The sequence below is a fragment of the Acomys minous genome (assembly GCF_964271855.1).
Source record: "Acomys minous genome assembly, chromosome: 15".
In the NCBI taxonomy this organism is placed as follows: Eukaryota; Metazoa; Chordata; class Mammalia; order Rodentia; family Muridae; genus Acomys; species Acomys minous.
The window spans coordinates 98,815,595-98,932,766 of NC_140497.1; the positions used below are offsets into that span (position 1 = coordinate 98,815,595).

Consider the following 117,172-nt stretch of genomic DNA (forward strand, 5'->3'; position numbering starts at 1 on the left):
TTCAAGGCCAGCCTGGTCTACAAAGCAAGTCCAGGACAGCCAAGGCTACAGAGAAAACCCTGTGTCAAAAAACCAAAAGAAAGAAATGTATCAGGGTTCCTCTCCTTCTGCTTTCTAGCATCAAATAGGCAAGCAGTTTTGTTGTCCTACTTGCTCCTGGCAAGTTCAGCCGTACAACAGTGAATTTTAAGCTTCTAAAACAAAATCAATTTTGTTGCCCACCTTTGTTTTTGATAGTCTCCTGTAACTCAGGTGGTCTCAGACTTGCTATGTAGTCAAGGGTAACCTCAAACCTCCAATCCTCCTGCTTTTTCATCTCAATGCTACTACAGTGTGTGGTAGTTTAACCTACAGGAAGTTGAGGCAGTAGACTAGCCAACAGTCCGAATTCTCCTGGGCTACAGGAGAAACTTGACAAGAAAGATTACTGATTATATTGTGTCACCTAGAGTCAAAAACTTTTTTCTGAAATAAGGCTTATGACGTAAGTCTGGAACTCACTATGCAGACAAAGCTGGCCTCAAACTCAGAGATCCTTCTGCCTCTGCCTCCCAAGTGCTGGGATTAAAGGCATGGGCAAGACTAATACTTTTTAAAGGGGGCTGGAGAGATGGCTCAGCAATTAAAGAGCATTGACTGCTCTTCCAAAGGGCCCAGGTTCAATTCCCAGCACCCACATGCCAGCTCACAACTGTCTGTAACTCTAAGATCTGACACCCTCACACAAACATACATGCAGGCAAAATAGCATCGAACATAAAATTAAAAAAAAAAAAGAGCACTGACTGCTCTTTCAGAAGTCCTCAGTTCAATTCCCAGCAACCTCTCCCCATATAGTGTACACACACACACACACACGCGCGCAGGTGGTTTTAAAATTAAGCACCTTCAGTTTACCTTCTGGGCAAAGATGAAACACCTACTGAGATCATCCAACAAGAAGCCATAACTTTATTAGTGATAGAAACAGTACAAATTTCAAACCAAGCTGCAGGTCCACTTTTCAAACACCAAAGGGAGGGTGGGGAGGGTTGTCTTGATGTCAAATAGTTACATTGTTAATTCCTGTAAAGGGAAAAAGATAATTAGGCATTTATCAGCAGAGGTAGGGCTTTGCAGAGGCTCAGACCCTGGAATGGGGCGGGGCCTCCTGACTGAGGCTGGTGTCTACTCACCATAATAGCATTTACAATATCGTTACTGTTGTTTTTCAGGGCTCGAACTGCTTTTGCTCTGGAGACATTTGCTTGTGACATGACCAACTCTATGTCCTTAACTTCCACGCCTGTTTCATCAACCTACAAAGGGGGGCGGGGGAGGAGAGTCTTAATAAGTCAAAGGTAAGATTAACTTCAGCAGTGTTTTGGAGCAAAACTGCCAGCAGAGATGAAATAAAATTCACAAGATTTGTGGTATACCTCTTCCTCTTCACTCTCCTCTTGTACGGTTGGAGTCTGGGTGTTTTCTTGAATGTTTGAAATACCTTCACTCTGAACTTTAAACTTCTCAGCAGCTGCTAACTGTGCTTGCTGAGACAAATCTTCAATCTACAGGGCAGAGACAGACAGAGTAAGGAACGGCACCCCAGGCAGCGCACGTTCTGCTAACTGAGCATTTGCCCTCACTGTAGAAACAAGTAACAAGCAGAAGGAACCGCTGCAGCCGCAGAAAGAACAATACTGGCCTGCAGCAACTCACCTTGGCTTCCCCAAAAACTATGTAGGTATCTGAAGCTGGGCTCTTGTAGACGTCTGGTTTTGTGATGACAAAGAGGATATTTTTAGATTTCCGGATAGTGACTCTGGTCACCCCCGTGACCTGTCGAAGACCCAGTTTGGACATTGCCTGAAGGAGAGAGATGAACATTAAAAAATTAACCCGGTACCACACTCAACATCCACAGCAGGTCTCTCCTGAGCCAAGTTTATATAAGGAAGGGACAGCTGAGTGCTTTCAGCTCTAGCAGCTCACCAAGAGTTGTGCCACAGGTGCCTTTGGGGGAGACAGTCTCAAACACGCTAAGTTAGCTCTGAACCTGCCACATACCTAGCTAGCCTGACTCCTAACTCTTCTGTGTGGGGTCCCAAGCGCTGGGGTTACAGCACACACCCTAGAGCCCCACTCCGCCTTACCTTCCTGGCCTTCTTTTCACTCCGACTCTGCTTTGCTTTACTGACTGGTTCTTCATCGATTTCAGCAGCTGCCGCCAGCTAAAAGAAACAAAAAGGATTTTCTTTTCTGTGCGTAGCCCTCGCTGTCGTGGAAGTCCTGTGTCTGGACACCGGACTCAGAGATCCTCCTGCCTCTTTGAGTTGAACATATCCAAAGCTCTGGATGTTTCCATGTGGTTTTGCTTCACAGAGATTCACAGTTCAAATAGCCATGTCCATTACAATCAATCTTGGTTCGCTAGACCCTCAACCAATATTTTAGTTTGGAGGCATGGTCTCACTGTGACCCAGGCTGGCCTTAAACTTTCAACATTACTGCCTCAGCTTCCAAGGGCTAAGATTATAGGTACTGGCCGGGCATGGTGGTGCACACTTTTAACCCCAGCACTGGGGAGGCAGAGGCGGGCGGATTGCTTTGAGTTTGAGGCCAGCATGGTCTACAAAAGAGTCCAGGACAGCCAAGGATACACAGAGATACTGTCTCGAAAAACAAACAAAAAAAGATTATAGGTACTGGCAGCACACCTGCCTTCCAGTGCTTTCCTGACAGTTACTGAGGGGACACATACCTGGGCTTGTTGTGTGGTTGTCTGTGTGGAGTCTTGTTCCTCAAGCTCTGGCACTGACTCGTCACTGTCAGACTCTGTCCCCGACCCTAAGATGACAGATAACTTTCGTTTAATAGTACAATTTAAAGAGGTGGCGCCTCATCATGGCTTGCCTTAACTAGTTGCCACTGCTTTGTGCAAGGCCTTACCAGACTAAATGTAAGTTAATTGGCTTCTGTGGCCCAGCCTAAGGAATCCATTAAAGACCCATCCTCAAGAGATGTGGGACAGTTGCCCGACTCAGCTGAGTAGCCTATGTGCTATCACTGCCTTCTCTCTTAAGGTAGTCAGTTCTTGGCACAAACACCAAGCATCCATGAGATTCCAACTTTTATCCCCAGCCCACTCATCCCAGAAATTTTCAGACAACAGGCATCTTTGAAAGGTCAGAAGCAGTTGTGCACACACATGCTGCCTTTCAAACCACCCCCCGTCACTGGAAAGCCTCCCAAGTATGCTCTAACAGTTCTCATGTCTACTAGACACAGACCCACGATTCCCCCCACTTCTAAATGTAAGTGACATCTTAATTCCCCTTCAATTAAAAGGCCAAGCACCAGGAAAGTCTACTGAAAGAGGAAAGCATACACCCACACCAATCTCAGGCCAGGAAAAACAGGTCTCTATATTTTCAAAAGGAAGTCAGTCCCTGGGCAACTGGTAGTCTAAGAAGAAAAGAAATAACTTCAACTTTTCTTTGTTTTTGTTTTTTAAAGCAAATTCCAGGCCCAGGGACAAGGTTAGTGCTATGGTAAGAATTAGAGTAATAAAGGCCCGGCAGGTCTTGGTTTTCCCTATCAGCTCAGTCAGGCTAAAAGGGAAGGTCAGATCCAGAGTGAAGCCTGGGTCACTTTACTCAAGACACAAAGTCTATCTGAGATGACAGAAACCAAGACTTTGTTTCATTTTCCTAGAGCCTCTACAGTTCAAGTCACCATTATGCGAACTATGAGAAATCAAGCAGACACACTGTACAGAGCGACGCATCCTCGTTAGTATTGGTGGGCAGCCCCAGAGGGGTGCGGGCAACACACCATGCACACAGCAAACCGAGGCAAGTACCCTTGTTGTTCTTCAGAACAGGCTGCTTGGCAGAGGGGGCTGGGGCAGGGATCCCAGCAGGTTTAGGGGTGGGCATGTTGACCAGGATCGGCTCGAAAGGCACCGCCCCAGAGTCTGCTTCCGGGGGAATCAGAGGCGGCAGCTCATCCTCATCAGCAGGGGCTGGGAGCTTAGAGGATTCCAGCACTGACCCAGGCGAGGACTCAAGCAATGGCTGTTTAGGAGGCAGAAGGGGAACTGGGGAGGGAGCAAGAGTCAGGGAGGCTGCTGGGGTAGGCTTTGGAGCCACAGAGGCAGACCCAGCTTCAGAAAGGACTTTGTCAGAGGTGACTGCATCCAGGGGACCCGTTGGGGAGTGAAGACAATTGTCATCTTTTGCAGGGCAAACGGGCAGAGCTTCTGTAGTTTTTGAGGAGTCTTTCTCTCCAGGGACGGTCAGAGGGGCTAGAGCTACTGCAGAGAGGAGGCCCTTTGTATCTTTCTTAGCAGAGGGATCTGGGCGCTTAGGAGGTGAAGCAGAACTCCTCTTGGCTCTTGGGCCTGTCTGAGCGGGAGCAGCGGCGGCCTGTGTGCCTTCTGGAGCAGGGGCGGCAGGCACTTCTTTGAGAGCTGTAAGATCTTTCTTTGCTGGGAGCTTTTCAGACCCTGTGCCACAAGTGCCTGACAGCAGGGAAGTTGGGGAGTCTTTTGAGGAAGGGAGAGTGACGGATGAGGGACTGGGAACCTCTTTAAGACAGGGAAGAGCCCCAGCTGGGAGAGTGGAGACCTTTTTGGAGGATGCGCCCTTTTTAGGAAGGGCAGGAGAGCTGACTGTGGAGCTGAGAACCCCTTTGGAGGCTGAAGTTTCTGAGGTTTCCTGGGGGGCCCCTTTGGGAGATGGAGTTGGTAAAGTCTCTTTGGAGGTCTCAGTGGCTGGAGCCTTTTTAGGTGTGGCCTCTTTCAGAGTGGCTGCTGCTGGGGCTATGGGGGCCCTTTCAGGTGTGGGAGTTGCAGCTGTCTGGAGAGCTGCTGCAGCTGGGGCCTTGCTGGAGGGAGAAACCTTGACTGTAGGAGTTGAGCAAAGGGAAGCTGCAGGCAGGGGAGTGGAAGCATGTGCAGGAGACGAGGCTGCTGGTGCCTTGCCGGAGCCAGGAGCAACAACAGCTGGGGCAGTGGCTGCTGCGTTCTCCTTGGGGACCCCAGTTGGTGGGGCCTTCTGAAGAGGGGGAACCATTTGTGGCGGGGAGCTGACAGCTTCAAGAGAAGGGTCTGCTGAAAACTCCTTAGGGCCTGAGGTTCTCGATGCCTTTTTGGATGATGGGGTTTGGGGACGCTTTGTGGGGGAGGGAGCAATGATAGCTGGGGCAGCATTGGGAGACAGGGTTGCTGGAGTGTCTTTGAGAGCTGCAGTCTTTGGGGCCTTTTTACGGGAGGAAGAAGTCTTAACTGGGGGTGCAGCTGGAGTTACTGGAGTCTCCCCAGGGCAGACAGCCATCTCCTGTATCTCTGCAGGGTTGGGTGCTTGGGAGGTGGCAGCTGCCGAGGCCTTCTGTGGAGTGGGAGGGTGCTGCAGGGCTGCGGTGCTGCCCCCTTCAGAAGATGGAGCTGGAGTTTCTTTGGAGGCCCTTTTTGGGGGAGGAGGAATCTCAAGTGGCACAGCTGTGACCCCTTTAAGTGGAGTTTCCTTGGGGGCTGCAGTTTGGGGGAGCTTTTTTGAAGGGGTTACTAGCGTTTCTTTGGGACCTGCCATTTCGGGGGTCTTTTTGTGAGATAAGGGAATTTCTAGTGGAACAGCTGGGACCCCTTCAGGAGATGGGGGTGGGGGTGTTTCTTTGGGTCCTGCAGTCTTAGGCGCCTTTCTGGGGGAGGGAGGAATCTGCACTGGTGTTGTGGTAACCTCCTCAGAAGATGGAGCTGGAGTTTCTTTGGAGGCTGTGGTTTTGGGGGTCTTTTTGGAAGGTGGGATTGCTGGAGTTTCTTTGGGGGCTGCCGTTTTGGAGGCTCTCTGGGGAGGTATGGCTGCTGGAGTTTCTTTAGGGGCTGAAGTTTTGGAGGCCTTTCCTTGGGAAGGAGGGATCTCTAGTGGAACAGCTGTGATCCCCTCAGGAGGTGGGGGTGGAGCTTCTTTGGGGACTGCAGCTTTGGGGGTCTGTTTGGAAGGTGGGATTGCTGGGGTTTCTTTGGGACTCGCCATTTTGGGAATCTTTTGGGGGGATGGAATTGCTGAGGTTTCTTTGGTGTTTGCAGTTTTCGGGGTCTTTTTAGGGGAGGCAGGACTCTCAGCTAGGGTACGAGGGGCACCTTTGGGAGGTGGGATAATAGGAACATGTTTGGGGGCTGCAGGTGGAGGGGAGGGAGGACGCTCTAGTGGCACAGCTGTGTCTCCCTCAGAAGATGTGGTTGGAGTTTCCTTGGGGACTGTTTTGAGAGCCTTCTTGGAGGGAGAAATCTCCAGTGGTGCAGTGGTAACCATCCCTTCAGTAGGTGGGGTTAGAGTTTCTTTGGGAGCTGCAGTTTTGGGGGACTTTTTGGGGGATGGGGCTGATGAATTTTCTTTAGAGGCTGCAGCTTTTGGGGTCTTTTTGGGGGAAAGAGAGATCTCTGACACAGGTGTGACTCCCACAGATGGGGTTGCTAGAGTTTCTTTGGGGGCCTTTTTGGGAGAGGTAGGACTTTCAGCTAGAGTAGTAGGGGTACCTTTGGGAGATGCGGTCACAGGAACTTGTTTGGGGACAACAGTCATGGGAGCCTTTTTGGGGGAGGGAGAAATCACTAGGGGCACAGCTGTGACCCCTTCAGGGGAAGTTCCTTTGGGGGCTGTAGTTTTGGGGATCTTCTTTGGGGAAGGAGAAATCTCCAGTGGCACAGCTGTGACCCCTTCAGGTGGAGTTCCTTTGGGGGCTTCAGTTTGGGGGGTCCTTTTTGGGGATGAGGCTGCTACATTTTCATTGGGGGCTGCAGTTTGGGGGGTCTTTTTTGGGGAAGAAGTCTCCAGTGGCACAGCTGTGACCCCTTCAGGTGGAATTCCTTTGGGGGCTGCAGTTTTGGGGCCCCTTTTGGAAGATGGCATTGTAGGAGCTTCTTTGGGAGCTATAATTTTGGGGGTCTTTTGGGGGGAGGGAGAAACCTCCACTGACACAGCTGTATCCCCTTCAGGAGATGGGGTTGCGGGAGTTCCTTTGGGGGCTGAAGTTTTGGGGGCCCTGGCTCTAGGAGCTTCTTTAGGAGCTGCAGTTTTGGGGGTCTTTTGGGGGGAGGGAGAAATCTCCACTGACACAGCTGTGTCCCCTTCAGGAGATGGGGTTGCGGGAGTTCCTTTGGGGGCTGCAGTTTTGGGGGCCCTGGCTCTAGGAGCTTCTTTAGGAGCTGCAGTTTTGGGGGTCTTTTGCGGGGAGGGAGAAATCTCCACTGACACAGGTGTGTCCCCTTCAGAAGATAGGATTGCTGGTCCTTTGGGGACTAATGTTTTGGGGGCCTTTTTATGACAGATAGGACTCTCTGCTGGAGCAGTAGGGGCACTTTTAGGGGATAACCCTGTTAGAGCCTCACTTAGTGCCTCCGCTGCTGGGGACTTTGGTGAGGCGGTGGGAGCCAGAGATTGTACAGGGAGGGTCTCTGTGGGAAACTGGGATGGTAAGACTTCTTTGGAGGCTGCCATTTCTGGTACCGTTTTGGAGGGTACTAGGGTCATAGCTGAGGCACCCTTAGGGGACAGTGATTTTGGAGCCTTCTGTGGGGAAGAAGTCACAGCTGAGCCAGTAGAGGCAACTTTAAGAGCTGAGGGTGCTGAAGTCTCTTTGGGGGTTGCAGCTGCCGGGGAGGAGGGAATCTCATTCGGAGAAACAGGGGCTCCACTAGGAGATGTGTCTGCAGGGGCCTTCAGGGGAAACAGAGATGTCACAGCAGGGACACTTTTGAGAGACAGGGTTGCTGAAGCATCTTTGGGGACTGCAGTTGCTGGAGTATTTGGGGGAGAGGTAGGAGTGACATCTGGCACAACAGGGGCCACTTTGGGGGACTGGATTGCTGAGACCAGTTTGGAAGCTGTAACTTCTGGGGTCTTTTGGGGGGAAGGAAGAACCTCTGCTGAGGCAATGGGGGCTCCCTTGGAGCACAGAGGGAGGGGAGGAAGCTGACGGGGTGAGCCTTTAGGACTTTGGAAAGAAAGACTGGCCTCTGGAAGGAAGGACGCCTCAAGTGGAGGAAGAGCAGAGGCCGCTGGGGGAGCAGATCCCTTCTTGGACGTAGGCCTTTTAGTCTGAGGGCCCACACTAGTCTCTAAAGGTGGGGCGTCCGCTAGATGAAGCAGGGTTCCTTTGGAAGACGCGGAAGCATCTGGGTGCCCTTCAGGAAAAGAGGTCAAAGACGATGTACAAGAAACATCAGCTTTCCCAGCTGAGGGTGGAGCAGGAACAGGCATAAACTTGGGAATTTCAGGGGCCAATGCCAAAGTACTCATAGAAACAGTGACACTCTGGGGGGACAAAGCCATAGCAGAAGCCATAGGACAGCCTCCAGAGACATGAGGGACCAGAGGTGAAGTGACAGAAGTGGGTGTTTTACAGGTAGAGGTACCTTCGGCAGTTCTAGGAACTAGCTCTTTAGAACCAGAAGTTTCTAAGAGAAACGGAGCTACTGCCGAGGCAGTGGTGGAACTTTGGAGAGGCCGACTGCCAGGGTCTGGCTCAACATAAGAACCTGCGCTAACAACAGCTGGGAAGTCAGCACCCAGGGAAGAAGTCGTAGCAGTCCCTGGCCTCACTCCAGGGGCAGGGGCCCCCACGGCCCTCCCTGTCATAGTGTCTTCTGAAGACACCCCCAGAGACAATACACTTTGAGAAGAGGGAGGCTCTTTTCTAGTAGGGAGTCCTGCCTGGGCTGGAGAAACAGGGGCTCCTGCATTAATCAATACTGAAGTGGGGGGACTGTTAAGGCCTTCAGTGGCAGGCAGAGGAGAAACTGGCGCCCCTAGAGCAGTTGGTACCGGAGGAGCCGGACACTGCTTCTGAGCAGCAGGTGCACCAAGAGAGGCAGCAGGCAAACTTGGGCCTTTACCACTTCCATGGCCTGATGAAACTGGAGCAGACAGGTAAGTGGCAGGTGCTCCAGAAGTGGTAGAAGGGCTGTCCACCACAGGGAGGGCAGTTCCAACATGGCGGACAGGAGTGTCTTTTGAGCCAGCTTTTTGAGAAGCAGGAAGCTGACTTAGCAAAGGCTGCGGAGCAGCATTAGAAGGATCTCTGGGGATGAGAGACGCTAAAGGAGACAAGGTGGCAGCAGCTAAGTCTAAGGAGCCAAGAGGGCTGCAGATTACATTAGTAACAACAGAGGAACCTTTGTCAACAGATGGAGCCGCCGCCGCTGCAGCCAGCTCAGGTCTGGAAGCAAGGGGAGGAAGCACAGACTTCTCAGGTGGATAAGATGGCGCAACAGTAGGATGACCTACAGGAACAGCAGGATCTGGCTGACTGCAAGGCTGGGTACGGGAATCCAAGGAACTGTGAGGTGAACTTGGGAGATGAGAGGCCAAAGAAGCGGGGGGCGCTGGGGGGGTGCCGGGGGCTACAGTGTTGTGAGCAGGTGAGCTAACAGGTCCCTTCTGTGGCAGAGCCGGGGAAATGGGGACACCTTTAACTGGGGAAGTGGTGGCTGGGGGAGCGGTGGACAGTGTCTGAGGACGGCATGCTGATCCAGACTGAACAGAACCCAACGGGCTTTCAAGGTGGGAAGGAAAAATGCGGCCTACATCTGGAGGGCTCGGGGTAGCGCCTTTCAGACTCGGGGCCACCTGAGGGGGAACCTGACTAGGAGAGGCCTTTGGTGCTAAGGGAGCCATGGAGGCTGCCACGGCTGTCAGTGCCCCTGCCTCTGCTACAGCAGCAGAGGAAGGAGCGGTGAGAGGGCAAGGTGGAAACACCGAGGTCTTCTGAACTGAGTGAGGAGCCAAAGCAACCAGAGACAAGGGAGCTGAAGAGGAGCGGGCGCCTTTCTGAGCTGGACCTAACATGGGAGAGGCCAAAGCCAAGGCAGCCGGGGAGATGGGAGGCCCTATCAGGTGTGGGAGGAAAGTTGGAGTGTGAGGGGCAGTTCCCAAAGGCACAGCTGTTTCGGGAGATGGGGCTGAGGAGATACTGGGAGGTGGGAACGGGCAAGGCTGACTAGCAGTTACTAGAGGGTTTTGTTGGGGGGCCAGGGAGCAAGGAGGGGGAGGTCCAGGCTGCCCTAAAGCAGCAGTAACATTCAAGGCTGAAGACATAGGAAGCACAGTTGGAGAAAAGCAAAAATAAGACAAAAACAAAAGCGAGACAAAAAACGGGGGTGGGGGGGGAGATAAAAGGGAGGGAAAAGGGTGAGTTGTGCAGCCCAAGTTGGCAACATGCCCCACAGGAAACAACAGCCTTTAACATCTGAGAACGAAGGTCACCACAGGGTCACAAACAGGTGGTGAGCAGCATCGACTGTGCCTGCACATATTTCAGTGACAAGGTGGAGTACATCCTTCTCATTCCCCACGCTTCCCAAGCTCTACAAAAATAAACCAACTATTTTAAGGTGGGGCAAATAGTCTAAAACCAGCTCATCTCTAAATGAGGAGCCCGGGCCTACACCCTCCCTGTTACCAGGGATTAAGCCTAGTGCTTCACCCATGCCATGCAAAAACTCTACTGAGATTGTATAACCTCAGCCCCTTTTGAGACAGTCCCACCAATTGAAGGCTGGCCTTGTCCTTACTACAGTCCTGCCTCAGCTTCCTAAACAGCTGAGACTCCAGCCCGCGCCACGAGTGGACTGAGAACATACCTTCCCTCTCCTCCCTCCACAAAACTGGCATTATTCCCAATGATTTGTTTTATAGACAAGAGTCTCCCCAGGTGGCCTGGAAAGCAGGTCTACCCGGTCTCTCTCTCTGATGGGGTTAAAGCTGGATCACCATGCGGTGGCGCATGTCTTTAATTCCAGCACTCGGGAGGCAGAGGCAGGTGGATTGCTGTGAGTTCGAGGCCAGCCTGCTCTACAAAGTGAGTCCAGGACAGCCAAGGCCACACAGAAACCCTGTCTGGAAGAACAAAAACAGGTGCGCCATCATCACCCCTGGAACAAATCTTTTCTGAGCAATGCTAATGATGGGGTGTCTGAATAAAGGGGGAAAATGTATCAATACCTTTAGGCTTCTACTAGTGCATGGGGGGAGGGGGGAATCTCATTATGTTGGAATAAATTTTGGAAAGGATAAACCTGGCTCAACTCAGTTCTACTAAAGCTGTAACTCCTCAACATTTCATACCAAACACCAGTGCCAGCCAGTGGCGGGACACACACAGTCCCTTCCTCAACTTCAGTGCTTCACACATTTCAATTGCCATCCAAGGAGGTCAAGGTGGGTATTATGTCCCTAAAGTAAGCCCAGATCAAGGCATACTTTAGGAAAGAATTATAATAAAGCAACAATACAAGCCCCACACCCTTCAATCTAGGTAGGAAGGTCATCTCATCTTAGTTCACTATCTGACACTGCAAAGATTTCTGAGCGGGTAGGCTCTGCTCTGCCACTCAAGGCGACGCCAGAGGAAACAGTAAAGGCATGAAGACACCCAACCTCACAAGCCACTCAACCAGTCTATGCCCAGATCATAGGACAGAGAGGTGGTTGAACCAGTCTTCCTGGGAGAATCAGTAGGCCAAAGCCTCTAATTGTAATGCAAATGCTCCGAAACAAGTTAACCAGAATTTAAAGCACCGGAGCATGTCTTACTGTTAGGATAGGAGCCACATTACTTGCTTTTATATTATAACCAAAATCTCACTGTTTTCAATTCTCTCTAGTAAGACTAGTCAGCCACAGTGTCACCCTGTGCCCTCAACAGTCGTGCAACTCTAGACTAACGAGGGCTGTACTAAACAACACTGCTTCCTTCAGAAGTCATTTAAAAAGCTGGGAGCAGAATATTCAAAATCCGTTTGCAGCCTCAACACTTGTAAAGTTTCGCTTAACCCTTGGCTAGCTCTGAGGCTGCAGATCCTCGGGAGCCCTCCTCCCCCACTGCCCCTTCTGCAGCTCAGGCCCCAACTTCTTTCCAGTCTAACTGCTGGATTTTAATCCCTTCAGCTGCTACAGTGGAACAGGTGGCGGAAGGAGGCTTCTACCGCCTTTAAGTATAACTAACTTTAATTCCAAAAGAAAACAGAAACTGCCACAAGTAACACATTTTTAAATTCTATTACAATCAAAACAGAGGGCACACCCATAAGATACCCCCTCCATTTGGGTCTGCAGAACTGACTCAGCAAAACCATTCCCGTTCTTTCCGGTCTCTTCCTACGTTTCATGTCAGTGTGCTGACCAGCAAGCACGCTAGCCTATCTTCTTCACTCGGCATCCTATTCCAGTCTTGCCTCCCACACAACACAATACGCTAGCACAGGCCAGCTATCCCAGCACTCTCAGGCCCTACAAGGTAACTAACGCAGGCTAAGGCTTACGGTAGGACGTGCTTACGAGCTGCACATGTGACAAAGACTTGGTGCCAATCCCAGCTATATAAAACGCAGAGGCAACTTGCTGGCCATAACTCCACCAAAGCTCAGGTCTCCTTGGCCCGCCTGTGCCAGCTTCCACAGACCAGAGCCACCCTGCCCTTCCATGCTCAGGTTTCCTCTATGATGTCTAGATTCCACACAGGAGTTTTTCAAGCAGCTGGTGTAACTAGAAGAAGCCGGCAGAGGAATCTATAAATTCTACTCTTCTACTCTGCCCCGGCAAGAAAGCAATTAAAAATTTGTACTAAAACCACAGTTCCCATTTTAAAAAACGTCTTTAAATGGCGATTAACTCCAAATGGCAGGAAGTTTATTTGTCACCTTACCCACCAAACAGATGGCTTTAGGATCAATTTTAATTAACAGTAAGAGTTATGGGGACCTACCTGTCTCAGCCTGAGGCTGTGGCAACTCCTGCTCCGTAGCAGGGACGGTTTCTGTGGCTTCACCAGGCATTTCTGAAGGGAACAAAACGGAGGCCCGAATTAACCGGGGCGAATTCACCTGCCCGGCTCAGAGTCCAGCATTCGGAAAAACTCGCGTCGTGAGGCCGGTAAGAAAACGGATCCTGGAGGTCCCCGAAGCGACTGGAAGGCGGGTGAGGACCTGGCCTCCTCTCCGCTTCCCTAGCAGACAGCTGACTCTGCACTGCCCGGGTCCCTGGGACGCACAAGGACAGCGATCCTCGCTCGCTGCGCTCCCGACGCGCGGGGAACGACCCCAAGGGCTGGCTCCCGGTCACATGACTCCAGGCGCTACCCCGATCCCCTTCTCGTCCTAACATCCTCGCCAACTGGCCTGGGACCCCCTCCCCAACTCCATGGTGACCACTTCCGAGCAACTAGAGTCCAAGGTGCCCGAAGTCCCGGCCAAGCCGCAGGGCGATCGGAGCTGCGCGCGACCCCGTATGCGCCCCCGGACCCCCGCATGCCGACACCCCAGCTGCCTCCACGTCCCCACGCCTAAGATCCGACCCGGACCCCAGACCGCAGGCCCGTCCTGCCGGCAGTCGCGGGGGCGAGGAGGAGCTCGGAGCCCCACACAGCCGCCGCCGCCGCCCCCCCAACGAGACCCCCAGGCCGCTGAGCTCGCCGCGGACGAGGATGGTTACGGATGGAAAGCAGAGGCGCGGGCAGCACTTACCGAGCGGAGGACGCGGAACCAAGATGGCGGTAGAAAGAGAGCGAGCAAGAGCGTGACCCACGCCTGTTGCAGAAGGAAGCCCGGAGCGCCGATGGGGCGGGACCAACATGCGCTTCCGGGTCAGGTGCACGTGCCTCCTCTTCCGGTGGCGAGCAGAGCAGCTGCCATCCGAGCGACGGGGCGGGGAGGTGACGCGTTCTAAATAAGGCTGCGAATTCCCAAGCGGACGCTCGGGCCTGGCTGGAGTGGTAGGGCCCGCCCAGCCGCGGCTTTGACCCCGAGAGACGCTTAACTGCGACAGCTGTTACCATGGCGTCCGTCTTTTCTCTTGTTTGATAGAAGGTGACGCGAAGGAAAGCGAATGTCGCGGAGCCTGTGTGTGCACGGTTGGAGAGAAGTGACCTAGGGTTGCGAAAGCTCTGTTCTCTCCTGGAAAAGAACACACACACAGAGCATACACTACAATTTGCTTCCCCTGATATTTTGGGCATTTCTCAGATACTCTAAAGCTCACCCGTTTTTAGGGTCCCAGGACTAAATATTAAAAACCCACAGGTCGGTGTGGGAATGTAGCTTGGTTGGTGGAGTGATTGCCTATCGTGCAACAAGTCCTGGGTGCCATCCCCAGCACCATGTAAAATCTGAAGTGGTGAGGCAAGCCTGCAACCCAGCCAGCACTTGGGAGGCAGAGGCAGGATCGAAAGTTCAAAGTCATCCTCTGCAAAACTTCAACACAGTGGGTTTTGTGTGTAAGGTTTTTTGTTTTATTGAGACAAGGTCTCTTTTTGTAGCCCTGGCTGGCCTCTTATCTCCATCTGACTCTGCTGGAATTAAAAGGCACTCAAACCTGGCCTTGTTTTTGTGACAAGGTCTTATTATGTAAACGAGGCTGACCTCGAACTCTCAGAGTTACCCACCTGGCTCTGAACCTAGCAAATTTGGAGCCAGCCTGGGCTAGACATTGAGAGCCTGTCTCAAAACAAAACCTCATACTTTTTGAAAGTAGAATATACTATAAAGCCAGTATTTTGTGAAATAGTCACTGACTTAACACAGCATCTCTCAACTCAACAAATTTGAAACTGGTCACTTAGATCACCTGAAGGTGGTTGTAGTTTGTTTGGATTGGCTTTTCCAGATAGGGTTTCTCTGTGTGCCCTGGCTGTTCTAGGCTCTTTGTAAACCAGGCTGACCTTAAACTCAGAGCTCCACCTGCCTCTGCCTCCCTAAGGCTGGGATTAAAGGCATGCGCCACCACACCCCAGCTAGAACAAAAGTTTCTTATAGCTATGTAGGTGAGCAATAGCCACAGGCAGGACATCTGGGAGAGTCACAGTGGACATGACCAGACTGAGCTGCGCCAAGTGGGGGAAGGGTAAGGGAAAGGTAATCAAGTGTAGCAGCCAGGAAGCCAAGATTTCTGGATTATATAGGGAAGAGCCTCTGGGGGAGGGCAGTTCAGCCCTTAGGCTGGACAGTTCAAGGTGGGGCAGGGGTGTAGTTCAGCCTTACCCTGTAACAAGTAGGAACTGAGGAATGCTGGGAGAAGCTGGAGGCCAGGCCCACTTTGATTCATATATATATATATATATATATATATATATATATATATATATATATATATATATATGATTGTTTGTTTGTTTTTTGAGGCAGGGTCTCTTTGTGTAGCCCTAGCTGTCCTGGACTGGCTCTGTAGACCAGGCTGGCCTCAAACTCACAGCAATCCACCTGCCTCTTTTGATATGTTAAATATGCACCTCAACAGTTTGTTCCTGGTTTGAAACTTTACAATAATAAAATCTAGGGCTGGAGAGATGGCTCAGTTAAGAGCTCTGACTGCTCTTCCAGAGAACCAGGGTTCAATTCCCAGCAACCGCATGGCAGTTCACAACTGTCTGTAACTCCAAGATCTGACACCCTCACACAGACATACATGCAGGCAAAACATCAATGGACATAAAAGAAAAATAAATACATTTTAAAAAATCTAGGCTGGAGATATAAATCAGTTAAGAGCACGAGGTGTTTTTTCAGAAGGCAGGGGTTTGATTCCCAGAAACTGCAGCACTTCTGTATGTAAACTCCTGGAAAAGTCAAAGCCCTTTTCTGGGCAGGCAAAATACCTATGCTCATAAAACAGAAATAAAAATAAAATAAAAGTTTTGAGAAATTGAGTACAATGTGTGAAAATCAGAATGAGCAAATCAGGATTAATTGGGGTGTGAGGGTTTTACAAAGAATGGGAAATTCTGAAATCATCTGCATATAGGAGAGACAGTGACTATGAACAGATTTGGGGATGGGGAGAGCTCAGTTGTTATACTTCTGCAGCAAATAAGGTTGGCCTGGTACTAAAGCCAGGCATGATGGTGAGAGCTTTTAAGACCAGCACTTGGGAAGTAGAGATAAGCAGTTTAAGGTTGTCCTTGACTACATTAGAGTTTGAGGCCAGCCTGGGCTAAATAAGACCAAACCTCCAGCCCCATGAAAACCAATACACAATCTTCTTGAATCTCATCTGGATCACTTAGGCTATTTTTGCCTTCGTCTGTAAAGAGGGGATGATGGTTACTGCTTCACAGTGTTGCTAGATACAAGTAATATGTCACTGGCTGCTCTTCCAGAAGTCCTGAGTTCAATCCCCAGCACCCACATGGCAGCTCACAACCATCTATACCCTCTAAGCCCTCTTCCAGCCAGTTGTTGTTGTTGTTGTTGTTGTTTTTTTTTTGGTTTTTCGAGACAGGGTCTCTCTGTGTAGCCTTGGCTGTCCTGGACTCTCTTTGTAGACCAGGCTGGCTTCGAACTCACAGCGATCCACCTACCTCTGCCTCCTGAGTGCTGGGATTAAAGGTGTGCGCCACCACGCCCGGCTCCCAGCCTGCAGTTGTATATGCAGATAGAGCACTCATACATAAAATAAATAAATAAAATATTTAAAAAATAACTGTAGCTAAGTCAGACACTGGAGCCCATCTGTAACCACATCTACTGGGGAAGCTGAGGCAGGAGGATGGAAATCTGGAGGTCAGTTGGAGCAACACAGCTAGAAGAAGGTCTACTCACAGTAACTAATTTGGAAGACCCAATTCTTCTGAAAAACAACAAACTGAACATGAGGGAAGGGAATGAATGATGCTGGGGTGTGGCTTCCTCATAAAGTGCTGGCCTTGAACTCACAGAGACCCGCCTGCCTCTGCCTCCTGAGTGCAGGGATTACAGGCCTGCGCCACCTTGGATTTAGCAGCTGAGTTACTTCCCGTTGGACAGGGCTTTCCAGGACTATATAGTAGATGAGCAGATGCCAATTCCTCCAGGCAGAACAGCCTGGAGGCTACAGCAGCCCACTGTCTCTAACCCAGTTGGTGAGTCTAACCTAGGAAAACAATTTATGCACATACACATGAAGGTGAAAGAACAGTTGCTGGGCCTTGTTTGCGTCAGGGTCTTTTCCTCACCTGTGGTAGACCGGCTGGTCCTGAGTTTCTGGGATTGCTCTGTCTACCACTCATCTCGCCTTAGTTGCTGGAATCATAGATTCATGCTACTGTGACCAACTTTTGCATGGTTCCAGAGATCCAAACTAGTGTTTCTGCTTGTGAGACAAGTGCTTTACCATTTGTCCAACCTATAATTTATTCTCTGGGTTTCTTTACACACTGACCAAAGTTTGGAAGACAAATTTGGCGTCAAGCTCAATGTCCTTTGATCCTCCCCCTTTTACTCCCAGATAGGGTCTCATATAGCCCAGGTTGTCTTGGGACTATGTAGCAAGGATGGCCTAGAAAGTCTTCTGCCTTGGCCTCCCAAGTACCAGGATGACAGGTATGTGCAGTACCACACACAACTTGTTTGTATACAAGCTATATGTCTATCAGTGTCTTGCCAAGTCAGGGAAAAAGGAAATAAATGGTCTTTTGGGTATTCTGTTGAAGAGCTATACAAGTATTACTTTTAAAAAATCTGAGTTGGATGTTACAATATCTGTTTCGTCTAGGAAGCTGATAACTGACACAGAGAGATTAAAATGTACTTTAAAGCTGCAGGCACTACAGCTGGGCAGAATCTAAACTGATTCTAATCCACTCATAAACTAAAACAAGCTGCTCTAAACCTCATAACATACTAACATACATAGAGCTCAAGCACTTGCCAATCTGATCCTCGGACACTTCTTCCTCCTTCCTTGACCATCAACTGCCATCAGTCCTCTTTCCCCTCTCAACTGTCAATCCTTGACTCCGCCCCTCTCCAGGAAGTCCTGCCTTCCACTTCCTGTCCTTCTACCTAGCTGATTGGCTAACCAGTGCTTTATTGACAGTTGTTACATCCACTCAAGACATTCCTCCACAATTCCCCTTTTTAGTCTAATTAAAACAAAACAAAACAAAACCCTTTTAGGCCTGGCGAGTTGGCGCACGGCTTTAATCCCAGCACTCAGGAGGAAGAGGCAGGCGGATTGCTGTGAATTTGAGGCCAACCTGGTCTACAAAGTGAGTCCAGGACAGCCAAGGATACAGAGAGACCTTGTCTTGAAAAACTAAAAAAAAAAAAAAACCCCAAAACCAAAAACCAAAAACCAAACCAACCAAACAAAAAAACCCTTTTACCTATACATTTACATTACACCAATATACACACACAAGAACCACAAAACAATCGTTATATTCATGTTATACTCATAATGTTTCGCTGTCTTCAACCCCATCGGAGACTTGAGAAGGAATAAAATTAATTAGCTGAGTAAATAGGAAGTGCAGGTTAGCAGCTTCCAAGATGAAAAAAAAATGACAGAGACACTTCACTGCCTGAACAGTCACTCAAAACTCTTTAACATGTTGGAGCATCATCTTTAGCCTTCTGGCCCAATATATCTGACAGGCATATTTGTGAAGCAGGAACTACTGAGGACTTGCCTACCCTGTGTTGGCAAAGTTTGGCTGTCAACTCCACCTGTATCCAAGCTTGCTCATTTCAGGCAGAATTCTGTCTGTGGCAGAAAATAAGGACATTTGGGCCCACTGGCTGGTTTGTCATATCTGAAGCCATCTCCATAATGAGGTTCCTAGATGCTCATTACCTTCTTTGAGGCAGGCTGGGTGTTGCCAGGAGTCAACCTGTCTCATTTTCAAAGAATCCTCAAAACAATAAAAAATTCTTTAAATGCCATATTCTGTAGGTCTCTGAGGTTTTTGAAGACTTTATCTAAATATTTTACCTTATCTATCTATTGAACCAACGATGTATATTCTTGTGATAAAATTGAATAGTACAATAAATTAAAAATAAACATTCGGGGGCTGGAGAGATGGCTCAGAGGTTAAGAGCACAGACTGCTCCTCCAGAGGTCCTGAGTTCAATTCCCAGCAACCACATGGTGGCTCACAACCATCTATAATGTGATCTGGTGCCCTCTTCTGGCCTTCGAGCACTGCATATATAATAAATAAAACCTTTTTTAAAAAAAAGGAAAGAAAAGAAAGTCTTGTGTGGGACAGTCTGAAATGGGACCAATTGGAATCAGGAGCTTTCTTAGAAGCTGTGCTGGGAGATGTTCTGTTCTGATGATGAACAGCAACCGAATCACTTGTGGCTGGAACATGAGGAACGCAGGCTGTCAGCATCTCAGCATGCCGGAGGATGCATCCTGTCAGGTCTGATGCAGCAGCAGTGTCTCGTACTTTTGTTCTGAAAATATATAATTTCTCACAAGCACTATACAGTTCTGAAACTATAAATGTATGAGGTATACAGGACACACAGAATATCGAGGCTGGTTCTGTAGTTTGAATTCATGTACATATAGACTGACTTAAGTTAGCAGTCTCCCTTTCATCCAGGTCTGTTTTATTTTGACCTCTTTCTTTTTTTTTTTTTTCCAGACAGGGTTTCTCTGTGTAGCCTTGGCTGTCCTGGACTCACTTTGTAGACCAGGCTGGCCTCGAACTCACAGTGATCAGCCTGCCTCTGCCTCCCAAGTGCTGGGATTAAAGGTGTGCGCCACCACGCCCGGCTTTGACCTCTTTCAAAGAGAAAGTATAATATTACCATTACCAAAGAACATACAATCATTAGTTATTAGAAATCAAAACAAGAATGTATAGTTCTAAATGTCATTCTCTAGGCTCTGTGGCCCCTGATACATAGGCCAGGCCACTACCTGTCTCCCGAGAAAATGTATCCCGTTTTAGAGACAAGCCAGTTGCCTGGAGCGAAAGAAAAGGCATTAAGGTTACACTTTTAAATATATGAATTTTAGCCTTTGAGTTTTGGGGAACCTAACTAAGCGGACGTGTACATTGTCACCTGTAAGTCCTCAGTGTCTTTTTGCATCTGGTGTGACCGTCACCTGTCTCCCATGAAAAAACCTCACCTTTGGAGAGATAAGCAGCTGCCAGAGCAGTGACCCCTCAACTCAGCATACAAAGGCTTTTCAATGTGGGAGGCACGCAGCTTGCAGGTCTATTAATGAAAAATTTGTCGGTTTAAAGCCTAGGCTGTTTTTGCAGGTAACTTATCAGCAGGGGAGGCCACACCCTGTGGAGACCAGGCTGGTCTGGAACTCACAGAGATCCACCTGCCTTTTTCTCCACTGTGTTAAGACTAAGAGTGTGTGTTACCACTGCCCTGCACAAATATTTCATCTCAATTCCAGTCAAAATCTACAAAAATCTCAAGTAATATTCAAGAGTTAACAAAAAAAAAATTCTAAGTCTTGAGTCAGTTGCACCATTCTTTTGAATTACTTCTTGCTAAGTCCCATAGGTGGACCCTTTCCAGAGAGAGCTGACAAACGCCTTGCAGCTAAGAAGTTTTGACTTTCAGCTGCTATCAACTCTATGGAAAAGAGTTTGGTACCTTCTTCCCTTCTCATTGTTGGTAACTTAGCCTGGCATTTCTCAGCTTTCTGCCTTTCTCCTTGAACAACAAAAGTCAAGAAAAGGCCAAAACGACCCAGGAGCCTTTGCCATAGTGTGCTGGAGAGGAACCATAGCAATGGATTCCTCCCACCATATAACAAAGTATCTTTTTCAAGGGTGTGGATACAAGAAATACGTTGGGCGCCATTTTGTTACAATAAATTGTATGTTTGGCCTAGGAAGCCGATAACTGACTCAGAGAAACTGAAACGTACTTTAAAGCTGCAGGCACTACAGCCGGACAGAATCTAAACTGATTCTAATCCACTCATAAACTAAAACAAGCTACTCTAAACCTCATAACATACTAACATACATAGAGCTCAAGCACTTGCCAATCTGATCCTCGGACACTTCTTCCTCCTTCCTTGACCATCAACTGCCATCAGTCCTCTTTCCCCTCTCAACTGTCAATCCTTGACTCCGCCCCTCTCCAGGAAGTCCTGCCTTCCACTTCCTGTCCTTCCGCCCACTGATTGGCTAAACAGAGGTTTATTGACAGTTGCTATATCCACTCAAGACATTCCTCCTCAGTTGGAGGCCAGTGTAGGTCTACAAAATGAGTTATAGGACAGCCAGGATTACACAGAGAAAGAAATCCTATCTTCCCTCCCCTAAAATCCTGAGTCTTTAATAATTATTTTTACTTATTTTCTATATTTTATTTTATATGCATGGGTGTTTTGCCTGAATGTATGTCAACCACATTTGTGCAGTGCCCAAGGAAGCTTGAAACTTTGTGCTGTCTCTGTAGCGTCAATAACTTATTATAATATTAAATTATGATTCTATATTATAAAAATTTTAATTGACTATTTTTTAGATGAATACTAAATAATCCATAGTATACAGAAATGTAAATAAGGAATTTTGTAAAATGGCTTTTAATAGTTTTTATTGACAAGAAGATGAGCAGGTTTAAGTATTTTAACATTTTTTTTTAACTTGAAGTTTTTTTGTTTTTAAGATTTATTTATTGGGCTGGAGAGATGGCTCAGTGGTTAAGAGCACTGCCTGAAAAAAAAAAAAAAAAAAAAAGAGCACTGCCTGCTCTTCCAAAGGACTAGGGTTCAATTCCCAGCACCCACATGGCAGCTCACAATTGTCTGTAACTCTGATACCTTCATACTAAGGCACATAAAATGAAATGAAATTATTAAAAAAAGATTTATTTATTATTTATACAGTATACTGCCTGCATGTGTACCTGCCCACAAGAAAGCAACAGATCTCATTACAGATGGTTGTGAGGCACATTTGGTTGCTGGGAATTGAACTCGGGACCTGACAATTTTTTTTTTTTTTGAGACAGGGTCTCACAATGTAACTTTTTTTTTGTTTTTTGAAACAGAATTTCTCTGTGTAGCCTTAGCTGTCCTGGACTCACTTTGTAGACCGGGCTGGCCTGGAACTCACAGCGATCCGCCTGCCTCTGCTTCCCAAGTGTTAGGATTAAAGGCATGTGCCACTACTGCCTGGCTTCATCTTTGTAAATTTTGGTAGGTTTAGTTATCTATTTAAAAATATTTTTAAAAAATTATTTATTTTGCATATTAGTGCTCTGTTTGCATGTACACTTGTATACCAGGAGAGGGCATCAGATCCCAATATAGCTGGTTGTGAGCCACCATGTGTTTGGCAGAAACTGAACTCAGGACCTCTGGACCAGCAAAAAGTGCTCTTAACTACTGAGCCATCTCTCCAGGCCCATAAAAATAATTTTAAGGAAGAACAGATGAGCAAAAAGATATACATGACATGAAAGCCTACGGGAGGGCTGTTGGGGGAAAGAAGGTGATAAGAAAAAAAGTATAATGATATAAATGTATAAATGAGATGTCACAATAAAAAGAATAAAAGGAAAATGGTTCTATGAAACTCATAATCTTTTTTTTTTTTTTTTGAGACAGGGTTTCTCTGTGTAGCCTTGGCTGTCCTGGACTCACTCTGTAGACCACAATGGCTTTGAACTCACTTGAACTCACAGCAATCCACCTGCCTCTGTCTCCTGAGTGCTAGGATTACAGGTATGCCCTACTGAGCATGGCAGATCTTTTTGCTATATTAAATTTTACAAACTTTCTCAGCTTACTTATCCCTGATTTACTTATTATTTCTTTCAAGATCTTTGACACTCTTTTTGGTCTCGGGAAATTTCTTCAATATAATAAATTATTTCTTCTCTTTTTTTTTTTTTTTTTTTTTTTCAGACAGGGTTTCTCTGTGTAGTCTTGGCTGTCCTGGACTTGCTTTGTAGACCAGGCTGGCCTCAAACTCACAGTGATCCACCTGCCTCTACCTTCCAAGTGCTGCGATTAAAGGCGTGCACCACCACCGCCTGGCTCATAAATTATTTCTTGAGAAAAGCAAATTCTGCTTTAAGGACTAAGGCACATGGACAATTCTGCTGTGTTTATTAAAGCATCTGGTCCATGGTTGAAGAGAAAGGCATTCACGTTGGTTTCATGGGAGTTGTTTTCTTCAGAAATCTTTTTGTAAATCTAAAACAAAATAGAAAACAAAAATTTATTTATTAGTTTTTTTTTTGAGACACGGTCTTTCTGCATTAGCCTTGGCTGTCCTGGACTCACTTTGTGGACCAGGTTGGCCTTGAATTCACAGCGATCCACCTGCCTCTGCCTCCCGACTGCTGTTTGTTTGTTTGTTTATGTTTTTGTTTTTCTTCAAGAGAGGGTTTCTCTGTGTAGCTTTGGCTGTTCTGGACTCACTCTGTAGACCAGGCTGGCCTCGAATTCACAGCGATCCGCCTACCTCTGCCTCCCAAGTGCTGGGATTAAAGGCATGCACCACCACCAGAAACAAAAGAAAACAAAAAAATATTTTTTTAAAGATTTATTTACTTATTATTTTTTGTTTTGTTTTGTTTTGTTTTTTGTTTGTTTGTTTTTTGAGACAGGGTTTCTCTGTGTACCCTTGGCTGTCCTAAACTCACTCTGTAGGTCAGGCTGGCCTTGAACTCACAGCGATCCACCTGCCTCTGCCTCCCAAGTGCTGGGATTAAAGACGTGCGCCACCACCGCCCGGCCTTATTTACTTATTATTATGTATACAGTGTTCTGCCTATATGTACACCTGCAGGCCAGAAAAGGGCATTGGGTCACATTACAGATGGTTGTGAGCCACCATGTGGTTGCTGGGAATTGAACTCAGGACCTCTGGAAGAGCAGTCAATGCTCTTAACCACTGAGCCATCTCTCCAGTCCCCAGAAAACAAAAATTTTAAACTAAAAATATTGTTTTTTAAATGAAAGAATTAGTAAATGAAAGTAAAACCATTTACATAATCAGGTTTGTTTAATGCGTCTATTAAATTCACATCACTTGTTTTCATACTAGTTGAAGCCCAGTACAAAATGAGAATACAGAGGACTTGGCTGGCAAGATGGCTCAGTGGGTAAAGGCGCTTGCTGCCAAGCCTGAAGATCTGAGTTCACTCCCCAGGACCTGCGTGGGCGGACGGAGAGAACTAACTACCACAAGTTGTCTTCTGAGGCAAATGTGTATGCAAACACACACACACACACACACACACACACACACACACACACACACAGTGGTTAAAAGAAATCAAAGAACTTGATATGGCTAGTTGGAATACTAGCAATGAGGAGGCTTTTAAAGTTCATCCAATAAAGACATCTGAGTATTCACTATAAGCACTTTGGAATCCAACACAAATGAAATTAAAAAGCGAAGTGGGGGGCTTGAGAGATGGCTCAGTGGTTAAGAGCACTGCCTGCTCTTCCAAAGGACCAGAGTTCAATTCCCAGCACCCACACGGCAGCTCACAACTGTCTGTAACTCTAAGATCTGACACCCTCACACCAATGCACATAAATTACAAAATAAATAAATAAAATATTAAAAAACAAACAAACAAACAAAAAAACCGAAGTGGGAGGGCAGGAGAGATGGCTCTGGGGTTAAGAGCAGTGTCTGTTCTGCCAAAGGTCCTCAGTTCAATTCCCTGCAACCAGAGTGGCTCACAACCTTCTATAATGAGATCTGGTGCCCTCTTCTGGCCTGCAGGTGTACATGCATGCAGGTGTCCATGCAGGCCGAATAGTGTATACTTAATAAATAAATCTTTTTAAAAAATGAAGTGGGAGCGGTGTTGGTATTTCTATAATATTGTTACTACTTTCCAGAATATTTATCAGTTTTTTTTGAAAATTGTTCACTCTAGCTGGGCATGGTGGCATACATCTTTAATCCTAGCACTCAGGAGACAAAGGCAGGTGGATCACTGTGAGTTCCAAGCCAGCCTGGTCTACAAAGTGAGTCCAGGACAGCCAAGGCTACACAGAGAAACCCTGTCTCAAAAAAAAAAAAAAAAGATGTACTTATTTTTATTTTATGCGTGTGTTTTGCCTCCCTGTAGTTTGTGCACCACGTACTTGGAGTGCCCACAGAAACCAGAAGTGGGTGCCAGATCCTCCAGGATTGGAGTTACAGATGGTTGTGAGCCTCCATGTGGGTGGTGGGAATTGAACCCAGGTCCTCTGCAAGAGCAGCCAGTGCTCTTCACCGCTGAGCCGTCTCTCCGCCTCTCACTTCTTTTTTTGGATGGAACTTGGCTACACAGCCCAGGCTGGCCTCAAACTCTCCACTGTGCCCAGCCTTCTGAGTGCCGGGATTCCAGGGGGCGCCTCCACACCTCTCCGCGTCTAACAACTACCAAGTTTAAGCTGGCAATGGTGACTCGCACTGATTCTAGCACGTAGGAGGCTGAGGCAGAAGGATCACTGCAAGTTCACCGTCAGACAGGGCTTCATAGTGAATTTTATGTCTGCCTGAGTTATATATTGGGGCCAAATCTCAAAGACGGTTACAGTACTTGTACCTATTGGAGATTTCCAGTGCCACTGCCCTAGTGGCAATAGCCCAAGTGGCCTCTTGAGTTCTATTTAATCACTAATTTCCCCCAATTAGCCTTTTTGGTTTTTTTTGGTAGGGTCTTACGCAGCCCAGGCTAGTCTTGAATTCCTTCTGGAGTTGAGGATGATACCAAAGCTCCTTTCTGTATTGCTGCAATACTTTAAGTTATGTGCGTGTTTGTCTACCTATGTATTTGCAGTGATGTTCGTGTACCTTCAGAGGCTGGAAGAGGGCCCTGGGGCCCCTAGAACTGGAGCCACAGATGGCTGAGTCGCCCAGTGTGGGTGCTGGGAACTGAGCTCCACTCTTAGCTGCTGAGGTGTCACTCCGGCCTCGCCTGCTTGAGCCGCTTCCCACTGCCTTGCTCATCTTGTGTGTGGAGGAACCGGCTCCCACAGGAGTGGGGGACACACGCGGAAGGGAGAGGATGACTTGCTATGTGGTTCCTTCCTTCGACCGTGTGAGTTCTGGGGACTGAACTCAGGTTGGCAGGCCACCCCACGGCCCGAACCAGCGTGCGATCTTCCTGCTCTCACCGCTCAAGGGTGAGCAGTGCTGTGCAGCGAACTCAAGTTTCGGCCATGCTAGGCGAGGGCGCTGCCAATGCAGGGGGCGCCTAGCCCTCTTTGCTCTTGGTGAGACAACAATCATGGCACTTTCTTCTTAAAAGGCCTTACTATTCTGTCCCTGTCCCCAGGACTCCCACACCTGGAATTTAAGGCCGCCTGTATTTGGGCTGCAGCATGCTTCTTCAGACATACCCTGCCACTTTCTGACACCTGTCACCCGATGGCTATGCTTTCGATAACCTCGAAAGTGTATCCTAGTTTCCTGCCTCTGCCTGTTCTGTTCCTTCAGGATAAACAACCCTGGGCTCATTTCCTGGAGCGTTAAACTATTTGGACTAAGAAGCTCCTGCAGACACAGGGAGAGCACCGTGCTCTTACCGCTCTTCCGGAGAAGCTCCCCTTGCCGGGACTTATCCAGGTTGTCGAGAAACTGCTCGAAGACTTTCACGTAGGGTGCTAGACTGGTCTTCTTATAATCTAAATGACAACACATGCCCATTACAACTAGCACGCTGGCAGGAAGAACAGGAATACTCTAAACAAACAGAGCTGGTTCTTTGAGAAAGTTGGTAAGACTGACAAACCCTTAGCCAACCCGATACAAAGGAAGGGACTGGTCAGAGAACAAAGGGGCTCGCTGCAGCAGAGTCCAGGGGAGACAGGGGCGTTAGGAGAGACCACACTCAGAAGAAACGGGAGGATTTCTAAACGCAGACACCACCCACCACAATGAAGTCCAGAAGACGTAAGGAACTTTAGACAGACCCACCACACAAGAGAATTTGGACAAAGCCACTGCTGCTCGCCGCCACCGCCTCCCCCCCCCCCAAGGTTTGTGAGACAGACAGGGTTGCTCTGTGTAGCCCTGGCTGTCTTGGAACTCACTCTATAGACCAGGCTGGCCTCGAACACAGACACTTTTCTGCCTCTGCCTCCCGAGTGCTGGGATTAAAGGCATGCGCCACCATGCCCGGCTTTTAGACTTTATTTTTATGTCATGTATATGAGTGTTTGCCTGAATGTGTCTGTGCGCAGCATGCATGCAGTGCCCATGGGAGCCAGAAGAGGGCAATGGACCCGCACTGGGACTTGAGTTGCAACTGGCTGCTACAGTGTGGGAGCTGGAAACCGAACCAGTCCTCTGCAAGAGCAGCGTGTTCTCTTAAAAGCTGACCTAAAAAAAGAAAGAAAGAAAGAAAGAAAGAAAGAAAGAAAGCTCCCCAACCCTTTGTTTGGCATAGTGCTCAAAGTCTTAGCTCTGGCAGATAGAAAACACAGGCCTAAAAGGGATAAAATAGGAAAGGAGGCTGGGCTTGGTGGTGAGCGCTTTTAATCCCAGCACTCAGGAGGCAGAGGCAGGCGGATCTCTGTGAGTTTGAGGCCAGCCTGGTCTACACAGAGAAACCTTGTCTTGAAAAACAAAAACAAAAACTAAAACCAAAAATAAAAAATCTGTGTCAGAGTGCGGCTTCAGCACATCACCTCACCTCTGACTCTACGTTTGCCGTCAGATTCAGCTTCATTCTCATTTTCCTTTTCATTAGTGGAAACCACATCCAATTCTCGGCAGATGGCACTACAGGGAATAGAATAAGGGGACTTTACAGTTGGCACCTGACCCCACTGACATACTAGCATATGAAAACTCAAAGTCTGTGAAAAACCATCTGCCTGAGGTGTGGCTTAGCCATAGAGCGATTGTCTTAGTGTGCAAACAGCCCTGGGTACCTACCATTCCTGGCCCTGAACAACAAACAAGCCGACAGCTTAGCTAAATTCGAGGCAGAACAAGTTTCAGAGCTTTTCACGATCCTATGGTAGTACAGCCTGGGGAATGCAGTGATGGAGACTGACCTCAGGGCCTGGCACCTGCTGGGCCAGTGCTCTGCCACTCAGCCAACCCTGCCAGGGCACATGTATTCTCAGTCGGCCTCAGACCTGCTATATAGTCAAGGATGACCTTGAGCTCCTGCTTGTTTTACTCCCACTCCCTGAGGCCCGAGATTACAGGTGTGGACTACAATATTATGTCCCCACCAGTGGAGCTACACTCCCATTCCCAGACATAAGAGCCTGTCATCCCCCTGCCTCTGCATCATGGTATGTGCACACTTCTCTATCCAGGGATCCAGTATAATCCACTGAAAATTCAGAAAAACAGTCACAAATAAAGGATGCCCAGGGACCTGGAGCATACCTGATGGTGGGAACAGTGAACGGATCAAACTGATCCACTTTCTGGAAATCAATAGGCACAGAAATGCGACCTGTAAGAACCAAAGTTAGAAACGCTCGATTGTAGGTTGTTGTGCCTCTGAATTATGCTTGGTTAAAATTTTACAAAGTGCTGAGGATATAGTTTAGTGACCTCCTTAGCATTACATACGTGCTTGTACACGTGCACACACACACACATTTCTCTCCCACTGCTCACATCACACAGTTTTCCCAAGACTTTGCTTTTTTTCTTTTTCTTTTCTTTCTTTCTTTCTTTTTCTTTTTTTTTTTGAGACAGGTTTTCTCTGTGTAGCCTTGGTTGTCCTGGACTTTGTAGGCTAGGCTGGCCTCGAACTCACAGAGATCCACCTGACTCTGCCTCCCAAGTGCTGGGATTACAAGCATGTGCCATCATGCCCGGCCTCCAAAGACTTTGCTATTATAAGAGCTTTTAAACTTAGTTTTTGGAGACAGAGTCTCACTCTACAGCCCTAGCTGTCCTTGAAGTCACTGCTATGCAGAGAAAGCTGGCTTTGAACTTGCAACAACCTTCTTGTCTCTGCCTGAGTACTGGGATGGATTATATACATAAGCGCCCACACTAAGGTTGTTTTGAACTGAGGTCTCACTATGTAGCCCAGGTTGGTCTTGAACTTTTAAAAGCCCTAAGTACTGAGACAGTAGGGTCCTCTGGAAGAACAATACATGGTCTTTACCACTGAGCAGTCTCTAGCTCCTGTGTATGTGTGTGTGTAATTTTTAAAGTTTTAAAAAAAGTTTTATTATGTATACAGTGTTCTGCTTGCATGTACAACTGTACACCAGAGGAAGGCACCAGATCTCATTACAGATGGTTGTGAGCCACCTTGTGGTCGCTGGGAACTGAACTCAGGACCTTTGGAAGAGCAGTCAGTGCTCTTAACCTCTGAGCCATCTCTCCAGCCCCAAAAGGTTCTTTTTAAAACATTTATTTATATGTGTGTGTGTAAGTCAGAGGACAACTTGTAAGAGTTGGTTTTCTCCTTTAACCATGTGGGTCTAGAAAATTGAGTTTAGGTCAGCAAGCTTGGTGGCAAGGGCCTTTTACCTGCTGTCACCTCACAGTCCCACACTGGGCATCTTTTGGAAATATACCATTGTTGGCGTTCTGGTCTTTCTTTCTTTCTTTTTTTTTTTTTGGTTTTTTCGAGACAGGGTTTCTCTGTGTAGCCTTGGCTGTCCTGGACTCGCTTTGTAGACCAGGCTGGCCTCGAACTCACAGCGATCCGCCTGCCCCTGCCTCCCGAGTGCTGGGATTAAAGGCGTGTGCCACCACCGCCCGGCTTGGCATTCTGTTCTTGAGGACTGTGTACAACCCTTCTTCGTTCAAATGCTGATTTCTCTACCCCACTATCTGGTTTCAATGGGGACAATGCACTGTGATGTTTATTCTAAGTATCTCCTGTCTCAGGTTTGTGTAAACATTCCACCATTAGTTCTCTGCGTTGTCAACAAAAACAAACTAGCCGATACTGAGCAATACAGACTAGGGTGGGGCATCTTGATGGAGTGAGGGGTAGAGAAAGAGAAGGAAGGAGAGGATGGAGCCATGAGAAGACTGGGAAACAGCAAGAGAAATGAACCAGGCTTAGGAGATGATTCTTGTTGTTGGTTGGTTTCTTGAGACAGGGTTTCTCTGTGTAGCCTTGGAGGTCCTGGACTCACTTTTTGTAGACCAGGCTGGCCTCAAACTCACAGCGATCCGCCTGCCTCTGTGTCCTGAGTGCTGGAGTTAAAGGCATGTGCCACCACAGCCGGCTTTAGGAGATGATTTAAAGATTTATTTATTTATGATTTATATAGACTTCTGCCTGCATGTATACCTCCACACCAGAAGAGGGCATTAGATCACATTATAGATGGTTGTGAGCCACCATGTGGTTGCCGGGAATTGAACTCAGGACCTCTGGAAGAGCAGCCAGTGCTCTTAACCTCTGAGCCATCTCTCCAGCCCTAGGAGATGATTTAAAAGCAAGTAGAATGTAGGAAATCTGAATGAGAAGAAACTTCTAGCACAGAGGTTTATGATGGAGTAATTATTGGAGCATTGTTCTACAGGCTAATTAAATATATCCTGGTCTCTTTGTGTGGTTATTTGGGTATAAAGCTGGTTAAGAAGTAAGCTGCTGATTTCACTAAAATAATTCAAGATTAGATATTAATAATCATTCTACATACCATCATGTGTTCATAATGATATTTTGGTCAATTGGGCTATACAAACAATGGTGATATTATAAGATATTTTCCAGCACAAGCAGCTTAGTTTGTATAAAAATATACTCTGATAGCCAGGCTTGGTGGCGCACACCTTTAAACACAGCACTGGGCTGGCCTCAAACTCCACATTGCTGATGACTTTTATCTTCTGATCCTCCTGTGTCCACCTCCTAATTAGCAGGATTATAGGCCTGCGCCATCACACAGTTTATGGTGCTGGGGATGGAAGCCAGGGCTGTGCGTGCCAGGCAAGCACTCTACAAAGCCAGAGCTACCCAGTGAGACCCCATGCGAAAACAAATGCTTCCCCTTGGTCCCCCTCACCGTCTCCGCACTGTACCTGTTTTAGGGTGGACACTGAAAGGGCTCTTCAGTAAATGATTGATGCCCTTGCTCACGTTGATGTCCAGGCGTGGGAAGCAGTACTGGAGCACAATCTCCCACTCCAGCCAGGGGCCACACTTCTCGTTCTTCGTGTTCTATAAGCAGACGCAAGGCCACCATGAGGATCAGAAGGAACCGCTGGGCACCTCTCCAAAGACGGTTAAAAAGAAAGTCAGAACCAAGTAAAACCAGCTGCGACTCAATTAGGGGTCGTACTGTGACACTCAAAAAAGCAGGTCCCAGTGGCACTTACCTGAGATGTGCTGACCACTTTCTTCAAGTACTCCCAGCGCTGAGACGAATTGTGGAACTTCTGAAAGCCTCTCTGAAGCTCATCGTGAAGAGGTGACGCATCATTAAGGAGCATATTCATTTGGGGGTGACTCAACAAATAAGTCTGTGGCCAGGTGTGGTGGCGCAGGCCTTTAATCCCAGCACTTGGGAGGCAGAGGCAGGTGGATCGCTGTGAGTTCGAGGCCAGCCTGGTCTACAAAGTGAGTTCAGAATAGCCAAGGCTACACAGAGAAACCTTGTCTCGAAAAATCAAAGAACCAAATAAATCTGTAGAATGTATTATTACAAGGATGGTGATGCTCCACACATTCAGAAACTATTAATGATCCCTAAAACATAACAGTAGGCACTTATAGCATTGTAAGGCTGGAGAGATGGCTCAGTGGCTAAGAGCACTGGCTGCCCCTCCAGAGGTCCTGAGTTCAATTCCCAGCAACCATATGGTGGCTCACAACCATCTAAAGTGAGATGTGATGTCCTCTTCTGACAGGCAGGTGTGCATGTGGATATAGCACTTAAATACATAAAATAAATCAATAAATCTTCAAAAAATTCCCTTGTAAAACTGTAGCAGCGGTATGAAAATGAAAGAATACTAAAATGATTGTAAGCTACTACAACATAAGAAAGTCTTCCTGTCTTGTACATATCCAGACGAAATGACTCCTCATTCTTTACCCATTAATTCTAGGAACAACTGGTAAAATGCAAAAACTATTTTACAAAATGGCCCCTTTTACTGTATTTTTTATTTTTAAAGATTTATTTGTTTATTTTATGTTATGAGCGCTCTATTTGCATGTGCACTTACATGCCAGCAGAGGGCATCAGATCACTTTATAGATGGCCTGAGCCATGATGTGGTTGCCAGGAATTGAACCTTGGTCCTTTGGAACAGTGCTCCTCACCTCTGAGCCATCTCTCCAGCCCCCATTCTTACTGGAGCCCAGCGATACCAAAATGCAGAAGTGCAGGAGATAACTGTGTAAAACAAAAGATTAAATATCTAGGACATATGAGACCATACGAGCAGCACACGTCTATGATGTCAGAGACCATACAGGCAGCACACGTCTGTGATGTCAGAGACCACATAAGCAGCACACGCCTGTGATGTCACAGACAGACACGACTGGCTCACAAAGTAAGCACAACAAAGGATATTCTCAGGAACAAGGGCTAAAATCTTATCCCAATTTTCTTTATTTTCAAGAATATCTTGGCCAACTAGAGCATATTCTTCAAAGTATTTTTTAATTATGTTTATAGATCTTCTGTAGGAATAAAAGTAAGGACAAAGTCCCAACAGCATTAACAACACAGGACACACAGGCAGTCTTACTGGAGGACAATGTTTATATTTCCTGAACTTTTTGAACCAGATAAACAGAATGAGACCCTTTTGTCAGTTAATTGTGTTAAAACTAGACACTGAAAAAGGAAAGAGCCCAGCGCATACCTGCCATGGGGTAGGTAGGTATTTGGGAAATGTTTGCTTCTTTAAAGCATTTTTATTTTATTTTGAGACAGGGTTTCACTGTGTAACTCTGGCTACCCTGGAACTGTCTATGTACCAGGCTTGCCTCTGCCTCCCTGGTGCTGGGATTAAATAAAGGTGTGTGCTACCATGCCTGGCCTAAATGATCCCTTCCTAAATCTAGAATCTATAAAGTTACTAACATCATACATCATGCAGCAATGGTAGAAATAACCAACTAACTCATCAATACTAGCGTATAGGTAGGTCCTTGTTTTAAAAATCACAACAGCTGCCTGGCATGGTAGCACACACCTTTAATCCCAGTGCTCAGGAGGCAGAGGTGGAGGATCTCTACAGAGATCCTGCCATAAAACAAAACAAAATACGGCAACAGCTGGGCAGTGGTTGCATACATGTAGTTCGAGGCCAGCCTGGTCTACAGAGGGAGGGAGTTCCAGGACAGCCAAGGCTACACAGAGAAACCCTGTCTTGAAAAACCAAAAAATTCTTAAAAATTAAAAAAAAAAAAAAAAAAAAGGAAATACTGTCATGTTTCTCATGAAATCCGAAATATCATTGAAAACGACAGTAGAACGCACTGGAATAGGACAATGTAAAATAGGAGGCTGTTAACCACAACTGTTACTAAAAACACTATTCAGTGGTGAAAACTAACATCAGGACCCTTCTAGAAGCTCACATAGCAAACCAGAGGGCCTGGGGGGTGGGGTGGGGTTCTTTCTGAACAGACCTGACAAAAGGGTGAAGCTTCTCACTTAGGTGAACTTTCTTTTTAACATCTTGACCACCCTGAAAAAGAAACCACCAAACAAAACAAAACAAAACAAAAAACAACAAAAAAACTTTATGTATATTATAAAGCATAAATTATCTTAAAACATTTTAATGCTATTATCCCACTTAAAACTATATAAAACCAGAGATAGTGGCTAAATTATGAAGTACAGAAACTTGGGTGCTATTTTGCTATCTAAACAAATGTACTTTAATTTTTTGTGTATGTGTGTGCCCAAGTACATGTATGTGCACCGCTAGAGTGTAGCCGAAAAGGCCCTAAGGCAGGGTCAGACTGCCAGGAACTGGACCTCTGCAACAGAAGTGAGTGCTCTTAAACCCCATCTCTCCAGCACAGAAGAAAGTACCTCCAACTTTCTTTGACAAAATGAACTAGAAGAGCAAATTAATGTTCTCTTTGCTACAAAGGAGGGCACTTAGCAACAAGATGCTTAGCATTTTGTTGTTGTTGTTGCTGGAGACAGGGTCTCATACCACAGCCCAGGCTAGGCTCACAGCCATCTTCCTGTTTCAGTGCCCCAAGGGCTGGGACTGTGGGCATGAGACACCTTACACGATGGATCTTAGCTACACCCCCCCTACTGAAACCCCTCTTCCCAACAGTCCCTTGTCCCACTTTCAGGTATTTCTTTTTTTCAGACAGGGTTTCTCTGTGTAGCCTTGCCTATCCTGGAACTCACTCTGTAGATCAGGCTGGCCCTGAACTCACAGATCCGCTTGCCTCTGCCTCTGCTAAGATTACAGATGTGTGCTGCCGCACCTGACAATTGTCAGGTCTTTGTGAATATGACTCACTGAGTTTAGCCACTGATGAAAATGACAGGCCCCGCCCCAAGTAGCTCTACAGGAAGGGGTGGGGCCCCAGGGGAGCCCTTTCTCCATCCATGAGAAATGAAATTTTAAAAAAAGCTTGATTTATTATTTATACAGCATTCTGCCTGCATGAGGAGGGCACCAGATTTCATTATAGATGGCTGTGAGCCACCACAAGTGCCTGAGCTCGCTCTCACACTCTCTCTCTCTCTCTTAAAAAGTAGCTACTATGACTTTAAATGATCATTTCTAAGATCACTTACTCTAAGATATGAATTCTATAAAAGATAATTTTCTGTGTTTCTAAAAGTTCCAGGCTGGGTAATACCTACTAGAGAAAGACATGAAAACTGTTAATTAAGAGACGCTCACCTTCACAAGACTCAAGTACTCTACTATCCCAGAGCGCACGGCAGAGGACAGTTTTCGGACGGACTCATCACAGACCCAGCAATGGACACCTCTCCTTCCGGAATACACCCAGAGGCGGTGCTTAAATCCAAAGTCCTCTGAGGAGGCCAGAAATCATAAGTTGGTTTTTGTTGGTTTGGTTTTTCGAGACAGGGTTTCTCTGTGTAGCCCTGGCTGTCCTGGGACTTCTCTGTAGACCAGGCTGGCCTCGAACTCACAGATCTACTTGCTTCTGCCTCTCAAGTACTGGGATTAAAGGTGTGCGTTACCACTGCCCAGCCAGAAATAATAAGCTTTTTTTTTCTAAATATGTGCTTCAGAGTTTGCTTATTTTTATTTTATTTATTATGTATACAATATTCTGCCTGCAGGCCAGATGAGGGTATATCACATTATAGGTGGTTGTGAGACATCATGCAGTTGCTGGGAATTGAACTCAGGACCTCTAGAAGAGCAGTCAGTGCTCTTAACCTCTGAGCTGTCTCTCCAACCCAGAAATAATACGTTTTAAGATAATTCTACAACCTAGTTTTTGCTTATGTTTCCCACAAGCGCTCTCATCGTCCGCTCCCAGGTTCGTGGAGGGTATTTTTTGAGACAGGGTCTTATGTTAACCCAGGATGGTTTGGGGCTGGGTTTTTTTTTGTTGTTGTTGTTGTTGTTTTGTTTTGGTTTTTTGAGACAGGGTTTCTCTGTGTAGCCTTGGCTGTCCTGGACTCACTTTGTAGACCAGGCTGGCCTCGAACTCACAGCGATTCGCCTGCCTCTGCCTCCCGAGTGCTGGGATTAAAGGCGTGCGCCACCACGCCCAGCTTGGGGCTGTTTTTATTACTGTTTTTCATGACAGAGTTTCTCCGTGGAGCCCTGGCTGTCTATAGACTAGGCCCTACAGAGCTCAGTCTAGCTGCCTGCCTCTGTCTCCTCTGCTGGGTGTGCATCACCGCCACCCGGCTGTGTGTGTTTATGTGTTTGTGTGTATGAGCACGTGTGATGGCGCCTGCAGAGGCCAGAGGATGCTACGGGATCCCTTAGAGTTAGCGTCAGAGGCAGCTGTGAGCCAATCTACACAGCTGCTGGGAACCAGTTCAGGGGCAGGGCCAGGGTAGGAGGAACAGGAAGTTCAAGGTCATCCTTGGCAACAGAACAAGTTCAAAACCAGCCTGGGTTATGACTGTTTTTTATCTTCTCACTTCTCTTATGGAGAATAGTACCTAGCACACAGCTGCTTCACCGTGGACTGTACTGGGGGAGTACACACTGGTTTGTTCAACAGCTGTACTAATGTTATCTTTTTTTTTTTTTTTGAGACAAGGTTTCTCTGTGTAGCCTTGGCCGTCCTGGACTCACTTTGTAGACCAGGCTGGCCTTGAACTCACAGCAATCTGCCTGCCTCTGCCTCCTGAGTGCTGGGATTAAAGGCGTGCGCCACCACGCCCGGCCCCTAATGTTTTCAATACAATTTTTTCTCTTTTTCTTTTCCCTTTTATGTTTCAGGGGAAAATACTAGAGACGCGTGAGATGTGATAGTGAAAGACGGAGGCTGAGGGGAAGCACACTTTCTGACACGTACCCTTCAGGGCTCGGTCTATGATGCGCATGGCCATCGTCATGAGGGTCCAGCACTTGGAACATATGTCTGCAGAACTGAGCACAGCCATCGTTACTCACTGTCGGTGGCAGTCACCCACCCCAGCGCGTCAGCGCTTACCTGCAGCATCTCCTTACGTCGTCGTAGTCGGTCATGTCAATGTCAAAGACGAGCTCCTTCTCCTGAGCCTGGAAAGCCCCCAGCTTCACTGTGTTGTGCTGACTGGGCTACGGACACAAAACACACCAGTTTCTCTCAGAGCTGCCCATGCCTACTCACATGGGGAAAGAAACGCGTCAAAGAAGCTGCAGAATACCATGTCTATGACACTTTGAGCACTCTGGATCTCACACACTCTGAACCGATGACAGTTTTTAATTTTTATCTACTTAAAAGAAGGTTTAGGGCTGGAGAGACGGCTCAAAGGTTAAGAACAGTGGCTCCTCTTTCAAAGGCCCTGAGTTCAATTCCCAGGAACCACATGGTGGCTCACAACCATCTATAATGAGGTCTGGTGCCCTCTTCTGGCGTGCAGGTGTAAATGCAGGTGAAGCACTGTAAATATAATAAATAAATAAATAAATAAATAAATAAATAATACACAAAAAAGATTAAAAGAAGGTGTAATGAATTCACTTGATAGAAATAATAAAGGTATTTTAGGTTTATTTTTTGATGGTTTTTTTCTTTCTTTCTTTCTGTTTTTAAAGATTTATTTAGTTATTATATATATAACATTCTGCTTGCATATGCGCCTGCCTACCAGAAGAGGGCATTAGATCCTATTATAGATGGCTATGAGCCACATGTGGTTGCTGGGGATTGAACTCAGGACCTCTAGGAAGAGCAGCCAGTGCTCTTAACCTCTGAGCCCTCTCTCCAGCCCTGTATTTTAGGTTTCTAATAAGGAATCATCCCCTGTTGCAGGCTGTTTTAAAAATCTTTCCTTGCTGCTGTAGATACTGTACAGTATCTTTGATCCTTGGTACTGTAGATACAAACAACAAATATATACTTATTTTAGATCCCTTCAACAGATTAAAAATTATCTCAAGTGAGTCTTTGTTGTTGTTTTGAGGCAGGGTCCCATGTAGCCCACACCGCCGTTGACTGCCAGCTGCCCCCAGTGACCCTCCTGCCTCTGCCCCATACATCTGGGGTGCACATGACCGACTCTTACGTGGATGCTGGAGGTGTGAACTCTGGAGGTGTGAACTCTGGAGGTGTGAACTCAGGTCCAGAGTAAGTGCTGGAGCTATTGGTTCCATCAGAGACCCAGCCCTCTCTCCTCACAGCTGTTGTGAGATGAGGTTCCTTTCAGAAGAATCTGACAAGACATGCTGGGCACTGTTCCAGGCTCTGAGACAGACCAGTGACTGAACAAAGGTCTCTGCTAGTGGAGATTTTATTCTGACAAAATCGAGAGAGTCCCTAAGAATATGGTCAGCTGAACCACTTCTTGGTAAAAACATCATGGCCATGTGCTTGACACACACCTATCCTGTGGGGTGAAGGGGGGTGGGTTAAGACTGCAAAAGAAGCTAGGTGTGGTGCACGCCTTTAATCCCAGCACTCGGGAGGCAGAGGCAGGTGGATCTCTGTTGAGTTCGAGGCCAGCCTGGTCTACAAAGCGAGTCCAGGACAGCCAAGGCTACACAGAGAAACCCTGTCTCAAAAAAACCAAAAAAAAAAAAGAAAAAAAAAAAAGACGACTGCAAAAGAAGCCAGGCATGGTGGAGCACGCCTTTAATCCCAGCAGAGGCAGACAGATCTCTGTGAGTTCAAGTCCAGCCTGGTCTACAAAGCAAGTCTTGGACAGCCAGGACTACAAGAGAAACCCTGTCTGGGAAAACAAAACAAAAACAAACAAAGAAAGAAAGACTGCAAAAGAAAACAGTTTAATAACCTAGCATTGAGATCCCCAGAAATTAACATATTTCAAAGGAAAGGGCAGGATATAAAAACTATATCGCCACCCACTTTTGAAGACTTTGGGTTCTGTAAGAGCCCCTCGGTGTCTATCAGAGCAGACAAGGAAGGGTATATACTGTTCAGCTTTAGAAGCAGGGACAGAAGAGATTGACAGAAAATCTTAAGAGCTTCCAGGTCTCAGGCATTAGGAAGAGAATCAGAGTGGTGCTAGTCTCCCGCACCCCGGGGCAACAAACGCAGGGTCTCACACAACACGTGCTCCATGACCGTCCGCGGTCTAGCTCCTTTTCTGAGAAACTTAACAAAAATGTCTCTACTTATCGTTTAATGTTTCTGTGCAGCTACGTGCGCGCGCGCGTGTGTGTGTGTGTGTGTGTATGTGTGTGTGTGTGTGTGTGTGCAGGTGCATATGTGTGTGTGTGTGTGCATGTGTGTGTATGCAGGTGCATATGTGTGTATGTGTGTAGGTGCATGTGTGTGTGTGTGCAGGTGCGTGTGTGTGTGTGTGTGTGTGTGTGTGTGTGTGTGCAGGTGCATACGTGTGTGTGTGTGTGGGTGCATGTGTGTGTGTATGCAGGTACATGTGTGTGTGTGTGTGTGTGTGTGTATGCAGGTGCATATGTGTGTATGTGTGTAGGTGCATGTGTGTGTGTATGCAGGTACATGTGTGTGTGTGTGTGTGTGTGTGTGTGTGTGTGTGTGTGTGTGTGTGTGTGTGCAGGTGCATGTGTGTGTGTGTGCAGGTGCATGTGTCTGTCTGTCCATGCCTGTGTGTGTATGCTGAAAGTGGAGGTCTGGTGTTTTCTTCAGCCACTTGCCATCTTCCTGAGACAGGGGCTCTCCCTGACCCTGGAGCTCCTGATTCAGCTAGTCTGCCTGGCCAGCCAACTCCAGGGATCTTTTTGTCCCGGCCTGAAGTACTTTTAACAGGGGTACTAGGGACCCCCAACTCAAGTCTTCAATTTCCTTACCAACTGAATTATCTCTCCTGCTTTACTGTTTTTTATTTGTTTGTTTTTTGAGACAGGGGCTTTACTGTTTTTAAATATAAATTTATTTTATAACCAAGTCTAAGTTGTCAGCCCCTACCCCAACACACACACAGGGTTTCTCTTGCAGCCCTGGCTATCCTGGAACTTACTCTGTAGTCAAGGCTAGCCTCAAACTTGGAGATCCACTTGCCTCTGCAATTAATGGAATGTGCCACCACCCCAGCAAGAATCTTTTTCTTTTTAAGACATGGTCTCACGTATTTCAGACTGGCCTCTCCTGCTTTATGCTGTGACTTTCAGTCAGTAGAGTTAAAACAAGACTAAAATTTACTTGTAAAAAACACTGTGTTTCAACCGGGCGTGGTGGTGCACGCCTTTAATCCCAGCACTTGGGAGGCAGAGGCAGGCGGATTGCTGTGAGTTCGAGGCCAGCCTGGTCTACAAAGTGAATCCAGGACAGGCAAGGCTACACAGAGAAACCCTGTCTCAAAAACCAAACCAAAACAACAACAACAACAACAAAAACACTGTGTTTCAGCTGGGCAGTGGTGTCGTACACCTTTAATCCCAGCACTTGGGAAGCAGAGGCAAGCGGATCGCTGTTAGTTCGAGGCCAGCCTGATCTACAAAGTGAGTCCAGGACAGCCAAGGCTACACAGAGAAACCCTGTCTCGAAAAAACCAAAAGAACAAAACAAAAAACCCCTGTGTTTCATCAACTATAATAAACTCTAAAACATTACCTTCAAAACATGGGGTCCCCAATCCACTCTGGATCATCACAGAAAATACACAGACAGGATTCCTTACTCTGGGGCTGGAGGGATTGCTCAGCAGTTAAGACCACTGTCCCAGGTTCAATTCCCAGCACCCACATGGCAGCTCACAACTGTGTGCAACTCCGGTTCCAAGGGATCTGATATCTTCATACCCATGCACCAAATAAAATTAAATACATTAAAAAAAAAAAGATTCCTTACTCTGTGAGAATAGACAGCGCCTATGTCAATCTTGTATGGATTCATTTTCTGCATCTCCTTCTCCAGATCACTCTGGTTGTTGAAGGACTGATAGCGAATGTAAATGTCATCTTTCAGGGTGAATGAAAACTCACGGTGTTGAAAGTAATTCTTTGTCACTGCAAAGGAATTTTAAGTTCAGTTTAGGGCATTATATAACCTTAACTCACAAGGAAGACACAGATACTTTAAAAAACGACAGGGCCTTACTGTGTAGCCTGGGCTGCCCTAGAATTTACCGGGTAGTTCAGGCTGGCCTTGAACTCATGAAAATTCAACTGCCTCAGCCCCCGCCCCCAAATGTAAGGATCACATACGTGAGTCACTAGACTCTCTAGAATGTTTTTAATGAGTGTCCTTGTGCCCAACACTGTTCCAAACGGGCTGTGCTATTCCACATGCGCTAGGGAACCGTGCCTGTCATCCGTGGGGAAGGTGCCTTTCTTCCACGCACGGAGGTGTCACCTGCAACCAGGTCCCAGGAAGAAGAGAGGCACCTCCTCCCCCAGTGAGGCAGTATGGTCCTTTGGTCCGTCTGTCTTGGCTCCTCAGAAGTGGCGGGGAGGGATGGAGATAATACAGGAAGGCACTCCACATCAGGACCGTTACAGTCACTCAAGGACACCCCGCCCAGAATCCGCTCACACCCCGCTCCCCGCCGCACTACCATCCCGTTCCCAGCCTCCATCACCTCCGCCATAGTTGAGCCAGCGATAGTACTGGGCGTAGGGAAAGAGCCTTCGGTAATAAAGCTTGAGTAGCTCCGGCAGCTCCGTGGGATCAAACGACTCCATGAAGCAAGGAACTAGACCCGGACAAGACTGACAGAAAAATTGGCGGGAACAGCACAGGACGCCGCCGGATACACACTGAAGGCGCGCCGCCGCAGGGACCGCTGGGAATTGTAGTTCCGGCAAGCCTCCGACAGCTCTTTCCGAAGACATCCAGTCCGTCTAGCAACAGGGCTTCCCCGCCTCCCCACCCCCCCACCCCCTGCCGAAAAGGAGAGACCGTTAGCATATTGACTTAGATTAGTAAGGGTAGGATTTTTAAAGGTCCTGTGCAAAACACTAATGTTTTTAGAAATAATATCAATGTCTCTTAAAGAGATTTTGGAAAGTTGTCATAGAATTACTAGATTCGAAATGAAGACCAGATGAGAAACACCAAAGGCTATTTAGTCCGAGCTTTCTATGGCAAGTAAGTCAGCCACCATTGTACACTTTTGGTAGAAACACAAAAATCCAGAGGAATGCGGGAGCTTTATAGAAAATAAAATAAATAATAAAAATAATCCCAGCACTCTGGGAGGCAGAGGCAGGTGGATCGCTGTGAGTTCGGGGCCAGCCTGGTTTACAAAGCGAGTCCAGGACAGCCAAGGCTACATAGAGAAACCTTGCCTAAATAAATAAATAAATAAATAAATAAATAAATAAATAAATAAATAAATAAATAGAGGTGTCTGTTCTTCAAAGGTCCTGAATTCAATTCCCAGAAAGGACGTGGTAGCGCACAACCACCGATGATGAGATCTGGCGCCCTCTTCTGGCCTGCAGGTGTACATGCACATAGAGCACTCATACATATAAAAACACCACACCCGGCTATTTTAAATTTTTTATTTTTTTTAAATTAAAAATAAATACAAAGGCGGGAGAGGGCTTAAAGGAGAAGAGATGGCATCTGATTGGAGGCTGCTGGTTTGCGAGAGATGTAGTAAGAGGGCTACATGTAACCAGAAGCAGGAAGACACATTTTATTTTCTCTTGTTGCACCAAAATTGGACTTAGGAACAAAATTAGAGAAGTTGTTGGCACTTAGGGAATTGCTGTTTTGGACCCATTGTTATTTGGACCAGACCATCACTGGAGAGAACAGTTTGGTTTCCTGCAAGTTTGACAGCGGGTTTATTTCTTGCACTATTTGTAAAGTTAAACCTAAGAACTTGGTTTTCAGCCTAGTGGTGGTGGCACCCGCCTTTAATCCCAGCACTCAGGAGGCAGAGGCAGGCGGTTCTTTGTGAGTTTCACATCATGTGCTCCAATCCCACCCATCTCCCTGTCGCCTTCCATCCTACTCCCCAAAAGCAAAGAAAATCCCGTGTGGAAGCTGAAGTCTGTCACAGTGTGTCCCACAGTATACCCTTCTGTCCACACCTCTTTGCTTGCAAGTGCTCACTGCAATGACTATTTGGTCTGGTAGCTTCTGTTACTCCATCAGTCCTGGCTCCTCACTGGGACTCCTCTCTGATATCCTGTCGCTGCCCTGTGTCATGAGACCTTGCAGCTTAGGATCTGTAGAACCAGCCCCTTCCCATACACCAGCAGGTCACAGATGGGGCAGATGTTGGGGTGGGCCAGCTCAAAGCCCTGGATCTGGGCCTGGGGGGTGGGTATCTGAGCCCCTCAGCCTCCCAGCTCTCCCACATTCACACCACTGAGGTGAGCTCTCCAGCCCTGTCCCGGCTAGGCCATCCAATGCCGCAGCCAGCAAAGGGAAGAGCCAGCTCTCTGGGTCTCATGCCCTTGGGCTGGCTCATCCGTGGCGACACTAGCAGGGCCAGCACCCAGGAGGGGGATTCAGAAGGATTCCCATGAGTTCAAGGTCAGCCTGGTCTGTATATCAAGTTCCAAGCCAAGCAAGGGTTACACAGGGACACCCTGTCTCCAAACAAGCAAAAAACGAAAAGCCTACAAATAACAACAAAACAAACAATAAAAAGCAAGTAACAAGATCATGTTAAGACTCTGGGGTATGTCTAGCGGAGTGAAAATGGTCAGAAGAGTGTCCCCAGCTGACTGCAGACTCAGCAAAAAGAGAATATCTTGGGAGCCGGAACACTCTCTCTCTCTCCTCTCTCTCTCTCTCTCTCTCTCTCTCTCTCTCTCTCTCTCCCCCCTCTCTCACCTGTTGCATATGTGTCAACCACCTAACAGAGGGCTTTTGCAAGAGGATTTATTCAAGAGACAGTCACTATCAAGAGGTCTTAAGTCTCAAATCTTCCTCCCCAAGGGACGGGATGAAGGCCTGAAACACTCAGTTCGCAGTTCGCAGGCCATTTCCCCCACTGAGCACAGAAGCTATTTAATCTTACAGGACCCTGGGGTTGAGGCCTTTATGCCTAACGCCACTAGGAGGCAGTATTGCCTTTTTGTTTGTTCGTTCCTGCTAGGATTTCGTGCACAGAAGTAGCGAAATCTCACACACACACACACACACACACACACACACACACACACACACCCGCTTACCCCCCTCCCCCTCACAGCGCCCCTTGCACTGAGTGTCTGATTATATCACCCTCTACCTTTTCGGAGCTAATATCTAGCCAGTCCTAGGCTATTTCTCCAAGCTAAACTGAGCGGGACACCTATCGTTTGGAATTTCTTTTTAGTTCAATTTCTAGCATTATTTTTGCATGCTTTAGCAGCTGAAAGAGTAATTGATTTTGAGGAGTATGGCTTTCCTCTCCCCCCACCTACCATCCTCCCCCTCCCCCAGACAGGGTTTCTCTGTGTAGCCTTGGGGTGTCCTGGACTAACATTGTAGACGAAGCTGCCCTCGAACTCACAGGGATCCACTTACCTCTGCCTCCTGAGTGCTGGGATTAAATGGGTGCGCCACCACCGCCCGGAGAGGAATATGGCTTTTTAAACATCTTTATTTTACTTCTTACATTGTTTAAGAATTATTACTATTTTAGCTGGGCATGGTGGCGCACGCCTTTAATCTCAGCACTCGGGAGGCAGAGGTAGGCAGATCACTGTGAGTTCCAGGCCAGCCTGGTCTACAAAGTGAGTCCAGTATAGCCAAGGCTACACAGAGAAACCCTGTCTTGAAAAAAAAAAAAAGAGTTATTACTATTTTGGAGGTTATGGGAGGGAGACTCTGTCCCCTAAGCCTGACATTTCAGGAGTGGAGTTCACTATGTCAAATTACGCTTTCGTTTATTCTCTTAGTCTGCAAAAAATGAATGAATAAATGTATAATGATTTAGATTGGCATGTGACCTAGACTCAGTTAAGGCATGTCTACAACACTGACTAGTAAAACACTACTTCTGGGTGTGTGTGTGCCCATGAGGGTGTTGGAAGAGCACACTGGTGAATGAACTGCTAATCTGACCGGGAAGATCCGCCTTCCCTGTGGGCAGGCACCGGCCAATCAGCTAGGGGGCCCCGGAAAGAACAAACAAGGCAGAAGAAAGGTGATTTCCTCCTTGCTAAACCTAGAACACTTTAATCCTGCCCCTAAGGGCAGAGTGATAGACTTCCTGCACTCCTGGACTCCACCGGTGTCTGGCTGGCTGCGTCCTCTGGCTTCACCCCGAGGGTATGTGATCAATTTCCCTGGACCTGAAGACCAGGACCGGGACTGAGCCTCCCTATTGGCTGCACAGAGACCTCAGTTAGAGACGACCTGCTGTGAGACTTCGCAACCTCTGCAACTGTGTGAGCCAATGCCCCCAGTATTCTCCTTTCACATATCGATACCTGTTTAACTTGTAGGTTCTGCCTCTCTGGATAATACTGACACAATCCGTGTTGGGCATTGAAGGCAGACTCTGGGGAGAAAGAAAATAATAAATAAACAACAGCATTTCTTCTCCCAAGGAAGTGAAGGTCTACTATGGGCAACAGGCACAAACAAGGGGTGAAAAAAAAAAGTGTTATAGGTGTAGTTAGAAACTTTAAGACCTTTGTTAAGTTTGTGTGTATGGATTTGGTAATGTGTGTCTGTCACATATGTCCTGGTATCTACAGAGGCCTGAAGATGGCATCAGATTCTCTGGAACCCAGGTTCTAGGCAGTTGTGAGCTGCCCAAACACGGGCGCTGGGATCTGAACTCGGGTCCTCTAGAGGAACAGGAAGGACTCCTAACCCCAGAGCCGTACCCCAGCCCGCTATGGAGGAAGTTCCTTAAGATAAAATAAGACCAGGCCCAGAAGTGCAGACACAAAAGTATAAAGGGCAGGGCAGGCTCAGGGACCGGCCGCTAGGTCTTCCTGCAGACAGTTCAAGTTAAGGCAGGGTGAGAAGTGGGTCTCAAGAAGCCCAGCACACGCGAGGCCAAGGGATGTGGCGTTAACAGGCTTGCTCTTTCACTCTCATTCGGCTTCACCAAAATGAAGTGAGGACGCCAACCATGCCAATATCTGATGAGAAATGTTGGCAGGGGAATGCTATTGAAGTGAGCACGTTCTTCGAAAACTTGAAGTACTCTCATGTCAGTTAACTTCCTTTGGGGTGAGACAAGGGCGAGAAACTAGGAGGACGTGTTCTACTGACATGGATGACAATTCCTAGGTGCTTCAAGGCCGGCTTTCAGCTTAAATTTGGTAATTTTATAAAAACTACAGCAAAGCAGCAGAGCTTATTGATAAACACTGAATTCGGTTTGTTTGTTTTCTGGTTTTTTTTTTTTTCCCCCTGAAATTGGGTTTCTCTGGGTATCTCAGCCTGTCCTAAACTCACTTTGTAGACCAGGCTGGCCTCGAACTCACAGAGATCTGCCTTCCTCTGCCTCCCAGAGTGCTGAGATTACAGGGGTGTGCCACCGTGCCTGGCTACACTGAATTTGTTTAATAAGAGCGTTTTAGTTTAGCCCCACAGTAATAATTCCTTTAAGCCCAAAGCAAGTGATTACAGCAAATAAAACATTCATCATAGAACATTGCAAGTGTTCTTTAATCTATGTTATGGGTTTGCTAATGAAAATTTTAGGTTTTACTTATAAATTAACCTACTGGGCTTTTATTATGTTCTTGTGCACACTTCCTTGTTATTCACAAGCTACATAAGCTTTGAATCCAAACCTCTCCCTGCAGGCTGCCTAAAGTAAAGGATTATCAGACTTAAACCAGAACATAAAATCAAAGTCTGCTCTTTCATAAAAAAATTTGGACTTATCTGAAGATAGTGGGGGAGCCACGCTGTTTTCTCCCTGTGTTGCTTATGGCTGCCTCTAACTCAGGACTCACTGCCTCCTGAGAATCTAGGCTGCTACCTATCACCTCACTGCTGGGTTTAATCACTGGAGAAACACAAGCACAATTGTGTTTCATAAAAACTCTAGAGCCACAAGGCTGGCAAGTGGGAGGGGAGGAAGCAAACAGGCAATTTTAGACACCGTGCCTGGAAGCAGGTGACAAATACTCAGGACTTGAACTAAGGTGGGAACAGGGGATGGAGCTGGTGGGATGGGGATGAGTGGGAAGGCAGAATTAACACTGCCTCCCTGTGGGGAGGAGGAGGAATTACAATGTTTGCTGCATTGTGGACTTGGACAAAAGGGGGGGTTGTTTGTTTGTTGGTTGGTTGGTTGGTTTTTTTGAAATAGGGTTTCTCTGCATAGCCTTGGCTGTCCTGGTCTCACTTTGTAGACCTGGCTGCCCTTGAACTCACAGAGATCCGTCTGTCTCTGCCTCCCAGAGTGCTGGGATTACAGGTGTGCCATTGCACCCAGCAGAAGGGGATTTTTTTAAAAAAAGATTTTATTTATTTATTACTTATACAGTATTCTGCCTGCAGGCCAGAAGAGGGCACTAGATCTCATTATAGACAGATGGTTGTGAGCCACCATGTGGTTGCTGGGAATTGAACTCATGAAGAACAATCAGTGTTCATAACCTCTGTGCCAGCCGGGCGTGGTGGTGCATGGCTTTAATCCCAGCACTCGGGAGGCAGAGGCAGGCAGATCACTGTGAGTTCAAGGCCAGTCTGGTCCAGGACAGCCAAGGCTACACAGAGAAACCCTGTCTCTAAAAACCAAACCAGGGCTGGAGAGATGGCTCAGAGGTTAAGAGCACTGACTGCTCTTCCAAAGGTCATGAGTTCAATTCCCAGCAACCACATGTTGGCTCATAACCATCTATAAGGAGATTTGTATACATAATAAATAAATAAATATTAAAAAAAAATAAAAACCAAACCAAACCAAAAAACCTTTGCGCCATCTCTCCAGCCCCAAAAGGGGACTTTTTAAAGTTTCGCAGGCACTAATAAGTGTGTTAACTATTTATTGAGCAGATGTAGATTGGGAATCCATGTCCAGGAGGAAGGCCAGAGTGCCACAAAATGACGATTGTTTTACTTTGAACAGGTTGGAGTTAGACGTATTACTACAATTGCCCCTTAAAGTGCCCTTTGTGTTTCTTTCTTAGCCCTCACACAGTGTGCAGTGGTATAATGTATTAGTATATTTTGGGACACACTATATGTTTACTCTCTGTTTTCTGTATTAAGACCATGAGTTCTAGGTATGGAGTCCAGTGGTAACGCTTAGCATGTGTGATGACTTACATCTGAGCCCAGGACTTAAACAAATAACAAACACCCAGAAAACAAAGACTTAAATTCCAAAGGTCCAAATAGCATGCCTACCTGATGCCTCTGCTATTTGCGGTAGCTTAGTTCAGGGCCTACTTACAAAGCAAGGGCTCTGAGTTCACCTAATGTTAGGCAGACCCCGCAGGCAGGTCTTCCGCAGGCAGTGGGAAGTGAGAGGCGAGGTGCCAGGAGGAAGATCTGGGCTGACATCAGGGATTTGGTGTCAGTTGAATTGAGGTCAGGACAGTGACCTAGATCACCAAATGAGAAAATGTATAGTGGGGAGAGATGGGGGACCGACCGGGACAGATCTGCTGTAGATATTCACTTTAAAAACTGAGCAAAGGGCATGGTGGCACACGCCTTTAATCCCAGCGTTCGGGAGGGGGAGGCAGAGGCAGGTGAATCGCTGTGAGTTCAAGGCCAGCCTGGTCTACAGAGTGAGTCGAGGACAGTCAAGGCTACACAGAGAGACCCTGTCTCAAAAAAAAAAAAAAAAAAACAAAGGGGGAAAAATAATGATGATGAAAGCTAACAGCCACCAGCACAACGTCATTGCTTTGTCTTGGGGGTATGCCAGTTCTCCAGCCCTGTTTGCAGGCCCTCAATTACCCATTTCTTTCACGAGGTCTCAGAACTGCCAATTATATTGATAACATTATGCTGTTTGGACTAAGTGGACAAGATTTAACAACCACTCTGGAGTTATTGGTAATTTATATATAAGAGGATGGGAAGTAAAGCAACCAAAATCCAAGGGCCGTAGTAAAATTCCTAGGAGCCCAGTAATGGGGGCACGCAGAGATATTTCTTTTAAGGTGAAGGATAAGTGTTTGCCCCCGGCCCCTCCTGACACAAAGGAAGAAGCTCAATGCTCAGTGGGCCTATTTGGATTTTGTAGGCAACACATTCCTCGCTTGGGCATGTCACCCTGGCTCAGATGCCAAGTGACTCAAAACGCTGCTAGTGTTGAATGGGGCCTGCAACAGGAGAAGGCTCTTCAGCCGGACCAGGCTGCTGTGCTGATCTCCTTTTTTTTTTTTCTTTTCTAGATAGGGTTTCTCTGTGTAACCTTAGCTGTCTTGGAACTTGTTCTGTAGAACAGGTTGGCCTTGAATGCAGAAGTCTACCTGTCTTTAATCCAGGAAAAGAGGATTAAAGTCTCTCTTTCTCTCTCTCTCTCTTTTTTTTTTTTTCCGAGACAGGGTCTCTCTGTGTTAGCCTTGGCTGTCCTGGAGTTGCTCTGTAGACCAGGCTGGCCTCGAACCCACAGCAATCTGCCTGCCTCTGCCTCCTGAGTGCTGGGATTAAAGGCGGGCGCCACCACGCCCGGTCTGAGGATTAAAGTTTTATGCAAGCACACTGAGCTGAGCTGCTCAGTGTGAACTGGGTGCTGCCTGGCACACCCCGATGTGTGGGAACAGCAACAGTCCTTCGTCACCTGGATACGGCATATGTGCAGTTGGGTCTGAACAGGTCCCGAGGGCACAGGCCACTTACACGAAGAAGCTGCCCAAGGGTACCTGGGTCTTGAACGTGTTATAATGTCATCTGTCCCAAACATGTATGTTTGGCTTCATGGGGTTGTGATTGATTGGCCTACGAGTGGTTCCACACGGGGTAGAAGCATCACCCATAAGTGGACAGCTCCCTGCTGAGACAATCCTCCAGGACACCAGTGATGGTGGATGTCCACAGTGGGCAGAACTCGAGGCAGTACATATGGCTGTGCATTTTGCTTTGAAGGGAAAATGGCTGGATGTGGAATTATATACTGCACGGGCTGTAGCCAGTGGTGTGGCAAAATGGTTAGGGGCATGAAAAGAGGGTGATGGGAAAAATGATGAGAAAGGCATTTGTGGAAGGAGTTTGTGGGTGGATGCAGAGTGCTGAAGGTGCTTTAAAAAAAAAAAGATTTATTTATTTATTTATTATGTATATAGTGCTCTCTCTGCCTGTCTGTACACCTGCAGGTCAGAAGAGGGCACAAGATCTCATTATAAATGGTTGTGAGCCCCTGTGTGGGTGCTGGGTATTGAACTCAGGACCTTTGGAAGAGCATCTGTCTAGCACCGCGCTGAGGCTTCTTGAGGGCATCTCTTGGCGTTACCTCATTCTGTAAGTGGCTAAAGTCAGTGGGAAACCGCAACAACATCCGGGCAGGATGATAAACGGTCCAAACACTTGAGAAGTGGAGACATGAACGCCCCCTTCAGGTAGAGAGCTGAGACAGGCCGCGGTGGTCGCCGAGGGCACAGGAAACACGGAATGAGTGTCACAAGTGCCAGCTGAGGCTGCATGACCCATTATAGAAGTGAGGCTTGTCACTGCCACGAATACATCTGTCCTGCTTTGTTAAGAATAACACATTTTCGCTGGGGGTGGTGGCTCATGCCTTTAATCCCAGCACTCCAGAGGCAGAGGCAGGCAGATCGAGGTGAGTTCAAGGCCAGGCTGGTTTATAAAGTGACTCCAGTCCAGCTAAGACTACACAGAGAAACCCTGTCTTGAAAAACAATAAACAAACAAACAAACAAAAAAGAATAACACATTTTCAGCAACTCACAGCTGGTCAGAGCGCAGAGAACACAGTGTCTGTGGAGTTCTCAGCCTTAAACAAGGCAACTATATCAGACCCCCTTCTTCCTCCAAGATTCAGGGAGTATCTTTGAAGAAGTAAGAGCAAGAGTTGGTGACACTGCAGACAAAATGGTACCCTCTAGAGGTGACAGCATGTCTGCACTGGTGAATTTACAGCATCTGTGGTTGCTTGAATGAGACATCCAAGCTCACGGTTGTCAGCATTCCAGCATGGAGCCACGGAGGGGCTCAAACCCGTACCCCTAGCTCAGGAGCTGTTGGTACTATTGGTACTTGAGGGTTGCTGGAGTCATTGCCCTCAAGGGTGTGGCTCCTGGCCGGCTGACCATCCTCCAGCGATGGCTCTACACTGTATGTATATGGGTAGCACTAATTGGATTCCGTGGGTTACTTAGAAAACAAAAGAGGGAGCTGGAGAGAGATGCCTTAGCAGCCAAGAGTGTTTGCTGCATTCAAGAGGATCTGAGTTTGATTCTCGTTTCTGATGTCTGCAGGTACCAGGCATATCCACACACAGTAAGTTAAAAAAAAAAAAAAAAAAAATATATATATATATATATATATATATATATATATATATATATATATATATATATTTAAAGGGTGACTTCAAAAGTCTGATTCTTCTGCCTTTACCTCCAGAGTGCTACTGTCCCACACTTAGTTTTTGGGCCATTGGGCATCTGACTCAGGGCCTAATGCATGCTAAGTAGGTACTGCCAAGTGAGAAAGATCGTGGCCAATGATATTGATTTCCACCGCTCTTCAGGCTGGTCTATATTTACAAATTGCTTTGTCTGTGACACTTCACACAAGTTGACCTCCCCATCAAATAAATCCCAGTTTAATTTACCCTCAATGCCACTGTAAGATACTTAATTTTGTTTAACCTTTATGTTATATGTATAGATGTTTTGCCTGGTGGGTACATCTGTGCACCGTATGATGCAGTGCTCTCAGAGATCAGAAGAGGTCGTCAGATCCCTTGGTAATGGTTGTGAGCTGATGTGTGGGTGCTGGGCATTGAATCTGGGTCCCCTGGACTAACCACTAGGGACCTCTTCAGGCTCCCTTCATGTGCTTTTTTGAGACAAAGCTAGGAGTCTTTCTTTGTAGTATATGTAACGTTTCTTTTTTTAAAAAAAAGATTTATTTATTTATTATGTATACAGTGCTCTGACTTCATGTACACCTGCATACCAGAAGAGGGCATCAGATCTCATTATAGATGGTTGTGAGGCACCATGTGGTAGCTGGGAATTGAACTCAGGACCTCTGGAAGAGCAGTCAGTGCTCTTAACCTCTGAGCCATCTCTTCAGCCCCTCTCTGCTTTTCAAGACCAGGGCTGGTGCAAGTGCTCTTCCACCAAACCATAACCAAAACCTATTCTCTTTCTATTCAAGGATATTTTCTCATCATGTGGCTCTACCTGGTGGCCCTTGTGGGCCTTTATCACCTTCTGCGTTGGTACCGTGAGAGGCAGGTGGTGAGCCATCTCCAAGACAAGTATGTCTTCATCACGGGCTGTGACTCGGGCTTTGGGAACCAGCTGGCCAGACAGCTGGACAGGAGAGGCATGAGGGTGCTGGCTGCATGTCTGACGGAAACGGGAGCCGAGCAGCTGAGGAGCAAGACGTCAGACCAGCTGGAGACAGTGGTGCTTGATGTCACCAAGACAGAGAGTATTGCGGCAGCCACCCAATGGGTGAAGGAGCGTGTTGGGAACAGAGGTACAAAGAAATATTTTCACTTCCAATTTGTTTATGCGGGGATATGCAGAGTTGTATAATGTGTACGTGCATGCCAAAAGCAAAGTTTAAAACACTGGCTTTGGCTGGGCATGGTGGCGCACGTCTTTAATCCCAGCACTAGGGAGGCAGAGGCAGGCAGATCTCTGTGAGTTCAAGGCCAGCCTGGTCTACAAAGTGAGTCCAGGACAGCCAGGGCTACACATAGAAACCCTGTCTTGAAAAACAAAAACAAAAACAAAAACAATAACAAAAAAAAAACTGAGACAAGATCTCCCTCCATAGCCCAGACCAACCTGCAGTTAACAATCTTCTTCCTTCAACCTGTCAATTTCTAGGACTACAAGAATGAACTATCCTGTCTGGAGATACAGAGGAGGTTTTGGTTTCTGTCCTCCCTAGTTTTATGTCACCTTGACACAAAAGAGGGAACCTCAGTTGAGACTATGGTTCCATAAGATTGGGCTTTAGGACATTTTCAGTGAGGGAGGGACCATCCCATAATGAGTGATGCCATCCCTGGGCAGGTGCTCCTGGGTTTTTCCATAAGAAAGCAGGCTGAGCAAGCCATGAGGAGCAAGCCAGTAAGCGGCACCCCTCCATGGCTTCTGCATCAGCTCCTGCCTCCAAGTTCCTCACACTTTTTGAGTTGCTGCCCTGACTTCCTCCCGTGATAAACAGTGACGTGGAAGTGTAAGCCAAATAAACCCTTCCCCCCCCCCCACGCCACCTTGCTGGCCTCATACCCACAGCGATCCTCCTGCCTCTGCTTCCCGAGTGCTGGGATCAAAGGCGTGCGCCACCAACACCTGGCTCGGAAAACTGTCATTTTAAAACAGAAATCCAAGTATGGCTTTACGTTTTGTTGTTGTCTTAGGACTCTGGGGTTTGGTGAACAATGCAGGTGTGTTCCAACCATTTGCCTACCTTGAGTGGCAGAGACCCGAGGACTACGTGGCCATGCTCCAAGTGAACCTCATTGGTATGGTCCAGGTGACTTTGAGTATGCTTTCCCTGGTGAAGAAGGCTCGGGGTCGGATTGTCAATGTCTCCAGTGTTTTGGGAAGAGTCGCTTTGTGTGGAGGATTCTACAGTTGCTCCAAGTACGGGGTTGAGGGATTTTCAGACGTACTAAGGTAACTGGAAGGGTAAAAATCCACGTGCTTTCCTGGTGCTCACGCACCACCTTGTTTCCTCACTCCTGTAGCTTGTCTGTTGCCGTCTGACACAGGATCTCACCCAGCCCGGCCTGGATCTCACTCTACACAGAGCTCTTGTTGGCTTCAGTCATAGGCATTCCTCCTGTCCTGCCTTCCTGCATGACGAGGCCACAGATGTGAACCACCTAAAAGTCCTTTGTTTGTTTTCAAAGGGTCGTAGGTAGAGAGCAGGCTGGCCTCTACCCTACCTTCAGGTAGCTGAGGTTGGCCTTGAACTCACAAGAATCCTACTGTAACTTCCCAGTGCTGGGGTTACAGGTGTGTGCTGTCATCCAACTAAAAAATTCTTTTTCAGGCAGGATTTTGTTATGTACCCTTGGCTGACCTCTAACTCGGAGATCTGTAGGCCTCAGACCCCAAGTGCTGGGGTTATAAGTATGCACTACCACACTGGTCTGGTTCAAAATCCTATCCATGGATATGGTTACTAGTTCTTGGAAACAGAGTCCAAAATTCAAAACAAGATTTTGCCCCCCAAATTCAGCTGTCAGTCAAGACTTGACCGGATAGTGCTCTGAGCTGAGGCCCTAAGTCCCTCTAGCCCCGGCTTGCTTTCCTTTGCAATGTCCTTTTGTTTTAATTCTCTGGGGAAATCCTATTGGCTGGATTCCGGTTGGCTTGTGTGTGTGTGTGTGTGTGTGTGTGTGTGTGTGTGTGTGTGTGTGTGTGTGAATGTGTATGTGTGAGTGTGTGCGTGCGTGCATGTGTGCGTGTGTGTGTGTGTGTGTGTGTGTGTGTGTGTGTGTGTGTACTGGGCCTTATACACACTAGGCAATCACTTGACCACTAAGGCACATGCCATGTCCTGAATTCATACATCTCTCGTGCCACTGACACCACATTGTGGGACAAGGTTACGTACGTGTAACTATTTTACAGCTATTCAACCATTTCTTTTCTTGTGGTTCTGGGGTTTAAGCTTGGGGCTGTTGGCTGTTACATATTAGGTGAGCACCCAGTCACTGAGCTCTTTCTCCAACCCCTATCCCATTTAAGGTGTTGCCCTCACTCTGCGTCTTTGGGAACTGCAGAGAGGACATTAAATATTTGCCTGTGTCACATGGGTAACAGGAGCCAGACACTGTCTACACAAGTACCCTGTCCTGTCAGCTGAGGACAGAACATGTGTAGTCACTGGGTACAAAATAGTTCGGTGCCAGCTCCCTGTCACAGGGGTTGGGAATGAGACTTGAACATGGCCCTGCCATAGTCATTAGCTAGCCAGGGATATACCACAGTAACACAAGGAGTTTAAAGGGCGTGGTGTGTTAAAAGAACACGCTTATCCCCTTGGTGTTCTTCATTGTGGAGAATTGGAAGCCAGGGTTGTTGACAGAAGCTCGTTCTTTCTGAGGGCCCTGGGGGAGGCTCTGTCACTCGCCTCTTCCAGGTTGCCTGCCATCTTCCTTCTTGTGGTGTAGGCAGACCTTACCACTGTGAGATTTCTGAGGTGAAGAACTCAGTCTTAACACACTCCGTCCGAGCATACAAAGCGCTTGGCGCAGCACCCCCATAATAGTGCTGTCCTCGCTTGTCTTCCTTCCCTCCTGGGCACTCTAAAGGCTAATTATTATTATTATTATTTTTTTTTGAGACAGGGTTTTTCTGTGTAGCCTTGGCTGTCCTGGACTTGCTTTGTAGACCAGGCTGGCCTTGAACTCACAGGGATCCACCTGCCTCTGCCTCCCGAGTGCTGGGATTAAAGGTGTGCACCACCACCGTCTGGAGGATAATTATTTTTATCTTATGTGTGTGTGTTCCTCTGAAGGTAGGTGTGTGCACCATGTCCATTTCTGGTGCTTGTAGAGGTCAGAAGACTGTGTCAGATGCCCTGGGACAGGAATTATGGCCGGGTGCGAGCTGCCATATGGGTGCTGGGAGACAACCTGGGACCTCTGGTAGAGCGGCAAGTGCTCTTGTTGAAAGAGCAGCCAGAGTGGGGGAGGGGGGTGCTGGTGAGATGGCCCAGAGGGCAAAGGCGTGTCCGACCAAGGCTGATGACCTGGGATGCATCCCTGGAATGCTGCACTAGGAGGGAGAGTGCTGACTCCTGCCAGTTACACTCTGATCTCCAACAAGTGGAATGTAAACATGCACATGCTCTCACTTTTGTGCACACATGCACACACACACACACACACACACACACACACACACACACACACACACAGTAAAATAAAATCTAAACAAAGCAAAAGAGCAGAACAGATTCATAGGATAGGAGTTGGTGTAATGTTCTAATTATTGGCTCTGGGAATGTTTAGGTTACTGGTTTTTTAAAAAAAATTTCTTTGTTCTTTGTTTTATCATTTTGAGACAGAGTCTCACTGTGTAGACTAAGCTGGCCTGGAGCTCACTATGTAGACCAGGCTGGCCTCAAATTCACAGGGATCCACTTGCTTCTGCCTCCTAAGTACTGGGATTCAAGGTGTGACACCACACTTGGCTTTCTGTTCTTTAAATTTTGCTTGGTGTGTGTGTGTGTGTGTGTGAGAGAGAGAGAGAGAGAGAGAGAGAGAGAGAGAGAGAGAGAGAGAGAGAGAGAGAAGAGGGAAAAATGAAATACTGAAATAGTGATTATTTTTATCAAAGGAGATAACTTAAGTAGTTTTTTGTTTCAGGCGTGAGATTCAAGATTTTGGGGTGAAAGTCAGCATAATTGAACCTGGGAGCTTCAAAACTCGGATGACAGATGCAGAGTTAAACATTGAGAGAAGCAAGAAAGCCTGGGAAGCAACCCCCGAGCATATTAAGGAATCTTACGGACAGCAGTTTTTTGACAATTGTAAGTTAGTGTGTGTGTGTGTGTGTGTGTGTGTGTGTGTGTGTGTGTGTGTGTGTGTGTGTAGTATGCTTGCACCTGTGGAGAGCAGAGGTGGACTCTGGGTGCCATTGATCACTCAACACCTTAGCCCCCACCCCCCGACCAGACAGGTTTCTCTGTGTAGCCCTGGCTGTATTGGACTCTGCAGACCAGGCTGGCCTTGAACTCTCAGAGCTCTGCCTGCCTCTGCCTCCCGAATGCTGGGATCAAAGGTGTGCGCCACCACCCAGCTCCCCACCTTACCCTTTGAGATAAAGTTTCTGAATGAACTTGGGCTATATCATTTCAGTTTGACTGGCTATTCAGGATCTATCTATTATCTCCATCCTGGGGTTTACAGACATGGCCTGGCTTCTATGTGGCTTCTGGGAGTCTGAGTGCAACGAGTGTCAAGCAGTTTACCTGCAGTGTCCCTAGCCCCAGATCATAGAGACCATGGGTATGCTTCTGTTAGAAGGCAGGCAGCTTCTATGAGCACTCTCTGACATGCACCACATACAATGCACAAAACACACATACAAGGAATACAATTCGTGATTCTATTTATATGAAATGCCCAGGCCATAGACAGACAGAGTAGATGTTGCCTTGGGTTCGTTGGAGAGAAAAGAGTAGCTTTAGTGTTATATGTTTGTATGTGTGTGTACTTATGTGTTTGTATGTGTGTGTACTTATGTATTTGTGTGTGTGTGTGTGTCTGTGCTTCATGTTTGCGTGTGTAGATGTGTTTATGTTTTAACTGTGTGTACATATGTATGTATATATGTTTTACATGTATATGGATGTATGTGTGTATATGCACGTGGTGTCATGTGGTGATGAATCCCAGGGTCATGTATGTTCTAGGCAAGAACCCTACCATTGAGCCACATGCCCATCCTACAGGGTTTATTTTAAGAATGAAGAAAATGTTCTAAAGTTCAAATGTGATGGTTGCAGAACTCTAAATACACTAAAAACCAATGGTTTGTATACTTTAACTGTCTAGATTTTATGATACGTAAATACACACCAATTTACAGGTGAGGGCCAGCAAAAGAGCTTAGCTGGTGGAGGTGTTTGCAATATAGACTTGGTGACCTAAGTTTAATCCTCAGAACCCATATGAAGGTGTGGGAGAGAACTGGCCCCACAAAGCTGTCCTCTGACCTCCAAACACGTGATGCGTCATGTGCAGACATGTATAAATATACACACAGTGAATAAATAATAAAATTCCCAATTCACAGGATGCAAAGGCAGGCAGATCTCTGTGAGTTCGAGGCCAGGCTGGTCTTCAATGCAAGTCCAGGACAGCCAAGGCTACACAGAGAGACCCTGTCTCAAAAAACAAAACAAAACAAAACAAAAATTCCCAATTGAAAAAGGAGATTTGTGTACCTATATTGAACCAGTCAGGAAGTTGACTTTTAAAAATAAAGTTTATGGGGCACTGGCGAGATGGTTCAGTGGTTAAGAGCACTGCCAGCTCTTCCAGAGGTCTTGGGTTCAATTCCTGGAAACCACATAGTGCCTCACAGCCATCTATAATGTGATACGATGCCTTCTTCTGGCCTGCAGGTGTGCATGCAGGTAGAGCACTGTATACATAATAATAAATAAGAAAAATTTTCTAGAACTAAATAAAAGCAAAGGTTTGGTCTTTACGTATATGGCTGGTAATTATCATATCAGGAAGCACAGGTCTGGCCTTCCAACATGTTCACAGACGTTGCATGACCACATGTTGACCACATGCAGCAAAGCCTTAAAGACAACCCAGAGGAGGAGGGACTGCTGACCTTCCTCTCTTCAGTTTGCAGTGTCACCAAACGAGAGCTGATGAAGTGTAGCACAGACCTGACCATAGTCACGGACTGCATGGAACACGCCCTGACCTCCATGTACCCGCGCACGCGCTACTCCGCTGGCTGGGACGCCCGGCTTTTCTTCATCCCTCTTTCTTATTTACCTACATCACTGGTAGACTACATATGGGGCAGATCAACAGGCAAGCCAGCTCAGGCAGCTTGAAGGATCCCACTTCAGCCATCCTTGGAAATCTTTTGTGTTTTAGGGGTTGTTATTTCGAACTCAAACTATCTGTACCAACCAGCTTTCTCGCCTAAACCATTTATCTGGTATTTTTTCCTTCCTTCCCCACCCCTACAGAAGCCTGGTCTCTCGATAAACTCTGCCTGGCCTGGAACTCACAGCCATCTACCTGTCTCTGCCTCCTGAGTGCTGGGATTAAAGGCGTGCGCCATCACGCCTGGCCCTGTCTCCCAGTTAGTCAAAAGGTTCACATTCCAGACATATGAAATTTATTAATGTTAATTAATCATTTTTTCTCCTGAGAATATTTTCAGAGTGTATCAATCATTCTTTTTCATCCTATTAAACAGAGCCATGTAAGAACAATTTAGCCTTTTCCCCCCTCTTAGATTTATTTTTAACGATATGTACTTATGCATGTCTGTGTGTGGGTGTGTTTGTGGGAGAGCCGGTGCCTGAGGAGGTCAAATGTGACAGAACAGAGGCAGATGTGAGCCTCCCTATGTGAGTGCTGGGAATTGAACCCAGCTCTGGAAGAGGAGGGTTAGCCACTGAGCCATTTCTCCAATCTCTCCAGCCCTCCACTGAGCCTGTTTTGATGTCCTTTTTTTTTTTTTTTCTTTAAAGACAGGTTTCTCTGTAGCCCTGGCTGTCCTAGACTCACCCTGTAGACCAGGCTGGTCTTGAACTCACAGCGATCCACCTGCCTCTGCCTCCCGAGTGCTGGGATTAAAGGCATGCACCACCAGACCTGGCTTCAAAACCTGTTTTCTTAAGATTGGCCTGATGATGCCAGAACACAGAAGTCTGAAGCCAGACAGGCAATTTCAGGCCAACCTGGGCTACACAGTGAGTCTCTGTCTCAAAAACAAACACAAACAAACAAAGAAAAATCAGATTCACTACCACAAACAAGAGTTTGCTTCCGTAGGTGACAGTACACCTGTGGATGGTTTATCTCTGTAAGGGTTCACGTGTGTGTGTGTGTGTTCTAGCCCTTTTCTTCAGCACACCACCTCAGTGTCTCGAGACATTGCAGGCATTTTCAAGGCATTAGCAGTGCACTAGCTGGTTTTATGTCAACTTGACATAAGCTGTAGTCATCTAAGAGGAGGCAACCCCACCTGAGAAAACTACTCCATGAGATCCAGCATTTTGAGTAAGGCATTTTCTTAATGAGTACAGCCCCAGCCATGTGTGCTGCAAAGCTTGGGTATGGCACTTATCTCATGCCCTCATCTGAGGAAATTAAAACAACATTTACACCTAGTAGAGTTCCATAGTCACTTGTAATTCTGATAGATAAAAATAGTCAAAATACTTCTTCTGAAGGTCAACTCTTTTTTCTTCCCAATCACTGTGTTTTAGGTTGTTCTTTTTGAACACAGCCAGGTTCATTTTTTTTTCTTTTAGTGGTTTGTTCCCCACTCCACAGGCCGTTGATTTACCTTTTTGAGTATCTCAAACATCATCATGACTCTGAAATCCAAGCTAGAATATTTTGGAGTGAGCCTTAGACCTCATCTATCCTATGTCACAGATTCACAAGAGTAGTGCTTAGCAGTGAATCTGACAGACAAGCAAAATTTCCTCCTAGAATGCCTTAAGGTTTTATTATTGACAGAGCTTGAAGAGAAAGAATCCACTGATGCAAACAGGCACAATTCTCAGGCATACAGGTCTCAGGGTCAGACAGCAACACACAGCATCCGTTCCTCCCAAGTAACTCATAAATTCAGTCAGATTCCAGTTCAATCAAAAGCCCAGCAACCTCTGAGCAGAGGGTCTAGGTCCACATGGTACATGGTCCTTGGTTGGTGCATCAGTCTCTGTTATCTACAGTTATCCTGTATTAAGTGGTGATATTCCACTTATGAGTGAGTATATACCATGCGTGTCTTTCTGGGCCTGGGTTAACTCACTCAAGATGATCTTTTCTTTTTTGACAGCCTTGGCTGTCCTGGACTTGCTTTGTAGACCAGGCTGGCCTCGAACTTACAGCGATCCACCTGCCTCTGCCTCCCGAATGCTATGATTAAAGGCGTGCGCCACCACACCCTGCAGGATGATCATTTCTAGTTCCATCCATTTGCCTGCAAATTTCAAGATTTCTTTATTTTTTAATAGCTCTGTAGTATTCCATTGTGTAAATGTGACACATTTTCTTTATCCATTCTTCAGTTGAGGGACATCTAGGTTGATTCCAGATTCTGGCTATTACAAATAAAGTTGCTATGAGCATAGTTGAGCAAATGTCCTTGTTGTATGGTGGTGCATCCTTTGGGTATATGTCCAGGAGTGGTATAGCGGGGTCTTGAGGTAGAATTATTCCCAATTTCCTGAGAAAATGCCAGATTGATTTCCAAAGTGGTTGTACAGTTTGCACTCCCACTAGCAATGGAGGAGTGCTCCCCTTTCTCCACCAGCATGCGCTGTCACTTGAGAGTTTGATCTTAGCCATTCAGATAGGTGTAAGATGGAATCTCAGAGTCGTTTTGATTTGCATTTCCCTGATGACTAAGAACGCTGAGCAGTTCTTTAAGTGTTTCTCAGCCATTTGCTATTCCTCTGCTGAGAATTTTCTGTTTAGTTCTGTACCCCATTTTTAAATTGGATTACTTGGTTTGGTGGTGTTGAATTTCTTTATGTATTTTGGATATTGGCCCTTTGTCAGATGTAGGGTTGGTGAAGATTTTCTCCCAGTCTGTAGGCTGTCATTTTGTTCTGTTGACAGTGTCCTTTGCCTTACAGAAGCTTTTCAGTTTCACGAGGTCCCATCTACTAACTGTTGCTCTTAGAGCCTGAGCCGCTGGTGTTCTGTTCAGGAAGTTGTCTCCTGTGCCAATGAGCTCAAGGCTCTTCCCCACCTTTTCTTCTAACAGATTTACTGTGTCTGGGTTTTATTTGTTTGTTTTGTTTTTGCTTTTCCGAGACAGGGATTCTCTGTGTAGCCTTGGCTGTCCTGTGTTGGATTTCAGACCATACCAAAGTGGACCAGCCTTCCAGGTTCTCCCAGCATCCCTTGGTCCCTAGCTGCTGTAGGGTGTGGCTGGCACACCCAGCCCTCTCCCCTGAACTTTCCATCCCAGGGGCAGGGGCTCCTCCTCCTGCCTCACCATATCATCCAGACATTTTGGTTCCCCTTGCTCTCTCTTCTCTCTTTCTGTATCTCTCCTCCTTTTCTTCTTCTCCCCTCTCTCTCTCCCTCCCTCCTTCACTTCCTCCTCCCTCTTTCTTACTCCCCCTCCCCCTTCCTCTGAGTGGTGGTCGAGAGCTGCTCCGGATAAACCTGCATTTATATATTATAACTTCAACTTACAATCAGCTCATTCTGCCATTTCAATCACCCTGGACTCGCTTTGCAGACCAGGCTGGCCTCGAACTCACAGAGATCCGCCTGCCTCTGCCTCCCGAGTGCTGGGATTAAAGGCGTGCGCCACCACGCCCGGCCCCCAGCCAGATTTTTCTGTGGGTTCTGGGGTTCTAAACTCAGGACCTCATGCTAGTTCAGTAAACTCTTTGCTGACTGGGCCACCTCTCTAGCCCCTCATACATACGCGAACATGGCTCCTAACACCACATCTTTCTAAGTGTCGTCAAGGAGGGTGCCTGCGGCATGTTCCCAGGCTCCCCCATTTCACCCTCACTCTATTATCCACACAAAACCAACTCTGTAAACATGTTTGTCAAGTTTGAAACAAACTCCCACTTCTGTGCAGTTCAGTTTTAGGAGGAAAAACAATATACTTTGTTAAAAAGAACAAAGCCTTCTGGGCTCTGAGAACACACTTCACCCTCACATACTGTGATCACTTCTCATCAGGTGAACAAAGTTTTCCTTAACTTTAGCGACTTGATTTTTAAACGTTGTTTCTAGACGCTGTGTACAATGGTGATGTCTCAAGCTGTAAAAGTTTAAAGGACATAGGGAAGGCTGGGACAGGACATAATGATTTTGGAAGCACAAGTTACAAAAGTAAAACCGGATTACTCGGCCTCCTTTCTGCCCCCCGCCCACCCCCCAGCCTTCGTTACTCAGCGTCTGGCTGTGCCGTGACAATGGTGCCATTATTTGTCTCCTGCAAGTGGCTCTCAAGGGGGCTCCAGAAGAGATTGTTTCTGGAACGGAATAGCTGCTTAATAAATATTCATTGGATTTGAAAAGCCGAGGTCCTCATTTAAGATTCTTGCCCACACGAGGAGCTGCTTGTTGGGATGCGCTGCGGGTTTCTCGCGTGGGCGGAGGCGGTGAAGGTGAAAGGAAGATGGGTTTGTGTGTCCGGGACTCGGCAGCAACTGGAGAAAAAGTTCCCCAAACAACTTCGGATGTGATTAAATAATGAAGTTCCCCAGAACTGAGGCATCTTCAGTCTAGACCTAAGGAAATATGATGTCTCCTAAACACCTTTGGTTTTATTTTAAAATTAACAGTACATTTTGCTGCAGGGAAAGATTAACTGGGGGGGCGGGGAGACTCTGTTTTTGTGGCTACAGGGAAAGTGTCACCTATGGGTTACCCACACTTCTGTAAGTAACCCCTCACACACAGGCACGCACACCTTCACTCTCAGAAAGGAAGCAAGCAAGCGACAGACAGACAGACAGACAGACAGGAAAGAGAAAATGAATTCAGGATGGTGTGGTTGCTATGTGATGGAAAACAGCTCAGGCTGGCAAGGGCACAGGGAGCACCAGTAATGTCTGCTCTGCTCTGGATCTCTGGCTGGTAGAAAGTTTGTGGCTACTTAGAAAATGTGCCTTAAAAAGAAAGAAAGAAAGAAAGAAAGAAAGAAAGAAAGAAAAAAGAAAAGAAAACGTGCCTCATAACTTACGCATGTATGCTACACACATCTTTTGTATGCGTCAATGATTCTAATTTTAAAGCTGGAATAAGTTCCTGGCAGCAGTTGACCTGTTTCTGCCTGCCTGAGACTCAATGCAGCAATGGCAGCTACAGTCCTAGAGGCTGATGCTGATCCCAAACTTTGGGGCTTGGCACAGGTGTAGGTAAGGTGAGGACGGCGTTAAGCTGCCAAACTAAACAAGAGGCCTGTAGCTTAAAAAGGGGCTTGGGGGGCAGGTGTTTGTCTCTTTTCGGAACCCCCTGACTGTGCTCCATAGAAACCTGACCTTTACCCAGCTTCCTTCTACGCTCAGCACAAGCCGGCCCATTCTTCCCCAGAACATGTTTGTGCCAGACCAATTTAACAGACTTTACTTTTTAATTTCGCTGCTCACTTTTTTTTTTCTGGAGAGAAGGCCTATGTGTCTACACACAGGGTGTGAGGCTGAGGGCAAGCCTGAGCTTCTGAGCCTCTTCCTTTACCTCTGGGCCAGGGTGATAGCCGTGGGCCACCTCACCAGTGGTAGGGATCTGACCCAGGGCTTCACGCTTGCTGGCCAGGTGGTCTACAGACTGAGTGAGCGTCACTCCTAGCTCCACTCTAAAGCCTTATTTACCTCTTCTAAGCCAACGTCTTTCTTATTTGCTTCTCACGGTACTCAGTCTGTACCAAACATCTTGACACTGGAGTAGGGTTAAAGCCACGTAAGGATTATTGGAGGAACCCCTAGCCCAGTAGCTCCACTCTCCTAGGTAGTCTACGCTTTTTTTTTTTTTTTTGAGACAGGGTTTCTCTGTGTAGCCTTGTCGCTTTGTAGACCAGGCTGGCCTCGAACTCACAGCGATCTATCTGCCTGCCTCTGTCTCTCCAGTGCTGGGATTAAAGGTGTGCGCCACCATGCCCAGCCCTTGTAGTCTACTCTTAAGAGAGTTGAATTTGTAATCTACATAGAGATTTTCTATATACTGGTTCTGGTAGCCATGTCTGTTGCTGTTCCTGCCTGTGTCCCCCCAGCACCCGCCCCTGCTGGGACAGGCTCCAACCCTAGGCATTCAGCTCTTTCTGCCTAGGGCTTCCACAGTGCAAGTCCTTTTGGTCTTAATTCATGCTGTTCTGAATCCATTCCTGTTTAGTGTGGTTAAAGCTCACATTTCACTTGAGGCTTTGGGACCTGAGTTCTAAGTATCAGGGGAAGAAAATCTTAATTGGAAGATTATTATGTGTTAGCATAGACTGTGTGTGTGTGTGTGTGTGTGTGAGAGAGAGAGAGAGAGAGAGAGAGAGAGAGAGAGAGAGAGAGAGAGAGAGAGAGAGAGATCTGTTGGTTCCTTGTGAGGTAGAGGTTAAATTCTCTGAGTTAGCTTTGGATCCACTTTTAAAAATTGGTCTCCTCCTCCTTAAGAATTTAAGGGTCTCCAGGCTGCAGCAGGAGGCAGAAGGAAGTGGATCGCTGTTAGTTCGAAGCCAGCCTGGTCTACAGAGAAACCCTGTCTGGATAAACCAAAAGCAAAACCAACAAACAGAACTTAAGAGCCTTACAAAGCTGCCCAGTTCTGCCTCCCACAATGTGTTGTGAATGCTGGTCCCAGCTCTTACCAGAGTTTTCTGTAAGTGCAAACATGGACAAACCAAAGAAACTCATCCTAGTTGAACCTGAAGATGCCTGGACAGGCAATAAATTCAGAGACAGGATGACTTTTTGGGCAGGGGTCAAGCAGAACTGTGGTTGTGTTTCTTTGACAAAAAACAAAACTTAGCCAGACGTGGTGGCACACGCCTTTAATCCCAGCACTTGGGAGGCAGAGGCAGGAGGATCGCTGTGAGTTCGAGGCCAGCCTGGTCTACAAAGCGAGTCAAGGACAGTCAAGGTTACACAGAGAAACCCTGTCTCAAAAAACCAAAACCAAACCAAACAAACAAAAATCTTGTCCTAAGCATGATTGAAAACAAATTTATTTGTTATGGCTTTAAGTGAATTTTGAACCTGTAAGATGGAAGTTATAATAACTACTAGTTTAAGTGACTTAATAGCAAACAAATAATTTTCAATGAACTAATAGTTTATGATATTGTTAAGATTTCCAGGTGTCTGACAGATGTGGCCAGTGAGACAAGAGGTACTCTTTTTTTTTTTTTTTTTTTTTTTGGTCTGGGTATCTTGTCAAGTAGCTTAAAGATAAATATTAAAGGTCTCTGGTTCATAAGTTTGAACTACTGACCTATGCTGCTACGAGAGGTCATGAAAAGGTTTTGCTTGCGCAAATCCCTACAGGACAAAATTTCACTCTCTACAAACAGAAATAGCCCAGAGCTAAAATACTCTCTTTAGTCACATCTGTGGCCCAGGGGTGTGGGAGACAGGAGGCCTGCAAAGAACAGCAAATAATACTAATTCCATTTGGAGTTTGAAACTGGCCACAGGAGGGATATGGGTTTTGGCAAGCTGGGCAGGTTGAATTACAGAGGAGATAACAACTGAGCCAAATCCCAGGGCTGTAGCCAGCTAGGAGAAACAAAACTGCTTTGTCACTTAATGACCTACCTGGCTGGTGTCTGAACACAGAGGGCAGTTTTAAGCAGTTTTAAACACAAGCAAGCTCTTCCTCCTCCTCCTCCTCCTCCTTCTCCTCCACTTCTCTGTGTAGTGAGGAGGGTGCAGGTTCGTGTACCACTCAGGGCATGTTGTTCTCTCTGCTGATCCTGTTTGTCCCTTTCTCAACACAAGGTATGGGACTTGCCTCTCATTGTGTTTATTTTAAAGCTTACAGGGCACAGGATTTTGTAGGCAAGAGTGACTACTCTAAATTTCTAGTTTGGGTAGGTGGGGTAAATTAGCAGGTTTTGGGTCTCAGTGTGTGGGGGGAGAAACAGGCTGGCAAGCTTTCTTAGTGCTTTCTGTCCAACTGTTGCTGGCTCAAGTTCCCTTTCATATGAGCCACTGGAATTTATTTCTTTAGAGTAATCACACGCTTGTCCTTGCCTGTGGCATGCCTTGTTTTGTTCTTCAGAAAGTAAATATTAATTTCAAATGGAGAATTAAAACGTTTCTTCCCCCCTCCCCCCCAAGTCAAAGGCCTGTTTTATCTTTCTGGAACACACCTGCTGGGGATCAAATCCAGGCCAGGGAGGCAATCTACCACTGAGCTGCACGTCCAACTCCTGAAGCTCCTAAGATCTAAAAACTAAAGTAAGTAACAGTATATGTAGGGCTTTTATTAATTCTTTGAGAATTTCACACAGTGTGCTCTCATATCAACACACCCCGGCCCCAGTCCTGACTTCTCTCAGCTGCACTCTTACCTCCTTACCCTGCCAGTTTCAACTTTGAGTTTCTTAAAAGAAAAAGAAAAAAAAATTTTTATTATTTTTTTTAAAAATAGCCATTGAGTCCAGTTGTATTATTCAGTGGGGCCCGTCCCTGGGAGCCTGATGGTTTTACTAGGAGCCACACCTTTCAAGAAAACCGACTCTTCTCCCTAAAGCCATCAAATGTCATAGTGTCTCAGTTACGGAAGGCTTAAGATGAAACAGGGAATGAATAGCCTAATCTTTCTTTTGGGGTGCTGTGTTCCCCAACTCCTGTGCTGAGCTCCAACAAAGGGATACCAGGAGCCTTCACCTTGTTCTCATGGATTCCAAGGGAGCAGGGGAGCCCAAGACCTGTTTGCAGTCTAAGCCTGAGATTCGTGTCACACAGCCCCTTGCCCCAAGCCTATCACATTGCTGGTGCCTAGAGCCTGTGTGATCCTTTCCTTCCCTTTGCTGAGTGAGATGTCTCACGGCTGCTCAATGTGCGCCCTCCATCCTAGCCGTAAGACAGAAACACGTGACTTTGCTAGGCATGGCCTCTTGTCTGGCGGGCTCAGAATAACAGAGATAGGACGCCCTTGGGGCTGCCTCGGATCTGAGAAGATCAATTAAAGGAGGAGGGTTCATTTTGGCTCCAGGCTCCAGCAGTCTACAGTCATTTGGGTCTGCTGCCTTACTTCTCAGCCTTACGCTTTTGAGAAATAACATCTTCTAGACTGCAGAGTTAGAGGCCTCGCTCCTTTAGTGTCACCTGATCTACCCTTTAGCTACTAAATTTAGTGTGACTTCTACCCAAATGATCTGTAGTAGGTAAAAATTGTAGCTCAAGCTGTCAAATTTTAAATATAGAAATTTTAGATATAGAATATATCTATATATAAATTTAAAATATAGGAATATAGATTATTTTAAATATAGAAATGTGAAAGAGTTCTGTCTTAAGTTGACTATGGGAAGTAATTTTTCTGGTTGGTTTGGCCCAATAGTGAAACTCGCATGTGTCTCTGAGACAAGATCTTGCTGTGTAGAATAGTCTGGGCTTGAACTAGAGATCCTCCTGCGTCTGCCTCCTGTGTGCTAGATTAACCATATGCATCTCTGGACTTGTTATTGTCCACTTGATAAACTAGAGACATGAGGCAGGAGGGGCCCTCAGCTGGGCAATTGCCGTGATCAGATCTCTGTTTTTCTGAGCCTGCCTTGAACCTGGTCGGCTGGCCAGCCCGTGTCTGCTTCTGCACTGGCATGATCTTGAGAACCTCATCCTTTAGGGATGCACCCAGGAAAAAGTCAATAATCTCGAATTCCTTAATGGGCAGGGAGAACAGATAAATCTCCTCTAAGGACTTTATCTTCATGTCCTCAACCAGGTGGCCCAGCTTGGTGATGGGGATCCACGGGGATCCACTCCTTGTCTTTGGCTTTACCTCCAGAGCCCCGCAGCCTCGACTACAGCCATGACCACTGCCAAATCCTCCATGGAAGCTGCCTAATCCTAGGCCCTTGGTCCTCCGGGCCCTCTGGCTGCACTGGAGTCACCCCTACCCCCTACCCTAAACCTCTTCAGCCGTTGAGCTTTGCTGCCCTTCCCTCAGCTCTCTTTTCCCTGTATAATCCAGCCATTTTGGCCATATGCTGTCTTGGTGTCTGTCTGTCTGTCTGTCTCTCCTGACTCCTGCTACTTTTCTTCCTCCTAACTCCACTGAGTTTAATCAATATGTTCACCATCAGCCACACCAGTGGAAAATGTTTCTTCCTGTCCTCCCAATCATAAACTGCATATAAATCCTTAGGGACAGATAGGGGTCCCCTGAGCTCCTAACCCTTACGCAGCAGGGTGTCACTCAGCCTCGTATCACAGCTGCTGAGAATTCAAGAATGGAACAGCCACGGCATGGCCAGCAGTCACGGTTCCTCTCCCTCTTACACTTCCTCTGGCCTTTGCATTCTTTGGTATGCCCTCTGCAGTATTCCCTGAGCCTTGGACAGGGTGTGTCTTAGTTTCTATTGCTGTGGCAGAACACTATGACCATAAGCAACTCGGGAAGGAAAAGGCTTATGCTTCCCACACGTGCTTCCATGGCACGCCATCCCTGAGGGAAGAAGTCAGGGCAGGAACCTGGAGGCAGAGTGGATGCAGAAGCCATGGAACAGGCTGCTTACTGGCTTGCTCTTTGTGGCTTGCCTAGCCTGCTTTTTCTTTTCTTCTTCTCCTTTTCGTTCTTCTTCTTCTTCTTCTTCTTCTTTTCCTCCAAGACAGGGTCTCTCTCTGTGTTAGCCTTGACTATCCTGGACTCACTTTATAGACCAGGCTGACCTCAAACTCACAGCGATTCACCTGCCTCTGCCTCCCGAATGCTGGGATTAAAGGCGTGCGCCACCATGCCCCGCCTTTTTTTTTTCTTTCTTGCTTTCTTGCTTTCCTGCTTTCTTTCTTGTTTCTTGTATGATTTTTCTCTTCAGTCATCGCCCACAGGCCTCAGAGAAGTGGTGAGAACACTCAGGCTCGAAGCTCAGCTTTATCTCCAACAGTGAGGACTCAGAGCCTCAGCTTGCTCTCATATAGCACCCAGGGCCACCAGCCAGGGGAGGTCAAGAAAACGCACCCCAGGCTTGCCTACGGGACACTCTAGTGGGAGCATTTTCTCAACTGAGATTCCCTGTCTGAAATGATTCTGGCCGGGGTCAGGTTGATATAAAAGTAGCCAGCATGGGACAATAGAGCGGTCTTGTAGTCTCAGCAGTTTAGGCACTTAGGAACCTGCAGTTACTGCTGTTCACTGCCAGAAGACTCTCTGGCCGGAGCTGACAGGCATAACCAGGTGTTTGGAAGGTAATCTGATGGAGACTTCATGTCTACTTAGCAAGACAAACACCAGAGGTTCTGCCCTAGGACTTAGGAACGGCCCCTGTGGTGTGACCAGATTTACACCACCGGGTGTGTATCCTGGCCTGTGGGGCAGGCCTCAGACTCATCAGAAAGTGGTTGGTTACACAAGGTGGTTCTTGAGGTTCACTGTTTAGATTTAGGGATGAGAGGGGTGCTGATGTGGGTGGCCGTAACATCCCTAAGTAAGCGTAGTTCATTCTCTGTCTTTAACATCCTTTTCTGAAACGCCTTCAGGAAAATGAACGTTATCTGTCAGCCAGCAAGAAATGCAAACTCCATCCCAGGGGGAGAGGCTTCTTTTCCTATGCCCCCTTAGTTTTTCCTGTCTATCCTGCCTCGGGACCATGATGATATGAAAATAAAGGGATGACGTTTCAGATTACTTCAGGGAGGAGACTCTATGAAGTGGTATTGGGAGCAGTTTGACACGTGTGTGCCGGTATCAACGAGAGGGCTTCTCCAGTTCATTTCCCAAAGCACGCTCTGTGCTGGCGGACCGCGGCATAGAAAGAACCTCCTTGAGCAGGACCCCTGGGCCCAGATCCGCCCATCATAATGTTCTACTTGTAGGTTTCTAGGACCCTCTGGATCCTTCTATTTCCCCATTCTCCCTTCTCTCACCTAGAGTCCAAATAGGATGTCCTCCCCTCTGTCCCACTTTCCTGGTAAGCGAAGATTTTCATGGGATATGCCCCTTGGGCTAGTGTGCAGATATATGTGAGTATATACCCTCTTCAAGGCGATATGAATGGGACAGAGCTGCTGGGGGCACAGCTGCCTCTCATAGCCCGGTTGCTGTGCCCTCTTGTCAGAACAAAGCCCTGACAAGACCGCCTTTGCCTTCCACCTGTGAAGCCATGTGGCTCTTTCTGGTGACACTAACAGACTGGTACTACAGTTTTCACTGTGAGAGGCCGGTGGTGACCCAGCTGCACATACACCAGAATGTGGTCACCATAGGCTGTGACCTGCTGACCAGGCAGCGTGACTTGTGGACTGAGCCTGAGGGTGCCAGCTGCATGTCAGCATGGAGGCCATGTGGCAGTGAGGCCAGGCATCAGATGGGCTTGAGGTGGTAATCTTGGAGGTCAGCATGACACCGAGCGAGCGCTGATGCAGGCGTCCAGAAAATAAAGTGTGACGTCAGGGCGCAGACGATGCATTCTTCCACTCGTTAGAATTGTCAGAATCAGCGGGGCATTGTAGCACACACCTTTAATCCCAGCACTTGGGAGGCGGATCCCTGTGAGTTCGAGGCCAGCCTGGTCTACAAAGGGAGCCCAGGACAGCCAAGGCTACACAGAGAAACCTGTCTGGGGTGGGGGCAGGGAATCACAGGATGATGAGAATGAGGGAGACCTAGTGTATTTTGTCAAGGTTCCAGAAATGTTTTATTGTTCAACCCCTTCACTGCAGGGGTTTTTGACAGGGCAGTTTTGAGCAACAGATAATTAAGTCATAAGTTACAACACAACGTGAAAAGTGCTGACAGTGGGGAAGTCAGGATCAGTCCTAGATCTGGGGGTGGCGGTGTCCTTGCAAAAGATGGGAATGGGGTGGGGGGGAGGATGACATGGAAGCACTTTGTAAGCTACTGATGAAAAGCTCCCCTCTGGCGCTGGAGAGATGGCTCAGCCGTTAAGAGCACTGACTGCTCTTCCAGAGGTCCTGAGTTCAATTCCCAGCAACCACATGGTGGCTCACAACCATCTATAATGTGATCTGATGCATACTGTATACATAATAAATAAATCTTTAAAAAAAAAGAAAAGAAAAGAAAAGCTCCCCTCTGGTAACTTCAGATTGGTCTCCAGCTCTTTAGGAGCAGGAAGCAGAAGACAGAGATGAAGGTGGAAGCAAGATTTAGTACAGTGAGAATGGAGCTGATTAAAGGAAAAAGGTTTTAATAAAAGCGTGGGAAGCAGGGGGCTTTCTGTTTGGTATTCTGGTGTATCTCAAGTGCTTGAAAAGACGGTGTGGCGTAAAGTGTCCCTTAATAAATCTATATGCAGGGGCTGGAGACATGGTTCAGCAGCTAAGAGAGCTTGCTGCTCATCCAGAGGACCCAAGTTTGGTTCCCAGGACCTGAATCGGACAGCTCACAGCTGCCTGTAAGTCCTGCTCCAGGGGATCCAACACCCTCTTCTGGCTTCTTATAGGCACTCAGACACAGACACATAAATAAAAGATAAAAATAAAATCTACTTGGGCCGGGCAGTGGTGGCGCACACCTCGAATCCCAGCACCCAGGAGGCAAAGGCAGGTGGATTGATCAATGTGAGTTCAAGGCCAGCCTGGTCTACGAAGTGAGTTCAGGACAGCCAAGGGTATACAGAGAAACCCTGTCTCAGGAAAAAAAAAATCTATTTGGAATAAAATAATCCCAGAGTCTGTTGAGCATGGACTATTGGCTTATGCAGCACCCCTTTGATGGTACTGTTGTTATCCAAGAGGTCCAGGTACTTCCTGGAGAAGATGTGGAAGATGCATAGTCAGCAGGAAATTAAAAGTGCAAGGAAGAGGCGGTTAGGATGATGGCTACCTGGGGTCCATGAGTTCTGTCCTGCAGAAGGACTGAAGCCAAGAGGTGGATGAAAAGGAGGGGGAAACACCAGGGATCCGGAAGTTCAGACCCAGCTGAACTGGTGGTGTGTTGGACGACTGGAATCCAACGCCAGGACGTGGGGGTTTTGTCAGGTTCCAGCTGCTCGGAGAGTCCATGGCCAGGCTGGGTATGGAAGAGAGTGCTGTTTCCCCTCCATTTAGGGCCTCTGAGTCACACCAAAGGGGATGGTCTCAGCCTTGTACGCTCGGAGGGCAGAGGGCAAGAGAGACCTCGCAGGGAGGGGACTAATTATTATTTTTCTGTCATTAGTCTTAGCAATTTGTGCAGGAATTTGCTCCAGGAGATTGCCCAACATGGTTGTGGAGTGAGGAGGGCCGTGGAGAGGGTCAGGTCGGGCCTCTTTCACCTGTAGTAGCCATTGCACTGGCTTGAGATGAGTGAAAAGTGGCCCCCCAGCTGAGGCACCTAAGCTGGGTCACTGGGAAGGGACCCCTAGTAAGTGTGTATGGAAAGGTAGTTACGTTAGGAGCAAGCCTGGCTTCGCACTCACCCAGGCTTCCTGTTTGATGACATCATCTCTTGCTTCCATGTATGTCCTGGTACCATAACATCCACTTGCCTCTGTACCACCACCGCGGATAAGCTAATAAGGGTTCCCTATCTTTTTTTTTTTTCGAGACAGAGTTTCTCTGTGTATCCTTGGCTGTCCTGGACTCGCTTTGTAGACCAGGCTGGCCTCGAACTCACAGAGATCCACCTGCCTCTGCCTCCCGAGTGCTGGGACGAAAGGCGTGCGCCACCACTGCCTGGTGGGTTCCCCATCTTTTACTGGTAACATCCAAAATTGAAGCTGAAATAAATCCCTTTTCTTTATGAAATTGTACAGCTTCAAGTGTTCTATCTCAGTATTGAAAAATAGACCACATGGAACTTATCAGAGATCTTGACACAACAGTTGCCCCAAACTGTCCTTATTAGTGGGTCTTGGTTTTTGTGACTAGCTAGGGGCTGAACTCAGGCAAAATCATTCTTCTTCATATTCCCTCTCATTCCTGACTTTCCTGTGCTTTTTTTTTTTTTTTTTTAATTCCCCACCTAATGCTTTAGGCCACACTCCCTTTTCTATGTTTTCTTCCCCTTTCTTGCCAGCTTCAGGCTTCCTAAAGGCTCTGGAACTGCATAGGCTACAGGAAGATGGGGAAGGGCCTGGCCATCATTTCAGAAGAGTCACCATGGAAACAACGCTGAGCATGTTTGTGAGGGGTTTAGATTAGGATAATCAAGGTTACGATTTACCGGCAGGGGGGCTGGGCGGTGGTGTCTTATGACTTTAATCCCAGCACTCAGGAGGCAGAGGCAGGCGGATCGCTGTGAGTTCGAGGCCAGCCTGGTCTACAAAGTTAGTCCAGGACAGCCAAGGCTACACAGAGAAACCTTGTCTCGAAAAACCAACCAACCAACCAAACAAACAATAAGAACAACAACAACAACAAAAAACCCGACTTACCCGCAGTGTGGACAGTGCCGTTCCATGTGCTGGGATCCTGAACAAAAGGGAAAAGCAGGCTGGGAACACCCCAGGAAGATGGTTGTGCTCATGATGCGGGCAGGGAGTGTAGCTCTGTGGTGGCTGTGCTCCTCCGGTGCCCGTGTGACTGGTGAGAGTGAAGTGACCAAGGCTGGAAAAGCAATGCTGACCGTCTTCCCTCGGATCCTGGACCAAAGCCTCCCAGCTGGCATTTCGGATGAAGACCAGCAACTTGTCTCATCCTTGACGTGGCCCCGCGGCTCTTGCTCGTTAGCAGCCAGTTCCCGTTCCCACAAACATCAGGCTCAAGAAGGCAGGCAGCTTCTAAGACAGACAGCAAAGGCTGACGGACAGAGACTGACTTACGGTAACTTGGTAACTTGGCATCAGTATTGGGAGGACAGTTGTGCCTCGCCCACACATCCGTTTTGGAGGTGGGAGGCTGACAGGTCTCCTTCGACTGTGCCTGTCAATTGACAGAGGCCCCCAGGCCGCAGGCCTGGAATGGTTAGGAGGAAACGACCGTGAGAGTCGTGGGATAAAGTGAGCTGAGTCCAAGGATTTATCATCCGCCATTCTCTGTACGGCGTGAACAGCTAAAGCCTCCCTGAAGTGAAGGGCTGTGTCCCTAGGAACAGTGAGACGAAACGATGCTCTCCCTGTTACATTGCTTTTGCAGGTATTTTGTCGCAGGAACTACACAAGTACCGAATACACCCTAAGTCAAGAGAGTTTACTGGGGTTGCCTATAAAAAACAAAAACAAAACCGAAAAAAACGGGCGACTCTGGCCACCGTACCCAAAGCCAGGCCCAGTGTGAGCGATAACTCACAAAAGCTCTGCCACCTGCATCCGCGAGCACCTCCCCAAATCTCGTGCATCCTGGGCAGGATTACAGGCAGCTGGGAAGTTGTGGGGATGGTGACTCCCTCCACTCCTCCTCTGAGGGGATGCAGCTGGCCTGGTCTCGGAAAGGTCTCCTGAGAGTGCTCAAGGCAACTCTGGGTTTAGCGCAGTGACCGCTGTGCTGTCCCTGGATCGCAGTGTTCCGCAGCAGGGAACTGTACCGCTGACTGTGTGCTTCCAACTACGTTGTCCTATGTGTTCCCCACAGCGCTGTGGCCTAACAAGCCTCATCTCTGAGAAGCTAACTGATCCTCACGCAGGTTAGCTTACTCAACCGCTGATGGTGGATCAAGAAATTCCACTTTCTTTAAGAGCCCTGCTCCACTTTACTCCACACCGCCACCTAGTGGGAAACCCGCAGAACAGCTCCTCTTCAGCTCCCGGTGGCTGGAACCGAAGTCCTGCGGCTTGTTTTGTTTAATTGCTGCTCAGGAGATTACTGCGGAGCAGGGAAAGGATAAAACTGGGACCCAGTACCCACTTTCCTTTTGGAAACAAGAGTCTGTTATTCATGGTCAAAAAAATAGGACTTTAAAAGTTAATGAAGCTCTCTATTGTTTCAATCTCCTTTAGAATATTTAGAATATTTAAATTATCATGCAATACATTTAACAGTTGGTGTTTATTCTACGAATTTGAACACACCGGCCGACATAATTGATTACCATCACAACCAAGATATGGTTCGGTCACCCTTCTATGCTTCCCCTTCCATGCCTTTAAAGTCGCACCCTCACCCACTTACACCTAGCCCTGTTTTTCATCACTGTAATTTCGCTCCCATCGAACACGCCAAATCCATTTACTCTCACGCAACTTGCCAAAGTAGTATTACAATACAGAGTTGGCTCAAAGCATGCAAGTCCTATCCATAACCCGTCAGCACCAAGATCCCAGCTCTGTCACGTAGTCTAAAGCAGGAGCGGCCCCTGCTGTGGCCCCAGAACAGAGCGGAGGTGTGGCCACAGGGCTGTAATTCTAGATAACCCAGTTCCAAGTCAGGGAGAGGTCTTAGAGCAGAGGTTAAGAAGGAGTCTCCAGGCTGGGGTGTGGCGGTGCATGCCTGTAATCCCAGCAGTCAGGAGGCAGGCAGATCTCTGAGGCAGCCTGAGTGCAGGACAGCCAGGACTATAAGAGAAACCCTGTTTCAAAAGATCAAAAATAAATAAATAATAAATAAAAAGGGAAGGGAACTTGCATCAGCAGCTGACCCTGTGTTACTTTTCTCTTGGCTGTTACAGAATACCTGATAAAGGCAATTTAAGAGAGCAGGGAGGGCGTGGTGGCGCACGCCTTTAATCCCCACGCTTGGGAGGCAGAGGCCGATGGATCACTGTCAGTTCAAGTCGAGGCCAGCCTGGTCTACAGAGCAAGTCTGGGCTCTGTTACACAGAGGAACCCTGTCTCAAAAAAACCAAAAAACCCAAACCGAACCAAACACCAACCCCACCCCACCCCAAAAAAGGGGGGGTCAGGCCTGGGTATTATAAGTTCAAGGGCAACTTGGGCTACTTGAAACTCTTCTTTATAAAAGCAAATAAGCAAAACCCCACTTACTGAAGGGAGGTGTCACCTTGACTTACAGATTGAGAGCTACTAAACTCCGTGGAGATGGAAGACCTCGCTCTGCCAAAGTCAGGGATTAATATACCATGTACAGAAAAGGAACTTAACTGCAAAGGTTAATTAGTGAGTGATAGGCTAACAATCGGTGACTGAGGTAGTAAATTCTAAGTAGGGTGAGGTAAGGGCAATAAATTGTAAATAGGGTGAGGTAGGGGCAGTAAATTCAGAGGGCAGGGAGAATTTTTAACTTGTCCTTCCCAGTTTATCTCATATTGCTCAGCTAACAACGCGATAGCTATTTCCAAGCCACCTGGAATCTAACAGTATAATTTTACTGTCCTTCCTTCCTTCCTTCCTTCTCTCCTTCCTTCCTTCCTTCCTTCCCTCCTTTCTTTTTAAAGATTTATTTATTGTGCATACCGTGCTCTGCCTGCATATACACCCACAGACCAGAAGAGGGCATTAGATCTCATTATAGATGGTTGTGAGCCACCATGTGGGTGCTGGGAATTGAACTCAGGACCTCTGGAAGAGCAGTCAGTGCTCTTAACCACTGAGCTATCTCTCCAGCCCCTTACTGTTTTGTTTTGTTTTGTTTTTTGAGACAGGATTTCTGTGTAGCCTTGGCTGCCCTGGACTTGCTCTGTAGACCAGACTGTCCTCGAACTCACAGAGATTCGCCTGCCTCTGCCTCCTGAATACTGGGATTGAAGGTGTGCACCACCACACCCGGCTACTGTCCTTTCTTAAAAGTTCTATTTTCTCTTAAAATAATTTCTTCAGATTATATAGTTTATACATGCATTTCTTTTATGGCTGTTTTTAAGGCAGCCATAGCTGTAACTGGAGCTTTGTTTGCTGGTCACAAAAAATCCAACTCACAGTGGCTTAGGCAAGCGGGAATGGGCTGGCTCAGATACTAAGTAGGTAAAGGGTACAGGATAGGCAGGAAAGGACATGCACACATGTCTCACAACACACAGAGAGGCTGGCTGCTGTCCAGCCTACCCAGAGCCACAAAGTGAACAACAGCACCAGCTTACCGCTCACCTCCACTTTGCAATCCTGTGGACAGAGATTTCACCTTACCTGGCGTCACTCAGGACAGGTTTTCAGCTCACTGAGTCGCATATTACACAGTGTCTAGGTAGCAATTCAAACCACATTCCCAGCTCTGTTCAGGGGTGGGAGGTGGGGGTCATTCCAGTAGAGCCAGGAGAGAGAACCCAGGAAGAGACCAGAGTCGGAGGTTCAACATCTCAGGGTACAACTTTATTTCCAGAGACAAAACATTTAGAGAAGAAAACGTCCAAAGTGATTGAGGACATCAGGACAGTCGGTATGATGCAGCGGTGAGGGGTACCACGGTGGGCCCATGCCAAAGTGTACCCACGCAACAGATCTGGCATTAAGGGAGTTTATTGGGGGAAGGGGTAGAAGCTGCCAGTGAGCCGTGAGGGTAAAGAGGGGGTCAGGGAGGGGGAGAAAAGGGGGTGCTTAGAACACACAGAGAGAGGGGGGAGAGGGGAGGGCAAGGGGAGTGGGAGGAGGGGGAGGGGGAGAGGGAGAGGGAGAGGAGAGAGAGCAGCTGCACTCCTGGCAGTGGCAGGTGATGACAAAGACTCCGCTCGGTCCCTGAAGACCAGCTAGCAGAATGGCCTGTAGGCTAACAACAGAGTCCCCTCTTCTTGTGTCTCTAGCACTCTGAGTTTAACCCCTGTCAGGCAGGCCAGCTGTGAAGCCCCAGACATCCAAGCCCAGAGCCCAGAGCTGACTCCCATTGGAATGGTTTGGCCAGCGCCCAAGCCTGAACCAATCATACTGCTTCAGGGGCGGGACAGACATTAATATCTATTTTCTTTTGTTTTTTTCCACAATGAAAGGACTTCTTAGTATTGATTGTGTCATGCTTCGGGTAAAGGAATAGATTTCTATTTGCTCTTCACCCAGGTGCGGCCCATTGCCTAAATGCTGCTAAACTGCCTGCTAAACAAAACCAACGGCAGCGTTTATTCCACGGGCCTGTCTTCCCTCGTGGTCAGAACGGAGGCAGTAAACGGGCGTGAGCCTGCAGCCTGAGGAGCTGGGGCCTGACAGCGTCCGTTCGTTCCATCCTGGATGGCTTTGTCAAGCTGCTGCTGTAACAGGCTCCTAGACCTTAGCACAACTGACGTCATGACGGAAGTAGCACGCAGGCCTTGGAAAACTGGATTCAGCCAAGTCCATGTTTCTAGGAAAGCCCCTAAATGTGCTGACTTCTGCGGTTTCTTTCCTGGCTAACTGTGCTTGTTAAACTGAAGAGTGCCAACCCAGGACGCAGTGTTCGTGTTTAAAAGCTCACCCCGAGAAAGGCTCAGGGTCACACTCGGCCCCAGCACCCAGTGCAGTCACCGGCTGGCTAGTAGTAAAGACCTCCTGTTGGTTTGATCCCGTGTCTTCTGGGGACAGTGGAGTTATGGTTGTATTTAAATGCACACATGTACTGAAAATGTCTGTTTTAATCCCATCTCCTCTCCTTACAGCTGCCAAGAGTTACAGCAGGCGTTTACCCCATGCATTCAAATAGATCATTACATTTATTGCTGTGGTACATACCCCAAAATCAAGCCACTTCCCCTTGAAAATTTGGAATTTCATAATGTTAAGAGATTTGGAGCTGGGTACAGTGGCACATACCTGAAATCCCAGCACTCAGGGAGGCAGAGGCAGGCAGAGCTCTGTGAGTTTGAGGCCAGCCTGGTCTACAAAGTGAATTCAGAATGGTTGGGGCTACACAGAGAAAAACCCTGTATTTCCGAGTCTTTATTTTATTTATTTAGGTTTTTCGAGAAAGGGTTTCTCTGTGTAGCCTTAGCTTTCCTCAACTCACTCTGTAGACCAGGCTGGCCTTGAACTCACAGAGATCCACCTGCCTCTGCCTCCTGAGTGCTGGGATTAAAGGTATGTGCCACCACTACCCAGTTGTTTCCTTTTTATTTATTTATTTATTTTAAAAGATGTGTTTATTTATTATTATGTATACAGTCTGCCTGCATGTACACTTGCAGGCCAGAAGAGGGCATCAGATCACTTTATAGATGATTGTGAGCCACCGTGTGGTTGTTGGGAATTGAACTCAGGACCTCTGGAAGAGCAGTCAGTGCTCTTAATCACTGAGCCATCTCTCCAGCCCCTTCCTTTTATTTTTAAATGGTGCTGGGGATTTAGTTTAGAGTTACATTCGTGATGAACAAGTGCTTTATCTGGGTTGCATCGACAGCCCAATTTTTTTAAAACTTCTTAAAATTGAGATTTATTTCACATTCCATAAAATCTGCCCTTTAAGGTATGTAATTCTCGCTTTCAGGAAATCTGAAAGGCTATGGAATTCTCATCTCTAGCTCCAGAACCCATCACCATGCCTCTAGGAACTGAGGCAGTGAGAGGAATTTGTTTGTTTGTTTGTTTGTTCTTTCTTTCTTTCTTCCTTTCTGCTTTGAAACAGGTCTCACTGTGTAGCCCTGACTGTCCTGAAGCTCTCTGTGTAGACCAGGCTGGCCTTGAACACACAGAGACCTCCCTGCCTCTGCCCCAGAGTGCCGGGATTAAAACCATGTGCCCTATGCCAGGCTTAAAGGAGGACTTCCTGCTCACAGCCAGGCGATGCCTTTATACCCCGGCCATATCTCAGACGAGGAGAGATGCTGAAGCAGCCCTTTCCTCCTGGTCTGGCAACAAGGGAGCTGAGATGAACCAGACATCCTCCTCTGGACTGGACTGGACTGAATCCTGAAAAGTGAGACAAAGAACACTGCACCTGTCAGCAGTCGCTCCCGTCAGCTCTAGGCAACGGTGAATCTAGTTTCTGAGACTGTGCGCTGCCTGGTATGTGTACCTCGTATAACTGGAGTCACAGTGTCACAAACAGGTAGCTGGACAGAAGCCTTGGGCTAGCAAGGAGCGTGTACCCCTGGTGCTGACGGCCCTGAGGCACAGAGACGCACACATTGGCTTGTCAAACCTGTCTAATGTCTCAAGATTTCAAAGCCACTCAAGGTCGAAGTTTATCGCTCCCGGCTTTTAGTGGAGGTATGGGGGGGTGGGGGGGGGCTCAGGGGCGGGGGTTGGAGTACCAGCGCCTAAGCTTTGGGTGTCGAGGCCTTTGGCTCCATAACCCTTGTCAGCCAACTCAAACATTTCTAGAACTGGGGCTTTTTAGTCTCTGTGCTTTGAGCTCCCATCTTCTGCTTTTCCCCTTCTTAATGTTCAATCACACTTTGTGTTTTTACCTTATTTTGGCTGTCCTGGAACTTGATGTGTGGACAAGGCTGGCTTCAGACTCACTGAGATCCTCTTGCCAAGTGCTAGGGTTATAGGGTTTAGCCACCAAGTGTGTCTATTCTTGGTGGCAATCTAGAGTCGTAATGCTTTGGGGGGAGATGGGACAGGACCTCATATAACAAGGGCTGGCCTTGAGCAGGCCATATAGCCAAACATGACCTTGAAGCCCTGATTCCCCCCACTCCCCCATCTTTCAAATGCTTGGTGGGCTTCTTGCTGGTGCCACGGTCCTGAGACTTCAGTGTAGAGACGGTAGCCCTTGGTAGCTCCCTGTAACTCAGCTACTTCCTCAGTGGCAACATTGTTATCATCACCAGAACCGGATGTGAGAGTCCTGTGTGTTTTCTACCCGCCCCCACCCTCCCTCCATCAATCCATAAACAAAGAGACCATCATCTGGGAGGCTTCTGAGCCACATGTCGCCATACAGGGGTGGAGGTACAAATACATGAGGGTCCTCCCAGACCAACCTGGAAACAGTGGAGAACAGCCAGCTTCGAGAGGGAGCCAGCGTGTGTGGCTTCGCAGCCCTGCATGTGCACAGCTGTCTTTTCTCCCAGTTACGGGCTTCGCACGTGCACCAGTCACAGATCAAATGCACCAATTATTCCTAAACCTGACACTGTGCCAATCATAGGCCTTTTTTTTTTCTTCCTTTTTTCCTTCTGAGTCACAGGGGAAGTGCACCACCTTCTGTCATGAGTGAGAACAGCTGCAGGTGCACAGGGCCGCCTAAAGTACCCTAAAGGAAGGGTCTAATCGCCTCCGGCCCACCTCGCTGGAGGGAAAAGTAAACATTAAAGGTGCCTTACAATAAAGACCTAATGTTGACCTTTTCTCCCCTTTTCAGACAAGGTCTTACTATGCAACCTTGGCTGGCCAGGAAGTCACTCTGTAGATCAGGCTGGCCTTGAGTTCACAGATACCTACCCCCACTAGCTTCTCAAGCACTGGATTAAAGGCAAACGTCACCACACACACTCCTCTGTTTGCACGGCTGTGTTGCACACACTGTATAGACAGACACTCCACATTTTGCTTATCATTAGCTGAAAGAGGGTTTGATCACTTTTATTTTTATTTTTTTTAATTTTTATTTTTTAGCTGTTATGAACGTGTAGCTGCCAACAGTCATGTACAAGCTTTGTGGAACATGTTTTCAATTCTCTATTGGCACCCATAACGGAGGTGCTGAGTCATGGTGAATCTAAGCTTACCGTTCTAGGAAATTATCAGGAAGTTTTCTAAAGCAGCGGTCCCATTGGGCTTTACTGTAAGTCATACTTGAGCCAATTTTCATGTGTTTGCGGTATTTAATTTTCTTGGCAGTTGTTTGTTTTGGATTTCACTCTTGACTAGATAGTTTATATAATAGTTTAATATTTTCTAGCCAGGTATGTTGGCACACACTACAATCTTAGTGCTCAAGAGGCAGAAGGGTCATGAGTTCAAGGTCAGTCTCAGCTACATAGTATGCTGGAAGCTAGCCTGGACTACATGAGAACTTGTCGTAAAACAACAACAACAAAACAAAACAAAACAAAAACCCAAAAAGCCTCCTATAAAATCTGGGTATAGTTGTTAGTAGACACGTGCTTCACACACACACAAAGCCCTAGGTTTGATACTTGATTTGTAAGACACCCAGGTTTGGAAGAATAGACCTCATTTTAAAGGCAGTAAATGTTGTGTGTGTGTGTGTGTGTGTGTGTGTGTGTGTGTGTGTCTGTCTGTCTGTCTGTCTGTCTGTCTGTCTGTGTCTCTGTGTGTGTTTGGGCACATATTCACATGGGTATGGGTTCATTTGCAAATGGGTGTGTGTAGCCTGGTCGACAAAGTGAGTCCAGGACAGCCAAGGCTACACAGAGAAACCCTGTCTCAAAAAACCAAAAACCAGCCAGACGTGGTGGCGCACACCTTTAATCTCAGCACTCAGGAGGCAGAGACAGGCAGATCACTGTGAGTTCAAGGCCAGCCTGGTCTACAAAGTGAGTCCAGGACAGCCAAGGCTAACATGGAGAAACTCTGTCTCAGGGGGAAAAAAAAAAAAGGAAAAAAAAAAAAAACCCACAACCAAAACCAAAACAAAAGCAAGTGTGTGTGTGTGTGTGTGTGTCTGTCTGTCTGTCTGTCTGTCTGTCTGTCTCTGTCTCTGTGTTCACACAGGCATGGGTACATTCACAGATGTGTGTGTGGAGGCCACAGGACAGTCTTGAACGTTGTCCTCAGGAACACTGTCCATCTAATTTGAGACAAGATTTCTCACTGGCTTGGCTCTCACCAATTAGGCTGGTCTGACAGGTCAGGAATCCTCCTGTCTCCGTCTTCCCAGCACTGCGATCACAATCACCTGCTACCACGTCCAGTGCTTCTTTGTGGCTTCTGGATTAAATGCAGGTCGTTGAGTTTGCAAGGCAAGTGGCTTGCTGGTTGAGCTACCTTCCCAGCCCAATGGATACTTCTTGTTCAACGAAAAAAAAAATTAAAAAGATGTATCTAATTTTGTTCTATGTGTATGAGTCATGAGTGTTTTGTCTGCAGGTTTGTCTTTAATCCCGTGGTTGGGAGGCTGAGGCAGTTCTGTCTTTGTGAATTTGATGTTAGCCAATTAAGGTCCAGGCCGGCAAAGGCTAGTGAGGTCTTAGCTCCAAAAAGAAACACTAACACTCTTAACAGTGCTATGGAGTTTGTGATCCTGGGGAAAGACCAGACCATACATTCAATCTGATGATGATGATGATAATGATGAGTTTTTCTTTTTTCTTTTTTTTTAAGGTTTACTTATTTATTATTTATACAGTATTCTGTCCCAATGTATGCCTGCACACCAGAAGAGGGCATCAGATCACATTGTAGATGGTTGTGAGCCACCATGTGGTTGCTGGAAATTGAACTCAGGACCTTTGGAAGAACAGACAGTGCTCTTAACCTCTGATCCATCTCTCCAGCCCTGATGATGAGTTTTTCTAGTCAGGGTTTCTCTGTGTGGCCCTGGCTGTCTTAGATTCACCCTATAGACCAGGCTGGCCTCGAACTCACAGAGATCCACCTGCTTCTGCCTCCCTAAGTGCTGAGATTACAGGCGTGAGCCACCACTGCCTGATGACTCAATCCAATTGTAATTAAAAGACATATTTCTTAGCTGCTGGCAGGACAAACGATCTCTGATCCAAATTTGAGATTGCCATGAGAAGGGGGCTGCGTGAAGAACCTTTACAGGTAAAAACCACAAGAAGAACTTCAGTATGTATGAAAGCAAGGGGGGGAAAAAAGATCTGTTGGAAGGCAGAGGCAGGCAGATCGCTGTGAGTTCAAGGCCAGCCTGGTCTACAAATCGAGTCCAGGACAGTCAAGGCTATACAGAGAGACTCTGTCTCAAAAGAAGGAAATAAATAAATAAATAAATAAATAAATAAAAGGTCTGTTCTGCCAAGTTAAGTGGTTAAGACAACTCAAAACAATCTTTGGGTATCTTTACAGAAGCAGAAGAGCCGTTAGTCATAGCATTACAAGTACACAGTCGCTCATCTCTAGGGCCTGGAGGCAGAGACAAATGGCTAGTGGCTACCAAGAAGGACATCTAGTATAAAACGGAGTTTCTTTTTCTTTTCTTTTTTTTCTTTTTTTTAAAGATTTACTTATTTATTTTATGTATATGATTGATCTTATCTGCATGTACACCGGCAGGCCAGAAGGAGGCATCAGATTCCAGTACAGATGGTTGTGAGCCACCATGTGGTTGCTGGGACTTGAACTCAGGACCTCTGGAAGAGCAGACAGTGCTCTAAACCACTGAGCCATCTCTCCAGCCCTAAAACGGAGTTTCTTTAGCCATAACAAACAGTGCTCTACTCCTAGACAAATATCCTTAGGGAGAGTTACGCCTTCTTAGCTCCTAAAACTAATACATGGCCTTTGTGCTTAGCTTCGCAAGGCCCACCCATGTTGTAGCATGTACTATTTACTCTATTCCTTTTTTTGTCTGTATGTTTGCACATGAGGTGCTTGAAGGGGCTAGAAGAAGGCATCAGAGCCCCTGGAATTGGAGCCGGGGACATTTTTTGAGCCCTTCTTTGGTTTCTGGGAAACCAAAAGTCCTCTGTGGGAGCAGCGAGCACTCCTAACTGCTGGGCCAGTTCGCCGGACCCTTCCTTTTAATCTATTGAGGTCACAGTGTTAGCAAAGGCAATAAATTAGACTGTTGTAATTTCTATTAATGCCACGAATTTACCAGACTTTCATTTCCTTGTGGTCTTGGAGCTTATACTAGGAAGCAATTATTTCTCTTCTGATTGGGTTTTCAGTATGATGGCTAAGATGTTCTTTGTCCTCAATGTAGCAATAAGCAATGACAGGAAAGTCAAACTAAGTGACAAGGACACCAAAACTGAACAAATAAAAACAATTATTAACTCCATATAAAAAAAAACACCCAAAATTTGTGGCTCTGGGGAGTGATTGCATAATCAGTATGTTGCAACACTTCAAATCACTCTGTCCATCTTTCAGACTCAATACTTTGCAAGGGGAGAGGTCGATCAGTGAAACAGATTGACCTCTCATAGTCCACAGGAAGAATCGATAGAAAAATGATTCCCCAATTAAAAACAAGCCACACAAATACGTTGCTTAGATTGTGGCAGTAAGTAAAAACAGTGCGTTGGAAGGCACTCGCTCGGTTGCCTCAGTGTCTTTATAGAGCCGCAGATGCTCTTAATCACAGAGACACATTCAGAGAAGTGTGTCAGCGGGATGCCATCCTTGCGCTAAAACCATGGAGCGTATTATACAAGCTTAGATGGCCATTGCATCATTAAGTGATGTAATTTCATGGAGCACAGTCAAACACATGGTCCATCGCCGATGGAAGCCTTGTCACTTGGCATTTAACAGTGTTTGGCTATCTGCGCGGCCCTGTGACTTGTGTAAAAGTCACACTTTCAAGCAGAATGAGAGCGAGAAGGGTTCTGTCATTTCTAGAAGCAATCTTGTGCTCCAACACTTTAAGTTGTGGTTTGGGGGAAAAATACCAGAAGTATAAAAGAGAAAAGAACAGCAAGTACCCCAGTCCTCAAAGAAAATTGCCTTTAAGATTGCCGCTAAGAATGCTTCCTCCCACTCCCGTACTTAACCCAGCGCATTTCTTCTGCAGCTTTGAGAGTGAATTGGACTTAATCAGCCTGCGCCGGGCATTATGCCCAGCTACAGTGTTAGGCCTAAGAAGGGGACTCAGCCCACGCCCTTTCATCTTGTTGTAGGCTAGACTTATCACAAGAGAAGCAGCAGCAACATTTTTGATTGCCTCGAGACATCTTTGCATTAATTTTTACACGTATTTATTCATTGGGAGAACAGGGGTACCATGGTGTGCGTGTAGAGGCCAGAGAGGACAGCTTGCGGAAGTTGGAGCTCTCCTTCCACCATGTGGGTTCAGGTCGTTGGACCAGGTTGTCTGGCTTGGCTGCAAGTGGCAAGCCCCTTTACCCAAGGAGCCATCTCTCCAGGCCACCTCCAATTCTTACTAACAAACCAGTGTTGTATCCTTTGAGCCCCAGAAGTAGTGGGAAACTTTGCCAAGGCAAGTAATATTCTTTCAAGAATAAAATAAAATAAAATATAAACAGAGCCTAATCAGTAGTCTGCTAAGTTTGATTCTTCGTGTATATTTACCACAAGAGATTCCAGGCCTTGACATGGGCTGATAAGAATGCACTTATCTTAGTCATGGCTTTAGAATAAAGGCAAAGGGCAGCTTAGTTGCACAGTAACTGACTACCAGATGACTGATTTCTTGCAACTTAATAATCCTAATAATAAAAATCAAATTATAGACTGAGCAAGGTGGTACATGCCTGAGATTGCATCACTTTGAAAACTGAGGTAGAAAGGCCATAAGTTTGAGGCCAGACTTGGCTTACACAGCAGGGCCTTTATCTTTGAAGAATTAAAATGAAAAAAAAAATTAAATTATGCACATTTTAGGACCAATTTGGATCAGTAAAGCCATGGTTTGTTTTTTTTTATAGAAATCTGATGAAGGATATAAAATTAGAGAAAGCAAATGGGTGAGGAAAAGAAACAAGCACCTGAGCTGTTTGCTGGGCTCTTTGGCCCTTTTAGTGCTGTGGCTGCAAGATGCCATGAAGGACAGACACATGGCGCAGTGGCTTGGCATGGGTCCCTGGAGATGACTACTCAGGTCTTCTCCTGCTCAAGTCCTTGGCCATAGAAGGTGGTTGCCAGTATTGGTGGGGCAGGTTTAGAGTCATAGGAGTCAGGTGTTTCAAAATACTGTGTCCTTAGAGTTCCTGGGTGAACTGTCTTGTCCCACTCTGCAGGTTGACAGCGTCTCTCTTGGGCAGGGCAGACGGTCACCAGGCACGGCCCCTTCTCTCTGGCAGCAAGTCCACTCTCCATCTCCTCCTCCCCGCTGACCTCAGTGTGTTGCACACACGTTTGTTGCAGGCCTGCTTGCTTGCAGATTTGCCTTGCTCTGGTAAATGCAGCGTTCACGACACTTGTCTGTGACATTTATCTCAGGTTGGGTGGCTTGTCATCTCATAAATGAGCGTGAAAGGCTGCCTGAAGCCTCAGCGTGTGAGTGTGTGCAACATGTGTGAATTAAGTGATAATGTGTGTGGTTGGCAAGAGGGGAGAGAGAAAGGGAGCAAACCTCTCAAGGCTGGGCCAAGCCTAACCTGATTGCCAGATGACTTCTATTCAGCTCACCCCAAAGCTTTCTGCTTATTGTACTGTATTTGCAATGGTACCAAGTAATTCTTAAAACCGACCCGTCTCTAGAAAAACTCCAGAATTATAACCCTAGAACCAGGCTTGGCAGAATTCAAATGCATATCTTTTGAATGTAAGAACTGTAGTATTACAGCCAGGCATGGTAGGTCCTGTCTGTAGTCCCAAGTGCTTAGAAAGTGGAGGCAGGAGGATCACCGGAAGTCCCAGGCCAGCCTTATCTCAAATAAACACACACACACACACACACACACACACACACACACACACACACACACACAGAGAGAGAGAGAGAGAGAGAGAGAGAGAGAGAGAGAGAGAGAGAGAGACTCTAAGTCTAAGTTCTTGTCTGAGTGAAAGCTAAGTCTTTCCTTCCGTTGAGTTCCTCACTCAGGAAAGGCAAGCTTTTCCTATCAGCATCCTCATTTGCATGTGGTAGGTCAATCAGTGTGAAACTTAAATAGCAAGATCCATTTCGCATCCCATCAGCGTTTAAGTACCATCTTATTTTTTTCTGCCACTTGCCAATTGTATAACGGCTGCTAGTGTACAGGTCTGAGTCTTAGGAAATAAGACTGTGCTTTGCCTTTACTCTAGAGACCAGAAAAAAATTTAAATTACAAGAACATATATGTACAGTCACTAGTGAGTCTTTGGCAGTTGGGAGCAATGCCTCCAGATGCCATAGCAAGCGACAGAGAGAGTGGCCAGCCTTTTATGCAAGAAGCTCCAAGGAGAGTCACTTTGGAAAGAAAGACAGCAGTGGTCGTTGGTTAATAAAGTCACATCTTGTGATGGCATTTCACTTTTCTGTGAGGAGAATCAATCTTTATAAAACCTTTTAGACCCCTCCCTGCCACTGCTTAATTTAGAAAAATAAACAAGGCTAGTATATTCACTATACAAAAGAAATATCAGTAAATAAATGAAATGTAGTCTCTCCACTGATTAAGAAAATGCCAAGTAAAACAAGGACAGCTTTGTAATAACCAAGGGGCTGTTTGCTATGTCAGCACAAGTGTCCAGGCCTGGCAAGACCTCAAAGATCTCTGGTGCTCACACACTGCGGGCGGGCGGGCAGGCAGGGTCGTCCTCAGCTGCCTGTGGGGTAGCTGTGTGTCCCCAGGGGGCTGCAGCTGTGTGCCGATCCCTAGCTCATCTTTTGCCGGTAGAGTCTTACAGGGTTTGTAGTTGTTACTGTTATGGGACATAGTGCCACTTTCTTTGCAGCCCAGGCTGTCCGCAACTCAGCCTTCTCCTTCTTGATGCTCCCAAATGGTCAGATCACAGGCATGTGCCATGATGCCCAGCTTCTTACAAGTTTCGGTTCTCAATCATTTTGTGAGTACCTTTGTTAAGAAAGGGGAAAAAAAAAATCCCAGCGCTGAGGAGGCAGAGGCAGGCAGATCTCTGTGAGTTCGAGACCAGCCTCGTCTACAAAGAGAGTTCAGGACAGCTAGGGCTACACAGAAAAACCTGGTCTCAAAAAACAAAAACAAAAACAAAGCAAAAAAAGAAAAAAAAACCCAGGAAGTGATTTGAAATCTTGGTTATTTCATTTTTCAAATAGCTTTAGAGTCAGCATTTAGCTTTATTAACAGATATATACTGGTTTATTTTCAAAGCCTTATCTGTTCCTTTGGTGTTTACTCCTCCTCCCCTGACTCCCATGAACATTTCTCAGTCAGCTCAAATGCTTTTTTTTTTCTTCTAGTATCTGCCAACTCCATGCTCAACCCCTTTGTTGGTTTCCTTTCTTGTTGACATGATTTTGCCAAAGATAATATGGCCTCTTTGAAAAAGCTAAAATCTCCTTCCCCAAACTGGCCACCTTGGACCCAATCTTTCCACTTAATTCTGATCTTTTGTGATCCAGATACCCTTAGAAGAGCCACAGACCCCCTTCTCGGGTTCAGAGTGGCAAGGATGTATGTGTTGGGGCTCCTTTCGGGGTTCAGAGTGGCAAGGCTGTATGTGTTGGGGCTCCTTTTAGGTCGAATCTCCACCCTGTTTTTTTTTTTTTTTTTTTTTTTTTTAAAGACATTTATTTATTTTTATGTGCATTGGTGTTTTGCCTGTATGAGGGTGTCAGATCTTGGAGTTACAGACAGTTGTGAGCTGCCATGTGGGTGCTAGGATTTGAACCCAGGTCCTCTGGAAAAGCAGTCAGTGCTTTTAACCACTAAGCCATCTCTCCAGCCCCCAATTAATACAGAAGGGGCACCATACCTCATTACAGATGGTTGTGAGCCACCATGTGGTTGCTGGGAATTGAACTCAGGACCTTTGGAAGAGCAGTGAGTGTCCTTAACCTCTGAGCCATTTCTCCAGCCCTTCCACCCTGTTTTGAACTGAGCTCCTGGCTCCGCCTGATGTCCCATTTACACTATTATGTATCTTTGGGTTAGCAGGGATCCAGGGCTACTGGCAACAGTTGCAATTTATTTTTAAGGTAAAAGTAATAGAGTAGCCGGGAGTGGTGGCACACGCCTTTAATTCCAGCACTCAGGAGGCAGGGGCAGGCATATCACTGTGAGTTCCAGGCCAGCCTGTTCTACAAAGGGAGTCCAGGACAGCCAGGGTTACACAGAGAAACCCTTTCTCAAAAAACCAAAAGAGTGAAAAAAGCCTCTTGGAATGATCTAGAATGAGCACCTGCGTTCTATCATTTATTCTTCTATTTCTTTGTGCATTTAGACGAGGGAGCTGCAGCAGGTGTTTGCCCGGGTTAGACAAAAAGTGGTAAAAGGTGGTACGTAGGTTAGTTGGTCAAGGGGATCAGAGAAGAACTAAAGAGAACTAAAGCCACAACCCAATACAGGATGTGATTCCAACGTCGTAAAGAGCCTAGCTTCTTAAACTATGTGTTAATGACCCCACTGAGATCACAGAACAGTCGTCAACAGTCAAGTTCTGCCCACATGCTAACAGTTGACTGAAGATCAAATGTGTACTCAGGTCAAGGTGTGTCTGGCTGGGATTGACATACAGTCTTTGCCCTGAACTCACAGCCTATGTCCCTTGCACAATGCCTGCTATCACAACACACATCAGCAACATTCCACACAACAGCTCAGCTCAGATTCAAGAGTTTCTCGGTAGGCACAAGAGAAAACTTTATTGCTGAGTTATGTGATCCATAAAACACACGCAGTTATACAGTTACATATGCCTAATTAAGATCATCAAATTAACCCTTGCATTGAATTCAGAGAATTTAATGGTACAAAAATGATACTTCAACAAGATTGTTAGAAGAGGAAGAAGAAGAAGAAGAAGAAGAAGAAGAAGAAGAAGAAGAAGAAGAAGAACTAGAAGAACTAGAAGAACTAGAAGAATAAGAAAAAGATGAACAGGAACAAGAAGAAGATGAAGAAGAGGAGAAATTACCCAGGTGTGGTGGCGCACGCCTTTAGTCCTAGCACTTGGGAGGTAGAGGCAGGTGGATCTCTGTGAGTTCGAGCCCAGCCTGAAAGACCTGACCTACTCTCTGGGGCAGAGACAGACACATCCTCTTCCCTGTAATGATGCAACTTGTAGTTGAAGACAGGGCTGCCTAGGATTGCCAACCAGTTCTAGCCTTTCTCAAGGCATGGCTCTGTTCTGGGCAGTGCACATAAGTACAAGAGAGTTGTGCAAAACATACCATACCCAAAGGGGGCAGAAGCCTGTCCTCCCTCTCCTGATGCTATCTTGGACCATGGAATGGCACAGCAAAAAGACACAAGACGTCAGGGCCTCTGTCAAATTAATAGACAGAAAATAGCATGTTTGTAGGTGAAATAAAAAGCAGATGTCATATCTGTTATCCACTAGTCGTTTCGGTGCCGTGGCATGCAGCTTGGGGGACTTCTAGCTTTGTGTTGTGGGCCTTAAACAACATCCATGTTTCTGTCTGTCTGTCTGTGAAATTCTTCTACCACATGGTCTAAGTGGTAGATGCCCATCGTCTGAAGCGATCAATCAGGAACTAGCTTCTCACCCAGGCCAGGCTAGTCCTGGAGCCCTGAAGCACTGGGTAGGGACCAGGATCAATGGCTTCGGGTATTGACACAAAACAAGAGCTTTTTAAGCTTGGTACTAATGAGGGCAAGTCTGGGCTCCAGTGTGGTGAGGTGTAAGCCAGAAACTACGGTGGCTTGTCTAGCTCTGGAGCTCATGTTGAACTGAAGTCTCTCACTGTGAGATGTTAAGAGGTCAGACAAGGGAATCTTTACCTGGTGACTAGGGCTGTTGTCCTCACAAATGGGTGATCCACCCAGCGACTAATGGGTTACCTGGAAAGTGGGCCTGCTGCTAGAACCAGTTTGGTTAGTCTCTTGCCATGAGCAGCGCTGCACTTTGGCCTTGATTGGAACTATGAACCAAAATAAACTTCTTTCTTTGTTAACTTCTCTGGCCTTTGATTGTCTTCCTTGGGGTTTCTGTTGCTGTGCTAAAACACAGCTGTGACCAAAAGCAACTCCAGGAGGGAAGGGTTGGTTTCAGCTCACACTTTCGCATGAGTCCATCACCCAGAGAAGTCAGGGCCGGAACCTGGAGGCAGGCACTGAAATAGAAGCCATGGAGAGGTGCTGCTAAAGGCTTGCTCGGTTTGCACTCCAGAGGTGGCACCACTCACAGTGGGTGGGGCCCTCCCAGAGTAATCATTAATCAAGAAAATGTCCTATGGATTTGCCTACAGGCAGTTTGATTTTTTTTTTTCCCCTCTCAACTAAAGTTCCTTTTTCTAAATAACTCTAGCTCATGCCAAGTTGAAAAAAAAAAAAACACTTCCCCCAATGCCGCCCCCCCCAAAAAAAAACCAAACCAAACAACCCAACTAGGACAACAATTTTGTTATTAGAAACAGGAAATGGCTAAAGATAGAGCCTGCTAGTTGGTGCCACGTTAAGAGGCAATCAGTCTTAGAGGAAAGAGTGGATAGGCACCAAAATCCCCACTTGTGATATTTTTTTTTTCTACTCAGATAATCTCCCCATCTTTACAATTAATGAACTCTGTCTCTCTGTCCGTCTGTCTGTCTGCTTCTCTCTGTCTCTCATGTGTCTTTCTGTATCTTTGTGTGCACACATGCGTGGAGACCAGAGAACAATGTTGGGTGCTGTTCCTCAGGAGTTATCCACCTCGCTTTTGGAACCACCTGTCAGTCTCTTACTGGCCTGGAACTCAGCAAGTGGACAGGCCAGCAAGCCCCAGGGACCCGCCTGTCACCTCCTCCCCGGCCCTGGGGTGACAGGCGTGAGCCATCATGCCTCGGTTTTGTTTGTTTATTTGTTTGTTTGTTTTGCGATAGGGTCTGCCTACATAGCCCTGGCTGTCCCCAAACTTCCTATGCAAACCAGGCCAGTCTTGGACTCATACAGATTCACACACCTGCCTCCGTCTGGATTAAAGGTGGACACCACCATGCCTAGCTTCATGCAGCTTTTTAAAATTGTGGATTCCGGAGCTTGAACTTGGATCTTCACGCTGTCGAAACAAACACTTCACAAATGGCTTTAGCGCCTCAGCCAGGGTGGAGGGATTCTCTTGACTCCCCTGTTTCTTTTCAGGCTAGAGCTCCTCAAAGGACTGCCTGCAGCTTCTCAGGGACTTCAGGGGCAACCGTGAGGGAGTGGGACAGAAATGACTTACTGGGGCTGGAGAGATGGCTCAGTGGTTAAGAGCACTGCCTGCTCTTCCAAAGGACCTGGGTTCAATTCCCAGCACCCACATGGCAGCTCACAACTGTCTGTAACTCCAAGATCTGACGCCCTCACACTAATATACATTAATTAAAATAAAATAAAAAAATATATATAAAGAAATGACTTAGTGACGAGGAGAGATGAAATATGAGCAGAAGTAAGGGATGCAGTGGGACATAGGTCAGTGGTGGTGTTCTCGTGGCACTCGGGGGGCAAGAGGGCGGCTCTGTCACCCTGAGTCACCATAAACGTCAGTGAACGGTAAGAGCAACAATTACATAAAACCGTGGTGTAGACGGACCGCAGGCTATGCCCTGTCCTGTGTGCTTTATTTATTAACTCCTTTAATCTTCATAATAACCCCATGAAATTGATACTATCATTACCCATGACTTGCTTGAGAGAAAAATGAACCGCAGAGCGGTTAATACTTTGCTCAAAGTCACAGTGAGTAAACAGCAGAGGGACCTTTAATCCCAGGAAGGTACCTTGGAAAGGTAAACGTGGCTTGCTCTGCCAAAAGTGGCGCCAAAACAGGTGATCAGTCACGTGACCCTTCCTGATCACCTGCTCCGAGGACAGTCTGGGGGCCACCAACACTGCTCACAGCTTTTCTCCTCTTCCAGTTCCTGTGTGACACGCTAGATGCCGATCCTGGGCAGAGGACCAGGTACTAGGTGACCTTAGGGTAATGGACAAAGGAGCACAGAGGTGTGCAAGGAAGACAGTTTTCTCTGGACATACACAGTGGCTCCCTATTGCACAGAAGACAGGGTGCTGGTCTTCTAGGTTGGCCGGGAGTTCCAGTGCCCCCCCCCATTCCCCTCCCCCTGTCTGTGTGGGACTCCACCCCATACGTGTGGACTCCAAAGGCTGATGTCCAGTGTCCTTCTTGATTACTCATTTGGGGACAGAGACACTCACTGAACTCCTGGGAGCTCTGGAGAGCTGTCTGTTTCTGTCCGCCCCTGTGTTTAGGCTACAGATGCTCGCAGCCGTATCCAGCTTTTATGTGGGTGTGGAGAATCTGAACTCAGGTTTACACACTTGCCCAGACTGAGCAATCTCCCCCTACCTTCCCCCCAACCCCCACCCCCCGCTTGTTCTTTTACACAACTTTCTGTAAGTGTGTTATGGGCTCTCCCCTAGCCCCCTGGGGAGACATTGGTATGCCCACTTCATCAGGAGAGGCCCTGACTCAGGAGGAGGAAACAGCTTGACCAAGAGTGCACAGCATGTGATGCAGGCATCTGGATTTCAACTCTCATATACCATTGCAACAGCATGTGTCAGACCTATGAGCAAAGACCTGGGACCCATTCAAATTGTTCAAATTAACTGCGTCTATTAACTTACGCCTATAATCTAGGGGGCCCAAAACAGGAGGTTTGCCATAGGGTTGAGGCCAGCCTGGGTTACACAGTGACGTCCAGGCTAGCATGGGCTACAGAGTGAGGTTCTTCTGTCTCATAAAAACAACCAACCACAGAGCGCTAAAATGATCTAGCATGAAATCAAGTTGCCTTCTTTCTTTTCTTTCTTTCTCTCTCTCTCTCTCTCTTTCTTTCTTTCTTTTTTGGTTTCTCAAGACAGGGTTTCTCTATGTAGCCTTGGCTGTCCTGGACTCACTTTGTAGACCAGGCTGGCCTCGAACTCACAGCGATCTGCCTGCCTCTGCTTCCCGAGGGCTGGGATTAAAGGCGTGCGCCACCACTGCATGGCTATCTCCAACATCTTAATGTCAGCCAAACCTCATCGGGGGCGGTGGGTGGGTGGGTAAGCACCAGCAACTTTCATCTTTCTTGGAGCCCCCAATCATGCTCTGGGTCTGGCATTTATTCCCACTGGGAAAGACTGCAGGCCTGACTGGGCTGCCTGCCTGTCTTGCTGTTTCATTTCCTGTTTCTAGCAGCTTCCATGTCTGTGTTTATCTTGGTTAGCTAGTCGTGTTTACTGCTCTGAGAACGCGCCCCTCCCTTCCTCGAGACTTTTCCTCCTGTGTGCAATCACCTCTTGAGGGATTTCACCTGGGAGGAGGATTCCTGTTTTGCTGCCTATAAGAAGGCTCTTTGGAACTCTGGAGGGGAACAAAAGGAGAATAATAAACCGCTGCCGCAGCTGCTGCTGCGGCTGCTGCTCTCTTAGCATGAAGGACTCGCTGTGTTAGTGTGTGTGTGTGTGTGTGTGTGTGTGTGTGTGTTATTGTGTGTGTGTGTGTGCATGAGTTAAATCCACAGCCCCTCACCCTCGACTTGGTACCGAGGTGGCACGGGCGTCACAAAAGACCATGCTCCTATATGAGGCAGCTCCCAGCTGACAAATATCACACACCCTCAGGTGGTTATCAGCTGTAGATAAGCTGGAGCAAAACCCACACCTGCGATTAAAACAAAATCATGTTTACATATCAAAAACCAAAACTTCCACCACAGATAGGGAACCCGCATAGCCTGTGTGAGCCTAGGGTTCAACACTAAGTGAGGGATAGGGAACACATTAATATTTTGATGCCTTTTTCTTATTTGGAACATTGGTGCTGTCTTCTTGAGGGGCTATTTGGAATAAGGGGCGTCCAGATTAGGAGAAAACAAACCAAAGTCATACTTAGTTCTCTCAGCTGTGCCTTCATTCTTTGGTGGCATCACAGGCAGCTGCTACGGAACCTTACACATCTAGCTGTCTGTCCAGCAGGTCCCCAAAGGCTGAGTCTGCATCTCATCTCACCATGAAATCATCTGTGGCTCCGAGGTGGCTCACCAGCACCTGCCTCGCTACCCAAGGTGCTAGAGCGCCGTGCTAGGCTCTTCTCCTTCAGTACTGAGATCCGCAAAGGGGCCCGTGAAGTGGCTCAGCAGGTAAATGCATCTGAGTTTAATAGCTGGGGCTGACATAGTGGAAGGAGAAAACTGACTGCTGCAAGTTGTTCTCTGACCCCTATGTGTGCCCTAGCACGTGCGTGTATGTGTGCATGTATGTGTGCAAATACACAATAAATAAATATTCTTAAAACATTTTAATGAAATAAAGTCTTTTTTGTTGTTGTTGTTGTTTTGTTTTTAAATTGGCCAGGCGGTGTTCACGCATGCCTTTAATCCCAGCACTTGGGAGGCAGAGGCAGGCGGATCGCTGTGAGTTCGAGGCCAGCCTGGTCTACAGAGCGAGTCCAGGACAGTCAAGACTACACAGAGAAACCCTGTCTTGAAAAACCAAGAATAAATAAATAAATAAATAAATAAATAAATAAATAAAATAAATTTTAAAAAATTAAATTAAAGGGCTGGAGAGGTAGGCTCAGAGGTTAAGGGCACTGGCTGCTCTTCCAGAGGTTCTAAGTTCAATTCCCAGCAACCACATGGTGGCTCACAACCATCTATAATGTGATCTGATGCCCTCCTCTGGCATGCTGGTGTACATGCAGGCAGAGTACTGTATACATAATAAATAAATCTTTTTAAAAAATCAAAACACAAAAAACCCCAAGTATTAAAAAAATTAAATAAAAAAATTGGATCGTTCCTTCTCCTAAATTAGAGAGAAGAGTTATCAGAGAGATTTGCCATCACTCCCCATGTACCAAGCCATCTGACATGTTGTCAGTGGGGTCTCTGTTTTGCCTCTGGAATTATTTACTTCCAACTCATTTTCATTTCTTGCATCACATCACAAATTCCAAAAAGGAACAATTTGCTCCTTATTCTGAGTTTTCCATTAGCACCCTGATGTGTTTGGTGGAGTGTAGAGGCAGTGGGCACACCGTGCTTGCATAAACTGTCTCTGACAGGCTGGCTCGGCAAGAGCAGCCACTTGGGGCACCTGGGCTCTTATTCTTCCTTCCACCTTCCTTTGAGGTTGGGGGGAGCGTGCACTGGATGTCTGGGAACCCGCTGAAGTTCCAAGGGAGAACAACCATATTCCCCAGGAAAGAAACGCCCCTGGAGGGCCCGGAGCTCCTGAGGAATGGGCTGGAAGAAAGGCTAAAGCTATCAGGGAAGGCATCGTGCAACTTGAAGGAAGCCTGGACAGTCCCTGCTGTTCCCAAGCGGGCAGCTGGAGCAGAAGTAAAGCCAGGTGTGATGGAGTACGGTGTTCTAGAACTCAGTTTGGTGACCCTCTCTGGGCCTGGTCTCTTCCTGGCTAAAACTAGAACAGTGACTCCCTCTGGCATGAGGTGAGCACTGTGGAGGATTTGCTGTTGTCCTCCTGGAAACTTCAAGTGACCCAGGGTGAGAGGTCTGACTGTACTTACCGGCTCTGTGACCATGTGCAGGGTCCCCTGGCCTGTCTGAGCCTCAGCTTCCTCCTGTAAAGTAGGAGCACCATCTGGGTACTTGCTGCAGAGGCTAAACGCAGTTAAATGGCTCATGTGGAAGACGGCCCGGTGCTTGAGACTGTCTTGTGTCCAGTACATGCTGATCATTATCTGTTTTTCTTAGCGTTAGCTCTGGACTTGCTTCTCTCTCTGGTTCATTCCAGCTCACCCACGCTGTGTAGAAAGAGACCTTCCTAATGATGAGCAGGCGCAAAGCTACCTGGGAGGACTCAGGAGGGGAGGAGGGGGATCAGTGCCCAAGGTGGACACGAGGATTTGCAGGAGTGAAGGAAACATCCTGCGTTTCTCGTAGGTGCTGCCCTTAGGTGTATTTACAGTGTGAGACTTAGATGCTGGGATGTAGCACGAGTACAAGGCTCTGGGTTTGATGCCCAGCACTGAAACAAACAGACAAAACAACAACAGCAGCCCAAACAACCTCATCAAACCATACACTTAAATGAATACATTTATTTTTATATAAATTTTTATATAAAAATTTTTATATAAAATGTACATAATATATATGATTATATATTATGTACATTTTATATAAATTTTTTTCCTGTATGGAAATTTTTTTGTATGACAGTGTCACAATGGAACCCATTGTGTTGAACAACAAACCAATGGCAATAAATAATTTAGACCCAGAAGGTGAGTCAGAACATGCCACTGCCTGCTTTAGAAGCTTGGGAGGCGCGCTGTGAAAGCCAAGTGAATGAGTGTCTAAGACCGGAGCACGGGGAAGGGGGTTTGTAGGGAGGGGTGAGGCGAACACGTGAGAGCGATGTGAACACATTTTATACACGGATGAAAATGTCACGGAACAGATTTATTCGGTGAAGATAAGTGAGAAGGGGGTAACTAGCACTAAGGGCCCTTTGAAAAGGCCATACGGGATCCTGCTGCTGTAACTGCTTCTTAATATATATTTATGTTATTATATATATAATAACAAGTTTAGCTAGAGTTACACCATGAAGGGAGAGCAATACCTCAACTAGGCACTTTACATTACCAAATAAAACCTCCAGTGCCCAATGTAAGTTACCTCATTTTGAGGTCCCATAGAACCCCACCCCACACATTACAGGATATTGCCAGTGCTATTGGTCACCCTCCAGAACCTGATGGTTAAGATCTTATTGCCGAAGACACCACATACTTGAGTCATAGAACGTGGAGAAATCTAGCTGGTCCCAGTTGGAAGTGTCATACCTATTGGCTAGCGTTCACAGCTGGAGAGAGCTGTGCAAGAGACTGGGGGAGAAAAGTCAGCATCAATCTCACCTGGCTGTGAACCCTACTACTTACAACAGCAGCCTGCCTGGCAAGATATGTCCCCCGATGTTATAGTGGCACACATGCCATTTTAAAATGGCCTGGAGGGGCTGGAGAGATGACTCAGGGGTTAAGAGCACTGGCTGCTCTTCCAGAGGACCCGGGTTCAATTCCCAGCACTCATACGCATAAAATTAAAATCAATAAATTATTCTTTAAAAAGGGCTTGAAGGCCCGTTCTACAATACGTAGCCTCTATCTGACACTGTCCATGAGGCCAAGAACTTGTGGCTACATAGGTCACTGTCCCTAGGGGAAAAAACTACCTACTATTATTCTGCTAAGTGGACACAGAAAATAAAAGAACTCTTAATAACTCACTGTAATCACCTCAAATCAGTGTGTCATTCAACCCTCATCTTCCTACAGGAGGTGCCAGCTGACAGAAACTCACAACAGGTCTACCTATAGAGAGTGAGAGATACGGGAACTCTCAGGCCTAATCTAACGCATCAGATAAGATGCATCTTCACCTCTCCCCCTCAAGGCTCGGGGATCTCCAAGGCAGAAAGGTTTAACAGGTGGTAGCTGACTTCAGGGAAACTTCCGGGCACAGCAGGGCAGCTCCACGGAAGAGCTAACAGATTGCCACAGCATGTACAAGACCTGCCCAAGCTCAAGGCAGACAAGTTGCCAGCGTGGAGGAGGGAGTCTGCGTGGGGGCCCTCCTCTCTAGATGAGGACCACCCCGGCTGGGGATGGCTTCCGGGATGGACAAGCCTAAGCCACTTCGAGTATGCGGAATTCTATAAGACCTCCATGGGGCCTCTGCGGAGACAGCTTTCTGTGCCTGGAACGCCACGGAAAGCAAGCCGTTTCCTCTGTGAGTGAGGGGCGGAGAAGCAATGACAGATCCTGCCACTGGCACTGAAGACGCTGAAGCCGCAAGTACAGAGCCAAGCAAGCAGGACCTGGGTCCTTGAGGCTGTCAGTCAGCCGCTGGCTCATGCTCTCTAAGACTTAAGTCAAGTGGGGAGGCGTCTCCTTTACTTCTAGCTCAGTTCTTTCTATCAGAATCAGAATTTAGTGCTAGGAGCAAAAGCAATAGACTGTAGTGGATCGCGCAGTGTGTCCTCCTCCCTGCCAAGGTGTGTCTTCCTGCTAATCCCTCGAAACTGTGACAGTCGCCTTATTTGGGAAGAGTTTTGGGAAAGAACCAAGTCATATATACCCTCAACCTCAGCCAGAAATTGATGAAACATGAAGACGTTTTTATTTTAAATAATCATATTTGACCTTTATTGCATGGACAGTCATCAACATTTTTAAACATTTTTATTTAGTTACTCAATCGTTGTTATTACTGGGACTGGTGGCACATATCTGTAATCGCAGCACTCTGGGAGCAGAGGTAGAAATATTGTGAGTTTGAGGCAATACTGAAGGTTATAGAAGCAGAGTGTGGTGGTGCACGCCATTAATCCCAGCACTAGGGAGGCAGAGGCAGGCGGATCTCTGAGTTCAAAGCCAGCCAGGTTTACAAAGTGAGCCCAGAACAGCCAGGGCTACATAGAGAAACCCTGTCTCAAAAAACCAACCAACCAACCAAGCTCAAGGCCAGCCTTAGTTCCTTTGTAAGGTTCTAACTGAAAACTCGAGGGCTGCGGATGTAGCTCGGTGGTGGAGTGCTTGCCTAGGAGGTTCAGGCTCTGGGTTTAATCCTCAGTATCTAAAAAAAAAATTTTTTTTTCTTTTCAATAAAAGCTCATATAACCCAGAAGTTTACAGCCGTGTCTAAAGATATGTGTTACTTAGTCCATTGACTTTTTGAAGATGCTACAGTCAATCGCCATACAGTGGCTGGGAACAGGGATCTGTTTGTTTGCCCACTAGTCTCAGGGTGAGCGGGGGCTTTGGGTGAATGAGTCCCACTCTGAGCGCATTAGCTGCGTCCCCTGTGGAACTCTCGGGAGCTCTCAGGCGCACAGATGTATTAGGTCCTTGGTGCACAGTTCACAGTTCTGGGTTCTGCCTGAGGTCCACTGAGTCAGGTTTTCTAACACTGAGCTCATATGAAATCTTCCTTTGTTTCCTGGGGCTTCTTTCTGTCTTTTTAAAGATTTATTATTTATACAGTATTCTGCCCACATGTGTGCCTGCCCACCACAAGAAGGCGCCAGATCTCATTACAGGTGATTGTAAGCCACCACGTCATTGCTGAGAATTGAACTCTGGTCCTTTGGAAGAGCAGACAGTGCTCTTAACCCCTGATCCGTCTCTCCAGCCTGGTTTATTTATTTCTTGAGACAGTGTCTCATTTTGTAATCTAACCTTTCCTAGACCTCACAAAAATCCCCCTGTCTCAGCTCCACAGGTGTTGGGATTACAGACATGAGATGCCATGCCCAGATGCCATATGTATTTTTTTTAAAAAGATTTACTTATCTTATTTTACATGTATGTGTGTTTTTGCCTGCACCTCACAAAAATCCCCCTGTCTCAGCTCCACAGGTGTTGGGATTACAGACATGAGATGCCATGCCCAGATACCATATGTATTAAAAAAAAAAAGATTTACTTATCTTATTTTACATGTATGTGTGTTTTTGCCTGCATGCTTGGTACCTGTGGAGGTCAGGAGAGGGCATCAGATCCCCTGGAACTGGAATTGTGGACAGCTGTGAGCCACCGTGTGGATATTGGGAATCTGAGCCGGATCCTCTGTTTCCAGCTTCCATATGCATTTTAATTAACCAAGTGGTTATGATATAAACTTCTGAGTCTGGAAACTACTGCACTGTAACTCCAGGGTCCTTCAAATGTTCACATTCTGCTTTCTGTCCCTTCTGTCACTGTCCTAGCTGCTAGATATTGTAACACAATAAAACACAAGGCAAACAATAAAAAAAAAAAGAAACAAAAACAAAAACAAAAACCATGATTTCATCCCTAGAGCCTCTGTGCCTGGTACACAGTAAGTGCTCAATAAATACGTAAATCATTAATCAGTGGTGACTAAAGAAGTGAGTGCTCTGTGGGGTCCCAATCACCTGCAGATAGAGAAATACAAAGAAAACTATGTGAAGCCATCTCTGGATACACTTTGGCAGCTCTGGCTGCCATATTACACATCCCATAGATTGCCAAACTGGTGCCTATTTAGAGAGCTGTGGGGAGGGGCCGGGGATCCTCTTGTGGCGTTTTACAGAGGTGGTGACAGCTCGGTGCTCAACAGAAGCCAGTTTTCTTCCCCCTCACTTTTACAGGGCCAGGACCACTTGTACAGATGACTGGGAGCCTATGTTGCACGTCTCTACGTCAGCAGGGGCCGCGCCAGGTTTCCGGAGGCCCCAGCAGATGGGAGGAGACGTGAGCCGGCAGTGCCCACGAGATATATAACAATGTCTCTTGTGATCCCGGAGCATCTTGCCCACTCCCCCAGGCCCTACTGGCCACCCCTTGAGCTCCTCAGCTCAGATACTGTCTGCTGGCCTTGGCAAGTATCTGCTCAGGATGAAATCTGTCACAGGGGTGGGCAACTTAGCCAGGGTGATATACAGGAACTTGACATCCAGGCCAGGGTTGTAGCGAATGCGGGGGCTCCTGGAGACAATGGCATGCTCCATGCTGTTGGTGACGTCGCTGAGATTCAAGTATGCCCTCTGCATCAAGTTAACCAGCTTTTCAGTGTCTGTTTGAGATATTGGGAGTGGAAGGAAGATAGAACAAAAGCCTTTTATCATCATCATCATCACCATCATTTCAAGACATGGTTTCTTTGTGTAACAACCTTGGCTGTCCTCTTTGTAGACCAGGCTGGCCTTGAACCCACAGAGATCTGCCTGCTTTTGCCTTCCAAGTTCTGGGATTAAAGGCATGCGCCACCATGCCCAGATTATTATCTTTTTGTTTGTTTGTTTTTGTTTTTTTTTTGAGACAGGGTTTCCTTGGCTGTCCTGGACTTACATTGTAGACCACACTGGCCTCACACTGTAGACCAGGCTGGCCTCGAACTCACAGAGATCCACCTGCCTCTGCCTCCCGAGTGCTGGGATTAAAGGCATGCGCCACCATGCCTGACTGCACCAGCCACCACTGCCCGGCCGGGTTATTCTTTTTTAAAATGTGTGCTTTTCCCTCCTGAATTCTATCCAAGCTCCCTGCCTCTCAGAAATCTGATGCAACATTTAAAGCAAGTCTTTTACACCATGCACAGGATCATTGGTACAATGTATTATTTCTCTTTCTAAGCACTAGAGCTGTGTCCTGAAATATCATTGCTTTATTAGGTGACCAACAAGAAGAACTTGCCCAACTCTTCTACAACAAACCACTTCGTGGCTGTCTGACCTGGAGCTTCAACATCCGTAAAACAGAGGTGGTAACATGGACCCTAGAGAACAGCAAAGACGGTTGCCATCTTTTCTCTCTATTCCTGAGAGAAAAGCAGAAAGGGAAGGTTGATCTGGGCCACAATTTCAGAGCGCTGCACTCCACGGTCACTTTGTCCTGTTGCTCTTTGGGCTTGCCACGAGGCCAAGCATCAGGGGTGGCAGGAAAAGTCGCTCTCCTCATGGTATCCAAGGAGAAAGGGATGAAAGAAAGGTGGAGATAGAGGGAATGGGGACACGGGTAGAGCCCCTAAGAGCACAGCCACCCTTTCAACTAGGGCGCAGATAAAGTCCACATCATCTCCCACAGGCCAGGGAAGGACCAGCCATCAGTAGATTAATCTTTAGTTTGCTTGGCTTTGTCTTGAAGTGAAAGTCTCACTCTGTAACCTAAGCTGTCCTGGAACTCACGATATAGCCCAGGCTGGCCTCAAACTCATGGCAATCCCCCTGCCTTAGTCTCCCAAGTACTGGAATTACAAGTGTGAGCCTTCACATCTGTCTCTCCTGTCTTTCCTGGTGTGTGTGTGTGTGTGTGTGTGTGTGTGTGTGTGTGTGTGTGTAAAAGTACCCTACCACTGAACTACAGCCCAGCTGGACTGATGATCCATTGACAACCTCAGGGCCCGTGTGATCCAATCATTCCCCACAAGCCCAGCTTCTGAGCATTGTTGTCTTGGGGACCCAGCCTTTAACACGTGAGCCTTTGAAAGACGTTTCCAATCCAAACCATAGTTATAGCAGAGCAGATGATGTGGGAGGACAGGATGGAAAAAGCGTGTGATAAAAGTTTACAGAGCCAAGGACAGACAGTGATATCAGATCACTGTATGTGTGTGGCAGGGACGGGAGTAACCCTGAAGAGCCCAGCTTGACTCAAGGGCAGCCAGTTTGTGGTACAGCTTGTGTTTAAAAATGTCCACTACCCCAAAGTTGTACTTACCCCTCTGCAACTAAAAAAAGTCCCAATGCTGGTCTATTAACCAATCAAATTTCTCTGCTAAGTTCTGCTTCTGTAAAGGGTATAAAAAGCCCACGCTTCTGCGTCTCAGAGTCTCCAACTCGAAAGAGCTTGGCAGACCCTGATGCCTTGGCTCAATAAATTCCTATGCGTTTGCATCGACAACGGACTCCGTCTCTCAGTGGGGACTCCGGGAATAGACTAAAGATTTCCCTCCAGAGATCTGAGTCTTGAAGTTCAAGCTGGACCCTACACGAGCTGGCTGTCCTTGATGGGGGTCCTTAGGGGAGAACTGGATAGGCCGACTTTTTCTGGACTTCAGCCTTAATGGGGGTCCTTAAGGAGCGGGGGCGGGTTCCTTCAAGATGCAGACACAAAACATGAAAGTAAGGAAAACTGTTGGCTGGTGAGGTGCCTAGTTACTGCATGCTTTCTACAAAAGCGCACGCACATGTGCGTGTGTGTGTGTATGTGTGTGTTAAAAACTAGTGATTCTGCACACACGAGTGGAGCACAGATGGGCATCTAAGCAGTTCAAGCTTGTTGGGGCTCATGACAAACAGCAGACCAGCCTTGGGCACCTCACCATGCCCTGCTCCCCGACTTTGGAACAGATAGACGATTAGAATGGGGCGTGGGGATTCAAATTTCATCCAGAGTGATGAGGACTCCAGAGAAAGCGGACTACAGGGTCAGGCTTTCCTGACTGGAGGCATAAGCGCTGGGAAACAGTAACAAAGCTATCCTAACTTAGGCCCTTCTCTCGGCAGGTAAATCATCCATTATGCCAGGTTGCTCGTGGACAGTTTGTGGGGACCGCAGAGTGGCATTCCAGAGTCCTTGTATCAGCCTCTAAGGAGCTTCCTGAGGACAAAAATTAGAACATAGCTACGTATTGTGTGCCCCGCCCCCACACAAGAGCTGTGCTCACGTAGAGGCAGGCTGTCTACAGTGATGGTGTTCTAGGACACCACCAGTGTTGTACCTGGCACGAGTCTCCCACAGCAAGGCCTGGGCTAGGAAGGGGAATCGAGGATGTATTAAGGGTTCTGCACACTCTCTCAGGGACATAGAACCCACGCAGGCTGAGCAGGGGTGGAGTCAAGCTGAGGGAAGATGGCTCCTGGGCCTCAAGCAGAAGATCCCCAAGAGACAGTGAGGTTGGAAGGAGGGGTCCAGACACAGGGGTGGTGCGTTCTTAAACTGTTTCCTTAAGTATTTGCTAGCTCCAATGTTGCAAAGAATTAGGGAGAGATCCAGCCCTTTACTCTCCTAGACAGAGAGGAAGAGTGGACGATTTACATTTGGGCCTTTGAGGAAGAGTTTTTATCCCTCAGATACAGAGACTTTCTGGTCTCTTCTCCTGGGTGGGCTTTGAACCAACATTCCCTAAGAAGGTGGTGAATAAAACGTTTTGATGCCTCTCAGCAGGCTGTAGATGAGGCTGCAGTTTATCCTGGAGCCACCAGGGTATGCCTGCTCTGGTGACTGCGAACCACCTTAATATGGTTCTACTCCACAAAGGGTTAAAGGCAATGCCGAGAAATCTGGAGCCTGCGCCTGGGGTTTAAAGCCGGGACCTGTCCTGTCCTGAGACCTCACCAGGACTTGCCACTTCAGCTTTCCGTTATGAGTTTCAGCAGGGCTTCCCATCTGGTCTCCTTATGGTCCTCAGACATTCTGAGCTTCTTAAAAAGCCGCCTAGGGCGTCAGTGCGGGGGACCTAGGCCTCCAGAAGCTTTCGCCACCCACCTGCCCCTTCACACCGCTGCCAGGCTGGTAGTGAGTAAGAGCGCCACCGAAAGTCTGCCAGGCTCATCTTTAAGCCGTTTTTTCTTTGTTTTTTCGTTGTTGTTGTTCACTTCTCCTAAAAATCTATGCGAGAATTGAACTTAGCTGAAGGAGCCTTCATTCTGAGAGCCGTGTAACATGACTGGAGGGGTCCCTGGAATGGGCGGGTGCCCGAGCTCCAAGCACTCACTGCTCATGCGCATTCTGCGGGATTGACTAACATGTCTACCGACTGGAAACTCCAGTCTCCGTCTGCAGTACGCAGTCACTTAGGACAGAGACTTGGGGAGTTTCTAGGCTGACTAATTAAATCCGCATTTCAGCAGCACCCAGCTCTTAATCCTCTAGTCACCCCATAGCCTTGTTTCTCCTCAGTGACACTTAACCACATCGGTCACCAATTGTGTGTGGTGTTTGTCTCTCCCACAGTGTCCTCAGCTACAGGCAGCAAGGAGCAGGCGTACCATTCTGTCCACCCCAGTGTCTGCTGTGGGACAGTCTCAGGGTAGCTGTGAAAGATGTTCCGAGTGAAGACAGAGCTTTTGGCGTGTATCTCTGTTGGCATAAAATGTCCAGGAAAACATGTCACTGAGACTAGGCGCACAGTCCTGGGCAGTTTCAGACCTGCCATGGATTTGACTGATAGCCTGACTTTCATTGCGTTAGTTTGGCAATTTCAGAACTCCAGAAAGTGAGGTAAGAGGTCTTTAGGTCTCCAGGAGGCTTTGAAGGGGACTGTGGTGGTTAGGGTTAGGCCATGGCCCTCTCTTCTTTCTCTTTTGCCTCCCAGAAACGAGATAAAGAGTTACCACTTTGCTGTGAGAGCCTGATGTGCTGCTGCAGGGCCCAAAGCAACAATAAAGCCACCTAATCGTGGGCTGAAAAATCCTCAAAGTTGTAGGCCAAATAAACGTTTTCTCTTTCTAGGTCAGTCATCTCAGTTATCTGTTGCAGTAACAGAAAGCTAACCTTAAGCACCCGCTGGGTATTATAATTCATAAACACATCCCTTTGGTTTTCAGGTCATTTCTGTCTCTTTGTTTTTGTGACAAAGTCTTACTCTGTAGACCAGGGTGGCCTCAAATTCACTATGTAGCTCAGGCTGGTCGGCTGCTTTAGCCTCCTGAGTGCTGAGCTTAGCAGGTTTTTGTACCATCCTGTCTCTTTGAATAATTATTCTTTGTTGTTGTTTTTATCCTGAGACAGGGTTCCTTTGTGTAGCCCTGGCTGTCCTGGACTCGCTTTGTAGACCAGGCTGGCCTCGAACTCACAGAGATCCGCTCTCCCCTGCTTCCCCAGTGCTGGAATTAAAGGGGTGCACCCAGCTTGAGTAATGATTCTTTAAGGATCTCTCTTTGTAAGGTAAAAAGTTGAGCTTGTAGGTACCAGTGTGATGGCAGCCATGTTTAATCTAAGGGCGATAGCGACAGGAAGTACAAAATTTGAATTCAGGTTGTTCTTACAGGGGTCAAGTGTTTCTACAAGTCTGTGTGTGTGTATGTGTGTGTGTGTGTGTGTGTGTGTGTGTGTGTGTGTGTGTGTCTGTGTGTGTGTCTGTGTGTGTGTGTGTCTGTCTGTCTGTCTGTGTCTCTGTGGGTGTGTCCGCATGTATGTCGCTGTGTGTGTGTGTCTGTGTGTGTCTGCATGTATGTCTCTCTGTGTTTGTTTATGTGTGTGTCTGTGTGTCTGTGAACTGAATTCTCACCATAATCCATTACGGGACAACAACAGCAATAACAAAACTTTTTTTTTTTTTGAGATAGGGTTTCCCTGTGTAGCCTTGGCTATCATGGACTCACTTTGTAGGCCAGGCTGGCCTTGAACTCACAGAGATCCACCTGCCTCTGACTCTCCAGTGCTGGGACTAAAGGTGTGTGCCACTGTGCCTGACAATAACAAAACTCTTAAAAAGAAAATGACATCAACAAAAAGCAGGCACCATCCAAGCTCCCAAGTGTCAGAGCCTGGACTTGAAGAAGACAGTCTGGCTCCAGCACACAGGCTGTGCTCTCTCTCCTCAGTGCATCGTCATAAGATCTGCCTGCGCCTGATGTTTGGAGGACCAGGGTCAGGCAGCATCCCTCACAAGCCCCTAAGCTTTCCCACAGTCTCCTGGCGCTTGAGATCTAATCTCAGACTTCGTACAGCGCTTGGCTACTAGTATATGTACGATCTCTGGGGCTCTGTCTCATCCTGTATAAACTGAAATCCAAGGACCTGTGCCGCAACCCCCCCAAACCCCCCAATCTTCCCCGGAGACTCACACTCTATGTAATAGTCCTCTCCGTAGCTGTCCCGGGTCTCCTGTGGCAGCCGATCCCACAGCTTCTTCATGCGCGATTGCAGAGCTTCTTGGCCCAGAATAGATGTCTTGTAGTTCCCTGGCTCGATGATGCAGACCTTCACCCCAAAGAAATGAAGCTCGCGCCTGTGAGATTAAAAGTTGCATTTGGCCGGGCGGTGGTGGCGCACGCCTTTAATCCCAGCACTGAGGAGGCAGAGGCAGGCAGATCTCTGTGAGTTCGAGGCCAGCCTGGTCTACAAAGAGAGTCTAGGACAGGCGAGGCTACACAGAGAAACCCTGTCTCGAAAAACAAAAGCAAAGACAAAAAACAAAATAAAGGAGTTGCATTTGGTCTAGCCTCATGACAGGCATCAGAGACACCTGTGGAGGAACCTGAAAGTGGTCATTCCACCGTTGGTTGCTAATCTCAGCACTGCCTTTCACAGATAAGCCTCCTTTGGGCCTTCAGTCCTTTCCCCAAGTGACCCAGCAGGCTTGGGGCAATTTGCATTAGATTAAAACAAAACAAAACAGAACAGGAAGAATCTAGGCCAAAGTGCTGCCTCCTCCTGGATGCTTTCCACTCAGTCCTACACCTATCACCCATGTGAGGTAAAGGGACAAGGGAATCTGTAAGAGGCCTGCATCTTCTAAGGGGCTCAGACGCACCTGTGCTGCAGGCCTTCCTGTTTGGAGTCTCTGTCTCTGCCTCTCGCTCATCCCTCTCTCTCCATCTCTCTCTTTCTCCCCATCCCTCTTTCTGTCTCCCTCCCCGGTCCCCTCCTCCCAGTCTCTTCCTACATCTCTCAGGGGTTTCCTCACTCTGGGGCCATGCAAGGGACGACCCACCTGACGTCTTCTGCCCTCACTTTGGTCTCTTCACTTCTCTCGGTCCTTGGAGAAGGCTCTGGCTGCTGCTTTAGCTTCCTCTCCCGAGAGCTACCCTGCCACACACTGCCACTCTCAGGCCTGCGTTGCCATGGCAAAGCCCCCAAGAACACCACCAGGACCCAGTCACCTGATGCTATCAGAGAAGGCTTCAACGCCAAACTTGGAAACGCAGTAACCGCCACCGATGACAGCCACGCGACCTCCGGAACTGGACATGTTGACCACCCTGCCCCGGGCTTTCTTGATCATCGGCAGCATGTTCAGGGTGACTTCAATAAGTCCCACCAGGTTCACGTTGATCACTTTCACAAAGTCTTCCTTGGTCAACCATTCATTGGGACCACTGGGCACGCCTATACCAGCGTTGTTCACTAGGGCCCAGAGGCCTAGGGTAAGAGAGAAAGGCAGAGACGATCACACAGGACCAAGAAAAATTTCCGAGAAAGTTCCAGGGCCTGATACCCAATAGCTCAGTGCCCGAGGATGGCTGAGCTGTTGAACTACACACAAGGACAGTGCGCAGATACACTCAAGGACCATGTGGCCTGGGACCGCACGGGAGCTATAGCGAACAAAGACCAAAGTGCTTCCACGTTCCTGACAAGACACCCTGCCCCTCCCCCATTCTACCAATTAAACCTGGTTCTGGGCCAGCTGTAACCCAAGCTGTGTGCAACCAGTGGCCCTGAAGCCACTGGATATGGGGTAAGAGATGCCATTTCACATAGCCGGATTAATGCTTGTGTCCTCTTCCCATTCACACATGCTCTTCTCTGTCCTTCTAAGTAGGAGAAAGTTCCAGTTCACTATTACCCAGTCGGTGCATCCATTCGTTCATCTGGCAAGCTTGCTTCATTCATTCATTCATACATCTGCTCTGTGCCAGGTACTAGGAGGGGACATAAAGTGTATAAGTTGGGGGGTCTTACACCTCCAGGAGTTCAGCGACCAGAAAGAACAGTGTTGCTAGAATGTTTATAGATAAATGCCTAAGAGCATTTAATAAATACTTATGGAAAATGTTACTTCCTTAAATTAGGTAGATAGGACTAGAGAAAAACAATGCAGTTACCCAGGGCCTCGGGGCTGAGGAAACTCAGGCTCTAGCCTGGCTCTATCAGCCTTGAACAGATCCCTTCCCTCCCTGGGCCTTGGGTCCCTCATCAGACAGTGATGCTAAGATAGTGTTCCCACAAGCCTGCGAGGGGAGGGGGCTGTGGGAGAAGCATTCCTTTCCTTTGTTTTATGTATTGAGCTTTTGAGTGAAATTCCACCGAGGGAGGCGATGGTAAAAAACAAAACAAAACACCCAGCAGAAGCCTCTTCCCTCTTCAGGGTCTCAGGAGCACCCTCCCCTAAAGGCAGACCAGGATGCACTAGCTCCGGAGTCCTCTCCTAAGCCACGCCTCTCCTCACCTTATTCCTTCTGCAGGTTAGAGAGAGTCCAGGAGGACAATAGGTGGGCAGGACTTAGAGCCTTCCCAGGTGAGGGGGCTCTCTTGCTTTACAGAGGAGGCTCCTGAGCCACCAAGACCCTAACACATCAGTGGTGTCTGCTCTAGCGAGGGCCACATACCACTGACGCCTCTGATAGTGTGCTGGGGGAAGCGGGCTGTGTTGTTTTTGTTTGTTTTTCTGACTGGAGGATAGTCAGAGCAGGGCTAACAGAGGCTGCTGCCTACAGGATGCTCTCTAGCCTCCTCCCTCGGGTCCTTGAGCTCTGGGATGCAAGTGTGCATCACCACACACAATCCCTACTGCTTCTCACATGAAAGATGTCTCCCAGTGGCACATGCAGAACAGCAGTCCTCCGTAGCCATCACCGTCCCAGGAACATGGAGGTTTGTTAGGTTGCACGGGAAAGGGAGCATTAAAGCTACAGGTGGGAGGAAGGGCAGCTAATCAATTGACCTTGAGCTGGGGACATTCTCCCAGGTTCACTGGGTTAGCCCATATAACCACGGGACACCCGAGTGGAAGCAAAATGCAGAAGCCAGAGAAATTAAAAGGCACAAGAAGGGCGTGGCGTGCCGGTCCGTGGTGGCGCACGCCTTTAATCCCAGGACTCGGGAGGCAGAGGCAGGCGGATCGCTGTGAGTTCAAGACTAGCCTGGTCTACAAAGTGAGTCCAGGCCAGCCAAGGCTACACAGAGAAACCTTGTCTCAAAAAAAAAAAAACCCCAAAAAGAAAAAGAAAAAAAGGCGTGGCTCAGGTGTACTAGAAGAGGGGGTGGACCTTGAGCTAAGACACATAGGCAGCCTCTGAAGATGGGAATCCTGAAGTGAGTGCTGCCCTAGAGCCCCGCCTCCCCCTCCCCAAGAAGACCCGGCTAGTGAGAACCATTTTGGATGTATTTCCTCAGGAACGATGAGGTAATAACCGTGTGTTGTTAAACCCACTACATTTGCATGAATTTGTTACAGCAATGTTAGGAGCGGACACACCCAGTGAGTCATAAACACAAAGAGCTGGAGGCTGGATTCAGGGACCAGGCTGAGACAGTGTGATGGGAGACACTCACCCTTGCTGAATTATTCATTAACCAACTCAGCCAGGAAATATTTACTGAGCACCTTCCTAGGCCCTAGATATCATCCTAGGTAATAAGGGCATGGAGTGAGTAAAAAGTCATAAAAACTTGCTCTTGGGGGCTTTATTCCAGCAGAAAAAAACGTGATAAAGAAAGAGAGAGCCAACAAGATGGCTCAACAGGTAAAGGTGTCTGCAGCACAAGGCTGGATGACCTGAGTTCAATTCCCAGCCTTTACGTGGTAGAAAGAGAGACGTGGACTTCCAAAAGTTATCATCTGGTTTCCACACACATCTTTCCTACTCCGATTTTTCTTTCTCTGTAACTCCAAATCCACAGAACAGAATCAATGCCCTCTTTTGATCTCTTCATGCACTGTACAAACACACACACACACACACACACACACACACACACACACACACTGATAATAATAAGAACAATATATTTTGTTTGAAAGTAAAATGCATTAGGTACTGGATAGGGCTAAATGCTAGAGGGAAAAAAAATCAACAAAGAGCTATAGTTGTTGACCCGACTCAGGCGTGGAGGCCTACTTTCCACTCTTTGGGAGCAAATACTTGTCCCAGTTTTTGCTCCTGTAACTAAGCAATGCTGTGTCCCCACCTCGAACTCTACAAGTTCATCAGGCGAGTCCCTACACATTCATGGTACAGGCTCATTTTCCCATGAGAGTAACCCCTGCTAGAGGCAGCCACATCCACGGGATGTACAGAAGAGGCCGGCGTGCCCCACTCTTGGAATCCCAGCTTTTGCCCCTAGCCTGAGCCTGCAGTCTTATGGGAGCCAACAGTGGGACTCTCCAAATCTCTAAAAGACGTCACTATCTTTAGTGATTTGGACACTCAGAACATTCCAGCTGCTGGCTCTGTCCTGCCCCTCAGAGCGAAATACTTTCTTTGGGACATTTCTTCCTTGTGTCAACTGCCCAAACCGTGCAGTGATTCCAGATTCATCTGGACCTGAGCCTCCCAACCTGTTTCCTGCTTTCCCTCTCCAACCCATGTGGACATCAGGGTCCCCGAGAGAGTCAGAGAGACAGAGAGGCAGAGAGACAGAGAGATAGACACAGAGACAGAGACAGAGACAGAGAGAGACACAGAGAGAGAGAGAGACAGACAGACAGACAGAGACAGAGACAGGGACAGGGACAGGAGGCAGACAGACAGACAGACAGACAGACAGACAGACAGACACACACACACACACACAGACAGAGAGAGAGAGAGAGAGAGAGAGAGAGAGAGAGAGAGAGAGAGAGAGGAGAGAAGAAAGAGAATGTTGAAGGTTGCAGTTCACCCCACCTTGCTCGCCCACTTGGTCCCTCACCCACTGGGCTGCTGCCTTGATGCTCTCAGTCTTGGTGACATCTAGTAGGATGGTCTGCAGCTGGTAGGAAGTATCCTGCTGGAGTTTCTGGGCCCCCTCCTCGGTGAGGCAAGCAGCAAGCACTTTCATGCCCCTGTCAACCAGCTGTCTGGCCAACAGGTTCCCAAAGCCAGAGTCGCAGCCAGTGATGAAGACATACTTCTCTGAGAGGTTTCGAACCAGATTGCAATTTTTGAACCAGCGGTACATAAAAGAGAAGTCTGTGAGGGCCGCCATTGGAGCTGGTGTCCAAGGATGGGCCCAGGAAATGCTAGGACAGGCTGGTCCTCAGAGCAGAGAAGGAGAGATGTTGAAATGCGCAACAGATGCAGGGCTCCTGGGTGAGCTGCTCTGTAATTTTATAGGTGGATGCATTGCCGCAGCAATTAGCTCAGGTGCAAGAAATTCAAGTCCAACCTGAAGCATGTCATCTCTGACAGAGCGACCGCCCTGGCCACATCTTCCATCTCTCCTTGACCTTTCAGGAAGGGATCAAAAAAATGGGGAAATTCATAGCAGTGTGAATTCGAGTGCATTCTGGGAAACGGCGTGGGAGGCAGAGGAGGGCTCAGCTCTGGCCTGAGCTCTCTCAAGAAAACCCCACCCCAGTTTTACTTCCTGCCTATCAAAACTATCTGCCAGGCATTCAGGCATGTCAACAAATATAATTTTTATTATCTGAAAAAAAGAAGATTAAAAAAAAAAACAACAACAACACCAATACAAAGCAAATGAAAGCAAAATCGTGACTGCCAATTCCCAGGAGAAATGAACTGCATGCAGGTCACTGGCCCTTTGAGATCTTTAATCTGTTTATTTAGTTTAGCTTTTTGAGACCAGGGTTCTCCCTAATAGCCTTGGCTTGAACTTACCAAGTTGACTTACTACGTGTGACAGTCCTCCTGCCTCTATCAGGCTCTGAGATTGCAGGCAGGTGCCACCGTTGACCATAGTCCTTGGAGATGTTGAGTCTCCATCATGAGAGATGATAAAAAACATAGGGTTTCCCCAGGCTGGGCGTGGCTTCATTGTGCTGACTCCACGGGCACCTCTGTAGAGAGGCTGGATGTAGGAGTTTCAGCTTCAAAAATGTAGAAAGACTCAAGCAGCTGGGTGTGGCACCCCACCTTTGTGATTTCAGCACTCAGGAGCTAGAAATGGGAGGATCAAGTCACCCACAGCTACATATCGAGCCAGAGGTCAATCTGGACTATATGAGATCTTGTCTCAAACAAGCAAAACACCAAAGCCAACCAGAACCTTCCTGGTGGTAGGGCAGGTGATATTCAAATTATCAGCAAGGACCCTCCATACTGGAAACCAACCAATATTCCCACCATCCTATCCCCGGCTCCCTTAGGACAGGCTCTTGGGGAAGGCCTATCTCAAGGACCGGGCACATTCTAGGTGGTTCAATGAGCTAAAGAGACTGAAGGCAAGGAAGGGGCTGTAAAGCCCTCTACACAGAGGCTAACTGGATCTGCCAAAGGGGAGCAAAGCGGAAGTAGAAACGATTAGATTCTCTGTCTCTCTCCGTATGGCAACCAAGAGCAGACAAGACAGTGGATGGCAAGAGAAATCAGGAGGCAAGATGTGGGCAGCATCAAGAGGGAAGTGAGGGTGTGGGTAGCTCGGTTCTCTGAGAGTGACAGCTAGCCCGATGGGCGTGGCAAGAACTGGGGCAGAGTCTTAGGCCCAAGCGAGATGATTTGTAGGGAGAGCAGAGCCAAGATGTGGGGAAAAAAAAAATCAGGGGCAGAACTTACATAGAAGGAGAGAGAGAGACCCCAGATGACAGCAGAGCTCACAGGTTAGGTAGGGAGGTGATGAAACACACGAGGAAGCCAGCAGGGTGTGAGTCTTGAGGGACCCCACCCAGCACTGCATAAAGTGAGGGACCCAGCAATGCTGGCTGGGTGCTCTCTTGGCTCAACATCCAGGTTCATGAGGGTCGCTAGCCAACCTCTTCCCTGTTTAGAGGGTCAGATACAGAGGTTGGGTGCGAACGTTCCCTAAAGAGGGAGGAGCAGTGGGTGCACCTCTGTGCCCCACTACCTACTGACGATGGCCAGCTACACAGGTAAAGAGACTATCACGCCAATTGTTGATCCCACTGGGAGAGAGTAAAGACTGCTTATCACAATTATTGAGCCAAATTTGACGCAAGCTTTATTAAATCCTAGCCAGCATGATACGCTGGCCAGATCCATACCCTCCGTTCCCAGAGAATGGCCATGAACTACCTTAGTCAGGTGCTTATAAGGGCAAAACCCACCAGGTGGTGGCGCCGCACACCTTTAATCCCAGCACTTGAGAGGCAGAGGCAGGTGGATTGCTGTGAGTTCGAGGCCAGCCTGGTGTACAAAGTTAGTCCAGGACAGCCAAGACTACACAGAGAAACCAAAATTAAAAAATAAAAAAAAAAATCAATAAATAAACAAATAAATACAAAACCCACAAGGCTGCACATTTCCTGCCTTCATCTAAATGTGTGCGTGGCGGGGTAAGCATACATCCTGACATACAGACTCCCACTTCCTGTCTCCTGTCTCCATTCCTCCCGCCTACGTGTGATCAAGCACATCCTGTGCTGTTGGGGCAACCAACCTTGTTTAGTGAAATGAAAACAGGTGGGCTTGTGATCTTACATGAACAAGAGACCCCAGCATTCCGGGAAGTTATCTGTCCTTGGGCACGTGGGACATACAAGTTAGAGGTGGGTTTTTGTTTGTTTGTTTTATAAATCTCTTAAGCATGGTAGTTTAAACATATTAACTTTAGGCCTCCCACAACAAGGATGGATCATTGTGGACCAAAGGTATGAGGTGGGAATCAGCTCGTCAGCCCATCATGGAAGGGCAGACCCAAACCTCGTGGGCAATGGAGGTGGGCAGTGGTAGATGACAAACTAGGCGTTTCGTGTTTCCCTCGAGGCCATGGCACATCCTGTACAGGCTTGGCAAGCATCCCTCTGCTGGCCTCCCGAGTGAGTGATCAAGGAAGTCATACTTGGGAGAAGACAGTGTTCCTGAAGGGCTGAGCAGGCCGAGGGGCAGCAGGTGTTCAGTTCTTGGAGACACAGGTTGGACTGAGGCATTTGGCCCCAGAGAAGAATAATTTCAGAACTGACCTGGAACAGGTCCATACTGGATCCAGTCACCTTCTAGGCCTCTCTGCTGACACTGGCCGAGGCAGTGGTTGCCTGAACTCAAGTGGCACACACCTGTAATCCCAGCACTTGGGAGGCAGAGGCTGGCGGATCCCTGTGAGTTCGAGGCCAGCCTGGTCTACAAAGCGAGTTCAGGATAGCCAAGGCTACACAAAGAAACCCTGTCTCAAAAAAAAAAAAAAAGTACACTGAGAGCTGAGAGCTGTAGGGCCACATACACATACAAAGCTGGGAGTGCCCCCCCCCCACTTTCAAATGCCAGTTCTCACTTAGCTGGCACTTGAGGGCTGAGAGTTCAGGCTGCTCTGTCCGTTGGGAGCTCATTTATTCTCCAGAGGAATCTTCAGAAGTAAAATGGCCTCATTTCTTCTAGGCCATTTCCATTCTGTGGGAGAGCAAAGACCGGCCACACCAAAACTTACCCTAAGGCAGCAGGAGGGGGGCAGAACAAGGTAAACTGAGTCCAATTTCTCTGCCCCTGCCCCTACCCCATCTCAAAGATCAAAGTACTCAGGGGGCAGGTGAGCCATGGGCCTTCAGAGCCTTGACTAACAGACAGCTCACTATGCACGTAACTGACAATTCCTCACCTGAAAAACGCAGTTTGCTCTTCCTTGTATTGCTTGGAATAGAGACCAGTATCTCAGGGAAAACTTGGGCTCAACATGAAACGATGCTGAGCCCACCTGATCCTGGAGTCCTGAAAGGCTCTTCTTCTCTCTCTGTTCCCCACACACGTATTACCTGCCACCAGCAACCCACTAGAGTGGACACGTGAGGATGTCTTAAAATGTTTTAAACTAATAAAATAAAAATGTAAACGTCAGGGGTAGGACTTGGACAAAACCGTGGTCCCAATTCCGATATGCCTGGACATTTTAAAGAAGCGACTGACTATCTGGCCACAAGGTGCCTAAGCATCCTTGTTTTGTGGGCACAAGCAGAGCCTGAAGGATGGACCATGGCAGTGATGAAGGTAAAAACGGGGACATGGAACTCTAGATGGAGATCTCCTTCTCTTCCTGGTGTGTGCCACTCAGCCACAAGCGCCAGAACATTCCCTGTGATAGGTCCCTCGGTTGCCAGGTTGGCCCTGTCCCAGGTGTCGTGGAAGGACCCCACATGCCTCATAGTGTTGGTTGTGTCCCTTTTGAAGATGCTCCATTGCAGCCAACTATAATCAACTAATCTTCAGAGGGAGATTTCTTCCCTGTGGTGTATATGAGCAATGGGGAGCATTTTAGAGAACTTAGAAGAAACAAACAAACAAACAAACAAACAAAAACAACAACAACAAAAAATCCAGTTCGCATGTAAGGCGGCACCTCGGCCAGTGTGAAAGCCCAGGAAGGCAGGAAGAGCCGTCAGTGGCTGGGGTTGAACGATCCGAAGGGTGCTATTTGAATATTTGAATATTGCTGCAAGCATTTGGCATGTTCCTGCTCACTGGTCTGTCCCAAGGTGCCAGTAATAGCTCTCCCCACGTCACACACATGCTCATTCCTCATGTTGCCTCCTCACCCGAGGTCTCTTCCTGTGCCCACCTGCCTAGCCCCCCACCTCCTAGGCTGCGGTTGTTTTTATTTTTTGTTCTTCTGTTCGCCCCTGCGCCTTGCCTCCCAGATCTTTGAGGAATCTGGGTAGCACCTCTGACTGCTTCCCAATCCCACACATATTCCTTCACCCTTTAGAGACTACAGCGGCGCTTTCCGGCTTGCTGCTTTCCACAGTCTCCAATATGCCTGAGGTCTTGTTCCTTGGCTCCCTGGCTCCCTCATGTGCGGTTGTCTGGCCAGTAGGATCCCAGAGCTGGAGCCCCAGCCCATGACGAAGGCATGCTTGTTTGGGTGTGGCTCCCATCCCACTTTTCCCTGTATGAGTCCCAGGGTACAGCCACCAGGTACAACCACAGGGTTCCACAGAGCCTGAGCACTGTTCAGAGAGGGCGCC

The 117,172-nt window shown here is 47.4% G+C and overlaps 5 protein-coding genes across 9 annotated transcripts; 1 reads left to right on the forward strand and 4 right to left on the reverse strand.

The window, feature by feature from the left end:
- Positions 1-931: 931 nt before the first annotated feature.
- Positions 932-13,683, reverse strand: LOC311584352 (nascent polypeptide-associated complex subunit alpha). Its single transcript, XM_084758624.1, has 8 exons — positions 13,502-13,683; positions 12,745-12,816; positions 2,741-2,826; positions 2,133-2,210; positions 1,699-1,845; positions 1,419-1,547; positions 1,176-1,298; positions 932-1,065 (listed from the first exon to the last, which is right to left on the reverse strand). Exons 1-8 carry the CDS (start codon positions 13,608-13,610, stop codon positions 1,051-1,053), a joined length of 759 nt encoding a protein of 252 aa, XP_084614750.1. The 5' UTR covers positions 13,611-13,683; the 3' UTR covers positions 932-1,050.
- Positions 2,833-32,185, reverse strand: LOC311584289 (nascent polypeptide-associated complex subunit alpha, muscle-specific form-like). Of its 3 annotated transcripts, none has more exons than XM_084758457.1 (2): positions 31,858-32,160; positions 2,833-10,832 (listed from the first exon to the last, which is right to left on the reverse strand). In XM_084758457.1, exon 2 carries the CDS (start codon positions 10,074-10,076, stop codon positions 3,726-3,728), a length of 6,351 nt encoding a protein of 2,116 aa, XP_084614583.1. In that variant the 5' UTR covers positions 10,077-10,832; positions 31,858-32,160; the 3' UTR covers positions 2,833-3,725. The 3 variants fall into 3 exon arrangements, 1 of the variants encoding a protein (XP_084614583.1); XR_014774817.1 differs by lacking the exon at positions 2,833-10,832 and adding an exon at positions 31,102-31,189 and having other exon boundaries at positions 31,858-32,185; XR_014774818.1 differs by lacking the exon at positions 2,833-10,832 and adding an exon at positions 31,102-31,239 and having other exon boundaries at positions 31,858-32,185.
- PRIM1 (DNA primase subunit 1) lies at positions 22,822-40,965 on the reverse strand. Its single transcript, XM_084758535.1, has 13 exons — positions 40,788-40,965; positions 40,058-40,215; positions 36,275-36,381; positions 36,137-36,210; positions 34,528-34,664; positions 33,278-33,336; positions 32,211-32,320; positions 31,006-31,097; positions 30,709-30,847; positions 28,090-28,159; positions 27,380-27,468; positions 26,271-26,369; positions 22,822-22,925 (listed from the first exon to the last, which is right to left on the reverse strand). Exons 1-13 carry the CDS (start codon positions 40,888-40,890, stop codon positions 22,906-22,908), a joined length of 1,257 nt encoding a protein of 418 aa, XP_084614661.1. The 5' UTR covers positions 40,891-40,965; the 3' UTR covers positions 22,822-22,905.
- A 3,331-nt stretch (positions 40,966-44,296) lies between these two features.
- On the forward strand, positions 44,297-58,441 carry LOC311584328 (17-beta-hydroxysteroid dehydrogenase type 6). 3 transcript variants are annotated; one of them, XM_084758585.1, is made up of 5 exons: positions 44,297-44,428; positions 51,431-51,757; positions 52,653-52,911; positions 55,617-55,780; positions 57,615-58,440. In XM_084758585.1, the coding sequence occupies exons 2-5, from the start codon at positions 51,445-51,447 to the stop codon at positions 57,830-57,832; spliced, it is 954 nt and encodes a 317-aa protein (XP_084614711.1). In that variant the 5' UTR covers positions 44,297-44,428; positions 51,431-51,444; the 3' UTR covers positions 57,833-58,440. The 3 variants fall into 3 exon arrangements, with proteins under 3 accessions (XP_084614711.1, XP_084614710.1, XP_084614712.1); XM_084758584.1 differs by lacking the exon at positions 44,297-44,428 and adding an exon at positions 44,529-44,547 and having other exon boundaries at positions 57,615-58,441; XM_084758586.1 differs by lacking the exon at positions 44,297-44,428 and adding an exon at positions 49,450-49,543 and having other exon boundaries at positions 57,615-58,441.
- Positions 58,442-99,084: 40,643 nt separating this feature from the next.
- Positions 99,085-112,523, reverse strand: SDR9C7 (short chain dehydrogenase/reductase family 9C member 7). The gene is made up of 5 exons (XM_084758588.1): positions 111,990-112,523; positions 108,261-108,519; positions 107,223-107,386; positions 100,295-101,506; positions 99,085-100,157 (listed from the first exon to the last, which is right to left on the reverse strand). The coding sequence occupies exons 1-4, from the start codon at positions 112,288-112,290 to the stop codon at positions 101,289-101,291; spliced, it is 942 nt and encodes a 313-aa protein (XP_084614714.1). The 5' UTR covers positions 112,291-112,523; the 3' UTR covers positions 99,085-100,157; positions 100,295-101,288.
- Between the last annotated feature and the right edge of the window lie 4,649 nt (positions 112,524-117,172).

Excerpts from the sequence above, each read along its gene's own strand:
- LOC311584289 (XM_084758457.1), bottom strand. The coding sequence starts at position 10,076 with ATGTCTTCAGCCTTGAATGTTACTGCTGCTTTAGGGCAGCCTGGACCT.
- LOC311584352 (XM_084758624.1), bottom strand. The coding sequence starts at position 13,610 with ATGTTGGTCCCGCCCCATCGGCGCTCCGGGCTTCCTTCTGCAACAGGC. Across the intron at positions 1,846-2,132 it reads GTGAAAAGAAGGCCAGGAAG|GCAATGTCCAAACTGGGTCT; the intron begins GTAAGGCGGAGT and ends TCTCTCCTTCAG. Across the intron at positions 1,299-1,418 it reads AGGAGAGTGAAGAGGAAGAG|GTTGATGAAACAGGCGTGGA; the intron begins GTATACCACAAA and ends CCCCCTTTGTAG.
- PRIM1 (XM_084758535.1), bottom strand. The coding sequence starts at position 40,890 with ATGGAGTCGTTTGATCCCACGGAGCTGCCGGAGCTACTCAAGCTTTAT. Across the intron at positions 32,321-33,277 it reads AAGCTTCACCCTTTTGTCAG|AAGATCTATAAACATAATTA; the intron begins GTCTGTTCAGAA and ends TTATTCCTACAG. Across the intron at positions 28,160-30,708 it reads CAGTGTCCACCCTAAAACAG|GTCGCATTTCTGTGCCTATT; the intron begins GTACAGTGCGGA and ends TGGTTCTTACAG.
- LOC311584328 (XM_084758585.1), top strand. The coding sequence starts at position 51,445 with ATGTGGCTCTACCTGGTGGCCCTTGTGGGCCTTTATCACCTTCTGCGT. Across the intron at positions 51,758-52,652 it reads GGAGCGTGTTGGGAACAGAG|GACTCTGGGGTTTGGTGAAC; the intron begins GTACAAAGAAAT and ends TTGTTGTCTTAG. Across the intron at positions 55,781-57,614 it reads ACAGCAGTTTTTTGACAATT|TTTGCAGTGTCACCAAACGA; the intron begins GTAAGTTAGTGT and ends TCCTCTCTTCAG.
- SDR9C7 (XM_084758588.1), bottom strand. The coding sequence starts at position 112,290 with ATGGCGGCCCTCACAGACTTCTCTTTTATGTACCGCTGGTTCAAAAAT. Across the intron at positions 108,520-111,989 it reads GGACCAAGTGGGCGAGCAAG|GCCTCTGGGCCCTAGTGAAC; the intron begins GTGGGGTGAACT and ends CTCTTACCCTAG. Across the intron at positions 101,507-107,222 it reads AGAGGACTATTACATAGAGT|ACACTGAAAAGCTGGTTAAC; the intron begins GTGAGTCTCCGG and ends TATCTCAAACAG.